The sequence below is a fragment of the Haliotis cracherodii genome, unplaced genomic scaffold (assembly GCF_022045235.1).
Source record: "Haliotis cracherodii isolate W230 unplaced genomic scaffold, xgHalCrac1.p SCAF_3, whole genome shotgun sequence".
Lineage (NCBI taxonomy): Eukaryota > Metazoa > Mollusca > Gastropoda > Lepetellida > Haliotidae > Haliotis > Haliotis cracherodii.
Genome location: NW_027266286.1, coordinates 9173438 through 9292107, shown reverse-complemented (window position 1 = coordinate 9292107; position 118670 = coordinate 9173438). Strand labels below are relative to the sequence as shown.

The following is a 118670-nucleotide window of genomic DNA, read 5'->3' as shown; positions in this document are numbered from 1 at the left end:
ATATGTACCTAAAATGTTTAACGTTGGAAAGATTTTACCTATCCATAAAGGCCATGGTAAACGTAAAGACGACCCCACTAACTACAGAGGTATTACCCTCACTCCAGTATTAAGTAAACTGTTCGAAAGACTTCTGCTGAATAGAATTGAAGAGTGGGCAAACAAATCTAAAGGCTTCCCCCATCCCTTTCAATTTGGATTTAGGAGAGGGGCTGGGGCAGAAACTGCCCTGTTTACATTAATGGAAAGCATAGCTTATTATAACGAAAGACAGTCTCCAGTTTACTGCGCTTTTCTCGACAACGAAAAAGCTTTTGACAGAGTCTGGCTTAATGGTCTTTTCTTCAAACTGTATAACTTTGGTATTAATGGAAAATTATGGCGACTTTTACGCACAATATATACCTCAATGCAATCATGTGTAAGCATTGGAGGTTTTACCTCAAATGTGTTTCATGTTAAGCAAGGTGTTGGTCAAGGTCGCGTTTTATCGGCATGGTTTTTTACTCTATATATTAACGACTTGTTGTATTCACTTGATGATCTAGGGCGTGGCTTGTGTCTTCCATGGGGTAATACACCTGGCATCCTATTAGCAGACGATACTACGCTGTTGAGCAGCTCCCCTGACGGACTGCAATGTCTACTGAATAATATATACACCTATGCTAATAGATGGCATTTGAAATATAATGCCAGTAAAAGTGCATTTCTACTGTTTGGGAATATTCGCAAATCTGTCTGTCAATGTGTCTACATTGGTTCACAAGTACTTCCTAAAAAGGAAAATGTAACTTATGCTGGATTGCTTCTAAGTACATCAAAGAAAACCTTAGAACGTACCCATCTAATATGTGAAAAACTCAGAATGTTAGTCAATATAAATTATAATCATGGACTATACTTTGGTGGCTTAAATCCTATCCCAGCTGTTCGTATATGGGAAAGGGTAATTTTACCATGTGGACTATTTGCTTGTAGTGTATGGGGTAAACTGTCACCGAAGGAATACGAAATGCTTGAAATTATTCAACGTTATTTTTGTAAAAAGATTCAAGGACTGTCTAGACGCACTCCTTCCGTCGTCACCAGAGATTGTCTGGGTTTAATTTCTCTCCAGGCGTACATTGATCAACGAGCTCTCCTATTTCTGGGAAGACTATGTAATAGTGACATTAACTTTGCCTTTAAAAGACTATTTCAGCACAGACTTGTTCAGTATGAACTCGATACAATTAAAGAAAAAGATGATAAATGTAAAATGTCACCCGTATACCACATGCTTTCACTTGTAAACAAGTATGAACTCAATAATGACATAAACACATATACCATTTATTCTCATTTCCCCTCCAAACATGCATGGGCGAGTCGAGTTAAAGAACAAATAAGCGTATGTGACCATATCATAATTCATGCAGAGATTCATTCAAGAGAAAACCTAAAACGATACTCTCTTATACGATCACCTAAGGTACACAGACTTTGGTTACTTACAGTTGAAAGACCGGAACACTTCTATGATTTAGCATATTTATTATGCCTTAGCACCTACAGTATACAATCTGATGAATGTTTATGCGGCACATTTGCTTTTGATATTATCAAACATGTGTTTATGTATTGTAAAAAGACTGAACAACAAAGAAATATTCTTGTTGAGTCTATTATTGATTTACTAGATGTGACAACTTTTTCTAGTATCTGGAACGATGATGACGATACCTTTCTGTCCTTTTTACTTGGCGGTTTGCCAACAGAAAGTACTATGGCAATTGAATACAATCTATGGGCAAATATAATGCTTCGTGTTTGTAAAACTGTTAAAATGTGGAAAAACCTACTAAGAAACATCATTTGATAACGATGTGAAACTGTCTGTACATACAATATATCAGCTGTTATATATTTATACATTTATATCTCATATCAATGTATCTTCATCAACTGGAGGAAATAAAGATGATCTATCTATCTATGTGTCACAAAAATATCGTTCTGCAGTACATCGTACCAAGGGTCACTACTACTACTACTACTACTACTATTACTACTACAACTACTACTAGTGCTGAAAAATCTATCAACTTTCCAGGAATTCTGGGTTTTCGGACGCTTAGAAACATTCGTGTTTTTTTTCTCTAATCACAAGAACTTTAAAACATCTCACTCAGTCATATGACGACTTTATATTGAAAACATGCCATCATCTAAATATTGACAATGTCTGTTCGGCGCGAGTAGTCGCGACAAACATGGCCGTCCGAAAACGTATGTCTGATATGTGATCCGTTGATCATCACTGATCACGACAATATAATATTAGGACAAAACAACTAACGTACACAACAAAGTACACATGTACATCAATTATAATAGAAACGTAATTTCGAAACACACACCATTTGATACAATTAAGAAAAAATGGCTTTATATCTAGATTACTTCTTAATTTAAATAAAGCCATTGACACTACATGACACCCGTCCAAATTTGACAGACACCAACTTGCCGCGCCCAGCAGAAGCTCCACACACTGTTGTTGAGTTTGACGCTGTACGGACGTTAGCGGCGGGCGCGCTCAGTGAACGACCGGTAGATAAATCAGCTGACAGTTGCGCCGAGTTGCAAAAAATGCTTCATAACGTTGATTTATAACATAATATCATAAAAAACATGACATACATTGCATTTAAGTAGCGTATGGTGAACCCAGTGCAAGTTTGTTGTGATATGATGACAAACTGTTCTCCATATTCCCAGCGGGGATGTAGCTCAGATGGTAGAGCGCTCGCTTAGCATGCGAGAGGTACGGGGATCGATACCCCGCATCTCCATAATTTTTTTCCTCCTATTTTTTGCGTTGTTTGTTGTGGAATATCGCTGTGTTTAAATGTTAATAGTGTACATGCCATTTATAAACGTGTTAAATCATGGCTAAATATTATCACAATGTCTTAATATCGCATACCGAGAAAATGTTATAACCAGATGAGCAAGGTAAGATAAATCGGCTTACATAGTTAAGAAAATGTATGTGTAAACTTGGCATGGCGATGTGTGTTTTTCCCCGTATGGAAACAAAACAATATATCTAAAAATGTTTCAACAACCTTTGAAAGACAACTTTCAGCAAACATAGCATAGTGAACAACTCTCCTCCTAAAAATGCAACAATATTCACAATTCACAACTTTTATAAAGTTAAACCCGTCTGAAACACATGCCGTCAGTTAACTAAAAACTGTTCTTTCTAGATTTCGATTAAGCTGTCATCATCTAGAAATCGAACTTGGGCGGCATGCAAATATTCCACGAAATCTACGTTTATGTACGTTATGCAGCTTAAACTGTGTTGAAAAGGAATACCTATCAATATTTATCTGCCACGTGTTTCACAACTGAAGACAAACTTACATTAAAATCAAGTTCTATATCTATCCAAACTATCACAAATTCAACCTCCTTTTATCATCGCAAGATTCTTCCTGACACGTACTGCAGCTAGTTTAGCCAGACCAAATAATAGATCTATTATATGGTCTCAGATTTAGCTAAATACATTTATAATGCTCATGCTGAAAGAAACGTATTATCCAATGTTTAACAGCCTGTCTGTATGATTATATTCTGTAAACAAAGCCTTGTGGCCTACACAAAGTCCTGTGGCCTATACACAAAGTCCTGTGGCCTACACACAAAGTCCTGTGGCCTACACGAATTGAATAAAAGAAATTAAAATTGAATAGAAATATTAGTTGTGCTTGTAATGAGGTCTTAGTACAATGCGGAAAAAATATTAAAACAACCATCCATTTACAATTCATAAATCAGGTGTGAATGTTACATTGATGCAAGAGTTGAATTGGCGCAACTATTTTGTCACATTTATTGGGAGTGACCCTTTCAACAACACAGCGTTGATGTTATATACGTACACTTGTGGACTCATTCCTTATTTCAGAAGAAGATTGGATGTGTATGGTGTTTAATGTGGTATGAAGGTGGATTAAAAGCATTCTTCAAACTTGTATTTCTATAAATCAAACTTTTCAAACTTTTTGCTTCAAATTTCAAATACAAATGTTGCCTACCAGTTCCTAAAACAAGTCATGGTGAAACGTCTGGCCATTCCCTGGCCTGTCTTAACAAATACTAGATTTCGTGAGTCAATGCGACGGGCCTACATTGTATTGACACATAGAGGGTACCAACCCCTCCCCCCCCCCCCCCCCCCCCTTCCTCCTTGTTCCCGGTCCCCGGGCTTGGCGGCCTTGCTGACGTCAGTTTATCCTAATCAAAGATTCCCATGAGATGAGTTTCAATAGATACGATCTGCAGTGTGTTAGATGTGGCTACCAGGGTTGGGACGTATCGGCACGTAACGACGTCAATGCCGACAACGTCTGCAGGTGCGGCGACACGCGTGTTTTTGAAGATTCAGCACTCGGAACCATGGGTCATTGGGGGCTATGGCATGTCAGGGCTTTAGGAAACAAGAGCAATTCCTACTGTCTGCAAATATGTATGTAAACACTTTAACGTGATCTGATTTGATTCATATACGACACACTCTATATATATCAAAAATGGCCCCAAGTATATTCTGTTTGTCGTGGAGCCGATTTGACGGAAGATGGGCGGTAACAATGTTGCAATGCAATCTGGGTGCCATCTTTCCCTGACATGGTGGCACGGTATTCGTGGGAATAACCACTTGATGAGACTGACATTTAGTCCCAGAAATAAAATCATCTTATACAAAAATACTGTATATATCTACAAAATAAAAATATAATCCAAATGGAGCCAAGAGCAATCCTAAATGTCCTAGAGCTGAGCTGAGCTGAGAGGACGCGCAAGCACGCACGCACGCACGCACAGGGTATCAACAATCTTCAAGGCAACTTAAAATCCCATTCCACCTCACCTCTCCGATACGGAGCAACTCACCAATGTTTCCTTACTGTCACAAAGTCGCATATCGAAAATAAACTTTGCCGCGGAAAATAGCATATAAATCAGTATTTATTAACTCAATCATCAAACACATTTATGAGAAGTAACTGTGGGTGTAAATCAACAACGTTAACCAGATTATGGTTCAATGTTTGACGTAGATCAATGTCTGTCTGGGCACGCCAGAAACCTATGATTGTGGGTTCGAATCCCGAATCCCAATTATGTTTCTAGGTTTGTCAGCACCATACCCGTGCTCGTGGGTTTCACCGAAGTGGTAAACGTCTGAGACCTGCATCATTTCGGGCTTTCCTCCCACATTAAGCTGAAACGCCGTGATATAACTGGAATACTGTTAAAAGCGGCGTTAAACCCAACTCACTCACTCACTCACTCACTGCCTGAAGAGCTTCCCCAAGCTGGGCCACGTTGGCTGGTGCTTGGTCTCTGGCGTACACTCTCCACCCGAGAACATCCCACAGATACTCTATTGGGGACATGTCATGGGGCGTAGCGGGATAGTCCAATGATCGTATATCTTCTCATTGATAATAGGTGACAACCTGGGCATGATGAGGCCTGGGATTGTCATCTCGCAGTTCGAAATTTCTGCCGATAATTCTAGCGAATAGAACGACATGACGCTAATGTTCGTCATTATATCGCTTGCCAGTCAAATATCCTTTCACACTAACCAAATCAGGCCATGTGTGATGCCTCCCCACACCACGAGACCGCCTCCATACCGATCATGGTCAAGAATGGTTGCCCTGGCATACCGTTCGCCGCTACGTCGCCAAAAACGTTTTCTGCCATCTGTGAATCGGCGGCAAAACCTTGATTCGAATGTAAACAATAAACATGATGTAACGCCATTGACGCACAGCCCGTCCCTGGTATTGTCCAGCCCAACTCAATCCTTGTCGCTTGTGGTCAGCTGTTCACAGGACGCGTTTTTCATGCGGGCTGCATAGAGCCGGTTTTCAACGGTAGATGTTGAAATTCGCCTTCCTGTTATTGTACAAAATTCTCTATTTATAAGAGGAGCCGATATGAATATATTGCGTAGTCCATTTAGTGTAATGAGACGATCTTGTCTCGGTGTCGTTTTTAGGCCTGCCAAGGTCTTAGTGCAACCCCACCCATTTGAGGCTATACCTTCCTACAGTCGAGAAACTCTATTTTTTTATTTGCCCCCAAATCGGGAAACCTTGGATAGTGTCTCAGAGGCATTTTTATCGTGTGCTTCGCTCACTTGCAACAGTGATTGTGAGTTCCCCTGTTGGCGCACACACGTTGGTCTGTGTGCACGTGTTCATGCGTGATGTGAAATTCCATTATGATTAGCTGTTGCGTTCAGATGCAGCGCCACGGTAATGTAAGTGTACACCTCAACGATAGCTACATTCAAATCATTAGTTCCCTTATTTATTGTCGGCAGTATATATATATGCAATGCAGTCTCTGTGCGACATACACACCCCCCCCCCCCCCCCTGTCAAAAAAGGTTAACTACGGCCTTGGGTCTTCAGCAACCCATGCTTGCCATAAAAGGCGACTAACGGGACCTGGTGGTCAGGCTCGCTGACTTGGTTGATGCATGTCATCGATCCCAGTTGCGTGGATTGTCTGGTCCAGACTCGATTACTTACAGAGTTCGGCGTTAAACAACAAACAAACAAACAAACAAACCCAGAGCACACTCGCGGGATAACCTAGGCCTCTCTGTATATAGGCTGTTGTGCCAGCAGTATTCAGCACGTCTACGCAACAACCAATTCAGTTTTGGATAATAATGTTCTTGACCATGCGTCACCGCACACGAGATGGACTCTAAGTCTCGACAAGGACGATCCATTGCTCGCGCGTAGATCCAGATTTACAGACCTCCGTCATAGCTATAGTATTGCTTTGTGCTTCGTTAAGCAACAAACGATATGCACCCATCGATAAGGTGCATTTCTAACCAAATCGGCAACGACATTTCAGGACGAGTGAGTGAGTGAGTGAGTTGTGTTTAACGCCGCTTTTAACAGTATTCCAGTTATATCACGGCGTGTCAGCTTAATGTGGGAGGAAAGCCCGAAGTGATGCAGGTCTAAGACGTTTACCACTTCGGTGAAACCCACGAGCACGGGTATGGTGCTGACAAACCTAGAAACATAATTGGGGCGAACCGGGATTCGAACCCACAATCATAGGTTTCTGGCGTGCCCAAGGGACGCAACTCTGCACAGCGAATTGCGGCGCCTTAGACGACTGGGCCACCCGTGCCCCCCATTTCAGGACGAGCACGTGCATATGAATTATGAAAATATAAACGTACACCGCCTTCAGAATACGTCGGCGATGGCTTTCACCTGAACGAGGTGTCAAACCGAATTACATACCCTACGGCTGAATATGAAAATTTAATATTCGAAGTCTGTTAAAAACGTATAATGTTTCTCGGGCATTTGTGTTTGAAACTGATGTCGGTATTTCTTGCAATTATTAATTTCTTTTAAACGAGGGAAATCAAAGATTTATGTGAGTTTTTTTCTCAACTGAAATTAAAAAATAAGCTGCTTGATCTCTGGTAGTTACTAAGAGATTTCTGTCTCCAGCACCCGTCGAGGTATATATGGCGTCCGCGAACAGATGACAGAAACATCTATTACATGTATACCATGCATGGAATGATTGTTTGTTTGTCACAGTGAGCAACTATTCTAGCTATACCCCTTCGGGCTGAAAATAATCGAATCTGACTAGACACACAAATGAGTGATATCATGAGCAACTTGCAACGCCTCCAAGCATTAGTTGCTGTAAAACCATAGTAAATAGAATTCCCGGATTGTTGAAACATACATACAGTGAACTACCTTTATAACGAACACGCTTATAACGAACTGACGGATATAACGAAGTTAGTTTCGGGCCCCGGCCATTTGCTGTATATGCGCTGTATATAAACTTAATACGAACTTCGGTTGTAACGAACTTATAAATTGTGGTCCCTTTGAGTTCGTTATAACCGTAGCTTACTGTATTTTAAAAGAAAACAGAAGAGTCTTATTTACCCATCTGGACGTCAAACCAGTCAAAGAGTGAAAGGGACCACTCATATCGTCTCATTTGTTTCGTTTTAAGATATATGTATAGAGATTCAGGTGAGGTGGTGAGGTGAGGTGAAATTGGGTTTAACGTCGCGTCCAAGATTATTGCACTTCTATAGCGAATCTTGCTTGTCTCTTGCCTCATTGTAATATGATGACCACAGTGTGATATACATGTATGATAATGCTCAAAGTGACGTGAACACCAACTCTCGTACCCTATTACGTTATACAAATACCTCCTAAAAATATAAAATAAACAAGCATCTGCGTTAGGAGTGTGCGTGTGTGTGTGTGTTTGTGTGTGTGTGGCTGCTTGTACTAGTCCGGACTGATGCCGATTTATAATTTATAGTGCTAGCACACTGAGATACTGTGCCGCAGTTCAATATAAATACCCCACTCAGACACAGTATACTGACTCCGAACCGCCAGTCCTAGTTTTAGCCCCTCAATGCCGAGCGCCAGACAGAGTAACAACAAGTACCATCTTTTAACGTCTTTTGGTATGAAGCGGCCTGGGATTGAACCCCGGACCTTCCGCTCTCCGGGCGGACGCTCTACCTGTAGACCACGGAGGCGGTCCTATAGAGATTCAGAGCGACAACACACTATCCACACGGTTGTATGGCAAGAGGGATGGCTTCAGCATTCCAATTGTCATCTGTCCCTTTATGTTGAGCAATATTCCAGCAGCTCCCGTCTTTCGTGTCTAGATTTCTTAAGGTAATTCAAACAGCTCTTTCTACGATGATTTCAAAGAGCATCTTACGATTTTTGCTTCAAGTATTTTTTACCACGGTTACAACAGTCAAGGTCATAGTAAAGTTTTCAAAAGGTTGTATGATGAATATATGGAGGATATTTCCAAATTTGAGGCATCAGTGACAAAAACGATGTCCAATGTATTTCCCTATTTTTACTTGTACCATATGTTCCCGTGTTTTTTCATATGAACGATTGACTTGCCGTTGCTTGTGTTTGTGATGGCTGCCACCGGTAGGGCAGAATACGCTCACCTATCGGCGAACACCTGGTGTTATCACTATTTGATAGGAATTCATAAACATACTTATCATATTGTCTGAATCGTACAATAAACCTTTACCAGATATTCTTATGATTATGGAATAGATTCTGTCGCATTTATTTGAGATTGTATGGTAATTCATTTGATATTGTATGCTATTTTGGAATGCATTTAACATACTGTGGCATGCATTGACATCCATGAATATTATGTGCTATGATTACTCATTTGGGATCATGTGATATGATATCGGGTATACATGTGCACAAGTCGCCATATGTGGTAAAAAAAATACTGCCGTAAATCCTTGCATAGGCGCCTGCCTTGTATAAACGCCTGGTCCAACGACCCTCTTCCTTGAATAAAAGCCTCATTATATGTTAGCGTCACTAAATTAACTGTCAGTGGGACCTACTGAAATAAATAAATGCCTATCTGTTTTTACTCTTTTTTTTATTGAAGCCCTTTAATATCATCCTCGACAATCCAGTGTATTATATCTCCATTCCATATTTCCATAATCGAGCATGCTTAGCAGAAAAGGGTTGTAGAACACGTGATACGTATAAACCATGACCTGTACAAACTGACAGGTCATCGTAGATCTGGTAATATATCCGGTATATATATATATATATATATATATATATATATATATATATATATATATATATATATATATATATATATATATATATATATATATATATATATATATATTGATATTGATATATACTGATATATATTGCATCAGTTTAGGTGTATGAACTAACATTACCAATATTCATATTTTATCAATAATTTTGAAAATATAAAAAATACTCATACGCACACTGAGTGTGACTTATTTGTTTATTTTTCTATTTTATGTCTGCTAACGTAGATGATGGTATTACCACATACTTTATCAGGGATGGGTTTATGTCCTAGTCAAGCAACCGCTGTCTACAAACAATAATCGTAACATAAATACCTCGTGTAAACACAACCATACAATGCTAACTTTCGTCTCCAACTATTACCGTTGTGATTAAACCAAAATCATCATTATCTAAATGAATGATATTATTTAATGTGGAAAGAGTGCATCTGTTTTATCTGTCCATAGAAATTACGCCTGTTTGTGTTACACTTACCTTTAACATGAATCATACATTTGTATCGCCATCACCATCATTTAAACAAAATTTAGTCATTCCCATAAGATAAAATATCCATACTATGTTTCCAGTGGGATCAGATTTGGAACAATCCTACATATTTTCTCAATGACGACTCCCTATTAAGAAATTATGAGAAACCACTTACACAAAAAGACACGGTTTTTCGCCGCGATGCATTGTGGATCTGAATTTGCCTCAAGCCAGGCATTAAGCCGGTCGAGCGTGAAAAGACGGCATATAAAACGTCAGTCTGCCCATGTACCAATATTACCAAGAGAAACCTCCATCCTAAAACTGCCGCTTGATGCGAAACGCTGTATACATTCCGAAAACGTGAAACTATGTCCTAGGACCTTCCCCATCTGTCGACAAGGCTGCTTGTAGTCATAAGTTTCCATCAGGATTTATGACGTATATCTTGTTTATATCACGTGTATCCTGGACGTGTGTATAAGTAAACACTTCAACTTGTATGCGTACACACTTGTCACCACACAAGTAGCAACAGAGTCGACCGCAACTACCGCCGAACATGAAGAAAACTACAGCATCTCAAGGCAGATAATTGATTCCGTGGATCACTATTGAGTACTAAGATCAATAATTTTCATCGTTATTAATCTCAACGGTGATTTCCCCTCCACGAAGTCAAGAACTGTTCAACTTATTCCTGCATGTCGTGTGAATACTATTGTTTTAGAACTTCATCACCTGTTATTAACTTTCTTTCATCTGGTTGCTGATGGGGACAGGTGAGAAACTTGTCCTGATGAGGACGACCAAGGGCCAGCCGATTTACTACCTGCAGAAAGATGGCGTGCTGTATCCCCCCCTGCCAGACTACAGCACACACTTAAAGAATGTCAAGAACTTCCGTTGTCAGCCTGACGATGTCTGGATCTGCGGATACCCCAAGTCAGGTACGTGATTTACCTCGAGATTAAACTACAGTAGCGCACGTTACTTATACTGTCAGTCAATCTTTGCTCACAGTATAAGCTTGTATTATATTTCAATTATTATATGATATCATAGCGTAACTGACAGTGTTACTATTACAAGTAGAAAGTACCCGGGGCATTAATAGATGCATGGTAGATATGTATGGTAGATATACATGGTATAGACGTGGATGGTAGACATGCATGGTAGATATGCATGGTATAGACGTGGATGGTAGACATGCATGGTAGATATGCATGGTATAGACGTGGATGGTAGACATGCATGGTAGATATGCATGGTATAGACGTGGATGGTAGATATACATAGTATAGACGTGGATGTAGATATGCATGGTAGATATGCATGGTATAGACGTGGATGGTAGATATACATAGTATAGAAGTGGATGGTAGATATGCATGGTAGATATACATGGTATAGACGTATATGGTAGATATACATGGTATAGATGTGGATGGTAGATATACATGGTATAGACGTGGATGTAGATATGCATGGTATAGACGTGGATGGTAGATATGCATGGTATAGACGTGGATGTAGATATACATGGTATAGACGTATATGGTAGATATGCATGGTATAGACGTGGATGGTAGATATACATGGTATAGACGTGGATGTAGATATGCATGGTAGATATGCATGGTATAGACGTGGATGGTAGACATACATGGTATAGACGTGAGTGGTAGATATGCATGGTAGATATACATGGTGTAGACGTGGATTGTAGATATGCACGGTATAGACGTCGATGGTAGATATGCATGGTATAGACGTGGATGGTAGATATACATGGTATATACGTGGATGGTAGACATGCATGGTAGATAAACATGGAATAGACGTGGATGGTAGATATGCATGGTATTGACGTGGATGGTAGATATACATGGTATAGACGTGGATGGTAGATATGCATAGTATGGACGTGGATGGTAGATATGCATGGTAGATACACATGGTATAGACGTGGATGGTAGATATGCATGGTGTAGACGTGGATGGTAGATATACATGGTATAGACGTCGATGGTAGACATGCATGGTAGATATGCATGATATAGACGTGGATGGTAAATATGCATGGTATACACGTGGATGGTAGATATGCATTGTTGATATACATGGTATAGACGTGGATGGTAGATATGCATGGTAGATATACATGGTATATACGTGGATGGTAGATAAACATGGTATAGACGTGGATGGTAGATATGCATGGATATAGACGTGGATGGTAGATATGAATGATAGATAAACATAGTATAGACGTGGATGGTAGATATGCATGGTAGATATACATGGCATAGACGTGGATGGTAGATTTGCATGGTAGATGTACATGGTATAGACGTGGATGGTAGATATGCATTGTAGATATACATGTATAGACGTCGATGGTAGATATGCATGGTAGATATACATAGTTTAGACGTGGATTGTAGATATGCATGGTAGATATAGATAGTATAGAGGGGGATGGTAGATATGCATGGTAGATATAGATAGTATAGAGGGGGATGGTAGATATGCATGGTAGATATAGATAGTATAGAGGGGGGTGGTAGATATACATGGTATAGACGTGGATGGTAGATATACATGGTATAGACGTTGATGGTAGATATGCATTGTAGATGTACATGGTATAGACGTCGATGGTAGATATGCATGGTAGATATACATGGTTTAGACGTGGATTGTAGATATGCATGGTAGATATAGATAGTATAGAGAGGGATGGTAGATATGCATGGTAGATATAGATAGTATAGAGGGGGATGGTAGATATGCATGGTAGATATAGATAGTATAGAGGGGGATGGTAGATATGCATGGTAGATATAGATAGTATAGAGGGGGATGGTAGATATGCATGGTAGATGTACATGGTATAGACGTATAGTTGTAGGTGTAATAAATATGCTTGGACCGGTTTCTACCCCCCCCCCCCCCCCCCCCCCCCCCCCCCCCATGCATATCTTGCCCATTAAGGAGTGAACGCATAGCTTTGACAATCCTAACAAAGTGAGTCTAGTTAGCCTATATTTATTAAGCACTGTGATGTATCCTAACTTGCTTTAGTAGAAGAATTATAATCATGATGATGATAGTAATAATAATGTTATATCCTGGGCATGACATCACCACAGGAGAGAGTGCAGGAGAGAGTGCAACGCCAGTGGGTCAAGTATATGTTTATTGCAACCCAAGGCACACTCCTTTAAATTTATGGGTCGTCACAACTCTTACATGACGCTATATACCGTGACACTGTGTACACTCCGCCATGCATAAATTAAAACACATAATACTCACTACACCAGATTGTGCAGAGTATCGAAAGGATTTGTTTAATGCGGAGGACATTTCCAATTTGTGAATTTGCGACTAAAAAGTATCTATGCATATATGCCATAGCAGAGGAACGACCGTCTAATTATTCTGAATATTTACATATGTAGCATGTAAAACACAGTTGCGTGTAAAACAATACGACGTTGTCATAGAGAATAACTGTAGTCTTAAACAGTCTCCTTGTCTGACCCCACTGTCAGCCGCGGTACACCACGGGCATGTTGGAAGACAAAGGAGGGACTCCCTACATGAAACATACATGTTGATTGAGATAGATGGAGCAAGTGTAGGGATTGTTTACAGCTACAGAATTGTGTGGTATACTCGTGCTGCGATAGAACATGGGGTGCGACTATCACGACCATGGCGTGTGTGTCTTGCCTGTGTTCAAAGAATTGATAGCCAAACCAGGATCAAACGTCATAGAAACGCTTAAAACCTGACTAATGGTATTCAGACGTGTTGCAGCGTGCTGGAAATGAACACATGCTTTCACGATATGTCAGTTAACCGGCATGCTTGTCAGTGTCATGTTAGTAAACTCGGTAACAAGACGTGTTTCTCTGATTATTCAAGGCTCTGGCGTCATCAGAGCTATATATATAGACTTCGTGCATTTACGGACAGACCGATCGATCATTGACATTTGTCCTTCACTGTCAAAGTGTCCGATTGGTCAAAACACACACTAAAAACTTTGAGTACTGGAGGATTTACAAATAGGTGATACAAATGTATGAGTCTCATTATAAGTAAGTTCTAAACAACAGGCGTCTTTTCTATGGACGGAAATAACAGATGCACTCTTCCCAAAGTAAATAATATTCATTCTTGTTCCTTAAGGAGGTGAACGCTATATAATTGAATGACTTTTTAGAAGATGGGTGCCACGTAAACGTCGAAACTAATGGCGTCATTGGCAGTGTGTAACCAGGCTGGAGGTGCCATTGTAATTTGGCGGATCCTGCTATCAACCACTGGTGTGCTTGACCAAGAAACAGTTCTTTACAAGTCATCCGAAATATTCTTGACCGTCGAGTAAAACATTCATTAGCTGACTGACACGGTTGCTGCTGGTTACCGTATTCGTCGTATTATGCGCCCACTGACCAATTAGTAGCCTGTGTATTTACATGTCAGTCTGTATTTGCTCGTATGTAACGCATACTTCTTATTGGTAACAGCAGCGTAAAAGGGGAATATAATTACGAAGAAACTATTATGAAAAAAAATGTTTTAGTTTCATGAGCTTAGTTTTCATGAACTTTGATCACCACTTGTCGGCCATTCACAGCAAATGTAATCTACAAATTAATACGTTCGAAATATTTATAATAGGGTCCTCAATCCTGGCCTGGTATTACAAGGACTGTAACAACCGAGAAACGAAAATATTTCTCGTGTTGAAATAAATTGATGCTTCTCACAGGCAGAGTCTTTGATCTAGCAAAACCTCGCCAGTCCGGACCCCGCTGAAATGGAAACCTCGCTTTTAGAACGATTCTGTTAGAAACGCACAAACTGCATATAGAAGATTGGTTAAACTTGATCTTCAGCAACCCATGTTTGTCGTAAGAGGCGACTAATGGGATCGACAGGTCAGGCTCGCTGACTTTGTTTATGCATGTCATCGTATCCCAATTGCGTAACATTATTCTCAGTATGTCAATGACTAGATTGTATTGTCGATACTCGACTATTTACGGAAGGCCGAAATATAGTTGAAACAAAGGTGCATATATGCAAAGGACAGTGGTTCTTATTCTGGATGTTCGTTCAGACGTTTTTCCCTTGGAATGATAACGTCCTGATTAACGATGTCTCGCTGTATTTGGATATTTTCAAATAATTTCTAGTTTAGTCAGATTTAATCCAGACTTCGTGAGTAATCACATATCAAGTTGCGTCACGTGTGTATGCTCCCTTCTTGCTTATCATTAATACACTGAGCTTAACATTGATATTTGATAGTGACCTTGACCTTGCAGGAAACCACTGGATATGGGAAGTGGTTCAGATGATCCTGAAGGGCAAGGCCGAGTTCGCCACGGAGTTCATGGAGAAGTTTCTCGTTGACTTTGAGAGTCTAGACTCTCCTTTCTTGATGTCCAAATCTCGTCGAATTCTCGTGTCGCATCTTCCCTGCAAGCACGTCCCCTATTCCATGTTCCAGAAAGGCATCAAAATTATTTATGTCGTCAGAAATCCAAAAGATGTAGCTGTGTCCGCCTACAACCACCTCTCCTCTGTCACCGAGGACTTCCGCCAGATTTCCTTCAGCGAGTATCTCGCCCTCCAGCTTCAAGGCAAAGGTAAGCGGCTGAAAGGCTCACATTTGTTTGTTTTGTGTTTTATTTGTTTGTTTGTTGTTTAACGCCGCACTCAGCAATATTCAAGCTATATGACGACGGTCTGTAAATAATCGAGTCTGGACCAGACAATCCAGTGATTGATGTCATGAGCATCGATCTTCGCAATTGGGATATGATGACATGCATCAACCAAGTCAGCAAGCCTGACCACCCGATCCAGTTAGTCGCCGCTTACGACAAGCATGGGTTGCTGAAGACCTATTCTATCCAGGATCTTCACGGGTCGGGCTCACATTTAATCCAGGGGCCAAATAACATGGTCAGGACATTCTTTGGCCCATTGGAAATGGCATATATTGAAGTAGCAGACAGATGTAAAATGTTATTGTCGAGGCGTATATGTTTACATCCTTTGCAAGTTTTGTACTTTTGAATTTTGACATAATCGAATACATTCAGGCCAATGTAAGTGGAAAAGGTGGATGATTGTCGAAATCTTTGACTCAAAATGAACTTTTTAACATTTAAAGTCCTGTTTTGTCCTACTTCTGGACGGTGACAATCGTCTCAGGTCAAAGATTTAGGTTCAAATATTAGACGAAGCCCTCATACTTCGTTATCGTGTGAGGTGCTTATCTCGAGTCAGTCTTCACAAGCGCCGACGTTTTTATCTCCTTCTCAGGGGTAGTTGCTAATAAATGCCGCATAGAAAAGTAGAATCACGAAAAATAATGTTCATTTGGTCTTGTAAGGAGAGAAATATTCCTTCTTTCAGTGTATTACGGGGACTGGTATGACCACGTGACCGGATGGACCCAAGCTGCCCTCGCAAATCCAAACATCTTAATAGTGAAATATGAAGATATGAAAAGGGTAAGAGCCTTATCCCCTCAGTGTGTATGAGGAAACTGAACTTTTAAGTCACTTTACTCCCTTGACTCGGGAAGATGCTCATGACTATCAAAGTCCAGTTTCCACCCTTGCCGAACTAGGCTGGAGTTATATTTTGGCTGGACTAACGTGTCTAAGCATATCACAATATACATTTTGATTATCGATCAGATCGTCTGGACTGGGCGCCGCCATTTTATTTCAAGCAAATGCAAGTGATTCAGGTGGAATCTGGTTGGTCAATAGGAGGGACATTGAAGGGACATAACTACTGGTTACGCTACGATCGAGCCTATAAATTTCAGCCTTGTTCGGTAAACGCTCAAAAACACCTTAACGAATACAGCTATATGACGGTATATAACGGAGTGTGGACCCCCTCAGGATCCGGATACGATGACTTGCAAAAACCAAGTCACTGAGTCTGACCACCCGATCCCGTTAGTCGCCGCTTACACTTCTAACCCGGATCTTCAAAGGTTGCCGAATTCCGTCGTTTCTTCATTACGACAGCAGTAGGGTGCTAGGGTCACATTCCACCCCGGGGCTCCACTGAGGTACATTAAGTCACACATAATACCCAGCTGCGGTTACCGTTTATTAGCTGTTCTATAGGGGAACTGTGGGTCTACGGATTCACCTGTTAAAACATGTGGCGTTGTGCGCTATACGATTTAGAGCGCACTCCCACACCTTCGATTCGCTTCAGATATATTTATAAAAAATATATCTTCCTTGCTGATAGTACCTATCACTAAGTCAATGACCCCCCAAAACACCAAATTTATTGGCTCGAACGTGACTTTGAAAAAATATTCAAGACCATTAACAGACCGTAATATTGTTTCAATATGCTCATCAACTTGTAAGATGAGCATCACATCGAAGCTAGGGACACACAGACAATGAGTCTTAAAAACGTTTTAAAAACTTACTTATGTCTTGAAAAAGTAAGAGAGTGCAAAAATGTTAAAACATAAAAAAGTAAACCTATTGTGTCTACGAATTTAAAACGAACATGAACCGGATATGATTACTTCCTATGTGTCAACCGGCCAATCACTAACGCATAAGAGACACTAAGACAACTATTATGGCCGGTATTGACCGCAGGCATGACGGGTAATTTTCCGGTTTACATGCAATCATGTTCATTTCATCCCAGATAGATTTTATCACAGTCGTTGATGTCGCGTCATCTTTCTGCGAGGCAATGTGATGACTTGCGGTAATAGAATCATCATACTACATGGTATTGCTTATTCACGATGATACAAAACTATACTGAAGAACAACCACGTGGGAGAATGACATTAACGCACTTAAATGTTTGACGTCACGTGTCGATCTATTAATATTACGGCTTCAGACATGTATGCAAACAAACATGACGCATGGGTGATATAGCAACACGAACTGTTATTTTGGTTCGATGCATTTATATGACAACAGATTTCTTTATAAAACAAATAGATTGCCCTTGACAATGTTTCATATATAGTTTGACAACCTAAATTTTAATACTTTAGCCCAAAGGCGATATAGCTCAGAAATGCTGACCTCATGAATATTAATTCATATTTAAACAGTTATGCATGCAAATCTTTAGAGACAGCTACAGCTCTATCTAATTCATGTTTTTTTAGGAATTTAGCAATTTGATATAATTTAAATTCAACCATGCAGTTAATAATTTAGTTTACTTTAATTCTATCTTCTCACATTCAGCTAACAGTTTAACAAATGAGCGAGTGAGTATTATTTTACGCCGCTTTTAGTAATATCCCAGCAATATCACGGCTTCACACATTGTACCCATGTCGAGCGAACACTTTAACCACTAGACTACCCCACATTACCTGTTGGATGTTGACGTTGGTAGTTCTCCCGTGTACATCACTCTGCCGTGTTATTTACAAGAAGTTATTTTATGAAATGAGCAAAGATGGTCATCCACTGCCATGAACAATTCAACAACTGCACCAAAATACAATAACGCGTGGCCCCATTCTTACAGTGTCAACCCAAAGGACTTCAAGCAAATGTATTTTTAAAAGAAAATCCAGGGTAGATGCAGGCCTTCATACTGAATCTTAATTAAATGCCTTGAGTAAAGTTGACGCCCTCATATTTTCATACCCCCCCCCTTAAAAACCACCTGGATAACACCAACGACGAGGCATCACAACCGGACTGTCATGTTTATTTACATCAGAGAGTTTCCGATCATTTCTTTCAATAACATGTACGAGTCCAGCACCCAATAATCATTCCGCTGTCCGATACAGTTCGATAAAACCTAGTAATATATGTATTGTACGCTAAACAACGATACCATGTCAACTTTGGTTTGAAGGATCGAAAGGAAATAGACCAATTTTACCATTGCTGCCGTGTTGTGTCACGTCATGAACGTCACGTCAAGTGTTGTAGATGTGCAGCGGATGATGTCGTCGGTTACCTTGGTATTGGCGGGTAAATATTCATATGTGTTGTTTTGTGTTGTTTTGTGTTGTTTCAGGACTTATACAGAGAGGTGAGGCGGGTGGCGGGCTTTCTTCGCCAGAACCCGGGGGAGCAGACGATAGAGAACATCGCGACCGCTTGCACCTTTGAAAACATGAAAGGAAAGAAAACAGAGTGTAAAGACAAATGGAGAGAAGACGGTCTCATCAGCTCCGTGTACAGAAAAGGTAGGCACCAACGTGTAGGTCTTATCAGCTACGTGTATAGAAAAGGTAGGCACCAACATGTAGGTCTTATCAGCTCCGTGTATAGAAAAGGTAGGTACCAACATGTAGGTCTTATCAGCTCCGTGTATAGAAAAGGTAGGTACCAACATGTAGGTCTTATCAGCTCCGTGTATAGAAAAGGTAGGCACCAACATGTAGGTCTTATCAGCTATGTGTATAGAAAAGGTAGGCACCAACATGTAGGTCTTATCAGCTCCGTGTACAGAAAAGGTAGGCACCAACATGTAGGTCTTATCAGCTCCGTGTACAGAAAAGGTAGGCACCAACATGTAGGTCTCATTAGCTACGTGTATAGAAAAGGTAGGCACCAACATGTAGGTCTTATCAGCTCCGTGTACAGAAAAGGTAGGCACCAACATGTAGGTCTCATCAGCTCCGTGTACAGAAAAGGTAGGCACCAACACGTAGGTCTCATCAGCTCCGTGTATAGAAAAGGTAGGCACCAACATGTAGGTCTCATCAGCTCCGTGTATAGAAAAGGTAGGCACCAACATGTAGGTCTCATCAGCTCCGTGTATAGAAAAGGTAGGCACCAACACGTAGGTCTTATCAGCTCCGTGTATAGAAAAGGTAGGCACCAACACGTAGGTCTCATCAGCTCCGTGTATAGAAAAGGTAGGCACCAACATGTAGGTCTCATCAGCTCCGTGTATAGAAAAGGTAGGCACCAACATGTAGGTCTCATCAGCTCCGTGTATAGAAAAGGTAGGCACCAACATGTCGGTCTTATCAGCTCCGTGTACAGAAAAGGTAGGCACCAACACGTAGGTCTCATCAGCTCCGTGTATAGAAAAGGTAGGCACCAACATGTAGGTCTCATCAGCTCCGTGTATAGAAAAGGTAGGCACCAACATGTCGGTCTTATCAGCTCCGTGTACAGAAAAGGTAGGCACCAACACGTAGGTCTCATCAGCTCCGTGTATAGAAAAGGTAGGTACCAACATGTAGGTCTCATCAGCTCCGTGTATAGAAAAGGTAGGTACCAACATGTCAGTTTTTAACATGGATACACCAGTCAGACTGATTACACTGACTCCGAGCCGACCAGTCCTTGTTTTACCATATTAATGCCCATCTCCAGACATGATATCAGATACCATATATGAACTTAATTTGTTTTGACACAGCCAGGGAATCAAACTACCAACAAATGCTCTGTATTTCCATTAGACGGCCTTTCTAGTTAGGAAGGACCGACATGTTATTTCACGCCCTCTGATCTATTGGAAATATAAAATAAAAAAATTAAGTAGCGATATTAGAAAAGTTACAAGCAAACTTCGGAAAGAAGCCTCCTGAATTTGACATAAAATGCTGTAGCTATTGACTTGACATTGAGGGGCGGTCGGGTAGCCTAGTGTTTAAAGCTTTCGCTCGTCACGCCGAAGACCCGGGTTCGATTCCCGACATGGGTACAATGTGTGAAACCCATTTCTGGTGTCCCCTGACATGATATTGCTGCAATATTGCTAAAAGCGGCGTAAACCCATACTCACTCACTTGACATTGTCTTGTAACAGAATGGGTGGTACAGTTGAACAATTCCGATTATCGCTCATCTGTCGCCATTTTTCGTGTGTAGACGCTGTACATCAGCTCAGGTAAACATTTGTTTAGATGATTATGCCCAACAGCAGAGCACCGCCCATTCCGATACAAAACAGTTTATGGTTTCAAATTGATCAATATTTAAGCCATTGACATACAATTTTCAAAGCCCTCGTACATGATGTCCAACAAGAATGTAGAATGTTGTAAAATCATGGACATGTCTTTAAGCCTCTTGAGATCCTCTGTATTCAAAGTAGCACCTGCGGTTCCCTCGACATGAAAGTGACTAGTTCTGTGGTTGATGATGTGGTTAAAGTGTAGTGCCATACCTCCTCTACAAAGACAAGGGATGTGATGCTGGGACTGTATACTGCCTCTATTTAAGAAAGGTGACAGATCTAACCCGGCTAATTACAGACCTACAGTAAACTACGGTTATAACGAACATGCTTATAACGAACTGACGGATATAACGAACTTACTTTTTAGTCCCGACTATTTGCTGTAGTTATGCTGTATATATGCTTATAACGAACTACGGTTATAACGAACTAAAAATAGTAGTCCCTTTGAGTTCGTTATAACCGTAGTTTACTGTATTTCACTTCAGTCATGCCTAGGAAACACATTTGAAAGACTATTTTTGAAAAGAATGCACAACTATAACATGGATAAGAATCTATCAAATAAATACCAATCATCCTTTCCACAACTTGCCCATATGTAAATCGCTTGACGATTGTGAATTTTCTTTGCATGATTGTTTGTGACGCGTCAAAAGCTTTCGAGTGTTGCACGGGGTTATTTTACTTAGGTTGAACCCAAGTTTTTTTTACGGCAAAGTGTTTTCTTGGTTTGGGAGCTGTTTAACAGAAAGGAAACAGAAAATTCTTGATAATGATCAGATAGGTTTATCAGAGCTGGCGTTCACCAGTGATCAGTTCTTGGCCCATTTTTATAGTTAGTATATTAAAAAGACATCTCAGATATTACTAGACTCTTTGTCGATGACACATGTATAAAATCGTAAGTGAATAACTTATGTCCAATCCTCAATAAAATTTTGACACCTGCGATGACAGAACGAGTTACCCCTTCCTGTTGGGTGTCACAGGCGCTTTCAAGTGCCTTTTCCCACCCCTGGTAAGTTCAGATCACATCAAATAACCTTACATAACCCCACACCGTGTAATTAATCCGTTTCCGATTGACATACAGTTGTCAGTGTATTAACGTGTTTGATTTCTTGTCAGTGAGGAAAATGTATTATTATTTTATATAATTTGTGGATGGAAAAAAAGGGGCATCAATCAAATGTTCCTCACACGAATGTCTGAGCAGTGTTCCGTCAGGGGATCGATCATGCATGGGTTCCTCAATGAATGTCTGAGCAGTGTTCCGTCAGGGGATCGATCATGCATGGGTTCCTCAATGAATGTATACACCAAGAAAAGAATATGCGCCGCTTACTATATTTCAATATATATTCTACCATGAACTTGAAAATTGCCCGATTCTGATATGTCAATCAGTGGTTATCAAATCACAATAAACCCCCTCTGATTGAACATTTGAAACCTGAAGTTGCGCGTTTGGTTTCAAATTCAATTTAGCACGTTTACATCTACAGTATGTTATATTCCAAGTATCCATGATATAAACAGCCGGGCAAAAGAAGGTATACACCCATGTTTGATGGTAGCTAACATTAAACAAACAAGTAATTCGATTGTGTATTTGATACGGATGCATAATTTTGTTTTGGACCTTGGGGTTGCAGCGTTTCGGTGACTGTTTTCAGATTTTGTTTGTAATTGCTCGGTCAAATTCAATTTTCAAGTGTATACTTTCCTTTCACAAACGGTGACTTTGGTCATGTGTTATGAGAGGGGTACCGTTGATACCTTACGGGAATACATTGATGATAACTGGCGTATTTTAACTACAGGACACTTGTTAATTTCTCGTCACTTCAGGGTTTCCTCGACCCAGCCTCGATAACACCCGAACTAAACCCGCATACCTTCACTCGTTGTAAATGGGGTCCCTGATTTATTTTCAAGTCGAGCTATATTAGTTTGTGGTGAGCCGAAATGGGATATAACGTCGCGTTCGAGATTATTGCACTTCTATAGGGACGTGCATGCACGTGTGTGTATGTGTGTGAGTGGCGGGCAATACCGGTAGGGCAGGGCATTCTTACATTTACTTCAACACCTGGGCCCACTTGCACAAAGCAATCTTAGTACTACGACTATTGTAAGCCTATGTTAAAGTATGGGAGTAACGATCATCTTAGCGCTAAGATCACTTTGTGGGAGTGTGCCCTGGTGTCATCACTAATATTCTTTCTCACTGTAACTTTCACTGCTGCGTTGCCTTTCAAGCCCAATGGAATCTGATGCGGCGGATAATCGAGACTGGTTATTTTCTGGCGTTGACGTTTTATTTGAATGACATGAAGCAAACTTGCAAGGGTTGTCAATTTGCACGACCTGAGACTCTCAGACATTGTAATCGCTCATTTAGATGTACGTTTTAACGAGGAAGTACGCGAACATGTATAATATCTGCAGCGAAAGGAAGTAGGCCGTGGCAATTCATCATGTTGAGCCATGCAATTATGACAATGATCTCACAGTCACATTTTATGACTGATGCTCTTGAATTATAGCATTCAATTAGAAGCCAGTTAAATGTATGTTTTCATGCCCGAGTCCTTCAAGGCTGTAACGTGTAAGTCACAGAGGATATGTCATGCGTCTCGTGAAATATCATGTTTCTTTCATCGGGTGAGGGGAGGGAGGGATGAGATATCACCTTTTCCTCCGTTATGAGATGAGAGAAACGACATTTCACGAGACACATGGAATATCCTATTTATTATATACTTTTTTCTGTAGTTGTCTATCAGAAAATTAAATTATTCATTACAAACCGCAAAACCTTGAAACGTAAATTCTCCCTACCCAACACACAGGGGCGGCGAATAAAAATGTAGTTTCGCGTTTGCAAAATCTTAAAATATAGAAACAAAAGAAACAAAAATATGCAGGGTCACGAAAATTCTGTCTCATACTTAAAGATACATACAGAATAAACTTTAATAAAAAATATTCTTGAAAACTACGAGACCGCTGTTGTAAGCGAAAGAATACCCGCTGGTCAAGTTACAAAAAATGGCGATTTGCAAAACGAACACTCTCGATTGAGGAGTAAAATGAGAAATTTACGGTTAAAAAGGAAACATTTTCAAGAAAATAACAAACGGCATGAAGCGATATTAACTCAATAAATGACCATCTGTCCTCATTTTGCCTTGTCAATGTGGAACTAACGTAAAAAGCAAGTCAACAGTTTGTGTACGGGCCAGACACTTACGATAAAGGGAGATAATTTGAGGGGAGGTCACTCTTGTATGACAATAGTTACGTCAAAGTGGTGGGTCGGTAGCCTACTGGTTAACGCGTTTGAAAATTTATTGAAAAAAATAAGTCGGTGTGTGTATAGTGTGCCCGCGCGGGTTCGATTCCCCATATGGGGTACAATGTGTGAAGCCCATTTCTGGTGTCCCCAGCCGTGAAATTGCTGTAATATTGCTAAAACCGTACTCACTCACTCTCATCCATAAGGTATGGCAGAAACATGTGATTGTTGGTTCGAGTTTCAGATAAGCCTTGATTGTTTCTTTCTTTGTCGGCACAAACGCCGCGATATAACTGGAATACTGTTAAAAGCGGCGTAAAACCCAACTCACTCACTCACTCACTCTTTGTCGGCACCATACCCTCGTGGTTTTCAAAATTCGAATATTCTTGAAAAAGTAATTATGCTTCAGCCTGTTGCAAAGGTAAGAAATTGCCTGCCACAAATTTGTTGCAAGGTGTTTTTCTCTTTTTTTAAAATCAGGCTCATAGGTTTAAGCAAAAACATGTTTGCTTTTATATTTGTACCTGAAAAAATGTCTCATGAATCTTGACACAAAATCTAAATCGATGCTCACGATGTCCAGACTCGATTATTTACAGACCGCCATCATATAACTGGAATAGTGTTGAGTGCGACGTTAAACGACAAGCAAACAAACATGTTCAACTGATTTGCATCTGCAGGGCCCCAGATACCTTTTTGAGCCAGTGAGTGTTTACTCCCAAATCATCATTCACATTGAGTATTGATCATATTCTTTGGGTATTCAATGTTTTTACTCATCTTTTCGAGACAAAGGAGTCAACTGACTGTCAAAGGCCAGTTTCCACCCTTGCCGAACTAGGCTGCAATAATGGTGTTACATTTTGGCTGGACTAACGAGTCTATGTATAGTCCAATCAAAATCGCGTAACGAAATCGACATCTAGTTTGTAAACAACATGCAGATTTCGGTCGACTGCAGGATTTGCGAAAAATGTTTACCGTCAACTGGGCGTCGAATCATAACTTCCAAATCTTTTCATGGTTTAATCAAGGTGCTCACATGATTTGGCGCACTTCTCGAAGTAAGACCCGTTTTATTACAACATATATCTTGATAATCGATCTGATCGTCTTGACTGGAAGCCACAATTTTGCAAATGCAAGTGATATGAGGGGTGGAATCTGATTGGTCAATAGGAGGTTGGTTGGTTGGTTTGTTGTTTAACGCCGCACTCAGTAAAATTCCAGCTATATGACAGCGGTCTGTAAATAATCGAGTCTGGACCAGACAATCCAGTGATTTATATCATGAGGGTTAATAGGAGGAACATAGAAGGGACATAACTTGTAAAAGCCACTGGTGCCGCTACGATTGAGCCCAGAAATTCAAGCCACATTCAGCGAGGGCGGAAAATTGTCTTTTAGAGTCAGTACTCTAACTCCCTTGCCTCGGGAAGATGATTTTTACTCCCTTTTGACACCAGTGAATGAATATTTTAAATAATAATTCAGCTTAAAATATTGTTTTATGTGACAAAGTCTAAATTATGTGGCGTATTGAAGATAATGGCTAATATTATTAAGATGTATATATACCCGGGTGACCCTACTAAAAATGAAGATCGGAAATTGTTCAAATATTATCATAAAAATGTAAAACAAGTTATAACGAACAAGACGTTCCATATTGTAGAAAGGGGTTTATTGTACAGAGATGCACTGACAGTACTGGAAAAGAAACAAACCAAAAAGGCCGGTGCGCAAACTTCAGTGCACTAGTTATATATGTCTGTCGCCTAGTCAGCTTTTTCCATGTCGCAACAAATGAAATATGTCATACAGTTAAAAACTAAAACAAATAACTCATCATACGACTTCCGTCACAGAGATGACAGGCCGCCATATTTGACGTTCGGCGATTGGCATTTCAGACACATGTCACACCTGCCCCCAATCAGCTGGTTTCTTCAGCATTGAAACTTGATGAATTGACTGTTAAGTTCATAAACCTGCCAGTTACATAATATAGCTTTGAAAGTAATTGAACAGAATATTGTTTTTTTCAGAAGAAACAATTCATCTTCAGTCTTTTGTGTTCCGACTTTTCCGCTTCATTAATCAAACAAGCATAGACTCTTTTTCTCTTAGGTATTCGACCAATTTTATCCATGTCCTTTTTAACCCTAAATAGTTTACTTAATGACGTTTTCCCTGTATGGCCTTGCAACAAATACAACAATAACATAGAGTTGATGGATGGAGCTGGTGCTGACACCTGTAGCCTGTCAGTGGCAACGGGAACACGCCTAAATCTACAGTTTCATCAACCCTGTTATGAAGGCGACAATGTGGGGTGATTATGTCTGTCCCTGGGATGAAAGGAACGTATTGTCTATATGCACTGAAACTGTCAAAGGCACCGTAAACACAGTTTTCATAGTCGAGCAGACAGACGTAAGAGGTCGCTCGAAGCGGTTTTTAAATTCCGCGAATTCAACTTAACACATTCCGCGTAAGCCGCCATGGCATTTTTTGACCCGATTTATCAATTTTGGATATTTGGAAAGACGATTGAATAGTTATATAGGAATTTTCTTTTGATGTAATTGGACATGTTTTCGTGTTTGGTTATTATTCAAATGTGATCAGTTAATCAAAGGTTAACTTGTAATTACGTTCTTGGAACAGTGTCTGCGTCATTGTGATTTGTTGGGTGCAGTGGGCCACACAGGATAATATTTTTGTGTGCGTATTACAACCCTGTCACAGTCGTCATATCACGAGTAGGTTCTCGTGGTCTGGGGCCGATTCTTATTTTGTTAGCATGGCGAACAATTTTGGTTTCATATAACAATACAGGACGCTTTGTATCCTCAGCCATTTGTTGTTTTTATATATCTCAATATACAAACAACATACAAACTCCCGCTTTTATCAATATTCGAGCGATTTCACACTGGGCCTTCACACATAGTACCCCTTCTTCCCGAGGCAAGAGCGTTAACTGACTATAAAAGTCCAGTAGAAAAACCGAGAAACATTAATCACGTCATGTTTCTGGCGTGCCCAAGGGTCGCAAGTTCACGCATCTCTGAACAAATTACAGACGACTTGGCCACTCGTAGTTATTTGTAACGGTTTTATCCAAACTATAATGTTTTTCACTCTTTGTTCAGGAGAGGTCGGTGATTGGCGCAACTGGTTCACTCCCGAGGAAAGTCGAGAGTTCGACGAGAATCACAGAAGAAAGATGGCGTCGTGTAAGCTCAATGTTGATTTTATCCTGGACGCAGACTGACTCTTCACCAGGATTGGCAGCTTTCCAATCACAGTTAGAACGAATGGCTATCAAAAGTTGATGTCGAGACGTTAAACCACCCGGAGAGATGTTAACTCCAAGTCAGCCGTTGGCCAGCACTGGGGCCAATGCTCCATCTGTACAAGGAATCTCTCCTTGCAGCGGAGCTGTCTCGGACAGTATTGGGTGTGAACAGTGAAGATAGGCTCACACATATACAAATCAACCTTTTCGTTATGGGCAGAAAATTCCTTTCTAGCGTTTAATCACAGTATAATACTATATTTCTTTGAGCTGTCTTGGGACAGTTTTTGATGTAAATGCTGAAGAAAGGTTCACAGGTACAGTTTTGGCCTTTTTATTATGTACACAGGGTTTTTTCTTTCATTGTCAACATGTTATGGTAAGATTCTCTTTGTTAATGTGGGACATGACGATCAGGTTGCTAAGTCCATATTGGACCGATTCTGGATGATGAAAAAATTGTGAATATTTTTTGTAAAAAACGAAACAAGATAAGTTATTTTTACTGATTCATTTGTTGTAGTACATAATAATAAAATGTGTTCACCATCTCTTGCATGACCTATAATCACCAATTGATGTACGAAAATTGTGCTGCGTAATATTATTGTAATTATTTATTACTCGATTCGTCTTTCCTTGGCTCCATGAATCTGCATTTCAGAATTATACACACTCTTCATATTTATTGCTTGACAGATACAAGATTTACTCCCATTGAAGTTTTCTATTTTCTGTAATAAATCCTTCCATTACAATTGTGCTTTTTTGTTGTTTTCTTGAGACTGAATGCGTATGAAAGGTACATTTCAGAGGCGGATCCTTTTGAAAACCAAATGTAGTATGTTGTAGGCAGTAAAATTATCTGAGAGAATTTTGATATTTTGGATCCCTCCCTTTTGTAAATGCTGGATCCGCCCTTGTTTTTGAGACTCTCTTTCATGAGAGTTGTATGACGTTAAGTGTTAACTTGATGCTCTCCCCGTGAAGATTGTCCCTGGAACTTATGCCACCGCAAGAGGCGACTTAAGGGATCGGGTGGTCAGCCTCTGTGACCTGGTTGCTGGCGTGCCATCGTACTTCGTTGCTCACAATCACTGGATTGTCTGGTGCAGACTCGATTATTTACAGACCGCCGTCATATATAGTTCGAATATTCCCGAGTGCGGCGTTTAACAACAAACAAACAAATGATGTTCGAATGTAATAGACTATTGGGCTGCGTAAAACGTAATTAGATCTATCCTTCACAAAGAGCGAGTGAATGTGAATTTGCCTGAGCGAGACTAGATTGTTTTAGAGGCCGCAGTAATATAGTGATGGAATATGCTGACTGCGGCATGAAACAAGATTCACCCATTGTGAAACGGGGTTCTCACAGAATAAGCTTACCACATCTATACGGATGTAACCTGTTTGGGGTTACACGGTTTAAGATGACACTTATATGTTGTTGTCCGGGCATGCAATCAATCATTACTTTTTATAAATTAAAAATGTTATTTTACGTATAGCACACATTAATCACGGTTTTATATGTAGAACGTCTTCGGGTAAGTCTTCGACAAGAATATATAAGATAGGTCATAGACAGGTTCCCCTTTTTCAAAAAGACCGTAGCACCAAGTGGTGGTGGGATAGCCTAGTGGTTAGTTAAAGCGTTCGCTCGTCACGCCTAAGAACAGGGTTCGATTCCCCACATGAGCACAATGTGAGGCCCATTTCTTGTGTCCCCCGTCGTGAAATTGCTGGAATACTAGCATTGCTAAAACTGGCGTAAAACCCTACTCCCACACTCGTATCACTACGACTGTCAGAACCTCTAATGCCTCATTATACGACAACAATATGTAGAGAACAAATAGGGTGGGTAAAGCTGGGTTCGAACCTCAGATTCTTGTGATTTTTGGTTTGTTAACCCCATATCCGTGGTCGTGGGTTTCACCGAAGTGTTAAACATCTAGACCTGCGTGGATCACTTCAGGCTTTCCTCCCACATTAAACAAACACGCTGAGATATAACTGAAATACCTCTAAAAGAGACGTAATCCCAGCTCGCCCACTCATTGTGAAGTATCGGAGGTTATACTACGTACTGTTGTTAGGAACAACGGTAGTTATTCAATAGCAGGTCACATTTTTCCCTGACGGGTCGTCAGATGTTTATGGGTCTTTGAAGCCCACTTTCTCACTATTCCTGCCACTTCGCAGACAGCTGAGACTATAACATAGATGTAAGATCTAAAAACAGACTAAGCACACCTGACACAGACCCGTGGCTGAATTAGGCCAATGAACTCCGGGACCCCCTTGAAAGTACACCGCAAGGTGCTAAATATTTGGTGAAACGAAAAAGTGCAATTGTTGCAAAATTTGACCCCATTTATATATTAAAACGAAACACGACGCTGAATACATTCTCCAACATTTTTCATTCGTACCATCAGGGAGAATGAAGGTACCAAGCTCCGCCCTTCATACAGTTAGGTTCATACTCCAATGAACTAACACAATGTCAGTTCTTAATTATTAGCAGTCAAACGGAAGAACGACAAAGACAATGAATGAATTGCCTTTGTATCCTCCTATAATGCACAAAATCAAAAACTTTTCACAGAACCCAGCAAATCCTAGCATGTTAGAACAGAATAAAAGAATGAAATACTGTTTTAACATTATAAACAGCAACGTCAAATTTCGAATTTCAAGAACATTTTAAGTTCTTTAAGTGCTTAGAAAGAGTGGACTGGGGTAACAAAGTGCAACAGCGGCGACTGTGGGACCTGTCACCACATGATGGAGGGTAGCTCAGTCACATTTAGAAACAACGGAATTTTCCATGTTCGATGTGATCTAACTTGTTCTGCCAGAAAAGAAAGCCCTTTTGTCATTACCTCCATGGGGTGCACAGAACAATATATTGCACAAACTGAATATTTAAGTATACTGGATTGTTCACTGGAATTGAAATACTTGCACTCTACACTGTGTCCACCTGTCACTGCAACCATGTAGGACGTGATCCTGCTACAACGAATTTATCTTGCATACATGTTTTAATATGGCATTCTAAAAGAATTAAAACAAATTCAAAATTGATAGAAATCAGTTGTTCGATTAAGCTGGGGTAAACTTGTGCTATAGCGAATACATGCTCAACAAGTATCTTTCATAATACTTATTATTAAAGCTGGTACTATATAGCTGGTGTGAATGAATTCCGGACCATGTTTCTTCTCAACATCGGCAATCGTTGTCGAGATATCGTTTAATTTTTTATACAGCAGATCCCACACATGCTGCAGTTACCGTCTAAATGGCGTGACAGTGAAAGGCGTGACGATATTCTCGGGCACACTGAAGAAACATAGGCCTGATTCCAATTCCAATGTATCTGACCCGTGAAGATTCGGGTTTGTCATAAGAGGTGACTGTGCTTATAAGAGTCGACTAACAGGATCGTGTGGTCAGGCTCACTGAGTTGGTTGATGCATGTCATCGTATCCCAATTGCATAGATCGATGCTCATGATGCCAATCACTGGATTGTCTGGTCCAGACTCGGTAATTTACAGACCGCCGTCATATAGCTGGAATATTGCTGAGTGCGGCGTGAAACAACAAACAAACCAATGTATCTATATACAACGGGTAATAATAACACACCTTGGCATCGTGACAGAAGTGGTATCGCCAATATTTATAGCCCAAATTATGATCACGTGTCCATACATTTAAATTCACTCACTCTGTTTAACATAAACCTGCGATAGTCGTACAATGAGATCGCTTTGTTAAACGGGTTTCAATTCAAGGGCGTGTTACGACGTAAATTGTAATAAAAAGGTAAATTGTAATACTTGCAGCAAATTGTAATAATTTTGACGTAAATTGTAATAACAACGTAAATTGTAATAATATTTGACGTAAATTGTAATACGCAAATTGTAATAAAAATTGACGTAAATTGTAATAATCTCAACTTGCAGTAAAATGTAATAAATTCCGTAGTGTCCAAGACGCCAATTGACTAGAAATGATCTTTGTCAGCTGAGCTTGTGTTTCACATGTACAATTCGAGAAATACTGTGTATGATGACAAACATACAAAACTGTTAAATTAGGGATGGTTGGTATAGGCTTTATCGTACAATCGTCATTAAAGGTTGGTGTCAAAAAAACATTTATTGGAAGTGATGTGATGTTTGTGGCATGCTATCATCTACGTAGAAGATACTACCATCTGCGTAGAAAATACTATCATCTACGTAGAAGATACTCTCATCTACGTAGAAGATACTCTCATCTACGTAGAAGATACTTTCATCTACGTATATGATAGTATCTTCTACGTAGATGATAGTATGCCATCTAGATACTATCGTCCACTTACATATTTTCATCTACGTACATGATACTGTCATCTAGAGTATGTAGAAGTGCAGTCATATATGTGATACCAATGACATAGAGCTCACATTTACTGTCATTACATACACACCTACATGCGCACACACACACACACACACGCACGCACGCACGCACGCACGCACGCACACATACACACACACATACATACATACATACATACATACATACATACATACATACATATAGTGTTTGTGTGGGGGTGTTTTTGTATGGGTATGTAGTGTGTGCAACGCGTGTTTGTGTCTGTATCTGTGTGTGTGTGTGTGTGTGCGTGTGTATGTGTGAATGCATGTGTGTGCGTGTGCGTGCGTGCGTGCGTGTGTGTGTTTGTGTGTGTGTGTGTGTGTTTGTGTGTCTATGCTGATGAGGCCCAATCTGAGGTTTCTTAGATAGTTACTAGTCTTTTCATCAGAATTTTAACAAAGTATCTTGTAATTTCATTACAGTGCTTGTTGTTTGTTGGAATTACTTTAATCCTCTTAAACCCACAGAGGAGGTTATGCTTTCAGGGGATTATTGTCCGTCTCAAATTAGTGATAAAAAATGAAAAACGTATTATCTACGAAGAATATACTTATGTCTTCGTTGGACATACTTTTATCTACGTAGAAGATACGTTTATCTAATGTATTTGCTACAATCTAATTCGTATATCTACACATTTGTGTTTCTATTTTATCTTTTAAAATATCTTACTTTGTTCATTTGTTACATTTTGCATAACCTTTAATTGCTCATATCAGTATTTTTGTGGGACCTCTCACAAAGTACCTTTCACTTGGAACTATATGTAGAAGTGCAGTCATAGATCTGATACCAATGACATACATACATACATACATACATACATACATACATACATACATACATACATACATACATACATAAATAATACATACCTATGTGTGTATGTGTTTGTATGTATGTGTGTATGTATGTGTGTGTGTGTATACTGATGAGGGCATAGTATCGGAGATAAATATAATTTGGTTTCTTAGTTAGTCACTATTCTTTTCATTGGAATGTTAAGATGGTATGCTTATAATTTCAATATTTTATTACAGTGCTTGATGTTAGCTGGAATTATTTTAATCCTCTTAAACCCCCAGAGAAGATTATCCTCTGAGGTAATTCTTGTCCGTATAAATGTCACAAATTAGTGATAACTTATGAAAAACGTAATTATCTGTTTCGAAAATTATGTACCGCATTATACGTGAGGTACCAAATTTGGTAACAAGGTTGCTTGGCGCAATCAATCAACGATTGTCGAGTTTAATGATCTTAGAATACTCTTCGTATAAGGTCAAAGAGAATATTTACGTTAGTGACAAAACCCTTTTCATTATAGATTTTCCATCCTTTCAATTTTGATCAAAACAGATATATTTCAGCAATAATTGATCGCAATAAATTTATAATACATTCTGATGCTCTTTGAAACTCAACAAGACATGCCCGAAAATACCGGATATTATTTGTGTATGCTTTGAATTATGATTTCGTGCCGTTATCATGATGGATTCTGTTTTTGTTGTTGGGGCAAGGAGTTATTATCCCAGCAAAAGTTGTCAGTAAGTTGCTGTTAGCTCTTCATGACATATGAAAGGAATCCAGACAGTTACATTTATTCATTTATTTCATTAAATATACTTCTTGTTATGAAAGGAAATATTTTATGTTATATTAATTATCCATATGTTAATCATACATTGCTACAAATATTGCATAAGTTAACATGGTTTGCATTTATTTATTATTATTTCTTTATCTGTGAGAAGTTCACAGAGATCGAGAATACACAATATATAATAGTATATGCAATGTAGGTAAAGAATATCCACGCCCCTCCTTTGATATTAATAAAAAACATTGTATATAATGTTATGTATTAAGTATTCTCCTTTCCCATGCATGGGAAATCTATGCTGCATTTGCTGACGACTGTTTTTTTTCATTTGACATTGCACAGGAGATATGTCACTCATTTGATGTATTTGAATTCTTCGTCAAAATATAATACAAAACACACAGAATATTTCTCAAGGAAATAAGAAAAACTAAGTTCATTCTAGTAATTAATCCTCTTCTGGACAACCATAGAAATGAAATTCCAATGCGTTTATATATACATATAATTATACAACAATGTACGATAACGACCTCAATCCTCCCCCACACCCATACTGTAATGACAATTGTACGATAAACCCTGTACCAACCCTGACAAGGACAGGTTCTAGTCATTTAACGCCTTTGACACTAAACTTATAAGGTTATTACAATTTACGTAAAAAGTTATTACATTTTACCGCAAGTTGAGATTATTACAATTTACGTCAATTTTTATTACAATTTGCGTATTACAATTTACGTCAAATTTTATTACAATTTACGTTGTTATTACAATTTACGTCAAAATTATTACAATTTGCTGCAAGTATTACAATTTACCTTTTAATTACAATTTACGTCGTAACAGCGCAGAATGGTAGCCTCGTGGTTCAAGCGTTCGTTCGTCACCCACAAGTCCCGGGTCCAATTCACCATTCACCACCAGTAGTATGTCAAAAACCCATGTCTGAAAAATGAACGAAGAATGCATATCAATCATGCAGGCTCATGTCAGCTTTGTGATCAAAAGGCACTATCTTTTAAACGTTCTTCTAAAAATCGATATATGTTGAGTCCTTAAGACTCCAGATCCATCATTGTTTGACACTGTCACTTCCTGGAGACCTCAAGAACAGTTAGTGGACAAGTCGTTGATCAGTGCAGCTGCACGTGCAAGTTAGTCGGGAATCAACTATACACATTCCATGATATACTCATTTTTATTTATTTCGCCAAAACATGCATATTTACTTCATTTTTGCGACATAAAGGTATGTGGATTGTTTGGGGTGAAAAATAATAGCCGTTATTCGCTTCATATCAACATCAACCGCTTTGAAATATATCAATTTGTCTCTTGAAACAGTCAGGTATGAAATCAGAATGGAAGAAGTTCTCGTGAAGGGGTGACATTCTTTCTCGCACAGTTCGACAGTTGCCATAAAAAAAATCGAAATTAATTTCTATATTTAGCACATGAGCTGAAAAAACCCCGAAAATATATAAATTTCAAGCGCTTCCGAGGCATTTAATTGGCAGAATAAGCAATATTTTATCCGTTTATGTTTCCATAAACCGAAAATAATTTAAGGCCGCGCCCACTTAGAAACTACGAGCTCATCATAGAATGCAATATGTAGGCTGAACTGTCATTGATTTCGTACTGTTGTCTACAGTTTTGTGTGTGTTGAGAATTAAATAAGAAGTCTGGGAAGTAATTATTGTTGACTATATTTATTAAAAGAACTGACTTCAATACTTTATGTAAATCCGCTACGCCTATTTACACTGTCTGCACACCGATTTGTACGTTTTTTCTCCAAAAAAATATTGAAGTCAATTCTTAGACAAATCTCGTTTTTAAGCTCATGTGCCAACAGAGAGAGAGACTTACTCACACTATGTAACATGTCTTTGGGACCCAAATTTAAAGAAATGTATCACGATAACTGTTTTTTTTCTACTTAAAGGGCAAGTTATAAAACGATTTTTCTTGTACTTTGTCATCATGAAAAGTATTTACTTAGTAGTTTCAGAGGCAAAACAATAAAAATATCGCAAGTATCTAATTTATTTTATTAATTAAATCGGTTCATATTTTTCACATTTACCGAGAATTCTATTTCCATAATAAACACACCATGGCTTATGACCCTTACAATATGACGTCATTGGTGCCACTAGATAAAGGAATGACATCATAAGACTTCATTAGACCCGTTTCACGTGGTGTAGGTACAGGCGTGTGATTCTATCTTCTCAGATGCACAACCTATTGTTCTGTTCGGTGCCGTGCGGTTCAAAATACAACATTAAGCACGCTAAAATTATTTCGTTTTCCAAAATCGCGACTGAGAAGACGACAATGCATGGATAACGAACTGTAAGATTCGCTGTGGTGGTTGGAAGAGTCCGTTGACTGAATTGCGCTTCTTCGTTCATTTGTGTTGGTCATATTGACGCTTGCTGAGTTGCTGTCGTGTTCCGTGAGAGTTTCTACCTGCTGGTTCTGAGCTGATCGGAAACCGGCTAAAGGGACAGCACTCTCATGAAGAGCCCGAACGAAGCGCTTCATGATAAATTTGCTCACGTGATGCACTGTCTTCATCAGCTGATGAACGTCAACAAATACTTCAATCCTTATATTGACAGATACATAAATCATAACAAAACAATCCATTAAACATCAAACTTTAATCATTTAAGCGAACTAGATCTATATCAACGCGGAGATTCGTGACGTCGTCCGTCCACCCATTCCAAATCAAAGTTAAACGTGTTGTTACGCGTGAAAAATATAGTTCTGTTTAAAACCTTTAAAGATCACATTATTGCAGTTATATTTCTGTCTGATTTACACAGCGTAAAGCACTGATAATAGAAGACAAGTTTCAAATAGGTTCATCTGGTTTTTTTAATCAAGGCTTGTTTTGACAAGATCTCGTCACTGACAGACAAGCCGCCCGCCTACATCAGATATTATCTGGTCCACTCAATTAAACGACCCACTGTTTTTAATGATTAATGATATATTAAACCTTTCATATTTTTTTTAGGTTGTAAACATTTTTTGTAAAAATCTGGCCCTATAATGGATGATTAATAGTTTCCCTGTATAGTTGTAATGCATTTTCTATGAATGGTTGTCAGAACAAACCAAAAAACAATTATCTATTAAATAATGTAGATACGGGCCTACTACAGTAATTGAGTGGTCTATCGTTTCACTTTCAAATGGGGACGGTTTTGCTCGGCTGGTGCTGGTGTGACATACGGAATTCAGTTACTTATCCATAAAATATGGAAAGTTATTTTCGAATTCGGATGGGGAAAAAATCAAAGAGAATCTTTTTTCCCCAGTACGTTTCCACTCGGCAACCGACTTCAGAAACGTCCTGTGACGTACCCCATTTTCGTGTTTCTCATAGCATATGCTCTCGTAATCAGCCGGTAATTTGTAATCGTTTGGCGACAGATCGTATTTGTTTCTTGATATTGCCAAGTAGCACTGATCTGTAGCCTATAGGTAGTGTGAAATTTATACCTTATACAGACAAACTTAGATTGACGGCAATGCCGATACCGGCGATAGGATCGTAACAGGGTTGGACAGGATTAATAGGCCAGCTGACGAAGCATGCGGGCAATCAGGCGAGACACAATCCTCTTAGAATATTACGTTTCCGCTTCTGAAAATGTAATAATGTGCATATAGGTAATTTAGGTATACACACATCAAAGTGTTATTCTTACCACGTTGTCACCGGTAGGCCAAATTCACAGGCTCCTGCAGCAGGATAGTGATATTACTAAAACACTGGACCCATATTTATATAAATAGATATGTGTCCAGTGTTTCAGTAATATCTCTATCCTGCTTCAGGGGCCTGTGGCCTAATTGTGTAGATGTCGAGTTGGGGTCGAGTGACACATCAGGTGATGTGGGTCTTCTCTTGGTTTCCACTCAATCGCTAAACAAAGATCTGAGGACATCCCATTAAGGGTCACGTCAGAACGACCTTTCATCCAGCCAAACAGAGCGTCGCTTACCACAGTTACCAGATCATGAAAGCGACTGTCGGAATGTGTTTTCTAATCATGCAACCACGACATATTTAACATGGGGTATTCCGAACGACACTTACGGGTTTTATGATTATATCCATTCAATCTAGGCCATCTATAAGCCATTCCAGAATGTTCTTCTTATCAGTTTTATTTTTTTTAATCGAGAATACGTCAAAATATGTTTCGAAGCGTAGTCGCCAGTTTGAAACTAGTGTCGTAAACCTCGAGAAAGTTGCCTTCTGATTGGCTAATGTCGATTCTTGTCAGTCATTTCATTGGTCTGCAAAATTCGCGAAAGGTCGTTCTGACGTGACCCGCAATGGGATGTCCTCAGATCTTTGTTTAGCGGTAGCGAAAACTAAGATCTGATTTTAATGAGATTCATTATGCGAGCTCAGCCTATGTTACCGCTTATATATGAAAACCAAGCCTCCCTTTCAGACAGGTTATAAATAGATTCATTGTTAAAGGCCCATAGTGTCGTAAACAACCCCTGTCACAGGCAGTAAAAATCCTGGGCTTTACAACTACCTCATATAACCCTTTTATTACAAATCCTATATGAACAAGTCATGTTTTCATATATTTCCCATTTCCACATATCTCAATTTATCAAAATAATACCAAAATATAACCCATCCATGTACTGTAGAGAACATGTTTATTGAAGTCACGTGACCTAAAAATATTCTCTCACAGGGTAGAAGTCATTCACAAAAATATGGGTTCCATCTATCCTAAGGGGAGGAGGGGCCAATCCCTATGTTTTCTGCAATCACTGATCACTAAGCTTCCTATATCCAACTTAAAACAGGAGCTACAACTGTTAACATGTTTTTAATTGGATAAAAGACAGTCCCCATTTTCCCCCTCGAAGTGACCAAGAAGTCCCACACAGAGCGGCCAGAAACATAAATACATCTGGCACCTTACTGATAGCATCACATTCTAATGATAGATATGTTACTTTAGGGCAGCTTCACGCCGATTGTTTAAATTTGTGTTGACTGATATGTCATTGAGGGTCTAATTTGTGTGTCTGGGGTCTAAACTGATTGTTTACAGGTTGTGGTGTTTTAACATTGGGTTCTTTCCGTCTTAAGCTGTCTGGACATAGCATGCCAGTGTTATCACACTGAACAGACATTTGCGCTTAAATAAATCAGAACTTAAATCTCAAATATGTATTGGTTTGTTAGTTTTAATTAGGAAAAGTAACCCTCCACAGCACCGGAAGTAGTCAAGATTTTAGTCACGTGACCTCTATCAGTAAAATGACTGGCTCATACCTATCGTCTGCTGTAGCAGTATAGTATAGTCCTGCACCATGACCGTGGAATATATTTATTTTATGAAATAAATTAATCTAGTAATGCATACAAAAGAAAGTTTAGCCAGCTCAAGCTAGCTCTATTCCATAGGGAATTTTTATATATTTTTAGAGTCAAGAAAGATATTGTGTAATATAAGATTTCAGAGACTAAATGTTAGTCTACAGTATACTACTGTTACTGTTGTGGTGGACGATTACTTTTGGATTATATGCCTTGGCTATTGCATTTTTATGCTCAATCATGGCTAAATCGTGTGTTTCAACTTTCTTTTGGCACTCACTTGGAATACCATTCTCTTACTAACTAGTTATCATGATGCGACTTCCAACTGACACCATCGGAGATTTGTCAAGAAAGGTTTGAACATATTGGAATTCTGACACCTCTAAAACTAATGAATTTTAGTGGAAAACGTGGAGAGTATCAAGAGTACGTTTGTACCAATAAGGCTTGTGTATGCATTAATATTATGAAGAACTTTAAACGCTCCTAGAATTTTTTGTGTATTTTTGCCATCAAAAAATCAGAAAAAAAATAGAAACAAAAGGTGGAACGATGGTATTCCTCCTGGGAAAATGTAAGACATCGTATAATTATGGCTGCCCATGTAGTCCCTGTAAGGTATGCATACATTTGGGGACATTTTATCAAAGATGGTCCTCATCATGAAATGAATAAACATTATTATCCAGGTGAAAAGCATTAATATTCAGTGAATATATTTCATAACATGGAAAAGTAATAAAAGTACAAAAACACAGGCCTGTTTAGCTCGGAAACCGAAGGCCTCATAACGGCATTACATTTTCACTCTTACTGAGAGATTCCTACTTTCACTGTGAGAAAAATTAGGGTATACAAACTAATTCTAAAATTGCGTTTTGTTTAAAATAAGAAACTTAAGTGATTTTTGCGTGTACATTTCCCCTTTAAATGGTTCTATACTTATCAGATATACAATAATGCTACTTATAGTGTGAGAATGTCGGGACCAAAGAAAAGTATCCACAAAAGAAGTTTTTTTCAAATTAAAAGCTTTCTATTAAGCGAGAATGTACTGTGTGCAAAGAACTGCAAATACTGGCTGCCTATTAAGTTTTGAAGTTCGAATATTCCCCAATACATGATGAGACAGAAATATTTTACTCATTTTCTCGGTCTATTAGCTGGAACCTGTTTCCCTATACACGCAATGCCTAATGCACGGGGAACTGTTGGCCTAGGCACGGTTGTAGCTTCGTCTCATGGACTTGACAGAATTCTGTCTTGGATTCGTGAGCGAGTTTCGCCGATTATGATCATAGGTTTTGTCAGCACCACTTCCTTGTCTTGCTGGTAGTGACAAGACCTGCATCACTTTTATCCAACATAAAGCTGACACCACATGGTGCCAAACACATCGAATTACTTCTATCTTGGAAATATCTATCTAGATGCATGGGCACTCTTTGAAAATAATAGCCCAGACTACCTCTAATAATTATTTTGTATCACCATTACTTTTGAGGCCGGATATAATCTAAAATTAAAAGGGCCCCGGCTTCATTGGTTTTTTTTAGTGTGTTGTTTAATCGAAACTCAGTCGACAACACGACTTGGTTGGTTTGTTTAACGCCGCACTCAGCAATATTCCAGCTATATGACGGCGGTCTGTAAATAATCGAGTCTGGGCCAGACAATCCAGTGATTGATATCATGAGCATCGATCCACGCAATTGGGATCGATGACATGCATCAACCAAGTCAGCGAGTCTGATCACCCGATCCCGCGGTCTGAAATAATCTAGTCTCGATCAGTCAAACCAGTGATTGATATTATGAACAACGCCCCACCAACTCTTCACACACGCCCGCCCCCCAGGTCTGCGTTGTAATCGTGATAACAGAGTCGACATTTTTGTAAGAACACTTTTTATTTTCTTCACTTAACAGCATGCCATTTTGTTGTGAGAATTACAACTAATAATTATATAATTATGTACATCAGGGTAATAGATATATTCTGCAGTCATAGTCAAAGGCCAAAGTTTCAAAGACATCAGCACTTGGCTTCAAATATCTTGTCATCCTTTTTACCTTCACTTCATGCATATATATATATAACTGATTTTTACTATTTTACATAGAGCTCTAGTTTTAACATCCGAACAATAACGACAGCCACGGGAATTTACAAAATCTCCATCAGTTAGTTGTGGCGTCCATTCTCAGGGGAACAAGAAACATTGTGAAGCGGTTGCGCAGAGTTCCTGATCAAATTATTCTGCTTGTCACTTGTGTTTTGTTTCATTGTCTTGTATCACAGTTTGACACAGGTGTTAACGGAAAATGACAAGAAATAAGAACACAGAAGCGATGATGATGGAGAACAGCACAAATGAAGAGGTTTCCTTCGGTGCTGTGGAGGCCGGAGGGCTGGCTGGTGGTGGTGTCGTTATTCCTGCCGACGGAGGCGTTGTCGTTGTGGTTGGCGTTGGTGTGGGATTATAACCAGTTGTTGATGTTGTGGCTGATGAAACTAGACCAAAGCAAACATGGTTCAATCACCAGCAGTTGTTTGAGGTAGCATAGTTATACTGTCTTAACTGTGTTTATTTTGTGCTTTATTTGTGTGTTTGTTGTTTAATGACGCACTCAGCAATATTCCAGCTATATGACTGTGGTCAGCAAATAATCGAGTCTGGACCACACAATCCAGTGATTGACATCATGAGCACCGATCTACGCAATTGGGATACGATGACATGCATCAACCGACTCAGGGAGCCTGACCACCCGATCCCGTGCGTCGCCTCACGACAAGCATAGTCGCCTTTCACGGCAAGCATGGGTTGTTGAAGACCTATTCTACCCCGGATATTTTTGTATTTATACATAGTCGTCTCTTAGGGCAAGCTGGAGACCAATTCTAACCTGGATCTTCTAGGGTAGGTTCAACTATGACAGGTATGCAGAAAAACATACAATCGCAACTAAGAAGTTACAATTGCATTGTACCAGATACCGGTCGTCCAGATTTGTTTCATGCTTCTAAAACAGCGACACCAACAGCATGTCTTTTTGACAAACAGGGGGATCAAGCTAAACAATGCAGACAGAATGACCCGGCAAACATTTGTATGGTTAAATATGATTAAACCACGAAATTGAACATCCAAGTTATTCACAGTCAAAGAGGGAGGATTTCCTTATATATTTTAAGGTTAAATAAACAGTTTCAATTTCAAGCCCGCTGCCTTATTGTTCAATGAAAATTAAGATCCTTCTAAAAATGTCTCCATCCAGGGTATCAAAAGAGGGTTAGCACCCCCATTCATAGACCAAATACATGTCTCCCCAGTTAGGCCTGCTAAAGTGAATTTTGAGATCTGTTGGAAAAACAAAACAATCCATACCTTGCAGTACAGCAAGAAGACACAGGGCTGCCAATCCTAAAAGGTACACTGCTTTCGTCATGTTGCCCTGAAAGAAAACAAAACAAAACTGCAATGATGCATTTGTGCAACAGCAGCAGGACAGTAGGTGCAATATCAGTGTTCACTAAAATCTACAGAATGCAGGACAGACAGACTGGGCGTTTCAACTATTGAAACATATCTTGAGCATTGTCTGGATCCAAAGCTGAAAACAATAGTAGCCAAAATGAAGCACTCTGCATCGTTTTGGTGAATTTAATATGCTTAAAATAAACAGTAGGAACAGTACGTTCATTTTCTAGGACATTGGCTGCTCGTCAAAATGCCAAAACCCCAAATGTCCTACATATATATACTTTAAAATTAGTCATGTCATAGAAGAATGCCCTATCAAAAGTTGATAAAATCGTGAAAATGTCCAAATGGTATTTCTCTCCAACAAAATCACTGCTGGATGGTGAGAAAATCCTTCCTGCGAAAATAGGCACGAGCAATTAAACTGCTTGTTTTGATCTAGATCTGGTTAGAAAACAGCGGAAGTCAATGCTCAAGTCATACGCATGTAACTCGTATACGTCTAATTAAGGGAGAAAGTACCCTTGAAGTTCATTTTAGATCAGATCTAGACCTATAATTGGTGCCAAGAAAGTTTCTATTTGTGCTTGGATCTAGTTATAGCCATTTTTTCATGTTATTTCTGAAATGTTCCGTGAACAAAGTTAACTGTGCCAACAACTTTGATTTTTGTGAGACTGTGCAAATGCGCGTATTTCTGTCCATGGAAAAAGTTGCAGTAGATTTCTGTACACTAACACACTCCTGCGCAGTGAGGACAGGCAAATTTGCACATCACGGGACCTGACTTCTCTTGTATGTGAACTACACGCGCTCGCCTGCCAGTCCAGTCCGGCCTAATAAAAGCATTTCAATTCAGTGTGCCTTATATATTGTTTGTATCATTATAAACAAGTAAATTATTACAACTGCTAGGACAGTGAGAGATGTAACAACCACACAAATTTACCTCACAGTTAGCTGGCCAATGTGTTTGTAAAATAGGCCCTAAATATAAATACGCAAACGGAAATAGTTCTAATCGTCTTGGGATATTTTCTCAATGAAAGTTCGCTATTTCATGAGACATGATCTTAATGTGCTGAATTTTGAAAATAGAAACAGATGAAAAGCATTGAATATGTAATTTGTTGAATTTGCCATGTAAGATGTAACTAGCGTTTGCGTGAAGGGCCAACCAGTGTGTCGCATTTTTGTGAGAAAAATACAACCTAGATCTATCGAATGAAGAAAACACAAACAGTACAATTACTGAGGATAAGTAATATCAATTCCAGCTTTTGCATGTATAAGAACAATTCTGACAACCTTACATTATGCAGCATATATGTACTCACGTGTGTAAGAATCAAAACTACAAAGCCGAGATTTCGGAACAACAACAAAACCGCCCGTTATTTACGCAACTGGAACATGACGTCATACTTATCGTTAATGACGTCATGTGAAAACGTGACAATGCTCTTGCATCGAAGGAGAAAAAACACCTTTTCAAATAACCCCCGAATGAATGTATTTTACATTTTTTTGTCTCCTGTATATATCTCAGAAAATATGTACAACGATGTAACTAAAAACACTTTACATTGTTACTGTTATTAATGAAGTTGCTCTGGCTGTAGATCATTTTTCGAAGCCGGCTGTTCTTTGAAACAAGAAGATGAGAGTAGCCTCCCTTTGTATTTCCAGCGGGAAAGAGAAGCATTTCAAAGCGCACTTTATTTCAAGGCAATTTTGTCATTATGCATTTAGATCTACATTTATTAGTATGAGGGCCTTGTCATTTTACCTTGTGTGTTAAAGCAAAAGGTAAGACACGCAGTAATAGTGTCGATTCATATGAACGGCCGAATGAACAACCGATAACTTGTTTACAATGACAGTTTAATAGGGGGCCTAATAGCTGTCATGTTAGGCCTACTTGTCAGTGTCAACTAGGATAGTGGCCGATCAAAGGTTTTCTCGTGTTAGTTGCAGACATTGGCCTCTTTGAACCAATGCGTGCCGTTGAGGTGTTTGGTTAACTCTTACTTGATTTTGTTTATGTGTCTGGACTAATCAGGAAACAAATAATAAAAAGTATGCTGATGTGATTTATCTCATGTGTATGAAGCAGACCTACACCTACAGTAGGTTTATTTGTATTTTGTAATCTATTATTTTTAGCCCAAATAGGAAGTGGTAGTGTTGTTTGTACACATAAAGTGACATTTTCTAACATGACATTTTGATAAAATTTGTAGGTTGGGAATAAACCTAAGATCATTCATGGGTTCAATGAGAATGAAAGTCTTTTGAAGACAATGTGTGACGCGGACAGTTGCTCGATGACTCCACCCCACTCCCCCCTCCCCCTGCAGTTTGAGGACTTCATGGAACCATCCCCCCCAAAACTTCTCAGAGGGCCAATCAATGGTCAGGACGGCAACCATGGTAACTACAAATATACTCAAAGACTAAAAAATCTGAACATGTTCTTATTTAGCATATATCATATAATCTTTTCAAAGTCTTATTTCTTTTTCTTTCCAGATTATATTGGTGTTTAATTTGGGCTGACAACTGACCCCATATATTTGCCATACACTTTCCAAAGATTTGAATGTTCTTTTCAATTAACGTTAAACTAATTCCAAATTTGATGTTCCATTTCTGTTTTCTTGTTACATGTTATGTACAGTGAAAAGTCTCGTTATTTTCACTCCCTATCCCACGTGTTAATGGATTGAAATTGATCATTCCTTGTTGGTATGACCTTTATAACTTGAATGCAGTTTAAGATATAATGATAATTAAGGTGCATGGTCAGATTTGCTTTGTTTCCTGTTGTTTATCCTTGTTGTAATACCCTAATACAGAAATATTTAATGTTCACATTCACTTTCTGTAGATTGTTCCATGACTACAAACTATGTTAATCTCTTTACTATAACACATTCGCTCTCGTTTATTAATTTGCGCTGTTGAATTAAATTTTACAAAATAATTAACTTGTTCTGTGAGGATGAGGTGTTAAGGAACATCAGTTGTTGTGTAGAGACTGATTGTTCAGTTGCACATATCTGAATCTGGCATATTCCACATGTTGAGCCCTGTGAAGATCCAGGCAAGAATTGGTCCTCAGCAACCCATGCTTGCTTTGAGAGGCGATCAGGCAGCCAGGCTCACTGTCTTGGTTGATGCATGTCATCGTATCCCAATTGCTTGGATCAATGCTCATGATGTCAATCTCTTTATTGTGTGGTCCAGACTTGATTATTTCCAGACCGTCCTCATATAGCTGGAATATTGCTAAGTGCGGCATTAAACAAAAAACAAATAAACAAACAAACAAACAAACAAACAAAGAAACCGCCTTCTCCAGGTGCCGCCAAGTAAATGAATCAGTTTGCACCACCCAAATATTGGCTGCGCCATTTTATCACATATTGAAACACTGTATTTTGAGTTATTATGAATATTAAGTAACTTGAGAGAAAATGAACTTATGAATGTGCTTCAGTATTTTATTTGGAGGAAATCTGTATATGGCCTTTCTCATCTTGACATCCAGTAAACAACCTTAAACAAAAGTTTCAAAGTGGCTGTTGTGATTGTAACTTCACGAGTGACTGTTCTAGTGGTAATTGTGAAGAGTTTGTTCTGCAAGTTCACTGCATTCAGACCTCTGTACTTCACTATTTTCATGAACTTTTGTTTCCTGGATTCTAATAGATTTGCAGCCAGTTCTAAAAGAATTCAGTTTTCCACTTTTATAACTTTGCCGTGCACTTGTGGTGAGAAATATTACCTGCACTAGATGCAAACTGGCAATAAAAGTAACGCTAGCAATGTTTTACCTGGCCTGGTGCAGCTTGGATAGAGAAAACTCGATCCCTGTATATAACATTGGTTTAGCAGGTACCTGTTGTCATGCTTGAAACGAGACGTTCCTTACATATTGTGATATCTTTGGTTGTTTCTTAACATATATATAAACAAGTTCCTTTATTTAGTTTGAGTAGACAGGGTAGAACACACAAGCCTTGTTGTACTAGTTGTAGAATTTTATTATTGAGGAGCAGTATTTGTAAAATATTCTCTTAAAGTCATTGCTTTAGATGACGAAGTTCCTGAGTCTCGGACTGTGCCCTGTTTTACATGTGGTGGAGATGTGCATGGGATTTGTAAGACTTTTTATCTCCATGACAACAGCATCATCAAAAAGGGAGCCCTTAAGCGGTAGGTATTTAATAAAATCTCCAATATCTTGAAGCACAATTATTATGATAGGATACAGCCGTGTTGTTTCTGGAGATATAGGTATGATTTGTTGTTTATCATTTCTTTAGATAATTTGAATATTGAGTTTAAATTATTTAAATAATTTCTCTGGATGCGTGATTTTTTAAATAAATATTTATCCATTGATTGATTAGTTTGTTGTGGTCTATCTGTTTCTTCTATCGGAAGTTGTAATTGAAGTGTTTTGCAGATTTGTTATGTTTGAAATTGATTATATCTTTCTGTATAAAAATACTAGGTGATGTTGGTAGGAATTGTGATACTTATCATATTGTTAGGTAAGTGGATATATCATTTGATGTAGGTTTGCATGTTATATCCAGCTGATATTTTCACTTGTTTTGTCAGCATGATTCACCCCAGCCCGGAGCTGTCACCGGCATCAAGGGCCGTGGTGATGGAGCTGTTTGGCTTCCAGTTTGTCAACCAGCTTGCTCTCATTGAACACACACAGAAGCTGTTTCTGCTAGCAAAGTGAGTCGCACTCCATTTATCATTGAACACACACAAAAGATGTTTCTGCTAGCAAAGTGAGTCGCACTCCATTTATCATTGAACACACAAAAGATGTTTCTGCTAGCAAAGTGAGTCGCACTCTATTTATCATTGGAATATGTGTTTTTAAAAAAATAAATTGTGACTACAGTGCAAAACGGCTATATTAATTCATGTTTGAGGGACTTTAAGGTCTCACCCTTCAAATTCATGAAATACATTACAGAAATGTAAAACAGTGTACAATGTAAAATCCACTCTTTTGGGTCATGAGAGACCTTACTTTTGGTCAATGAAATCATACTATGAGTCCCTGTGTTACAGGTTCTGTGTGAGTTCGTGTGTTATAGGTTCTGTGTGAGTTCGTGTGTTACAGGTTCTGTGTGAGTCCCTGTGTTATAGGTTCTGTGTGAGTCCCTGTGTTATAGGTTCTGTGTGAGTCCCTGTGTTATAGGTTCTGTGTGAGTCCCTGTGTTATAGGTTCTGTGTGAGTCCCTGTGTTATAGGTTCTGTGTGAGTCCCTGTGTTATAGGTTCTGTGTGAGTCCCTGTGTTATAGGTTCTGTGTGAGTCCCTGTGTTATAGGTTCTGTGTGAGTCCCTGTGTTATAGGTTCTGTGTGAGTCCCTGTGTTATAGGTTCTGTGTGAGTCCCTGTGTTATAGGTTCTGTGTGAGTCCCTGTGTTATAGGTTCTGTGTGAGTCCCTGTGTTATAGGTTCTGTGTGAGTCCCTGTGTTATAGGTTCTGTGTGAGTCCCTGTGTTATAGGTTCTGTGTGAGTCCCTGTGTTATAGGTTCTGTGTGAGTCCCTGTGTTATAGGTTCTGTGTGAGTCCCTGTGTTATAGGTTCTGTTTGAGTCCCTGTGTTATAGGTTCTGTGTGAGTCCCTGTGTTATAGGTTCTGTGTGAGTCCCTGTGTTATAGGTTCTGTGTGAGTTCGTGTGTTACAGGTTCTGTGTGAGTCCCTGTGTTGTAGGTCATTTCAACAGTTTTTCAACCTTATGTCAACAAATCCACAAGAACTTTAAAACACATTGGACTATTTCTATCTAAAGTTATGCAGTGTTTGCATTGTGTTCCAAAATAAGGGGGTCCCCTGTGACACAGTAGCCGCGAAGCTATCTAGGGGGGTTTGGGGGCATGCCCCCCCAAGAAATTTTGTTAAATGTGGACCTGAAATGGTGAACTTTAGGCCATTCTGAGCATAAATAAGTGTGTGGTTAAAATCTTTAAGTCTCAGTTTTTATGTGTGTACACAAGACATCTTTGAAATCTTCATAGATTAGCCACTTGACTCTTTCAACACCAGTCAACCAGAAGCTATAACTGCTGTGACACCAAGTTCCCAGAGACTCTTGTGTGATAGATGAAGCCAACATTTATCAAGGAAAATATCTGCTTGTAAAACATTAGTCCTGCACCATGACTGTGGGATATATATATTTTGTGAAAACAACACCAATTTAGAAACGTATACAAAACCATGTCCAGCCAGCTCTAGCTAGAAAATCAGCAAAGGGGAAATCATATTATTATTTTTAGAGTCGAGAAAGGTATTGTGTAATATAAGATTTCATAGACTAAATGTTAGTCTAGTAAAACATCATCCTACTGTTTATATATACATATTTATGTTTATCACATTATTTAAATAAAGCATTTATAACTTAAGTAAGTTGTAAATAAAAACAAATGTACGCTAACACATTCAAACGTCCAGATTGAGGACCAAGGAAGGGTAAATTTGACGATTTTTGTCAAATATAAACAAACCTAAAATCCACTTACCTATTTCTTTTTTATTTTCATTGGTTACCTGATCGGGAAAGTATTTTATGATTAATTGTAAATAGTATCTGTCATCACCAATTTCTTGATACCTGCGGCTGTCAGTAACATGAAGAAATACGTCTGTTTTCGAAGCTTCGTGTTAGAAAGTTTATTTTTTCATCTACACTAACCTCGCCAAGTCTTTTCGTCGCTGTAAGTTTGTCGCGTGCTTTCTTCCCGATATCTGCTACGAGGGTGGTGATTGGTCAGACTAGAGTACATGACCTAAGGCTGTCAATCGAATTACAGCAATGGCACGTGTGTAATCAAAGATTTTGACGAACGTTTATTGTTATTCTGAACGTTTCAAGCAGGAAACTCGCGATCTAATTAAAAAACACGGAACTTCGCTGTAATTTCGACAACTTATAGATATATTTTGGTTGATGTTACTTATTACTTTGTATACTAGATTTAAAGATTTGCTTGAAACGTCTTTGTTTTGCTCTTTGATATGTTCGATGTGGACCGTTGTCGAAGTGTGTGTCCGAGAATTTTATTCAATAACATCGCGGGAAATAGTGAATCATTTAATCTTTCGATAAAAAATGATAAATTGAAATGGAATACGTATTTTAGACATTGTGAAATGTGATTGATTTAATAAATGAATGATATGACAGGTAGGTTCATAAAATTATATAGATCTACCCTTTATTTTGACGTGACTACGACATGGCTGGTCTACCGGCCTACGGTGTTGAAAGAGTATATTGGCACTTCAAGCAAACTTTCTTGAAACCTATTTTTCTTTTGACAAAGTTCGGGGATGCCATTTGGACTTTAGTCCTTGACATTGACAAATACTGTTCACAAGGTCTGCGATAGGCTTACGTTTCTATTTCCGTTTTGTAAACCAATCAGAGATGCCATTACGGACACGACATGGAAGAGAAACGTCATCGGATACCTCTCAGTTTCCCGCGTTCCCGCAGAAATCTGGCTTGCACCGGAATCCCGCGAATATTGGATACACATTATCACATAGGTTTTGGGAGCGAGAGAAACACAAAACAAAACAACAATAAGTTTTTTCAAAATAAAAAATGTGTAAGGGGACGCGTGAAGGTTGGTTTTTTGGCGTCCTATTTTTTTTCAGTGCATATTTTTGTATATGGGACGCCGTAAACGCAAACACTGGTTATGAGTATACATAACTCATCACTGTTCTAACGTATTCTAAAACTATTTGTCTTAACATAACGCCATAGTACATAAGCATGTATGATCTACATTATGTTAACATGTATTATGGGCTGGAGGCCTGATTACTGAATATGTCTGTCTGTCTGTCTGTCTGTCTGTCTGCCCTGTGTTATAGGTTCTGTGTGAGTCCCTGTGTAGTAGGTCCCTGTGTTGTAGGTCATGTGTGGGTCCCTGTGTTGTAGGTTCTGTGTGAGTCCCTGTGTTATGGTCATGTGTGAGTCCCTGTGTTATGGTCATGTGTCAGTCCCTGTGTTATTGTCATGTGTGAGTCCCTGTGTTGTGAGTCCCTGTGTTGTAGGTCATGTGTGGGTCCCTGTGTTGTAGGTTCTGTGTGAGTCCCTGTGTTATGGTCATGTATGAGTCCCTGTGTTATGGTCAAGTGTCAGTCCCTGTGTTATCGTCATGTGTGAGTCCCTGTGTTATGGTCATGTGTGAGTCCCTGTGTTATGGTCATGTGTGAGTCCCTGTGTTATGGTCATGTGAGAGTCCCTGTGTTATGTTCATGTGTGAGTCCTGTGTTATGGTCATGTGTGAGTCCTGTGGAGTAGGTCATGTGTGAGTCCCTGTGTTGTGAGTCCCTGTGTTATGGTCATGTGTGAGTCCCTGTGTTGCAGGTCATGTGTGAGTCCCTGTGTTATGGTCATGTGTGAGTCCCTGTGTAGTAGGTCATGTGTCAGTCCCTGTGTTGCAGGTCATGTGTGAGTCCCTATGTTATGATCATTTGTGAGTCCCTGTGTTATGGTTATGTGAGTCCCTGTGTTATGGTTATGTGAGTCTCTGTGTTATGGTTATGTGAGTCTCTGTGTTGCAGGTCATGTGTCAGTCCCTGTGTTGCAGGTCATATGTGAGTCCCTGTGTAGTAGGTCATGTGTGAGTCCCTGTGCTGTAGGTCATGTGTGAGTCCCTGTGTTATAGGTCATGTGTGAGTCCCTGTGTAGTAGGTCATGTGTGAGTCCCTGTGTTATGGTCATGTGTGAGTCCCTGTATTGCAGGTCATGTGTGAGTCCCTGTGTTATGATCATTTGTGAGTCCCTGTGTTGCAGGTCATGTGTGAGTCCCTGTGTTATAGTTATGTGAGTTCCTGTGTTATGGTTATGTGAGTCCCTGTGTAGTAGGTTCTGTGTGAGTCCCTGTGTAGTAGGTCATGTGTGAGTCCCTGTGCTGTAGGTCATGTGTGAGTCCCTGTGTTGCAGGTCATGTGTGAGTCCCTGTGTAGTAGGTCATGTGTGAGTCCCTGTGTTGCAGGTCATGTGTGAGTCACTGTGTAGTAGGTCATGTGTGAGTCACTGTGTTGCAGGTCATGTGTGAGTCCCTGTGTAGTAGGTCATGTGTGAGTCCCTGTGTAGTAGGTCATGTGTGAGTCCCTGTGTTGCAGGTCATGTGTGAGTCCCTGTGTAGTAGGTCATGTGTGAGTCCCTGTGTAGTAGGTCATGTGTGAGTCACTGTGTTGCAGGTCATGTGTGAGTCCCTGTGTAGTAGGTTCTGTGTGAGTCCCTGTGTAGTAGGTCATGTGTCAGTCCCTGTGTAGTAGGTCATGTGTCAGTCCCTGTGTAGTAGGTCATGTGTGAGTCCCTGTGTTGCAGGTCATGCGTGAGTCCCTGTGTTGCAGGTCATGTGTGAGTCCCTGTGTAGTAGGTCATGTGTGAGTCCCTGTGTTATAGGTTCTGTGTGAGTCCTGTGTTGCTGATCATGTGTGAGTCCTGTAGAGTAGGTCATGTGTCAGTCCCTGTGTTGCAGGTCATGTGTCAGTCCCTGTGTTGCAGGTCATGTGTCAGTCCCTGTGCTGTAGGTCATGTGTGAGTCCTGTGGAGTAGGTCATGTGTCAGTCCCTGTGTTGCAGGTCATGTGTGAGCAGCATACAGTCTGGTGTTTTAGGACCATCAGAAGAAGGTAAGAGGAGGAAACTGGCTTTAATTTCTTCGTTAGAATTGGGAACACTATACAACAAAGTACAGATAATTGAATTCATAATCTGGCATACAGAGTTTCAAAAGTATAAGCTATTTAACTGTTATTCTACTTCAACCAATATTATTCATAAAAGCCATTGACTCTTTGTAAAGGATTCAATGTGTGAATCATTTCACAAAGAAGTGATATTAAGATTCATTTTAAATACCAACAAATTAATGTTTCTTTCAGTCATGTCAATAGTGGGGGGCACGGGTGGCCCAGTTGTCTAAGGCGCCGCAATTTGCTGTGCAGAGTTGCGTCCCTTGGGCACGCCAGAAACCTATGATTGTGGGTTCAAATCCCGGTTCCCCCCGATTATGGTTCTAGGTTTGTCAGCACCATACCCGTGCTCATGGGTTTCACTGAAGTGGTAAACGTCTGAGACCTGCATCTCTTCGAGCTTTCCTCCCACATTAAGCTGACACGCCGCGATATAACTGGAATACTGTTAAAAGCGGCGTTAAACACAACTCCCTTTCTCATGTCAATAGTGGGATTACATGACCTTCTAAAATACAAAAAAAATAGATTATGGAAAATGGCATAACCCAATACTGAAATTGTTGATGCTACTGCTGCTTGTGATGAACGTTGTTCGTCCTTCCTCCAGGTCCAGGAGAGCTCCGGAAACAGCTGCAGGAATTCCTGGAATATATCAAACAGTTCTTGCTGCAGTAAGTGTTTTACAGAACTCTCATTCCATTTTTTGTGAATTCTGTACAACTCAAAAAAAGTTAAGGACCACCCAATTCTTTCATATCACTATATAGACCGCCTCCGTGGTTTAGTGGTAGAGCGTCGCCTGGATAGTGGAAGGTCCGGGGTTCCCTGTCTGGTGCTCAGCATTAAGGGGCTAAAACAAGGACTGGTCGGCTCGGAGTCAGTATACTGTGTCTGAGTGGGGTATTTAACTGCCGCATGGTATCTCAGTGTGCTAGCACTATAAATCGGCATCAGTCTGGACTAGTACAAGCAGCCACACACATAAGCATGCACGTTGCTATATAAGTGCAATGATCTTGGACGCGACGTTAAACCTCACCTCACCTCACCTCACCTCACCTCACCTCACCTCACCTCACCTCACCTCATATCACTATAGTGAAACTGTCATGTCCGAAGTGGTTAACAGCTGTATCACTTCAAGCTTTCCTCCCACATTAGAAAGGCCATGTGAGCTTGTGTCTTCGCAAGTCATTCATCGGCCTCGTCCATGAACTGTATATATCATCAACTTCTCCAAAATTTCTTGATGGACTCAGCTGAAATTTTGTGTGGATGTGTGTTACTATAAATGGGTTCGAGTTTGTCAAGGCATCAAATTGGAAAATGTAAAAAGATCATGTATCATCTGTTGTAAAGATCTCCTCGTAAGCCACTGGACCAGCGGCTGGCACAGCACATGTGTTTAAAGACCTATTTATGGCTCCTGCAATATGAAATGTGAGGCGAGGTGTTCAGGTAGGGCAGATAAATGAGGAATAAGAAATAGGCATTATCCCAAGAGCCCCAGTCAGTTCATGACCCCTCAAGATCCGGAATAGAACAGGTCTTCAGCAACCCATGCTTGCTGTAAAAGGCGACTAATGGGATCAGGTGGTCAGGCTCGCTGACTAAGTTGAGCATGCCATCGTATCCCAATGGCGTGGGTCGATGCTCATGACATCAGTCACTGGATTGTCTGGACCAGATTATTTACAGACCGATTATTTATTGATTATGCACAGACCACTGTCATATAGTTGGAATATTACTGAGTGCGGCGTTAAACAACAAACAAACTGTTTATCCCATGTTAACGATATCCTGAAGGAGAGGTTCAAGCATTTGAGGAAGTTTTGGTTGGTGTTGTTATTTGTGTAATATTATCACTGACACAAAGTCTGGCCAGTAAGTGTTTTTAGACTTCTTTCCTCCGAATCTGTAATTCCTGGTAAACAATGTTTTTGATTCTGTGATTGTTCTTCAGCTTCCTGCCAACAGACGTGAAAAGGAGGGAGGTGTTCGTGACAAGTCTCGTGTCGGAGCTCCATGGCCTGTTGCTGTACTCGGGCCGTCTGTCCGACGTTCTCCAATTCGTGCCTCACTCGGCACCCGTCTTCTTTGGGAACAAGGTGAGGAATAGGAAGGAGTCCTGCTAACATGGCTAAGACTGATCATCTCCATGGTCAATTGATAGAGCGTCTACCTGCGGAGTAGAAGGTCAAGGGTTAAAACATGGTACTTGTTGAGCTGTCTACTGGTCAGCTTGGAGTAGGCAGTCTGTGTCTGAGTGGGGTATCCATGTTAAACTGCAGCATGGTAACTCAGTATATATGTCCATATGACTGCTACACTCAGATACTCATGCAATCAGAAATACAAAATATGTGTTATGTCATCATTGGCTCTCTTAATACAATTTCTACATTTAATGTATGTAACATTGAATCCTTGTGTAATGTAATGTGTAAGATCACAAAGAATAAGGTAAGGTATAGATTTATGCCCAAAACATGTGAGTTGAATTGTGTACTTCAGACTGACGGCAGCCATCACCAGTTCCACCTTCAGCTGGACCTGTACTGGAGTCTGCTGGACATCTTCAACATCATCTACACCCAGTGTGCAGGTACCATACTCGGTCTAATATGCCCCCCCTTACTGCATGCTTGATGTGAGACTTGGCTTAATGGGTATCACGTGATCCCTTGTACTGCATGCTTGACGTAAGTCTTGACATAATGGGGATCATGTGATCCCTTGTACTGCATGCTTGACGTAAGACTTGACATAATGGGGATCACGTGATCCCTTGTACTTGATGCTTGACGTAAGACTTGACATAATGGGGATCATGTGATCCCTTGAAATGGATGCTTGACGTAAGACTTGACATAATGGGGATCACGTGATCCCTTGTGGTGCATGCTTGACGTAAGACTTGACATAATGGGGATCGTGTGATCCCTTGTACTGCATGCTTGACGTAAGACTTGACATAATGGGGATCGTGTGATCCCTTGTACTGGATGCTTGACATAAGACTTGACATAATGGGGATCGTGTGATCCCTTGTACTGGATGCTTGACGTAAGACTTGACATGATGGGGATCGTGTGATCCCTTGTACTGGATGCTTGACGTAAGACTTGACATAATGGGGATCGTGTGATCCCTTGTACTGGATGCTTGACGTAAGACTTGACATAATAGGGATCATGTGATCCCTTGTACTGGATGCTTGATGTAAGACTTGACATAATGCGGATCATGTGATCCCTTGTACTGGATGCTTGACGTAAGACTTGACATAATGGGGATCATGTGATCCTTTGTACTGGATGCTTGACGTAAGCGTTGGCTTAATGGGGATCACGTGATCCCTTGTGCTGCATGCTTGACGTAAGACTTGACATAATGGGGATCGTGTGATCCCTTGTACTGGATGCTTGACGTAAGACTTGACATAATGGGGATCATGTGATTCCATTGTATTGCATGCTTGACGTAAGACTTGACATAATGGGGATCATATGATCCCTTGTACTGGATGCTTGACATAAGACTTGACATAATGGGGATCATGTGATCCCTTGTACTGGATGCTTGACGTAAGACTTGACATAATGGGGATCGTGTGATCCCTTGTACTGCATGCTTGACATAAGACTTGGCTTAATGGGTATTACGTGATCCCTTGTACTGGATGCTTGACGTAAGACTTGGCTTAATGGGTATCACGTGATCCCTTGTACTGGATGCTTGACGTAAGACTTGACATAATGGGGATCATGTGATCCCTTGTACTGGATGCTTGACGTAAGACTTGACTTAATGGGGATCATGTGATCCCTTGTACTGCATGCTTGACGTAAGACTTGACATAATGGGGATCGTGTGATCCCTTGTACTGGATGCTTGACGTAAGACTTGACATAATGGGGATCACGTGATCCCTTGTGCTGGATGCTTGACGTAAGACTTGACATAATGGGGATCGTGTGATCCCTTGTACTGGATGCTTGACGTAAGACTTGACATAATGGGGATCATGTGATTCCATTGTATTGCATGCTTGACGTAAGACTTGACATAATGGGGATCATATGATCCCTTGTACTGGATGCTTGACATAAGACTTGACATAATGGGGATCATGTGATCCCTTGTACTGGATGCTTGACGTAAGACTTGACATAATGGGGATCGTGTGATCCCTTGTACTGCATGCTTGACATAAGACTTGGCTTAATGGGGATCATGTGATCCCTTGTACTGGATGCTTGACGTAAGACTTGACATAATGGGGATCGTGTGATCCCTTGTACTGCATGCTTGACATAAGACTTGGCTTAATGGGTATTACGTGATCCCTTGTACTGGATGCTTGACGTAAGACTTGGCTTAATGGGTATCACGTGATCCCTTGTACTGGATGCTTGACGTAAGACTTGACATAATGGGGATCATGTGATCCCTTGTACTGGATGCTTGACGTAAGACTTGACTTAATGGGGATCATGTGATCCCTTGTACTGGATGCTTGACGTAAGACTTGACATAATGGGGATCATGTGATCCCTTGTACTGGATGCTTGACGTAAGACTTGACATAATGGGGATCATGTGATCCCTTTTGCTGGATGCTTGACGTAAGACTTGACATAATGGGGATCATGTGATCCCTTGTACTGGATGCTTGACGTAAGACTTGACATAATGGGGATCATGTGATCCCTTGTACTGCATGCATGGCGTAAGCGTTGGCTTAATGGGGATCATGTGATCCCTTGTACTGGATGCTTGACGTAAGACTTGACATAATGGGGATCATGTGATCCCTTGTACTGGATGCTTGACGTAAGACTTGACATAATGGGGATCACGTGATCCCTTGTGGTGCATGCTTGACGTAAGACTTGACATAATGGGGATCGTGTGATCCCTTGTACTGCATGCTTGACGTAAGACTTGACATAATGGGGATCACGTGATCCCTTGTACTGCATGCTTGACGTAAGACTTGACATAATGGGGATCGTTTGATCCCTTGTATTGGATGTTTGACATAAGACTTGACATAATGGGGATCATGTGATCCCTTGTACTGGATGCTTGACGTAAGCGATGGCTTAATGGGGATCATGTGATCCCTTGTACTGGATGCTTGACGTAAGACTTGACATAATGGGGATCATGTGATCCCTTGTACTGGATGCTTGACATAAGACTTGATATAATCCTTGTACTGGATGCTTGACGTAAGACTTGACATAATGGGGATCATGTGATCCCTTGTACTGGATGCTTGACGTAAGACTTGACATAATCCTTGTACTGGATGCTTGATGTAAGACTTGACATAAAATGGGGATCATGTGATCCCTTGTACTGAAACGCCTAACTGTAACTGAGAGGATGCCTTCCTTGACCAGGTGTGAGTGTGAGACAGCCCCTGTGTGCCGCGATGGAGGACGCCATGACAGATGTTGGCTATCTGGACCAGCTGATGCAGCTGGTGGTCTGGGATCTGCTGTCTGCAGCTGTGGTCAAGTTTAATAAGGTACAGTTAATTCTATTCAGCAGTGTATTGCAGTTGGTTGTGTTCAACAGTCATTAAATCAGATCATAGTTCTCATTACCGCAAAAGAAAGATCTAAGGACACCCATCACAGGTCATGTCAGACGGACCTTCCGTGAACTTTGACCCACCAATGAAATGAGTAACAAGAAATCAACATTAGCCAATCAGAAGCAACTTTCTCGATTAGTGCGACCTTTGTTTCAAACTGGCGACTTCACTTTGGAAGATATTTGGACAAATTCTTGATTCAAAATTTGAAAACTGAACAAAAGAACATTCTGGGATGTCAAATAGATATATCAGTACTTCCCATGGGCTGTGCAAAGTCGCTTCCGTTCAAATGTTTATCCTATTGAAGCAAGAACTAGACTGTTGCGCAGTAAAATATAAACTATTAACAAAAATGCGAATTCCCTTACTATTGTATGTGGGGAACTAAACGTGACTCTTTTACTGTTGTATGTGGGGAACTAAACGTGACTCTTTTACTGTTGTATGCGGGGAACTAAACGTGACTCTTTTACTGTTGTATGTGGGGAACTAAACGTGACTCTTTTACTGTTGTATGTGGGGAACTAAACGTGACTCTTTTACTGTTGTATGTGGGGAACTAAACGTGACTCTTTTACTATTGTATGTGGGGAACTAAACGTGACTCTTTTACTGTTGTATGTGGGGAACTAAACGTGACTCTTTTACTGTTGTATGTGGGGAACTAAACGTGACTCTTTTACTGTTGTATGTGGGGAACTAAACGTGACTCTTTTACTATTGTATGTGGGGAACTAAACGTGACTCTTTTACTGTTGTATGTGGGGAACTAAACGTGACTCTTTTACTGTTGTATGCGGGGAACTAAACGTGACTCTTTTACTATTGTATGTGGGGAACTAAACGTGACTCTTTTACTGTTGTATGTGGGGAACTAAACGTGACTCTTTTACTGTTGTATGTGGGGAACTAAACGTGACTCTTTTACTGTTGTATGTGGGGAACTAAACGTGACTCTTTTACTATTGTATGTGGGGAACTAAACGTGACTCTTTTACTGTTGTATGTGGGGAACTAAACGTGACTCTTTTACTATTGTATGTGGGGAACTAAACGTGACTCTTTTACTGTTGTATGCGGGGAACTAAACGTGACTCTTTTACTGTTGTATGCGGGGAACTAAACGTGACTCTTTTACTATTGTATGTGGGGAACTAAACGTGACTCTTTTACTGTTGTATGTGGGGAACTAAACGTGACTCTTTTACTATTGTATGTGGGGAACTAAACGTGACTCTTTTACTGTTGTATGTGGAGAACTAAACGTGACTATCTTGATATGATAAAATAATTCAGATAATAAACGTGAATCTCTTCTTGAAAAAGATGAAGAATTGTAAATGTGACAAAATTAACTAAATATGATTCTCACAATCTATTGCTATCAACCTATCAGTCTAGTCCTATTTTGGCTAGCATTTTTGCGTCCCATTGCGACATCCTATCTTAACTAACACGTTCTACAATGTCCTACCTTGACGAGCTATAAAACAAAATTGTTGAATGTCCGACATATCATGCCATTCTGAAGCTATCAAACCAAAGTGAACTTAACTCAAGTAAGTCTGATGTACCTCGTTTTGCACGTGCTCGGACAGCATGTGCCATGTCATACTTTTGTTTCTTCCACGGAGCAAGATGTGTTCCAGCTATCTGTTCCAGCTGACCATGTCTCAAACCACAGACAATGCTTGACAGATTCAGCCTGTAAAGCCTGTCACTGTCGTTCGGAAAACCCAGTGTTAAACTTTTCAAGGTTGCATGATTAGAAAACACATTCCAACTTCCTGACTCTCTGATTGGTCGGATGAAAGGTTGTTCTGACTTGACCCTTAATGTGATGTCCTCTGATCATTGTTTAGCGGTAGCAAGAACTGAGATCTGTTTTGATGAGATTGCTTGTGTTCAGCAATGTATTGCAGTTACTTGTAATTATAATTATGAAAATGCATAATAAATAAATAAAAATATCTAAAACCAAGTGTTGTGAATGACAGAAGCTGTGTTTTGCAGATGACGGTGAGCAGTGACTACCTGCGAGTGTCCCCCTTCACATGTACCTGTGTGCTGGAGATGTGGGTGGGGCTCATCCACCTCGCCTCCCACCGACACAAGGCCCTAGGGGAGGAGGTACAGTCCTTTATCTACAGCATTGTTTCTTGACTAGAGCATTTCTGGTGTCCCCCCCCCGTGATATTGCTGGAATATTGCAAAAAGCAGCGTAAAACCATACTCACTCACTCACTCACTCTTGACTAGAGTGATGCTGTTTGTATGTAACTGGTCACATTTGCATTAGAGTAGGAAAATTTCAATTTATTTTCTTAATGATAAAAGGATACTTCTTATGTTATTATCGATGCTTGAGCTTTCTGATCCGGTGAAATTGACTTTATTTCCCCTCCATCCATGTAATGTAGGCAGACTTTATTTCCCCTCCATCCATGTAATGTAGGCAGACTTTATTTCCCCCCCATCCATGTAATGTAGGCAGACTTTATTTCCCCCCCATCCATGTAATGTAGGCAGACTTTATTTCCCCTCCATCCATGTAATATAGGCAGACTTTATTTCCCCTCCATCCATGTAATATAGGCAGACTTTATTTCCCCTCCATCCATGTAATGTAGGCAGACTTTATTTCCCCTCCATCCATGTAATGTAGGCAGACTTTATTTCCCCTCCATCCATGTATTGTAGGCAGACATATTTCCCCTCCATCCATGTAATGTAGGCAGACTTTATTTCCCCTCCATCCATGTAATGTAGGCAGACATATTTCCCCTCCATCCATGTAATGTAGGCAGACTTTATTTCCCCTCCATCCATGTAATGTAGGCAGACTTTATTTCCCCTCCATCCATGTAATGTAGGCAGACTTTATTTCCCCTCCATCCACGTAATGTAGGCAGACTTTATTTCCCCTCCATCCATGTAATGTAGGCAGACTTTATTTCCCCTCCATCCATGTAATGTAGGCAGACTTTATTTCCCCTCCATCCATGTAATGTAGGCAGACTTTATTTCCCCTCTATCCATGTAATGTAGGCAGGTAGTGGCCTGCATAACTTAGTGCTGGGACTGGTAACTTGGGTGCTCGGCCCTCACAGGACTATCCGTACCCGTGGTTAGTCATGTGATTTATTGTTTAACGACAATAACAATCAAACTCCATGGTTAAACTACAAGTCGCTAATTATGAATGTGTTCTTTGACTTTTGTATGTTTGAGTAGAGATAAAGCTTCTGTCAACATGATCAGCTCGTTTTATGCGTGTATCTTTCCAGGGCTACGGTAAAATAATTTTCAATTGGAAACCTGCGGTACCAAGTAGTGCTGGTAATAGGGGTCTGGTACCCGGGTTGTAAATTTGGACTCATCCCAGCCCTAGCATATTTGTTGTGTAATCATTGTTACCGATAGAGGGGCATTGGAACTATGACAGATGAAATGTGGTGCTCTCTGATATAGAGGGGTGTTGGAACTATTTTGTGTCAACACATTTGTAATGTGGTGCTCTCTGATATAGAGGGGCGTTGGAACTATTTTGTGTCAACACATTTGTAATGTGGTGCTCTCTGATACAGAGGGGCGTTGGAACTATTTTGTGTCAACAATTTGTAATGTGGTGCTCTCTGATATAGAGGGGCGTTGGAACTATTTTGTGTCAACACATTTGTAATGTGGTGCGCTCTGATATAGAGGGATGTTGGCACTCTGTTTGCTTTTTTTATGGCGTCATGATTGACATTTGAAGTGTTTCTGAATGGTACTGTTAAAATGCTCCATATTTATTCACAAAACATTACCCACACATTTACCTGAATATTTGCTGATGAAGTAATTTTGTCATCAGGGGGATGTGGCCCTGCTTGCTTGAGTGTTTGGGCTTGGCTGGAAAGGGGAGTTGCTTTCTTCTGGAAAGGTCTTGTGTTCAGTGTTAACACTGATTGTTGTAGAGTACATGTTGTTGTTTTTGGTCCAGTCCTTCTGGGTGCGTTTCTACGGCATCATACAGGAAGTGTGCGATGTGAAGGAGCAGGCAGAGGCTGGACCACACGTTTACGGTAAGAGAACCCAGACGTGCGTACAGGGGGGAAATGGATTTTGCAGATTTTGCATGCAATGGTTCGTACAATAAATGATGTACATTTATGAATTGTATTGTGTTATATTTTGACATTTTTAGTTTGAAAATTCTCTGGCACAAAGATTAATGGCTAATGCAGCAATATTCAGATTCACTTGCTCATCACTCTTCGTGTTCAGTGAGCTGGTCCTCACTGATGATGGATGGTAATGACGGCTAGGGGTGAAACATCTTCCCGAGGCAAGGGAGTTAACTGACTTTAAAAGTCCAGTTTCCACCCTTGCCGAACTAGGCTGGGATTATGGAGTTACATTTTGGCTGGACTAACGAGTTTATGCATAGTACAATCAAAATCGGGCTCTGAAATCGAAATCCGGTTCGTAAACTGTCATGCAGATTTCGGTCGATTGGAGGCTTTGCAAAGCATGTGCACCGCTAACTTGTTGTCAACAGATATTTTCTAAATGTTTTCATGTTTTTAATCAAGGTGCTCGCATGATTTGATGCACTCCGTGATGTAAGACTCGTTTTATCACAATATAGATTTTGATTATCGATCAGATTGACTTGACGGGGTGCCACCGTTTTGTTTGAAGCAAATGCAAGTGATACGAGGGGTGGAATCTGATTGGTCCATAGGAGAGGCATAGAACTTGTAATAGCCACTGATGGCACCATGATCGAGCCCAGGAATTCCAGCCTCGTTAGGCAAGGGTGGAAACTGGACTTTTAATAGTCAGTTAACTCTCTTGCTCGGGAAGATTGGGGTGAAACGGAGCATCGTGAGTTTTCACGTGACGATACGATACATGATACATTTTTATCTATATTGATACAAGATACAGTTGCTGAAAAAGATTACTTACTACTCTCTTAATGAATCCTGGTGTATTTGTCAGTCAGATATCGCAAAATGGGTTGTCATTGGCGTTTCAAGTTCACTACAAAAATATCAACTGCAAACATGTGTCTACAGCTAGCTTTTCCTATTTAACCTGCTCTGAAATATTTATTGTCAAGAAGTTTCCATGCGATTTGACGTAAATATGGGTATCGTGATGCGTATCGTATCGTATTGTATCGTATCGTATTGTATCGTATCGTATCGTATCGTATCGTATCGTATCGTGACCTATGTATCTTCACTTTGCTGTATCATTTCACCCCTAATAACGATACATTTCCATCTGTCATCATGCACCTAAAGGGGTACGGGTGGCCGAATCGTCTAAGGCGCCACTATTTGCTGTGCAGAGTTGCGTCCCTTGGGCACGCCAGAAACCTGCCGGTTCGCCCCGATTATGTTTCTAGGTTTGTCAGCACCATACCAGTGCTCGTGGGTTTCATTGAAGTGATAAACGTCTGAGACCTGCATCACAATGGGCTTTCCTCCAACATTAAGCTGACACACTGCAATATAACTGGAATACTGTTAAAAGCGTCCAACTCACTCACTCACTCACTCACTCACTCACAGATTTTGATTTAAAGGCAGATACACAATAAGCAGAAGTATGCAACCAGCCATGAAAGTGTTCTCTTTTCAGACAGTGACGTGTTCGTCAACCCTCCCGGCGCCAAGCCCAAGAACCCTGTTGGGTTCAGCCTCTGGGTCATCACACACGTCGCCCATGTCTTCACAGTCGATGAAGCTGGCCATCCCAGGACTCTGGTCAGTCAGATTCCATCCTTTAGTTGATGATGATTATATTTTGTAATCATTCAGTTACTTCAGTTACTCATTACGATTCTGTAATAATCAGTAATGAACTCGGTAGGAATCGAGGTGACCCAGGTGATTGTGTAGATGCAGGATGATCAGTATTCGTCATTTTGCCTTTTCCTCAGGAGCCACCGCACAGCAACTATTTCATCATGAAGAACATCTTACAGAAGAACCTGTCTTCAGTAAGTGATTTTCAAACATCTTAAAAACAATCCCTCGTACTATACTGTCTCCCCGCAGGCGACTGGGGTGAAGATGCTTGTGTGATGTGTGAGACTGATACAACTGGACTGCCTCTTGTCTAGTTGTAGAGCCTCTGTTGTCTAGTTGTAGAGCCTCTGTTGTCCAGTTGTAGAGCCTCTGTTGTCTAGTTGTAGAGCCTCTGTTGTCTAGTTGTAGAGCATCCGCCTGGAGAGCGGAAGGTCGGGGTCATACCAAAAGATGTTAAGAGAAGATACTTGTTGTTTCCTTGCCTGGCACTCGGGATATAGGGGATAAAACGACCAGTTGGCTCAGAGTTTACTGTGTCTGTGTGGGTATTCTTGTTAAACTGTATCTCAGTGGGCTAGCAGTATAAAATCGCCTCACCTCACCTGATAGTACTGTGGTTGTCTCGCTGCAGTCGACTGTGACGGAGCCGGAGATGCGGAGCTACCTCCTGTGCTGTCTGACTGTGGCCAGGCTGTGGGGACCAGAGACTTCACTCATAGCACTCCTGTGGGACCACTTTTATCGTAAACTGGTGAGATTCATCTTTCATTACAAATACCACACGTGTATCTTTGAGTTGTATTTAGAAACTGTAGTATCAGTAACGGTCCAGGATTCACTCATGGACTTCCAAGTTCATTTTCGTCCTGGGACAGTGGCATAGCCTAGTGGTTAAAGCGTTCTGTCGTCACGCCGAGAACCCGGGTTTGATTCCCCATATGGGTACAATGTGTGACGACCATTTCTGGTGTCCTCCGCCAGAATATTGCTGGAATATTGCTAAAAGCGGTGTAAAACCGTACTCACTCATTTTCTTTCTTTGAGTGCAATGTTTTGAGACAGTTATTTCTTTCTCAATGTTGGAAATTACCTTTTATGGAAATCAGTCACATTTTGAAACAAAATTTGTTTCAGTCAGGATTCATTTTCAGAAAGATTCAAACAGAAACTTGATAAATTACAATACATGTGTTGCAACCTGACCCTGGAGTTCAGTCGAGTAGTTTCATGTCTGGCTCACCTGACTGTGTGTCTTATAGTTGCTGTATGTGTTTCAGAACAACTCATTCCAAGTGTCGTCCACAAGCCTCGACGGACTGGCCCAGATCAGGTCAGTATCCTTCAGCCATTTTGTCACTGACATATTCTTTAGGGTCACGGGACCATTGTACTGCATACTTGTTGTAGGATACGAGAGTGAAGACCAGATGTCATGATGTTGTAACCTGATTGTTTGTGTCTCTGTGTTTGCTTTGTTTATATATATATATATAGGAATGGGTGCTGTCCGTCCGTCCTTCCATCCTTCAGTCCATCCGTCCGTCACATTTCATTTCCGAGGCAGATCTTGAAAACCGTACCATATTTCTTCACCAATCTCTTCACATGGATAGGTCTAGTGGTGAACTAGTGCCTTTTGATAGTTTGGATTTAAAAAAAAAAAAAATTCAAGTTTCCATGGCAACGACTTTGACTTAGACGGAAAATGGTGGTAGTCCTTGTTTCCGGAGCAGATCTTGAAAACCGTAACATATTTCTTAACCAAAAGTGGCACATAGATAGGTGCTCCATCGCTCCTAATAAAAATAAAGAAGTTGTTCGTCCATATGTCTCATCCTTACTCATTACAAATACAGTTACATATTCTATCATAAACTGCAGATGGAAAAACAACACCAGTAATAACTTTTTTTAGTGTTGCAATTAGGCCACAGGAGCTAATGCATTGCACACAACCGGACATGTCATATTGGCAGGGGATATGAGTATTTCATACTTGTTATTTACCGATATAAGATAATACTGATTGTCTTATCGCTCCACTTTTGGATGCGAACGTTCGTCCACTGTGTTTTATCTGTGTAGCACAGCTACATCAATAAGAACAACTTACTGGACACTTCCCTTTGGAAAAAAATGTCGTCCAGTATGTGAACAATGTCTTATCGTGAAATAAACCATGCTTTGTTCATCATTGTTCTTTGCGATATACCACGTAGTTATAAAAGAAAAGGTACAGAGAATTGAAATGAGAATTGTGAGAATATCCATGAAATACCAACTTTAACCCACCTGTTGGCAAAATACACCCCTCATAGATTATTCGATCTCCCTGGCGTGTGTTTTATTGTACGATATACAACTCCCACTCGTCGTTTATTTCTCAAATAGAATGCAGAAATCACCTGCATGAACGCTACTGCATTGAATAATGCACATCTCACTATTTTAACTTCCATACATAGTGCTGTTGTAGACGTTTGGCACCACGTGGTTCACTTGGAGCAGCACATGAACAGATGCAAATTAGGAGTAACTATAAATTGCATTTTAAGCCAATCTAGTTTAAAAATGCTTATGCTTTCTTTCATAAATATCCTTGAGTCTGGAGCCAAGTGTGTAAGCATATGCTGCATACCCAAAAAAGATTATTAATACCCAATGAATGAATGAAAAGGAATATATGTAATATGCAGTCTGTTTGCTTGTCATGGTTAAACTCTAGGTACAATTGTTGTGTCCCCTTGAGTTCTATTCTTGCAATGCAGCATGAGGGAACATGGAACTCCTATCCCTCACATGCTTCTTTTGATTTCAGCAAAACCTCCAAGACATTGCTGACTCAGTGTAAGAAATGGTGCGCCGAGGAAGAGAGGTAGGCCCCACTCGTGATGACAGCGTCTCATTCTTGAGAAAACTTGGTGATTTGTGGACCAGTCATTTATTACAGGGAAAGGGGTGGGTGACAGATTTTTGATGCACTAATGTAATGAAAATAATGACCCTCCCCTACTGCTTGTCCTATTTTTTCATGAACTTCCCAGAGGGGACAAAATGCAAATGCACTTTATGTTTTATTATAAAATGTATATTTTAACATTACGTACCCTCCCAAATTATGTGTATTATGTTTATGCCCCCCTCCCCAAAAGACTGTCATATTTTTTGGTGACCCCCCTGATTTATTCTGACCCACCCCACCCTGTAATAAATGGCCAGTCCCTTAAATGTTCATCATTAATATTGATTAAAGAGAAACTATGTGCCACAATACCAGCCACGGTAAAGACAGAGTTGTTTATGTGAAACTTTGCCTTTGTCTCGGTTCAATCCATCTTCCCGAGGCAAGTGAGTTAACTGACTTTAAAAGTCCAGTTTCCACCCTTGCCGAACTAGGCTGGTATTATGGAGTTACATTTTGGCTGGACTAACGAGTCTATGCATAGTCCAATCAAAAGCGTGCACCGAAATCGAAATCCGGTTCGTAAAGTGTCATGCAGATTTCGGTCGACTGCAGGATTTGCAAAGCATGTGCACCGCTAACTCGTCAACAGATATTTTCTAAATGTTTTCATGTTTTTAATCAAGGTGCTCGCATGATTTGATGCACTTCGCGATGTAAGACTCGTTTTATCACAATATAGATCTTCATTATCGATCAGATTGTCTTGACTGGGCGCCACGGTTTTGTTTGAAGCAAATGCAAGTGATACGAGAGGTTAAATCTGATTGGTCAATAGGAGAGGCATAGAAAGGACATAACTCGTAATAGCCACTGGTGGCGCTTCGATCGAGCCGAGGAATTCCAGCCTAGTTTGGCAAGGGTGGAAACTGTACTTTCAAAGTCAGTTAACTCTCTTGCCTCGGGAAGATGTGTTCAATCAGACTAAGTGGTGTTTCAGCTACTGATCTTGCTAGGATGACCTATTTCCCGGGCCGACAAACATCAGCAACATGTTATGTAAAACAGGAACAACTCAAACTGTCCATTGAAATCAGAGTCAAATGACACAAATAAAAAGAATGTGTATTGCCAGCTTTAAACATCACCGCAAATGTCTATGTATTCGATATGTACAAATGGAAAGATTTGTAACTGTTTTTATTTTTGGGCTTTTTCTACTTTTTTGTCAGTGGCTGTCTTGAGTAGAACACGTAATACATGTAAAAAGTACAGTTTGAGGTTTGTGTTCGTAGCTTGGAGAAAGAGAACAGCTTCCACCTGTTTCTGTGTCTGATGGCGACACAGATTTCGAGGCTCATGAAGTCAGGAGCTGTGCAGGAATGGCGACAGATGAAGGGGAGGTAACTGGAGATGGACTTACAGTTCATATTAGCATATGTTGTGCCAGATGTCCCTTGATGTATTCTGCTGTAGAAGTTTAATCTTGGGGCCTCTTGACATCAGTTCTGACAGGGGCCTTTGAAGGTCCTGGCTAGAACTGGATCTTCAGCAACAATGCTTGTTGTAAGAGGCGACTAATGTAATTCGACTCACTGACTTGGTTGATGCATGTCATTGTATCCCAATTGTGATGGATCCTAATGATGTCAATCACTGATGTTTCTTGTCCAGACTCGATTATCTCCAGACAGGCATCATATAGCCAGAATGTTGCTGAGTGTGACGTTAAACAAGAAACAAACAAACAAGATTACTATGATTTTCAGAGGTTAACTGTCCTCTCAGTGTTCCTGTCTATTAACAAATGTGATAACGTTCAAAATTGTGGTTAATAGGCTACAAAATCTTACTGTTTAGACTTGATCTCATCATAATATAGTGTATACTGATAGTTCTCTCAGCTGAAATAATGCTGATGGAACGTTTAAATGTACTCAGAGCCGGGGTAGAATTGGTCTTCATAAACCCATTTTGGCCATAAAAGGCGACTATGCTTGTCGTAAGAGGCAACATAATGGATCCGTTCATCAGACTCTCTGACTTGGTTGATGCATGTCATCGTATCCCAATTGCCTGGATCTATGTTCATGATGTCAATCACTGGATTGTCTTGCCCAGACTCGATTATTTACAGACCGCCGTCATATAGCTGGAATATTGCTTAGTGCAGCGTTAAACAACAAAGAAACAAACCAATATAATGTACTCACTCACTCAGTTAAACAAGGCTGTGGATAGTCTAGGAGTTACAGCACTGGTTCTTCATGTGCCCTGGGGCAGTCGGGTAGCCTAGTGGTTAAAGCGTTCGCTCGTCACGCCGAAGACTCGGGTTCGAATCCCTACATGGGTACAATGTGTTAAGCCCATATCTGGTGTCCCCCGCCATGATATTTCTGGAATATTGCTAAAAGCGGCGTAAAACCATACTCACTCACTCACTCACTCTTCATGTGCCCTAGACAGGCTAATATAAAGCAGTGTAACAACCAACTCATGCTCAGTTACATGCTTTGTGTCAGATTCTGCTCCAAGTTCCATCAGCGTCGGATGCAGGAGCTGTCGGAGACAGGTCTGTACAACTTCACCCTCCTCTTCCTCACTCTAGCCAGCATCACAGAGCTGGAGGACATGGTGAGTCCTGCATTACATTGGTCTTCTTGTTTTAATCTTTACCTCACCTACTAAAAGTCAAGTCAGCATCGTCTGTCTGCTGTATTCCGTCAGGTACAATCGCCTCAGAAACCACTCGACCAATGAAGCTGAAATTTCTCATGCTTGTTCACACAGCAATGATGATACCTCAGTTTGTACAAGGGGCGGTCGGGTAGCCTAGTGGTTAAAGTGTTTGCTCGTCATGCCGAAGACCTGGGTTTGATTCCCGACATGGATACAATGTGTGAAGCCTATTTCTGGTGTCCTCCACCGTGATATTGCTGGAATATTGCTAAAAACAGCGTTAAACCATACTCACTCAACTTTTACAAGTGGTTGGAATCTGATTTTTCAATATGGTCGCCACTGCCACTACTGGACTATTTCTGGCTATTTCTCAGCCATTTTTGTTCAATATGTAGTGCAATTTGATGTTTAGTTGGTACTGACACTCAACACATATGTTCTGTTTTTTTCATTTTTTTTATATTTTGGCATTGTTTCAATTTTATTTTTTCTCTCTCTTAGTATTTAATTGCTTACATTGAACCATGTGGATAGTAAAGAGATGAGTACTGTGAGGTTGGGCTGTATATTTCAGGGCAAGAAGCTGTGTGACTTCTACAGTATGTTAGACCCCAGTAACACGTCTCCGAACCGCCGCACCATCACGTGGATGGGTGGACTGGCACTGTGCCAGATCTGCGGGGAGAGAAACACAGACATGGCATTTGTAGCAGACAAACTGGCGCCGTCGTTCAACTCCGTCTGCAGGTGGTTCAGAGTTCTTTAATCTTGATTAATTTGCAGGAATTACAAGGCAACTGGTTTGAGATGTCTGCTGAGGTTTTGTGTTTAATGCGTAACACAAAATTAGTTGTTGTATGTCAAGTTTCTTTACAGTAGGGGACACGGGTGGCCCAGTCGTCTAAGGCGCTGCGATTCGCTTTGCAGAATTGCATCCCTTGGGCACGCCAGAAACCTATGATTGTGGGTTCGAATCCTGGTCCGCCCCGATTATGTTTCTAGGTTTGTCAGCACCATACCCGTGCTCGTGGATTTCACCGAAGTGGTAAATGTCCAAGACCTGCATCACTTCGGGCTTTCCTCCCACATTAGCTGACACGCCATGATATAACTGGAATACTGTTAAAAGCGGCGTTAAACCGCTCACTCACTCACTTTACAGCACTTGGCATTTTACCAGCTCTTCAATCATTTGCTGCCACTGACATCACTTACAACAATCTCTACTCCCACACCACACATGCTTTTTAGTGCCATTTGACGAGGGCCACTGGTGGGGCGGGATACACTCACCTCTTCACAGAGAGCTGGTATCATCACTATTTGATAGTGATTTATATACACAGGCCTGTAAATTAGCCGATGTTGTACAGTGGACTCTGCTTTTAACAGGGATTTATAATGATTATGGAAAGGTTTTTGTCTCCTTTATTAATATATGTCACTATTGGGGCAAGTAAATATTTTCGGTAAACTTGCATCCCTGGGCTTGATTGTTTACAAACGTTGCGGCGTAAAAGAACAGTCACTCACTTCCAGACAACAGTCCAGCGTAAAGAAGGTATCAATGAGCTCATGTAGACTTGCTGATGATGTATGAAAGACCATGTTATCCCCCTGAAGACAGATATTGCCACATTAGAGCTTTGTACCGAGCCCTGTTAGAATATACATAAAGAGAGAAAACAGTCTGCAAATTTGCAGATGTTTGTGTGTCATGTTTCAGGGAATTCTCAGACTCAGGGCTTGACCCACAGTGCCGCCACGCCCTGTGGAGGATGGTCAGTTTGTACCTGGAGGGCTTGCAGGACGTCTTTGAGGCCAGCTCCTCGCTTACAGCTTCAGAGTACAGGTTACTGGGTGAGTTCAGGTTACTGGGTGAGTTCAGGTTACTGGGTGAGTTCAGGTTACTGGATGAGTACAGGTTACTGGGTGAGTACATGTTACTGGGTGAGTACATGTTACTGGGTGAGTACAGGTTACTGGGTGAGTACAGGTTACTGGGTGAGTACAGGCTGCTTGGTGAGTACAGGTTACTGGGTGAGTACAAGTTACTGGGTGAGTACAGGTTACTGGGTGAGTTCAGGTTACTGGGTGAGTTCAGGTTACTGGGTGAGTACAGGTTGCTGGGTGAGTACAGGTTACTGGGTGAGTACAGGTTGCTGGGTGAGTACAGGTTGCTGGGTGAGTACAGGTTACTGGGTGAGTACAGGTTGCTGGGTGAGTACAGGTTACTGGGTGAGTACAGGTTGCTGGGTGAGTACAGGTTACTGGGTGAGTACAGGTTACTGGGTGAGTACAGGTTGCTGGGTGAGTACAGGTTACTGGGTGAGTACAGGTTGCTGGGTGAGTACAGGTTGCTGGGTGAGTACAGGTTGCTGGGTGAGTACATGTTGCTGGGTGAGTACAGGTTGCTGGGTGAGTACAGGTTACTGGGTGAGTACAGGTTACTGGGTGAGTACAGGCTACTGGGTGAGTTCGTGACATTTGGGAAGCTGTTCATTGTCAGTTTTACCTGAACTGAGGCAGGGTTGCTAACAGGAGGACATGTTGATGTCAGGTTGACAGAATGTACCTAATAACAAAACAAAGTCAACCGATGTCTTGATTAATGTTGTTGTTTCTTGTGAGTAGTTCAATGTCAATGTGCCCATCTCCAGGAGAGGATCTGAGTCTGGTGTTCCGGGTCTGCCGAGATGGGGAGCTCCGCTTTGTCCTCAACTCTCTACATATGATAGTCAGCAAGTTCAGGTGAGCTATGCTTTGTCCTCAACTCTCTACACATGATAGTCAGCAAGTTCAGGTGAGCTATGCTTTTCCCTCAACTCTCTATACACATGATGGTCAGAATGTTCAGGTGAGCTATGCTTTTCCCTCAACTCTCTACACATGATAGTCAGAAAGTTCAGGTGCGCTATGCCTTTCCCTCAACTCTCTACACATGATAGTCAGAATGTTCAGGTGAGCTATGCTTTCCCCTCAACTCTCTACACATGATAGTCAGCAAGTTCAGGTGAGCTATCCTTTTCCCTCAACTCTCTACACACATTATAGTCAGGATGTTCAGGTGAACTATGCATTTCCCTCATCTCTCTATACATGATAGTCAGCAAGTTCTTTCAACGAGAGATAGAGCAGTTTGATTGTCCTTGCTTGAACTGTCTGTAAAAGTCCTGTTTCCACACTTGCTGAACTAGGCCAAAATGTTTAGGTTCAATTGTAACGCCAACAGTGGCTACTACGAGTTATGTGCCTTCTGTGTCCCACCTACTGACCAATCAGATTCCACCTCTCATATCACTTGCTTTGGCTTCGAACAAAATGGCAGCTCCTAGTGAGGGAGTCAACCGGATGTTAATTTTTTTATGCGACTTTGATTGGACTATGCATAGAATCGTTATTTCAGCCAAAATATAACTCAATAAATGCAGCCTTGTTCAGCAAGGGTGGAAACTGGACTTTTATAGTCAGGTAACTCCCTTGCCTTGAGAAGATGAGCTAGGGGAGCTAGGGTACAAAGTTGTTACAGCCAAGACTGATTTGCTTCCAGGAGTGTCCTGCAGCCAGACACCAGCTCCGATGTAGCAGTGCAGCCTCGACTGAGGGAGGATCAACACCAAGGTTGTACAATGAGATGCTGGGTTAATAATACGTCCCTAGTTCTCCTTGCTGGTCATAACAGCCAACTAAGGGGATTGGTCAGACCTGGCCTCTACTCCATGTTTGGCAGGCAGCCACTAGGCAGTATCCCGTGAAGTATCCACTGAATTATTCCTTGAAATATCCCTTGAATTATTCCTTGAAGTATCCATTGAAGTATTCCTTGAAGTTTCCATTTAATTATTCCTTGAAGTATTCTTTTAATTATCCCTTGACATATTCCTTGAAGTATCCCTGAATTTATTCCTTGTAGCATCCCTTGAATTATTCAAGTATTCATTGAAGTATTCCTTGAATTATTCCTTGAAGTATCCATTGAATTATTCCTTGAAGTTTCCATTGAATTATTACTTGACATATCCCTTGACATATTCCTTGAAGTATCCCTTGAATTATTCAAGTATTCATTGAAGTATCCCCTGAATTATTCCTTGAAGTATGCCTTGAACTATTCGTTGAAGTATCCTTTGAAGTATTCCTTGAAGTATCCCTTAACATATTCCTTGAATTATTTCTTCTGTTGACAGCCATATCCTCCTATCTGTGGCTGTACATCTACCCCGCCGTCAAGGACCACTCCACCACACTGACCCCACCCCTCAGTCTGGCCGACCTCGCCGCCAACCTCGCCCTCATGGCCAGAGACCAGTAAGAGGCTTTGTGTCTATTCCACAGTTGCTATGGTTACCAAAGCTATCATGGCATGTATTTGTACTCATTCAACTTCCCAATCAGGATTCTAGTTGGTCACAACGTCCTAGCAGATAGTGTCATCAGACCCCAGGATCCTCTCACACCCAGGACTATTGACAGATTGCCATGTTGGACGGAATATTGCTGACTGAGGCATAAAACAACATTCATTCAGTCACTAAATTTTTTATTAGCTCACCTAACTGATAGATGCAAATACAAGTTTCATTTTCTCATACTAGCAATAATGTGTCTCCATAGTAATGTAAAGGGTTGTGAGATCAACATTTTAAATAAGTTACTTCTTTGTGTCCTCAGTATTTGCTCAGAAAATATTTGAATCTCAATGCAAACTGCAGCGTTTGTTAAGTGGATGTCTTTGTGGAAATTTTAAACTGTGGACGACATATCCAGGTGCTGTGGCACTGTTTTCACACACAACCAGACTGAAAGATTTTATGGATGTTTCTGTCAATTCATCAAATCACCAACCGAGGGCTAGTGACCATGTTTATTATCCTGCCTGATGTTGCAGACCTCCGTCCATGAGACCGACGCGAGAAGACTTCCAGTCAGTGTTTCAACACTTCAGCTCAAGAGAGTCTGTTCAAGTCAGGTAATGCCAGAGTTTGCCCTGTTTTTGGGAAGAGGGTTGGTTTTGTAACTCGCTCACACCTTCACAAGCAATGAAGAGTCTAGAACTTGATATTATACGTTAGGCTTTGTCAACTAGAGCAAGGTAATCTACACTGTAGGATGACAGGGATTTGTTTCTGTGTGTCTTTGTCCGTCCATGAAAGATGTGATTTCTGGAGCAGATCTTTAAAACCGTACAGTAATTTTGTACCAAATTTGATACATTGATAGGTCTAGTGGTGAACTAATGCCTTTTGATATTTTTGGATTTTTTTAAAAATGTGTTTTTCGAATTTCCATGGCAACAACTTTGACTAAGGCTGTAAATGGCAGTAGAGCTTGTTATCACACTTGGCACATAGATAGGTTTAGTGATGAACTGGTGCCTTTTGATAATTTTTAAACAAATATTGTTGGAGTTTCCATGGCAACAAGTTTCATATATTTATCCATAACTAGTTTTTGCCATTGCATGGGATGTCGATGATTTTGTCCTCTTATTAACTATTGTAACTCTACTGCAATAGTAACATTGCCCCTACCTTTAACCATTACACCTTTTTTGTTTTTGAACTATCACAAATTGAAATTATTATGAAGTCATTCAGCCAAGATGGCTGAATGTGGAAATGATTTGACTGAACACAATTCCTCATCTCTCCAGCATCAGCTGCCACTTCCTGTGCCAGGTCCTGTGTGAGGATGGAATTATGGACTACATGATTTCAACCAATCAGAATGCTCAGACCCAGTTGCTGCAGGCTTGGTTCAGATGTGTCCTATTACTACCAGCATCATCAGCCCAACTAAACACATTGACGAGGTAAGGATGGAGTGAGTGAGTGAATGGAATTTATTTGTGTATATGATGCTATATCTGACCTTGAACAGACATATCAGTGGTTGATGGCGTGAGCATTGATGTACGGTCGGGGCATGATGACACATGGCTGTCCAGAGCTGCTACAGCTCATTCTGTGGCGCTATGCTTGTCATAAGAGGCGACTATCAGGATCGGGTGGTCAGGCTCGCTGACTTGGTTGATGCATGTCATCGATCCCAATTGCGGGGATCGATGTACATAATGTCAATCACTGGATTGTCTGGTCCAGGTTCGATTATTTACAGACCGCCGTCATATAGCTGGAATAATGTTGAGTGGCATTAAACTACAAACAAACAAACAAACAAATTATTTAAGAATTAATCAAAACATTGAGAACACAATTTATAACCAATATTCAGCCATGATCAGAATGTGTTTGTTTGTGAGTTGAATAATGTCGAACTCAGCAGTATTCTAGCTTTATGACTGTGGTCTGTAATCAATTATAGACCAGACAATCCAGTGATTGACATCATGAGCATCGTTCCACTCATTTGGGATACGATGACATGCATCAACCAAATCAGAGAGGCTGACCACCCGATCATGTTAGTCGCCTCTTACAACAAGCATAGTCACCTATTACAGCAAGCATGGGTTGCTGAAAACCTGTTCTAACCCGGATCTTCAGTGGTGTTAGACAACATGTGCTGTGCAAGTCTTTGACCCAGGTTCATGGAGGTGTGGGTAAAGACATCATGGGTCTTGGTCTTGCACTTGTATATGCAAGAAGTCAAACCCTGTGCATTCATTCGCCTGGGTTGCTGAGGCTCCTGTAACCATGGTAACAAGGGTTTAATGTGTTTGTCAGTATTGCCCTCGGCATCCCGGACATCAAGAAGGTGTTTGAGTTGGCACGAGCAGCGATCCCCACCGACATGGAGGAGGCCCCCAAGATGTTCCTGAAGGCTCTCGGAAAACTCTACTCCAACACACAGGTAACTCACCTGCCTCTATTCTAACCCACAGGTAACTCACCTGCCTCTACTCCAACACACAGGTAACTCACCTGCCTCTACTCCAACACACAGGTAACTCACCTGCCTCTACTCTGACACACAGGTAACTCACCTGCCTCTACTCCAACACACAGGTAACTCACCTGCCTCTACTCCAACACACAGGTAACTCACCTGCCTCTACTCTAACACACAGGTAACTCCCCTGCCCTTTCTGTAACACACAGGTAACTCACCTGCCTCTACTCTGACACACAGGTAACTCACCTGCCTCTACTCCAACACACAGGTAACTCACCTGCCTCTACTCCAACACACAGGTAACTCACCTGCCTCTACTCTAACACACAGGTAACTCACCTGCCTCTACTCCAACACACAGGTAACTCACCTGCCTCTACTCTAACACACAGCTCACCTGCTTCTACTCTAACACACAGGTAACTCACCTGCCTGTACTCCAACACACAGGTAACTCATCTGCCTCTACTCCAACACACAGGTAACTCACCTGCCTCTACTCCAACACACAGGTAACTCACCTGCCTCTACTCTAACACACAGGTAACTCACCTGCCTCTACTGTAACACACAGGTAACTCACCTGCCTCTACTGTACTGTAACACACAGGTAACTCACCTGCCTCTACTCTAACACACAGGTAACTCACCTGCCTCTACTGTACTCCAACACACAGGTAACTCATCTGCCTCTACTCTAACACACAGGTAACTCACCTGCCTCTACTCTAACACACAGGTAACTCACCTGCCTCTACTCTAACACACAGGTAACTCACCTGCCTCTACTGTAACACACAGGTAACTCACCTGCCTCTACTGTACTGTAACACACAGGTAACTCACATGCCTCTACTCTAACACACAGGTAACTCACCAGCCTCTGCTCTAACACACAGGTAACTCACCAGCCTCTACTGTAACACACAGGTAACTCACCTGCCTCTGCTCCAACACACAGGTAACTCACCTGCCTCTACTCTAACACACAGGTAACTCACCAGCCTCTACTCTAACACACAGGTAACTCACCTGCCTCTCCTGTAACACACAGGTAACTCACCTGCCTCTACTCCAACACACAGGTAACTCGACAGCCTCTACTGAAACACACAGGTAACTCACCTGCCTCTACTGTAACACACAGGTAACTCACCTGCCTCTGCTCCAACACACAGGTAACTCACCTGCCTCTACTCCAAGACACAGGTAACTCACCTGCCTCTACTGAAACACACAGGTAACTCACCTGCCTCTACTGTAACACACAGGTAACTCACCTGCCTCTACTGTACTGTAACACACAGGTAACTCACCTGCCTCTACTCCAACACACAGGTAACTCACCTGCCTCTACTCCAACACACAGGTAACTCACCTGCCTCTACTCCAACACACAGGTAACTCACCTGCCTGTACTCTAACACACAGGTAACTCACCTGCCTCTACTGTAACACACGGGTAACTCACCTGCCTCTACTCTAACACACAGGTAACTCACCTGCCTCTACTCCAACACACAGGTAACTCACCTGCCTCTACTCTAACACACAGGTAACTCACCAGCCTCTGCTCTAACACACAGGTAACTCACCAGCCTCTACAGTAACACACAGGTAACTCACCTGCCTCTGCTCCAACACACAGGTAACTCACCTGCCTCTACTCTAACACACAGGTAACTCACCAGCCTCTACTCTTAACACTCAGGTAACTCACCTGCCTCTCCTGTAACACACAGGTAACTCACCTGCCTCTGCTCCAACACACAAGTAACTCACCAGCCTCTACTCCAACACACAGGTAACTCACCTGCCTCTACTCTAACACACAGGTAACTCACCTGCCTCTACTCTAACACACAGGTAACTCACCTGCCTCTACTGTACTGTAACACACAGGTAACTCACATGCCTCTACTCCAACACACAGGTAACTCACCTGCCTCTACTCCAACACACAGGTAACTCACCTGCCTCTACTGTAACACAGAGGTAACTCACCTGTCTGTACACTAACACACAGGTAACTCACCTGCCTCTACTATAACACACAGGTAACTCACCTGCCTCTACTCTAACACACAGGTAACTCACCTGCCTCTACTCTAACACACAGGTAACTCACCTGCCTCTACTCTAACACACAGGTAACTCACCTGCCTCTACTGTAACATGCAGGTAACTCACCTGCCTCTACTCCAACACACAGGTAACTCACCTGCCTCTACTCTAACACACAGGTAACTCACCTGCCTCTACTGTAACACGCAGGTAACTCACCTGCCTCTACTGTAACACACAGGTAACTCACCTGCCTCTACTGTAACACACAGGTAACTCACCTACCTGTACTCTAACACACAGGTAACTTACCTGCCTCTACTCTAACACACAGGTAACTCACCTGCCTCTACTATAACACACAGGTAACTCACCTGCCTCTACTCTAACACACAGGTAACTCACCTGCCTCTGCTCTAACACACAGGTAACTCACCTGCCTCTACTCTAACACACAGGTAACTCACCTGCCTCTTCTCTAACACACAGGTAACTCACCTGCCTCTGCTCTAACACACAGGTAACTCACCTGCCTTGAATGTAACACATAAGTAAAATTTAACTTCCAAGGGTGCCGTTAGTGCAAAACAAACTCAGTGCTACGACTGTCGTAAGTCAATGTAAATGTATAGGAGGCCTCTACACAAACTGTACTCTAATGCACAGGTAACTTACCTACCTCTACTCTAACACAAAAGTAAAACTTAACTTCTCAGGGTGCCGATGTATGCTGTTGCTACGGCTGTTGTAAGTCTGTGTTAAAGTGTAGGAGTTACAATCACCTTAGCGCTAAGATCACTCTGTACAATGGCAAATAAAAAAAATAAAATAAAGAAAACTGGGAATATTATTTTCAAAAGCATTATTTTTTGCAATTCCCTGAAATGTAATCGCCGTTATTAACATCAAAACAAATTGTGCACACATTGTGAACTCATACTGAAAAAGCAACAATTCAGTTTAATAACTTTGGCCACAGATTCTGATAAATAACAAAACAAATCTTAAAGGTTATATTTCATCTTACTGCTGTCCACCAACGTCATACAAGCGAATCTGTACTCCAAGGAGAGAATGGGGCTGACTGACTGACGATAATGTCGATGATGTCCATGTTTCAGGACCTGCGGGAGAAGATGCTGCTGCGGGAGAAGGTGATGGGGTACTTCTCCAATGTCCCCCAGCACATCTCCCCAATCCTGCGCAACATGGGGCCCGTCGACACCCTCACCTCGCTCTACTCCAGCGTTGGCCACCTCATCAAGTACTGCTCTCCCTTGCTGTTTGCACAGGTGGGCATGGAGTCAATCTCACTATAGTTTTACAATCATTTCACCTTTTTTATGAAAGCAAATTCTATTAATGGCTGAGTGAAGTCCCATGGTCGGTAAAGTGAATTATGTTTGAGTGTGCCACAGAGCAGATGTTACGATGTTCACTGTGCCCTTTGGAAGAATACTTTTGATAAATTTCAACAAATAGTTTTGAATCAATATTGTGTTACAATCAATGACACTCGCTGGTCACAACACTTATCATGGCATAACAAGTCAGTCACACTGACAGCTGGCTGTTATGAAAGTACTGGTTGTGACCTTTACCATAAGCTGTGGTCCATCTTTGAACTACACAGTGTACTAAGTCCAAAGTTGTCTCACTTCAGTTTCATTGAGACTGACTTGTTTCAATTACTGAATCACCAGGTTAGGTTGAGGAGCATTCTGTTCCATAAGCTCATTTTCTTCAGATCTTAACAGAGGTATTGAATCTGGATAAAGATCTGATTCACTGAGATTGCTTCCCAACTGCCATATTTCATGAAGAGTTGGGTACAAATGTCATCCATTCTTCCTTTTTGATGAAGACGAGCAAGCAGACTTCAAAACTTCTAGATGTTGTTTTCAGTCCAAGACGGACTGTCCGCTGCCTGCCATCATCAACGCCATGATTGTGCCCCACTTCCTGTTCAAGACCGACAAGCCAGTGAACCCAGTGTTTCTCAGCGCAGTCAGGGCAAACCTCCACCTGGTAGGGATGTGTTGATGGAAGTGTAGCTCACCTGCACTTCGTAGGGATGTGTTGATGGAAGTGTAGCTCACCTGCACTTCGTAGGGATGTGTTGATGGAAGTGTAGCTCACCTGCACTTCGTAGGGATGTGTTGATGGAAGTGTAGCTCACCTGCACTTCGTAGGGATGTGTTGATGGAAGTGTAGCTCACCTGGTAGGGATGTGTTGATGGAAGTGTAGCTCACCTGCACTTCGTAGGGATGTGTTGATGGAAGTGTAGCTCACCTGGTAGGGATGTGTTGATGGAAGTGTAGCTCACCTGCACTTCGTAGGGATGTGTTGATGGAAGTGTAGCTCACCTGCACTTCGTAGGGATGTGTTGATGGAAGTGTAGCTCACCTGGTAGGGATGTGTTGATGGAAGTGTAGCTCACCTCCACCTGGTAGGGATGTGTTGATGGAAGTGTAGCTCACCTGCACTTCGTAGGGATGTGTTGATGGAAGTGTAGCTCACCTGCACTCCGTAGGGATGTGTTGATGGAAGGGTAGCTCACCTGGTAGGGATGTGTTGATGGAAGTGTAGCTCACCTGGTAGGGACATGTTGATGGAAATGTAGCTCACCTGCACCTGGTAGGGACATGTTAATGGAAGTGTAGCTCGCCTGCAACTGATAGGGACATGTTGATGGAAGTGTAGCTCACCTGCACCTGGGGGGGATATGTTGATAGAAGTTTAGCTCACCTGCACCTGGTGGGGATATGTTGATAGAAATGTAGCTCACCTTCACCTGGTAGGGACATGTTGATGTAAGTGTAGCTCACCTGCACCTTGGAGGGACATGTTGATGTAAGTGTAGCTCACCTGCACCTGGTAGGGACATGATGATGGAAGTGTAGCTCACCTGCACCTGGTAGGGACATGATGATGGAAGTGTAGCTCACCTGCACCTGGTAGGGACATGTTGGAAGAGCCTGACACTAGGAGCATGTCTAGCAATGTGATAGGATTCAGATTTGGCATTAAAAACATTTTCAGTCTTTTGATGCAAAAGCAGAAAAAAATTGGAAAGTCTTTGGAAACCTTTTCTTGGTTACCCTAATTATTCAAACTATGCAAGGCATTTCATCTTTTCGTGCCCTTCCACAAGAGCTTACATGATGTTCTACTATCTGACCTGTTTACAGTTTGTCCAAGGCCTTGGTAAGCTGGAGTACAAGAGGGCTCCCTATGTTCAAAGACGTCTTGGTGATATTGTCAGTCTGTACTTCACACGATTTCCCCTGGTAAGTTCTGGCCTTTTTTTAATCAACACGACCTCTAGATTTTACCTCTGTGGATTTCCACACTAACACCAAACACACACAGACACACAAAGAATGTACTTATATTTCCTCATGGTGTCTTCATAGAACTGTTATCATCAGGGGATGACCCAGGTGGCCTAATCACCTAAGGCACCGCAGTTTGCTGTGTAGAGTTGCTTCCCCTAGGCATGCCAGGATCTGTTGATTGAATCTCAGATGCCCTGACTGTGATCCTGGTTTATTACCTCACTTGTGCTTGTTGGTTCCACTTTGTGGTAAGGCCTGCATCACCTCAGGCTTTCTCCCCACAGTAAACTGACCCGTGAAGATTCCGGGGTAGAATAGGTCTTCAGCAACCCATGCTTGCTGTAAAAGGTGACTATGCTTGTCGTAAAAGGCGACTGACAGGATCGGGTGGTCAGGCTCGCTGACTGGGTTGATACATGTCATCGATCCTAATTGAGTGGATCGATGCTCATGATATTAATCACAGGATTTGTCTGTCCAGACTGGATTATTTACAGATCGCCGTCATATAGCTGGAATATTGTTGAGGGCGGCGTTAAACAACAAACCAACCAACCAACCAACCCCACAGTAAGCTGGTATCCCTCCAATAACTGAGATACTGTTTGGAGACATTAGACCAACTTACTGTCTGTAGGTTTCCAAGATAGTCTCAAACACTATTACCGAATTTGACGTAATAAGCACCCCCCTCTATAAGCGCCCATGGCGATATTTGCTAATATACTTGCTAGTGAACAATCTCAATCAGCATCACTTATTTATTTGTGTATAATACACACTCGTGTGTTATATGCACCCTCAATTATGGGCAATTAAAAACTGGAAAAATATATCTGTTATATATAAACATTTCAGGCTGTCAGCATAAACCACGAAACCATCTTTCAACTCTGTTTTTTTTTACCAAAATACTATTTTGATAAGAGCCCCCTATTTCTAATTTTGAGAGCGCCCTGGGCGCTTATTACGGCAAATATGGTATTTAACATCATTTCAGGAATTATGAGATAAGTTGTCTACTGAGATTTGTGTTGCCTTGTTGGTAGTCAAGGCTAAAATGTACTTCATGTTCGCCTAGGAGCTGAGTAGATTTAGGATTGGATGGCTTTCAATGTATTTCTTGACTCAATGTGTGTCATAGTACCTAAACAGTGTAGCTCTTTGCTTATGTTGTCAACCTCTGCCTCATAAGGCAGCTTGGCTGGAATACTCCCCAGGAAGCTGAGAATGAAATTCACCTAGCTAATAACAATACAGGACCATGAGCATAACCTAGTGGTTAAATTGTTCGCTTGTCACGCCGAAGACCCGGGTTTGATTCCCCACATGGGTACAATGTGTGATGCCTATTTCAGGTGTCCCCTGCCGTGATATTCCTGGAATATTGCTAAAAGTGCCGTAAAACAATACTCACTCACTTGGTTCATTGAATGGTGCATTTTAATGGACTTGTGTATATAATTATTGCCTGGCCTAGACTGCATTATTTACAGGCTGCTGTGGTGTAGGTGACAATAATATTACAACACTCAGTTGCTTGCTGACAATGTAGCAGTGTCCAAGGATGTATGTCCATCTTCTGAGCAGCGTCCTTTGCTTGTTTTGTTAGAAATCTACTGGGTCCAGTGCGACGGCTGTGCATCCCTTGGTTGTGAGTACTATTACTTCTACTTCATGGTGTGACAAGGTAGTGGGGAAGTCTAGTGGTTAAAGCGTTCGCTCACCATGGCAAACAATAACTCACACACACACTCGTAGTGTGACACTCTTTTCACTGTGAGCCAGCTGTGCTTGATTCCGGAGAAACAAGAAACCATTCCTCACAGAGAGTTTGACATCTCTTGTAACATCCATATGTTAACATGTAGTAGGGACACTGGCAGTGTGAAGATCGCTTTATGAATGTGGAATTCAAGGTCACAATGGCGGCTATGTATGAATTATGTCGGTTAACTACCACCTTTAGGCTTAGTCCTCTCTCATTGCCCATAAGAGGTGACTAACAGGATCGGGTGGTCAGGTAAGCTGACTTGGTTGATGCTTGTCATCGTATCCCAAATGCATGGATCAATGCTCATGATGTCAATCACTGGATTGTCCGGTCCACGATTTACAGACCGCCGTCATATAGCTAGAATATTGCTGAGTGCAGCATTAAACAACACACAAACAAACACAAAACAAACAAACAAACAAGTCTCATTATCCATAGCCATTCCAGGTTAGAGTAGTTATCCAGCAACCTCTGCTTGTCATGAGTGATGACCGAGTGGATCCAGACGTCAGACTCGCTGACCTCATGTCATCGTACTTAAATCACATAGGACATTGCTCATGTTATCAACCACTGCTTTATGTGATCTAGAATCAATTATTTATGTGTTGTTATACCTAGAATATTGCTTACTGCAGTGTTAGATAACAAACCAGCAAACAAACCTGTCTTCATTGAGTTAACAATGTTCCTTGATTGAGAACATCTTTTTTTCCTACTTTAGTTATTGGTACTTGAAATTTGTGTGTTTTGTTGTCCAGAGTTCACTGTATGGGTCGTGCGTCCAGTCTCCGAGCCTGGAGTCGGTGGATCTCCGCCATCTTGTCCTTGAGATGGTTCACAACAACTACCTCCAGCTGAAGAACCAGACCCTGCCGCCGTCTGCCAGCGCTGTCAGTCTCCTCTCCACATCTACAATTGTCTTTTTGTATTTCCACGTGGTTAACTATAATAATATCATTATGATTACATGTGAAATGACCTTAACAAGAAATATAAACCTGGTAAGCAATCTCATTAAAATCAGATCTTAGTTCCTGCTACCGCGAAACAAAGATCTGAGAACACCCCATTACGGGTCACGTCAGAACAACCTTTCATCCGACCAATCAAAGTGTCGCTTACCAGATCATGGACAACACATAACGGGTCACGTCAGACGGACCCTCCGCGAACTTTGACCGACCATAATGAATACCACGTGTTAAAGTTTTCGAGGTTGCATGATTAGAAATCACATTCCTACTGTCACTTTCATGATCTGGTAAGCAACGCTCTGATTGGTCGGATGAAAGGTCCTTCTGACGTGACCCGTAACGGGATGTCCTCAGATCTTTGTTTAGCGGTAGCCAGAACCAAGATCTGATTTTAATGAGATTGTCTGCTAAGTGTCCAGACTTTATAGGATATCAATATAGTGGAAGACAGTACATGTTATACCAACTGGGGAAAAAGCAAGTGTAAATGTGGTCCATTTAATTCTCCCCCACAAAGATATCAGCGTTCAAAACTTTATGTTGCATTTTGATAAAAACTGGCTTTTTCTCCTTGGAAAAGCACATCAACTTTTCAACTGATGTAGCATTTTGTGATGACCTGTCTTCCAGTGTTTATGGGCCAGAATATACGTGCCAGACAATGATGGTAAGGTGCCCAGTGTTTCCTGACAATCTGTGATGTTAGACCCAACTTTGTCACACCAACCCCTTGATACACACGTGATGTTAGACCCAACTTTGTCAGCACCCAACCCCTTGATACACATGTGATGTTAGACCCAACTTTGTCAGCACCCAACCCCGTGATACACATGTGATGTTAGACCCAACTCTGTCAGCACCCAACCCCATGATACACGTGATGTTAGACCCAACTTTGTCAGCACCCAACCCCGTGATACACATGATGTTAGACCCAACATTGTCAGCACCCAACCCCGTGATACACATGTGATGTTAGACCCAACCCCTTGATACATCTGATGTTAGACCCAACCCCTTGATACACATGTGATGTTAGACCCAACCCCTTGATACATCTGATGTTAGACCCAACCCCTTGATACACATGTGATGTTAGACCCAACCCCTTGATACATCTGATGTTAGACCCAACCCCATGCTACACGTGTGATGTTAGATCCAACCCCTTGATACATCTGATGTTAGACCCAACCCCGTGCTACACGTGTGATGTTAAACCAAACCCCTTTATACACATGTGATGTTAGACCCAACCCCTTGATACATCTGATGTTAGACCCAACCCCTTGATACACATGTGATGTTAGACCCAACCCCTTGATACATCTGATGTTAGACCCAACCCCGTGCTTGACATGTGATGTTAGACCCAACTCACTCCCTGTTCTAGGGTTTGGCCTACGTCACCGAGGTGCTTCAACGAACCAAAGGAGGGGAGGTAATCGCAAAGTGAGTGAATGTACAGGAACAGAAATCCTGATATTGGCTGCTTTTCGGAGCTGATTAATTAATACATAAAACTGCTTCAATAAAATAACAACAGGTGCATTTTATGTATACTTTTGCCTAAATTTCTTTCTCTTTTTATACATGCCTACATACAGAGCATGTAAAGCATGCGGAATATTTAATTTAATAAAATACTCAGTCTTTACAAATTGAAATGGGCAGATTTTTGGGGGATTTGACTCAAAAGATTTAGTATCGTATCTTTTGTATATATATATATATATATCTTTTCAGAGACAGCAGGCTCCTGATTCGCACGTCCATGGAGTATATGCTGTTGGCGCCGTCACCTGCCCTGAAGCAACACTCCACTCACATCACCAAGCACCTGCTAGAGGCCTGTGCCCAGAACCCCACCGTTGTACCTGTGTAGGTGTAGTCAGGAGGGACAGGACATATGTAGCTGTCTTAGTAGATTGTCAGCCTGGAGAGCCGAAGTTGGGGGATCAATCCCCGGCCGCATCATACCAAAAGATGTTAATAGATGGAATTGTTTTTACCCTGCCTGGCGCTCGGCATTAAGGGGCCAAAACAAGGACTGGTCAGCTCGGAGTCAGTATACTTTGTCTGAGTGGGGTATTCATGTTAAACTGTGGCATGGTATGTGAGCGGGCTAGCAGTATAAAATCGGCATCAGTCCAGACTAGTACAATATCACACACACACACAGACACACGCACAGACACACACACACACACACACACACACACACACACACACACACACACACACACACACACACACACACACACACACACACACACACACCGCTATATAAGTGCAATAATCTTGAACGTGATGTTAAACCCCATTTCACCTCCCCTCACCACACCTGTCCTAGTAACAGAGTAAAACTGTTACTGTCTACGGACTATTGACGGCCCCTTTCATTTTAACATGCGTCGATGTCCCTGTTGTTCCAGCACTGATCTGCTGCCGGTGGTGCGGGGGTACATGGGGAAGTACCTGAGGCTGCAGACAGAGGGGGTGTTCCAGGTGCTGGGAAAGATCCCAGACGTGCACCCCGAACTGCTGGTGCAGCTGATCCCAGACCTCACCGGTGCCATCCGAGACCTAGAGAAGAAGCGAGGAGTCGGAGTCGACACATCTCTCAGGTGGGCCGTAAACATACACAATAACATACAGAAAAGTAACAGATTCTGTGAGCCTCTTTCAGAGACATGATTCAGCTTCATGGGCCTCATGGTTCCTTATAGATATGACCAAAATGTATGTTTTGATTGACAGATGTATGAACTGGGGATGAAAAGTGCAGCATGACAATAGCTCACTTGAGATTCGGGGTAGAATTGATCTTCAGCAACCCATGATTGCCGTAACAAGCGACTATGCTTGTCGTAAGAGGCTCGCTGACTTGGTTGATGCATGTCATCGATCCCAATTGAGTGGATCAATGCTCATGATGTCAATCACTGGATTGTCTGTCCAGACTCGATTATTTACAGACCGCCGTCATAAGCTGGAATATTGCTGAGTGCAACAAACAAACAAACAAAGCACCTGCTCCAGGTGCCACCAAGTACATAAATCAGGTTGCACCACCAAAATATTGTCTGCACCATTATATCATATATTGAAAGGTTCATGTGAAGGACTTGCATCTGACAGGAGTGTTTGTGTTTCAGGAAGCTGTACATAGATGTTCTGTCCCAGCTGGGAGAAGCTGGTGACATGGAGAAGCAGAGGCTACAGCTGGACCACGTCTAGAACAGCTGGACCACATCTAGAACAGCTGGACCACATCTAGAACAGCTGTGCTACATCTAGACAAGATGCACAATACAATAGCTGGACCATGTATAGACCACACGGTACGGTACCACAGCACACAAAGCTCAACAACAGACACTTCAGTCTTTCCTCCCACATCAAGCCGACAGGCTGTGATATAACTAGAATAAAATTCAAGTGAAACAGACTAACAGAACCCAGAACAGCAGGACCACATCTAGAAAAGCTGGACCACACCTTCAACAGCTGGACCACCCCTAACAGCTGGACCACACACCTACAACAGCTGGACCACACCTACAATAGCTGGACCAGACCTTCAACAGCTGGACCACCCCTAACAGCTGGACCACACCTTCAACAGCTGGACCAGACCTTCAACAGCTGGACCACCCCTAACAGCTGGACCACACCTACAATGGCTGGACCACACCATCAACAGCTGGACCACACCATCAACAGCTGGACCACCCCTAACAGCTGGACCACACACCTACAACAGCTGGACCACACCTACAATGGCTGGACCACCCCTACAACAGCTGGACCACCCCTACAACAGCTGGACCACACCTTCAACAGCTGGACCACACCTACAACAGCTGGACCACACCTACAACAGCTGGACCACACCTACAACAGCTGGACCACACCTTCAACAGCTGGACCACACCTACAACAGCTGGACCACACCTACAACAGCTTGACCACACCTACAACAGCTGGACCACACCTACAACAGCTGGACCACACCTTCAACAGCTGGACCACACCATCAACAGCAGGACCGCACCTACAACAGCTGGACCACACCTACAACAGCTGGACCACACCTACAACAGCTGGACCACACCTACAACAGCTGGACCACACCTTCAACAGCTGGACCACACACCTTCAACAGCTGGACCACACCATCAAGAGCAGGACCACACATGAAACAGATGTGCCACACCATCAACAGCAGGACCGCACATGGAACCGATGTGCCATATCTCTGACAGCTGGGCCACACCATCAACAGCAGGACCGCACATGGAACAGATGTGCCACACCATCAACAACATGACCGCACATGGAACAGATGTGCCTCACCATCAACAGCAGGACCGCACATGGAACAGATGTGCCACATCTCTGACAGCTGGGCCACACCATCAACAGCAGGACCGCACATGGAACAGATGTGCCACATCTCTGACAGCTGGGCCACACCATCAACAACAGGACCGCATATGGAACAGATGTGCCACACCATCAACAACAGGACCGCACATGGAACAGATGTGCTACACCATCAACAACAGGACCGCACATGGAACAGATGTGCCACACCATCAACAGCAGGACCGCAGATGGAACAGATGTGCCACACCATCAACAGCAGGACCGCACATGGAACAGATGTGCCACACCATCAACAGCAGGACCGCACATGGAACAGATGTGCCACACCATCAACAGCAGGACCGCACATGGAACAGATGTGCCACACCATCAACAGCAGGACCGCAGATGGAACAGATGTGCCACACCATCAACAGCAGGACCGCACATGGAACAGATGTGCCACACCATCAACAGCAGGACCGCACATGGAACAGATGTGCCACATCTCTGACATCTGGGCCACACCATCAACATGATGAAGTTTAACTAGTGACCTTGCATGAAATGATAGAGCATCCAATCCAGTCACTGCTCATGAACAATACTATAGCCTGGACATGTGTTGCAATAAAGAAGGAAGATCCCGCCAATAAAAATAATATTCATTCATCAACTTTGCTGAGACTAAGAGGTAATAAATTAAGCAATTAACCTAACCCTGAGGAGAAACCATTTGATTTTCAATGGGAGGATTTTCATCTGAGATCAGCATTTAATTTTTTTAAATTTTAATACTCAATTATGTTTCCAACATAATAGGTGCTCGGTTATTTTGTTGTTGTAAATAGATATAAATAAACCATATTCTTTAGACACTTTAATATAGTTTTCTGTATTCTCCATATTTCAATTCACACCATCTTCTAAAGAAAGCACATTATTGTTTTCCCATAATGTCAGGCATAGGTATAAATGTTTCAGTAAAAAGGTTTTACAAACCACCCACACCCACACCCTCATGAAAATCAAATGTATTTCCCCCAATCATGATTGTGCCCTGGGGTACATTGCCAGGAGACTTCATCTACATAGAGGATGCTCACTACTAGCCATTGTCATGCAAACAATTTCAGCAAATTATGATTAGCGACTAAGGGCAGTGTTATAAATTGGCACTAGTCCTGTAGTCCTTGCCAAACTGCCCAATAGTTAAGGTATCATAAGGACTAGTAGAAATTGGCCATTTTTGAGGGTTTTGCTATATGTTATCATTATAAGGACTAGTAGAGTAAAACTGTTAGTTTCTACCGCTGCTAAGGGGATCGGGTGTTCAAGCTCTCTGACTTGGTTGATGCACATCATCCTATGCCAATTGCGTATGTTCATACTCATGGTGTCAATCTCAGCAGACTACTGTCATAATAGCTGGAGTATTGCTGGGGCGTCAAACAAGAAACAAACAATATACAATTCTACCATAACATTAAACAAAAATGTTTGATTATGATTGCTTAAAAAGAGGATATCTTTTCGCTACAGAAACCTCTTTTTGAATATATTGAGCCTTTTCACACACAAAACCGTGCGTATGAATACATTGATAGCCAACGTAGCCATCCATAAATATTTGCCCACATTCTGCCACATCCCAGTTGGGGGTGGAGAGGGATTACTTTACATTTGTATTATTCACGGGGTTATTGCTAACTGAAAAGACTTACACTTTTGAAAAACATAGCAGAATGTTAATTAAAAAAGTTATTGGAGAAATGAATTTGTTAAGAATTTTGTAAAACTATTAATTTTCTACATCCTGTCACAATGGGAGAAGGCATATTTCCAAGAAATGACTTGGTGAGTCCAAACACTGCACAACAGGTTGTGATGAAATTAGAACACATATCTTACGTCTCATTTTGGACGGTTATTTGTCAACTTCTTTTTGAAAAACTATGTGTTTTGAACCCTTATTTTGAACTTATTTTAAAGTCAGTGATCACTAACTTTGACAGGATTTCGGAATGTACTGAGATAGCTGACCTTTGTTGCCTGTTTTTTTCACCGCCGTTTTCAAAGCGCCCTTGTCATGATAGAATGGAGATTAACCTACTGTGTTTTGAGATTTATCTCCTAATTGATGTCATGTGACCCTATAAATAGCGTACATCACGCAAGGGGTTATATTCAACTTGTTCGCAGAGAGTTTGCTTAGCCTTCACAAGGTATGGCTGCATCGGTCACAAAATATTGGTTCACCCCTACTCAACTATATTCAAGTACAAGTATCGTTGGCTGACGTTGCTAAAATTAACAAGCATTCAACCACGACATTGATGAATACTTGATTCTGATTGATTAAAAAGAGGTTTCCTTTTTGCTACGGAAACCCCTTTCTAATATATTAAGCCTTTTCACACACACAAAAGTGAATACATCGATAGCTTACATATCGGTTCATTAATAAATGGCTGTCGATCGATTACCCCCATATGAACTTTAAAACGTATTTATATTTCCTCCTGTTACACGCTGGGTCTCAAATACAAGCCAGGTCTCCGATACACGCCGAGTCGGTCCAACTAAATAACGCCCAGGGGCGTCCGGAAACGTCCGGAAGCGCAGCGTCCCGAAGAATGATACTTAATAATAAAGTGTATTCTATTATAATTGTGTTCTTGTATTAATTATTATGAAAAATAACATATAGCTAGAAACAAATTACATACACCAATATTCATTTTAAATGGTGAATCTGCGTCGCAAATACGATTTCATTTTATTCGAACTGAGTTGGTGGTCGTACCTTAGTCTTTGAAGGACACAATGTAAATTTTGCTTATGGAACAAAAATAATGTACATTTATAGTGTCATATTCTGTATACTATTAATTTCATAAGTAATATTGAAAGACAGACGTTAACAATTAATAAGAGTAACCTGTACATAAAATAATAAATTTAAAATAATTGTACATGTACCTACCGTTGCAAATATTACGATGCGAATATACAAGTCACACACAAATACATATATCGGTACATAAACAATTTACATCAATGCACATATGTGTATACCCATATATGCTTGTACACCTATACCTCTACATACCAGCATATCACACATGCAAACAGCTATTTGATCGATGTAATCGTTATGAAGACATATTTAGATTTTAAATCGTTTTGATTTCGCAATGAACAGATGGACAAACTGTACAACAGCAAGGTTAGTATCAGTAGATGTTGTAGCATTTCCATATAATACTGAATCCAACTCATATCGCTCTATATAGTAGTACATATTGTTCTGAAGATTGCCGGGGCGGTCGAGTAGCCTAGTGGTTAAAGCGTTCGCTCGTCACGCCGAAGACCCGGGTTCGATTCCCGACATGGGTACAATGTGGGAAGCCCATTTCTGGTGTCCCCCGCCGTGATATTGCTGGAATAATGCTAAAAGCGGCGTAAAATCATACTCACTCACTCTGAAGATTACAGTAGGAAACATGAAAAGAAGTAACATCTAGGATCCTCATAATGATACCCACAGGACCAGGTAGTAGACTCATGAATATGTCTATAATATTTGTGTACATTTTAATCACTGCATCCTAATCTTGGGGTGGCCAAGTCGTCTAAGGCTCCGCGATTCGCTGTGCAGAGTTGCGTCCCTTAGGGACGCCAGAAACCTATGATTGTGGGTTCGAAACCCGGTTCGCCCCGATTATGTTTCTAGGTGTGTCCGCACCATACCCATGCTCGTGGGTTTCACCCAAGTAGTATAGTCTGAGACCTGCATCACTTCGGGCTTTCCTCCCACATTAAGCTGACACGCCGTGATATAACTGGAATAGTGTTAAAAGCGGCGTTAAACCCAACACACTCACTCACTTTCGGCAGATGGACAAAAACCACCCATGGTACCATCAGGTAAAGGTAATCGTGTCATTGTTTTGCACGCTGCAGCCATGATATGGGGCTTATGGAAGGATGTGGAAATAGTTTTCTGTATTTTCATTTTAGTGTTTGACATTTTCGTTTTGTGTTTTTGACATTTTCGTTTCACTTTTCAGCGATTCAATATCTTCTTTACACATGATTTATCACACATTTGTAAGACAAATCGTGTTAATTTGCAAAAGGTTACGATAACAGTAAGTGAAATCAAAATATTGGGCCACCGTAAATTACATCATGTTATTGGCCATGTTATTGGCCAGTTCATACATGCATGACAACACACGAATATTTTCTAAGTTGATCATCATTTTACCTGTAAAAGTACATTTTAAGGGAAACCACAGATTAGATTAGGGCAATTTGCGTTATTTTGATATATGCTCTGTTTATAGTCCTGTGACTCGTATTTATTAAACGAAGCCAGAAAACCAGTTTTCTAGCATTGCCGACAGTACTTTAGTACTTCCCACGTTCTATGCAACGTCTCTTCCATTCAAATTTTTATCCCAATGAAGCGAGATGTAGACGATGGTTTTGACGGAATCTGTCGTACAGGCCGTAACATTCGTCACCACTCGCCCCTTTCCGTAACCTGCATTCGTCACCACTCGCCCCTTTCCGTAACCTGCAAGAAGACTCGTTCCCCTATCGATGAATGTTATGTGCGAAAATACGACAAACCAATCAGAATGCACGTATGATTTCAAGTTCTTCGTCAAAGAATCCATCAGAAATAATTTTGATTTTGCATATGTCTTGCATCTAAAAATATACCAAAGACACCGTTAAAGGTGTTTAATCATACTGTATAATTCCGCACGTCCGATGCGCTATAAATTGCATCTGAAATATATTTAATATATGGGGAAAATGTGTGAGCCATTACGCAACGAGTTGACAATTGTTTTAGGTAAGCCCGTTTGCGCTAAGACGGAACCCGGTCGTAAAAATGGCCACGAGAGGGGCACGAGTCGCTATTCGGCTTGTCCCGGAATAACACGAGTTGGTCACGAATGAGGCCGTAACTGTCATTCAGAATACCCCGTGTTAACCTTTTCGAGTTTGCATGATTAGAAAACACATTCCGACTGTCACTTTCCTCTCTGATTGGTCGGATGAAAGGTCGTTCTGACGTGACCCGGAATGGGATGTCCTCAAATCTTTATTTAGCGATAGAAAGAACTCTGATCTGATTTCACAAAAAGTTTATAATTGATGCATGTGTTTCAGAAGGCAGGTTCAGAGAAATCTTTGGGACAAAAACGGCGGAATAATAATAATAATAATAATAATAATAATAATAATGATAATAATAATAATACTACTACTACTTATACTTACAAATACTTATACTGTACTCGTCCTTTCGTATTTTTTTGGTGTTGTTGATTGGACGAAACAAGAAATTCTGGGTACCCTCACACGAAGAATCATGTCAGACAATAGATCCCATCACCTTCGCTCTTCCCTCAATCGTTTGTATTTACCAATCATAATGGGAGGGCGTGGTTTAACATGGAGGGTCTTCATGATAGACTTGTATTGTTCACTTTTGCGCACATCTATTTGTCTGATGATCCTCGAGGGACGGTTTCGCCTTCACCCATAGCAACATCGTAAACAACCTGAACGTCCGTTACACAGACAGCCGATCTCACCACTGCAGGTAACGTTTTCAAAAACTCGTCTTTTTAATTTATTCGAGATCTATTAAGACATCCTTCTCGGTTATAATTAACCTCAGTTCTTCAAATATATGTGTCTCCGTGATTATCGATTTCTGTTTTAAATTTCACAATGCTGTGATTCGGCGGTGGTTGGGTTGATGACATTCTTCAGGTGTAGTTAATTTCTAGATGCATGATTATTTTTACGGCATATATTCTTATCTACATATGCAGATTGGTGTCCCTTAGTCATGCCAGGATCCGCTGATTGTGGCTTCGAATTCTAGCGTTTCGTGAAATAACTGAAATACCCGTGTAGGTCACGTTAAACCTAACTCACTCTACTAATAACGCTTATTAACACCTTTAGAAAGCTAATACTACCACAACTACTACATTTTCATCTAACGGATAAACCTTTTCTCATATAACGGTTGAGCAGCCAACTTTTTGGGGCTATACGTGGCATAAAACGATACTCATTCACTATCTACTGTGAAAATTCGTTAATCCAGACCCCGATAATATGAAAACCCATCCTTACGGACGGTCTTGTTGCTAGGGATGACCCCCAACACGGAAGTTTGATAACCCGATTCAGTTGCAGACGAATTCTGCGGTAAAATTATAAAAAAAAAAATCTGTGGTCAAATTACCTAATTACTACAGCTAAAAGAACCAAACCTCCAAAATAGTCCTTGGCTGCATATCCAAATGTTAACATATGGTCGTCACACAACCGCTGGTCTTGATGTAATGTGAGATGAGAGAGACATGCCTTTGTCCTCTTTAGTCTAAATATATTCGAGTAGGTTCTATATAGTGCTGAATTAGTGCTGGATTATTGTGGTAAAAGGCGGCTATGCTATGCGAGTAATATAACGGGATCGGTGGTCAGGCTCGCTGACTTGGTTGATGCACGTCATCGTATCCCAATTGCGTGGATCGATGCTCATTATGTCAATCGGTGGATTGTCTGGTCCAGACTCGATTATTTACAGACCGCCGTCATATAGATGGACTATTGTTGAGTGCGTCGTTAAACAACAAATACACATGTTGATACACGGGGCTCTAAAATGTTAACGTTACGAGGTATTGTTAAAAGATCAATCCATTTCAAATGCAATGTGACAGCTTTATGCATCATATTTTTTGTTGTTATAAGCGGCAACTAACGGAGTCGGGTGGCCAGGTTGGCAAGTATGTCAGCTGCGGTTGACACTGGCACTGCGGTGCATCTCAAAATTCACAGTTTTTGTGGCACTAGGGGCCAAGAAATGTTGATATCTGCTATAAGTTTCCCAATGCCGTGATTAACGATTACGTTGATGACGTTTTTAAGCTGTATTGTGCTTGCATGATTAAATATATGGCTGCGTAAAACACTACATTCTCATCTTGTTATGGAGATTTGTGTCCCTTAGTGATGCCAGGATCCGCTGATTGTGGGTTTGAATACTAGATTCGACGTTTCATTGCACTAACTCAACTCTTTATGGGCCGATGTGACCTATCGGCAGGCGCGGTCGAACTAAGTTATCTTGCATACATCATACCTAATGCCTATCGAATGTTATTGTAAACATGCAAACGTGACTTAATAATGATTTATACCCATGACTGCCAAGAAACCAATAAGGAAGGTCGGGTGTTACTATATAAGGAATGCTTACGTCCTCATTGTGTTGATGCCATGCAAAGTACTTCGACGGAATAAAAAGTGTCACTGTTATGTTGACTACTAGGTTATCTCAAAACATAAATCAAATCACCGAGCAGGTAGTTGTGACGGTAGTAAACGTCTCGTGTTATTGAGTAGTATTTTTTATAGATTAGTTTTGTTGTGGACACTTGATCACCATGCACATTCACTAGGCCCTGGTCGCCGTGAAGACAGCCAAACACTGGACTGTCTTTTCCAGACTCGGTGATCTGCAGACCGACTTCATACACTGATATGTTTGCCTTCTTACTGCCCAAACCTGCCATTTTATACTTTTAAAGCGAAATTCGTATGTATATATATATATATATATATATATATATATATATATATATATATATATATATATATATATATTAGTTTATTATACATTAATATAACTCATATTTCATATATAACTCGTCTCTCATAATTCCATTTAGGAATTGCTCAAATTTTATTGACATTTTTACTGTATACTCAGTGTATTTCTATTGAGGTGAGAGTAAACAATCGATCTGTCTGTCTGTCTGTCTGTCTGTCTGTCTGTCTACCTGGAATATTTCTAAGCATGGTTAATACAGCCTATCACTTATGTTAAACCAACCTTACACGTTACAACACGTTATAAGGAATAATCACTTTATCTTTAGCTCAGTTCAGGGTAGAATATTAAACAACAAGCCCATACAGGCGGTGTATGAATTCCTAGAACTTCTGTGAAGAAATTATTGACTCCTGTTTCTAGGAACATAAAACAACAGAAATCTATTCAAAGCTGCATGTAAAGTCACCCATAGCAACATCGTAAACAACCTGAACGTCTGTTACACAGACAGCCGATGTCATCACTGCAGGTAACGTTTTCAATAACTCGTCATTTTGATTTATTCGAGATCTATTTAGACATTTTCCTCGGTTACAATTAACCTCAGTTCTATGAAAATATATGTGTCTCCGTGATTATCGATTTCTGTTTTAAATTTCACAATGCTGTGATTCGGCGGTGGTTGGGTTGATGACATTCTTCAGGTGTAGTTAATTTCTAGATGCATGATTATTTATACGGCATATATTCTTATCTACATATGCAGATTGGTGTCCCTTAGTCATGCCAGGATCCGCTGATTGTGGCTTCGAATTCTAGCGTTTCGTGAAATAACTGAAATACCCGTGTAGGTCACGTTAAACCTAACTCACTCTACTAATAACGCTTATTAACACCCTTAGAAAGCTAATACTACAACAACTACTACATTTTCATCTAACGGATAAACTTCTTCTTATATAACGGTTGAGCAGCCAACTTTTTGGGGCTATACGTGGCATAAAACGATACTCATTCACTATCTACTGTGAAAATTCTTAATCCAGACCCCGATGATATGAAAACCCATCCTTACGGACGGTCTTGTTGCTAGGGATGTCTGTTTGTGTACATATCCAAACGAACAAACCTATGACCCCCAACACGGAAGTTTGATAACCCGATTCAGTCGCAGACGAATTCTGCGGTAAAATTATAAAAAAAAATCTGTGGTCAAATTACCGAACTACTACAGCTAAAAGAACCAAACCTCCAAAATAGTCCTTGGCTGCATATCCAATGTGAACATATGGTCGTCACACAACCGCTGGTCTTGATGTAATGTGAGATGAGAGAGACATGCCCTTGTCCCCTTGTATAGTCTAAATATATTCGAGTAGGTTCTATATAGTGCTGAATTAGTGCTGGATTCTTGTGGTAAAAGGCGGCTATGCTTGTCGTAAGTGGCGACTGATATAACGGGATCGGTGGTCAGGCTCGCTGACTTGGTTGATGCACGTCATCATATCCCAATTGCGTGTATCGATGCTCATTATGTCAATCGGTGGATTGTCTGGTTCAGACTCGATTATTTACAGACCGCCGTCATATAGATGGACTATTGTTGAGTGCGTCGTTAAACAACAAACAAACAAACAAACAAACAAACATCCCTTCCTGTTGTAGGGGCATAGGTGACCAGGTTGTCTAAGGGGCTGCACTTCGATGTGCAGAGTTACGTCCCTTAGGCATACACGGGGCTCTAAAAAGTTAACGTTACGAGGTATTGTTAAAAGATCAATCCATTTCAAATTCAATGTGACAGCTTTATTCATCATGTTTTTTGTTGTTATAAGCGGCAACTAACGGAGTCGGGTGGCCAGGTTGGCAAGTATGTCAGCTGCGGTTGACACTGGCACTGCGGTGCATCTCAAAATTCACAGTTTTTGTGGCACTAGGGGCCAAGAAATGTTGTTGATATCTGCTATAAGTTTCCCAATGCCGTGATTAACGATTACGTTGATGACGTTTTTAAGCTGTATTGTGCTTGCATGATTAAATATACTAGCCACATAAAGAAACTGTGCACGGAGAAAATATAGATATAAGGGCACACCGTCCACATATGAAATATAGGTTTGAACACAGCAATTATTGGAAACATTCAAACGCTCATGCACGTGCCATGCGATATGACGTCATTGATGGGGGCCTATGGACGTGCAATGTGTTACTGCACGTGCATCCTGTGCAGCATGTGCAACTCAAAATTCTCTGTCACTTTGGAAAGCATGATCTGTGGTCATTCAAAAATTCAAAACTTCTCAGGCGCAGACACAAGCATATGACAAGCAAATCATGCCAAGATTGACAGCTGCTCAGCGTCATGAAGCCACTGGAATGATCCGAGCGGGAATGAGGCAACAACAGGTGGCAACACATTTCCAATGCCATCGTAACACGATATCGGCATTGGTGAGGCGTTATCAGAACACAAATGACGTTGCCGACCACCTACGTTCAGGACGTCCCCGAGTAACGACGCCAAGACAGGACAGATGGATTCGAGCTACACATCTCCGACACAGGTTCCAAACGGCAGTAACGACGTCCAAGACAATTCCTGGACTGCGCCGTATCCATCCCAACACTGTCCAGAATCGTTTACGTCAGTACGGGATTCGACCACGACGCCCTGCCATACGTCCCATCCTGACACACCGTCATCGCGTCAACCGTCTAAGATGGTGTCGAAACCATGTTCGCCAACCTCGAATATTGTGGAGAAATGTTGTCTTTACAGATGAATCGAGGTTAAACATTTCCCACAGTGACGGGCGCCAACGTGTCTATCGGCGTTTGGGAGAACGTTATGCACGCAACTTATTGTGGAGAGGAATCGTTTGGAGGTGGCTCTGTGATGATTTGGGGTGGGATAACAGCTCGGCACCGAACCCCTTTGGTGGTTGTTCAGGGCAATCTCACCTGAGTAGTATAGTCTCAGTCCGCAGGAACCCTTTTTGGTTGAGGGAGGTTGAGGGAAAATAGGGAAGGTGATTGGCTGATCCAAGACACGTGATCAGATAGGATGACTCATGGATCAACGGCACGTTGGGAAAGGGGGCAATGAAAGGTGTGTGTTTTTTAATGCAGGAAACCCTTTATATGAAAACAAAAGCAAAGGGTTATGAATAGAGCTATGTGTATAGGTGCTGCCCTGAAGTACCCGCGTCAGCCCAGTTTGAATTGAGCGCGCTTGACTCACGTGGCCTCGTGCGTGCGACCTGGTTTGATGAATACAGGGTGTGTTTTGAAAGTACAATCATACCACAATAGAGACGGGTTGTGTCAACATGATTTACGCCGGATAATGTAGGGGAAAAAAATTACACAATCAGCAAGCTAGCAGTGTCGTTTAATTACATTTAGCGCGCAAGAACGAAGTAGTCAATTACCCGCACTGCGTACTTTTGTGAACCATTTGTAAAGAATTATTCAGCCCTGTCCCGACTTGCATAGTCGATGTTTCAATGCTAGCTTTTCCATTTAACGCGATGACAAATAATCCCTACGGTTTGAGTTTTAACCGTGTAACATGATGTGCACAGTTTTACTTCAGAACGTGCTATTTTGAAAATTGATAGAATACTGATAAGTACATGTACCAGTGTGACCAGTGTGACGACATTTTCATGTTTACAATACTCACCCTTAATTCGAAGAGAGAACAGAGTTTATCATGGAAAATTGTTTGACGAGGAAAATGTTTTATTGGAAATATATGTCGAAGCAGGTTTATTCATAGCTAATGTATAGCAGAGAGACTAAGCGACCGACCGCCCATAACAATGTCAACATACCCCGGCCTTACAATTAATGTCAACATACCAGCCTCGCCTGAAGCTTCCCATTCATAAATTGTGTGACCAGTGTCCCGTATTTATGATATGTTAGGGGAGATGTGTTGTACATTTGTTATTTTAAAAGGGAGTTATTTCAGAGATGATATATAGAGGTTATCACGTGATAACCTCTTGATCATATAATGTCATTCTTTAATTCTGTGCTTCAAAATTGCTTTCCCTCTCTCACAAACATTACCGAAACATTGCGAGTTTTCCTGGAATGCGCGCATTAATATATAATACGTCATAGGGTAAGTGATGGGTCAGTCGGACAGTGACAGCAGCCAATATAGTTCCAACTGAAATTTGTTTCTTATACAGTTGCGAAGGAACATATACGCAAAACAACAATTGTTTTCATTTGCCTTTCGCGGCAATCCATCGGTCTACTCTAACCCTAGTCTATGAGACGTCACGGCCACGGTCAGACGTTGTTGACCGTCGGTCTGACATAACGTTAAGAAGTGTAGTCAGATGTACACACAGCGACAAAACGAAACAAGGTAACAATTCAAACATATTTGGTTCCAAATCCAACTATTTTAATTTGCGGAGAAGGTTTCAAGCCGCAGAGGTCTACAAGCACAGATATGGCTACTGATCCCGCTTGGCTAGGCCTCGTGCCCTCGCAAAATTGTTTCGAAATTTATATCTCCAAAGTTGCCAAAACTTATAAAATGCCTTAGCTACGTCACAGTTAGACACTGATTTTCAGTATATTAGACTGTTCTTTTGATAATGATAGCAATTATCCCTGTAGTTTATCCAGATTCCCGATGGTTAATTCTGACTCGATCGCCAAATGACGAGGGCGACGCCTTGTTTGTTTATAAATAGTGAAAGTAGTCCCTTGACCTTTGATATTTGCATCTCTATCCGCATATGACCCCAACGGATATCGTTTTTATCCGTTGGCTTTGTCCTGCCGAGAAACCTACTCATTATATGATAAATATGGGTATTCACCTCATTAAACCTTTCTTTCGTTGGTGTTTATTAAACGTATCCGGTATTTAATACATTTGAATGATGTAGGAAAGTATGTGCGTGTAGATGTTGTACCTATATCCGAACACGAATGTATGAAACCGTTCAATAGATCAATTACGGTTCTAACCACGACACGCAACATGACTATGAGCGTGGTTAGCAGTTCATATTTATAAACACATCGTAAATGACAGATTTCTGATGAATGAACTCGCCCGCACACATGTCTATAGGGTTATGTTCGCCCAAACTGTAAACAGTGACACATTGATAACAGGAAGGGTGTGTGGAATGCACTCGTCCTTGTAAGGATAAAATACGCGTTTAAACTCACCATTTAAATGATGACATTACTTTTTAGATGTATTGGTATCAGTGAGTGAGTGAATTTAGTTTTACGCCACACTCGGCATTATTCCAGCTCTAGGACAATCCAGTGATCAACAGCATGAGCAGCGATCTGTGCAACTAGGAACCGATGGCACGTGTCATCCGAGTCGGCGAGACTGACCAACCGATCCCCGTCAGTCGCCGATAAGCATGGGTTACTTAAGGTCGATTCTATAACCCGGACCTTCACGGGTGTAGTATGACGAATATGCAAAAACTGAGAAAAAACAAACAATTCATTCGTATCATTTATTGATTCGAGTCAATCGGTTTCATACAAAGCCGTGATATACGAATGGACAATAGTATTCACCCTGGAACATTATTTAGTCACTCATATACACATGCTGCTGCTGCTCGAAGGCCCTATTGTTTAAACAGCGAGTCCATGTTTTGAAACACATTTCGCACTGTTGAATGTTTCCTTTCCTACGCTGTTTTAAGGTTGAATGGTTGTCTATAGTCTATGCTTTATCTATTGTTTGTAACGATTTCCGTCCGGGAGGTCCCAGTTTCAAAATTCCTCTCACGTAGAGGGAAATTCGGCGTTTCTTATCGTTCAAACGCCTCAGTTTACGAGGTGTTTACAAAATATGAATCAAACTAGACGCGTGGCGTTGACTCGGCGTTCCCTTCTGACTGTTAGACTGATATAGTAGTGATGGGTATTTATGCCTAATCGTTCTGCTCACGATCATCATCCTCCTCCTCGTCATCACCGTCGTTATCCTCTGCAACGCTATCAGATTCAGTCTCACTTTCTATTTCCGGCATATCCATCAAAGGCAGGATCTCTTTCATCTTGGGTTTTAGGAGGAGTTTGATTTTATTCTCCCAGGTTGTATAGCATGTTTTGAAACAGAGGTGCCTCTTTAAAGTACGTGGTATATTCCATCGCATAGTTGAGAGTACTACGGACTAGATCCTCCCACCTCAGTTTCAATCTTCTCTCAATCCATTCTTGCGTTCGTCCCTGTCGCTTGTACTGTTTTTTCTGCAGTTTCATCTTGTCATGAAACGTACACCTGCTTCCAGATGCGTTGTGAGCCAACATTTTGCCACTCCTCGGCTTCCATATTAGTGAATGTTGACTTCCCTCGTGGAGGTTTGACGGCAAGACCACTGCCTTTCTGGGAAGAGGCTAGGTCGTCAAAGTCACTGTCATCGTCATCACTCTCGAGTCTGGCACGCTTTCTCTTAGGTTGAAGGCTATTGGCCAGACACCAGTGTTTGATATGTCGCTGTAGATCGTGCATCTTATCTATCAGCACCCCGCAATCTGCGCAAGCTGTGGCCATAGTCAATGATGTCTCACTACTCGTGTCTGAATCGGTTTCAGTTGGAGTGAGCTGATGTTGGGGCAATCTCTCTTCTTGTGTCAGAGGACTATCCAGAGATTCTGTTGTAGTCAACTTCTCCCTACGCAGATCAGGTTCAGACTGTGCTGTTGTTCTCCTGTTTTCCTCATTTATGAGGTTAACATGCAGTCGATCCTTTTCTTTGGTGGTAGGTTTTAGATCGATGGTGAGTTATCCATAGGGTGTTTCAGCAACCTTTTCATACATAGCCATAACGTGATCCATATGTTCGGGGAAAATTCTACGAGCGAAGAGTTTGATTTGTTGTTTATCTATGGGGCAATGAAACAGGGTGACATAACGCGCGTTCAAAGCAATGTCTCTCGATTCCTTACCTCTCGGAAACAGATTTTGTATCAAGAGAAAGATCAATACATTCTTGTGTTGTGAGGTTTGAGTAAACAGCCGCGAAATACGCTTGTCGTGCTTTGCTTCGGCCAGGAAATCATCCAGGACCAACACGTTCTGTTGACGAGCATCAAAGTAATCCTCGTCCAAGATATCGTAGGGAATTCCTTTTACAAAGGTCAGCTGAGGCAGCTGCTCACCGAGGTCCTGATTTAATGGCTGCCATTGAGTATAACACCAAACGAAGCGGGTAGGTTGGGGTTGGATCAGGCCATGCCGGAGTACATGAGAGGTAAACACAGACTTTCCACAACCACTGGGTCCCACAACGAGCGCATTTGAGGGAATCAGGAACTTGAATTGTTCTCGAAGATCAGATATACATGGTAAATGAGACAGCCACGAGTGGACTTGCGATGGCGGCGGCGGCAGCGGATGTGCTTGTAACGGCGGGTTGGCTTGACGCAGCGGCGGCGGTGGGTGGACTTGCGGCGGCGGTGGCGCTAGCGGGTGGGCTTGTAATGGCGGGTGTATTTGGGGCGGCGGCGGCGGTAGCGGGTGGGCTTGTAATGGCGGGTGTATTTGCGGCGGTGGTAGCGGATGGGCTTGCGGCGGTGGCTTTAGCGGGTGGGGTTGTAATGGCGGGTGGATTTGCGGCGGCGGGTGGGCTAGTAACGGCGGCGGTATGCTATGTTTATTTCTCCTCTGTCGTAACATGACATCTCTCCTTGAAAACATTTTTTCACAGTCCGGACAGGTGGCAACCCCCATGGTGATCCAATACGGTGTGCGATTAGAGGGTATGAAGCTTTCTTTTATACCCTTGACTCTGTTGACGCTTCAAGGCAGCAAGTGCCCGTTACATCACAGCCTTCACCTCCGACACATGTTGTATTTTCACGGGTTGGGGTGTTGTCTTCGATCCCTGTTTGGTTGTCATCGTTTTCATTTGAGGTGTTACCTGTCTCTTCTTTGTCTTCAGCGTCGACTTCTTGGCTGCTTGTGGTTTCTTTCTCTGTTGTGATTTTGTCAACGTAGTCTTCCTAAATATATCTCTAGGGTCAAGTCTAATCTCTGATGCTTTCTTCATGTTGTTCACGTCCAATCCGTTTGCTGGCGAGAGTAAAACTGTTTGTCGGGCTACACTACTGTAGAGTTTATACTGTCTTACACGTGCAGGGAATCTTGGAAGACACTCTTTTCTTCACAGCACACTTGTGAGTATGTTAAAAAAGCGATCATATTAGTATATAGTCTTCGTCATACTACACCCGTGAAGGTCCGGGTTATAGAATCGACCTTCAGTAACCCATGCTTATCGGCGACTGACGGGGATCGGTTGGTCAGTCTCGCCTACTCGGATGACACGTGCCATCGGTTCCTAGTTGCACGCTCTAGCGAGCGCGGGCTATTTGAAACGACGAGGCCACGTGAGTTGTCAAGCGCGCTCAATTCAAACTGGGCTGACGGGTACTTCAGGGCAGCACCTATACACATAGCTCTATTCATAACCCTTTGCTTTTGTTTTCATATAAAGGGTTTCCTGCATTAAAAACACACACCCTTCATTGCCCCCTTTCCCGACGCGCCGTTGATCCATGAGTCATCCTATCTGACCACGTGACTTGGATCAGCCAATCACCTTCCCTCTTTTCCCTCAACCTCCCTCAACCAAAAAGGGTTCCTGCAGACTGAGACTATAATACGCACCTGTGTTGGCTACAGAGATCAGATTCTGAGGCCTGTGGTCATTCCTTTCCTGCAACGTCATGGCCCGGGATTGACATTTCAACAGGACAACGCTCGTCCTCACACGGCTAGGGTCGCAATGGATTTCCTTCACCATAACAATGTCATGTTACTGCCATGGCCTTCAAATTCTCCAGATCTCTCCCCAATAGAGCATGTGTGGGATGAAATGGAGCGCCGTCTGCGTCGTCTTCCAAATCCTCCAGATAACGTCCGTGACTTGGCACAGGATTTGAGGAGGATATGGCAGGCCATTCCCCAAGCCTTCCATGCCCATTTGGTGGACTCCATGCGTCGCCGATGCACTGCTCTGATTCACGCACAGGGTGGTCATACCCGTTATTGACTTTGTGACTTTGTCGTTTGACCCCCTACTCCATTTTGATCGTCTGACGTCATCGTAACAGATGTTGTTCAGGTCCCGTTGACATTTTCTTATGGTCCGATCATTCAGCTGCTACAGCGTCTGCATCATTTTGTTCTTGCTGTGTTGTATTTCAATCCAGAATATATTTTCTCCGAGCACAGTTTCTTTATGTGGCTAGTATATATGGCTGCGTAAAACACTACATTCTCATCTTGTTATGGAGATTTGTGTCCCTTAGTGATGTCAGGATTCGCTGATTGTGGGTTTGGATTCTAGATTCGGCGTTTCATTGAACTAACTCAAGTCTTTACGGGCCGATGTGACCTATCGGCAGGCGCGGTCGAACTAAGTTATCTTCTCATACCTAATGCCTATCGAATTTTATTGTAAACATGCAAACGTGACTTAATAATGACTTAAACCCATGACTGCCTAGAACCCAATAAGGAAGGTCGGGTGTTACTATATATGGAATGCCTAGGTCCTCACTGTGTTGATGCCATGCAAAGTACTTCGACGGAATAAAAAGTGTCACTGTTATGTTGACCACTAGGTTGTATCAAAACATAAATGAAATCACCGAGCAGGTAGTTGTGAAGGTAGTAAACGTCTCGTGTTTTTTATAGATTAGTTTTGTTGTGGACACTTGATCACCATGCACATTCACTAGGCCCTGGTCGCTGTGAAGACAGCCAATCACTGGACTGTCTTGTCCAGACTCGGTGATCTGCAGACCGACTTCATACACTAATATGTTTGCCTTCTTACTGCCAAAACCTGCCATTTTATACTTTGAAAGCGAAATTCGTATGTATATAGCCATTAATACCTTATTAGTATCTATGTACAACACTAAACATGTCTTTTGTACAGTTATATTCAGCTGATTTAACTGAATATATATACATAGTTTATTATACATTAATATAACTCATATTTCATATATAACTCGTCTCTCATAATTCCATTTAGGAATTGCTCAAATTTTATTGACATTTTTACTGTATACTCAATGTATTTTTATTGAGGTGAGAGTAAACAATCGATCTGTCTGTCTGTCTGTCTGTCTACCTGGAATATTTCTAAGCATGGTTAATACAGCCTATCACTTATGTTAAACCAAACTTACACGTTGGGGTAGTGGTGGTGATGGGTGGGGGTGGACTGGATCTGGTCTGTCATTGAAGTATAACCTTTACTTGTATACACAAAGTCACCTACGTCTGTTTGATTGTAAATATGTTGGATGCCCCTCGCGATTAGTTTCAATTCTGTACTTCATTTCACAAAGATCACGTATTTAGAGACAATTTACAGAATGGCCTACGATCGACGTATAAGAGGAATGATGGGTGGTTATTTGTCTGTGTCCTGAGTGAACTGATTGTGTAAGATGGCGGCCAGAAACGCCGGTAACCATGCCAGTCATGGGCTTACCATACCAACCGTGTGCTAACCATGCCAACAACCATGGGCTAACCATGCCAACCATGCGCTAACCATGCCAACCGTGCGCGTAACATGCCAACCGTGCGTTTACCATGCCAACCATGCGCTAACCATGCCAACCATGGGCTTACCATGCCAGCTGTGCGCTTAACATGCCAACCATGGGCTAACCATGCCAACCTTGCGCGTATCATGCCAACCGTGCGCTAACCATGCCAACCATGGACTTACCATGCCAACCGTGTGCTAACCATGCCAACCATGCGCTAACCATACCAACAATGGGCTAACCATGCCAACCATGGTCTAACCATGCCAACCATGCGCTAACCATGGGCTAAACATGCCAACCATGCGCTAACCATGCCAACCGTGCGCTTACCATGCCAACCATGCGCTAACCATGCCAACCATGCGCTAACCATGCCAACCGTGCGCTAACCATGCCAACCGTGCGCTAACCATGCCAACCATGGGCTATTCATGCCAACCGTGTGCTAACAATGCCAACCTTGCGCTAACCATGCCAACAATGCCAACTATGGGCTAACCATGCCAACCATGGGCTAACCATGCCAACCATGCGCTAACCATGCCAACCATGCGCTAACCATGCCAGCCGTGCGCTAACCATGCCAACCATGCGCTAACAATGCCAACCATTCGCTAACCATGCCAACCATGGGCTAACCATGCCAACCACGCGCTAACCATGCCAACCATGCGCTAACCATGCCAACCATGCGCTAACCATGCCAACCACGCGCTAACCATGCCAACCATGGGCTAACCATGCCAACCATGCGCTAACCATGCCAACCATGCGCTAACCATGCCAGTCATTCAATAAATTTAAATTCAAATGTTTATTGTCTATGCCATAGACTCAAATATAGGTTGAAATATTACCAGTCGTTACATCCTTCGTGGTTCTTTATTCTCCCTTTGAGCTTCAGATTCATGTCCAGTGTTATGTTATCAAATATACTTACCTGTTGATAACCATCCGCGGAGCTCGGAAAGACACCATGAACATTTATCTCAGCATCTAATACAAGAAATGATAAACTTTGCATCAATTTCAATTTCTTGTGTGTATTCGTACTACCAGCATACAAACATGAAACTCAGTTTGACGCAGTATTTCGGACAGTATCATTGACAAATGCTGTATTTACCTTGCATTTATATCCAGCTAACTCATTCAAACCACATTTGCAGACATGTGTCTCTTTATAGCTTTAAAAATAAACAATTTACAGAAAGTTTAGAAAATTATAAAGAAGTCATTGGCAAGTAAAATTCAAATATCAATCCGGAAAGTACAACTATTAAGTAAATAAAGAATTGACTTCCTTTCACCTCTTAGGAGTATCCGTGTTCACAGTATATTCTTTGTTCGTGGCTTTGTATCAGAAATATATATATTTCACCAAAAAATTAATAATCTGATTTCTGTCAGTCATCAAGGTAAACCTGAAGCAATTTCTGTTTCCAGTATGAATTTGAAAATGATATAAACAAGTTTGATTCTTTCGTCCCTAGTGTTCTCAACGTTTACTTTTGTGGAACTTATTTGTTTAAGGTTATTTGATATTATAATATGATAAAATGGAGACTGGTCCAGTCTAGTGACTCAGTCATGTTCTTTCCTTCTGCAGAATGACTGAGCCTGCCCCACCCACCATTGACAGCGCGCCTAAACCGGGCCCACCACCCTACGCGCCACACTCGGGCACCGTCAACCCTCAGGCCCCGACCCCCCAGGAGTACCAGGGGCCAGGGGCAGTCCCATACCAACCCGATTACTACAACCCCCCTCACCAGCAGCCCGTCATGCAACAGGTGCGTCCACCATAGGTCCTCGAGTGAGTGAGTGAAGGGTGTTTAACGTGGTCAGCACTCGTCCAGATGTGACCGGCTTTCACATCATCGAGTCTTGTCAGCTGCCTGATATGAGGGCGACGTCCGGGAAAGATGACAAGCGATCAGCGAAGTCAAAACACCCGAATATCATTACCATTTTACCGTAAAAGGCGACATGCTTGTCGTAAGAGGCGACTAACGGGATTGGGTGGTCAGGCTCACTGACATGGTTGATGCATGTCATCGTGTCCCAATTGCGTAGATCGAAGCTCATGGTATCAATCACTGGATTGTCTGGTCCAGACTCGATAATTTACAGACCGTCGTCATATAGCTGGAATATTGCTGAGTGCGGTGGGGGGTTGCTGAAGACCTATACTCTACCTGGATGTTTACGGGTTTTATATTGTGTAAATATGTAGTAAATATGTTAAATATGTAGTAAATATGTAAATATGTATATTGTGTATATGTGTCGTACTACGTATGTGTATTGTGTAAATATGTAGTACAACGTATTTATCACTTGTTTATTTCGCACTAGGTATTGCTGTGAATGTATTACATATGAGATCATGTGTATTCTTCCAGCCTATGCCCATGCAGACGATGCAGTCGCACAACACCACGGTGGTGGTGGCGGGGCTTGGAGGGGGCGGGCCAGTGTACGTTCCCGCCCGGGGATGGAGCACGGGGCTGTGTGGGTGCTGCGAAGACGTTATGGGATGTGAGTACCACGTGATTCTGTATAGAAATGGCGCGTAACAGTATCCAAATTCAGCAAATGCAAATGGGATATGCACTGCCTGTCGGTGAAAGTGCTGGTATTCAAAGTTTGGCACTTTTCTGCATAACTCGAAATATGGAAGCACATAAACGTGCCAAATAAAGTCAAGAAAGCGCTATGTTTGAAACGCTAGCCCATATGTTGTCTCAACAAGACCCCATATGTTGTCTCAACAAGAGCCCATATGTTGATTCAACAAGAGCCCATACGTTGTCTCAACAAGAGCCCGTATGTTGTCTCAACAAGAGCCCATACGTTGATTCAACAAGAGCCCATATGTGGTTTCAACAAGAGCCCATATGTTGTCTCAACAAGAGCCCGTATGTTGTCTCAACAAGAGCCCATGTGTTGATTCGACAAGAGCCCATATGTGGTTTCAACAAGAGCCCGTATGTGGTTTCAACAAGAGCCCATATGTTGTCTCAACAAGAGCCCATATGTTGTCTCAACAAGAGCCTATATGTGGTTTCAACAAGATCCCATATGTTGTCTCAACAAGAACCCATATGTGGTTTCAACAAGAGCCCATATGTGGTTTCAACAAGAGCCCATATGTGGTTTCAACAAGATCCCATATGTGGTTTCAACAAGATCCCATATATTGCTTCAACAAAAGCCTATATGTGGTTTCAACAAGAGCCCATATGCTGATTCGACAAGAGCCCATATGTGGTTTCAACAAGAGCCCATATGTGGTTTCAACAAGATCCCATATGTGGTTTCAACAAGATCCCATATGTTGTCTCAACAAGAGCCCATATGTGGTTTCAACAAGAGCCCATATGTTGTCTCAACAAGAGCCCATATGTGGTTTCAACAAGAGCCCATATGTGGTTTCAACACGAGCTCCTATGTGGTTTCAACAAGAGCCCATATGTTGTCTCAACAAGAGCCCATATGTGGTTTCAACAAGAGCCCATATGTGGTTTCAACACGAGCTCCTATGTGGTTTCAACAAGATCCCATATGTGGTTTCAACAAGAGCCCATATGTTGTCTCAACAAGAGCATATATGTTGTTTCAACAAGAGCCCATATGTGGTTTCAACAAGAGCCCATATGTGGTTTCAACAAGATCCCATATGTGGTTTCAACAAGATCCCATATGTGGTTTCAACAAGATCCCATATGTTGTCTCAACAAGAGCCCATATGTGGTTTCAACAAGAGCCCATATGTTGTCTCAACAAGAGCCCATATGTGGTTTCAACAAGATCCCATATGTGGTTTCAACAAGAGCCCATATGTGGTTTCAACAAGATCCCATATGTGGTTTCAACAAGAGCCCATATGTGGTTTCAACAAGATCCCATATGTTGTCTCAACAAGAGCATATATGTTGTTTCAACAAGAGCATATATGTTGTTTCAACAAGAGCCCATATATGGTTTCAACAAGAGCCCAAATGTGGTTTCAACACGAGTCCATATTGGGTACGCGCACGAGATTAAAGTAAGTAGTTCAATTTACTTATCATCCACTGTTTCACTCGATGTTGTTTGGGTCCTTATATTTAGAAGTAATTCCCACAATCTATTTGAAAATACATGTTATGGTTGTTGCAACACTTGCTTACCAATGAACGCATTTGTATTTTATTTCACCCCCAGGTCTGTGTGTGATGTTCTGTCAAGAGTGTTACGGGTGCCACCTGGCGTCGAAGGCTGGGGAAACGTGTTGTCTCCCCTGCTGTGTGCCGTGCTGGCTCGTATCACTCCGCGCCCACATCAGAGGAAAGCACAACATCCAGGTCAGGTCATCGGATAGGTTTGGGGTACCTGTGTGTGGTTGTCTGCATGTGTATGTGTGTAGGTGCGTGAGGTGGAATGTGCGTGTGTTGGTATGTGCGTGAGTTCGAATGTGCGTGTGTATGGTATGTGCGTGAGTTGGTATGTGGGCCTGGGGTAGGTGCGTGAGTGTGTGCGTGCGACAGTTGCTATGTATGCAAGTTGATATGTGTATGTGAGCATGTTCCTGAGGTGGTATGCTCGTGAATGGACATGTGCGTGAGTTGGTATGCGCGTGAGTGTGTATGTGCATGGGTTTGTATGTGCGTGAGTGTGTATGTTCGTGAATTGATATATACATTTAGTTGGTATGTGCTTGCGTTGGTTATGCGCATGAGTGGGTATGCATGGGGTGTGGGTGCGCGTGAGTGTGAATGTGCATGGGTTGTATGTGCGTGAAGTGGTAAACACGTGAGTGTGTTTGTGCGTATGTGTGTATGTGCGCGAGGGGGTATGTGTGTGGGTCTACATCAATGTGTGAGTGCGCGTGAGCGTAAGGTGGTATGTGTTAGGTGTGTGCATGCGTGTGTATGTGCGTGCGTCTGTGTGTGTATATGTGCGTTAGTGTGTATGTGCGTGCGTGTGTATGTGTATATGTGCGTGTGTGTGTATGTGCGTTCGTGTGTATGTGTATATGTGCGTTCGTGTGTATGTGTATATGCGCGTAAGTGTGTATGTGCGTGCGTGCGTGTGTATGTGTATATGCGCGTAAGTGTGTATGTACGTGTGTTTATGTGTATATGCACGTAAGTGTGTATGTGCGTGCGTGTGTATGTGCGTGCGTGTGTATGTGTATATGTACGTAAGTGTGTATGTGCGTTAGTGTGTATGTGTATATGTGCGTGCGTGTGTATGTGCGTGCGTGTGTATGTGCGTGCGTGTGTATGTGTTTATGTGCGTAAGTGTGTATGTGCGTTCGTGTGTATGTGTATATGCGCGTAAGTGTGTATGTGCGTGCGTGTATATGTGCGTTAGTGTGTATGTGCGTGCATGTGTATGTGTATATGTGCGTGCGTGTGTATGTGTATATGTGCGTAAGTGTGTATGTACGTGCGTGTATGTGTATATGTGTGTTTGTGTGTATGTGCGTGCGTGTGTATGTGTATATGTGCGTTAGTGTGTATGTGCGTGCATGTGTGTATGTGCGTTAGTGTGTATGTGCGTGCGTTTGTATGTGTACATGTGCGTTAGTGTGTATGTGCGTTAGTGTGTATGTGCGTTAGTGTGTATGTGTATATGGGCGTTAGTGTGTATGTGCGTGCGTTTGTATGTGTGTATGTGCGTTAGTGTGTATGTACGTGCGTGTGTATGTGTATATGTGCGTTAGTGTGTATGTGCGTGCATGTCCATGCGCATGAGTTGCTGTCCGGGTTCATAGGTTACAAGGGACATTCTATTACACATCTTGAGTGTTTGATGTTTGAAACACCTGACGTTTGATGTTTGAGACATCTGGTGTTTGATGTTCGAGAACCCGGTATGTGATGTTTGAGACTCCCGGTGTTTGATCTTTGAGAAACCTGTGTTTGATATTTGAGATACGCGGTGTTTGATGTTTGAGACACCCGGTGTTTGATGCTTGAGACACGCGTTGAGACGCCCAGTGTTATATTTGAGAGACACCCGTGTTTGCTGTTTGAGACACGCGGGGTTTGAACTTTGGGGCACCCGGTGTTTGATGTTCGAGAACCCGGGTAGATGTTTGAGACACCCATTGTTTGATGTTTGAGACACCCGGTGTTTGGTTCTGAGACACCGGGTGTAATGTTTGAGACAGCCGATGTTTGGTTTTTGACCCCGCCAGTGTTTGGTGTTTGAGAAACCTGGTGTTTGATGTCTGAGCACCGGAAGTGATGTTTGAGACATCGGTTGTGATGTTTGAGACGCTTGCTTTTAGCCGTTTGAAACTTTCGGTGTGTGATATCTGAGACACGCGGTGTTGGATGTTTGAGACACCCGGTTTTTGATGTTTGAGACACCCAACGGGTGCTGTTTGAGACACCCGGTGTTAGATGTTTGAGACACCCGGTGTTGGATGTTTGAGACACCCGGTGTTGGATGTTTGAGACGCCCGGTGTTGCATGTTTGAGACACTCGGTGTTGGATGTTTGAGACACCCGGTGTTAGATGTGTGAGACACCCGGTGTTAGATGTTTGAGACACCCGGTGTTAGATGTTTGAGACACCCGTTGTTGGATGTTTGAGACACCCGGTGTTGGATGTGTGAGACACCCGGTGTTGGATGTTTGAGACACCCGGTGTTAGACGTTTGAGACACCCGGTGTCAGATGTTTGAGAACCCGGTGTTGGATGTTTGAGACGCCCGGTGTTGGATGTTTGAGACACTCGGTGTTGGATGTTTGAGACACCCGTTGTTGGATGTGTGAGACACCCGGTGTTGGATGTTTGAGACACCCGGTGTTAGATGTTTGAGACACCCGGTGTTGGATGTTTGAGACACCCGGTGTTGGATGTTTGAGACATCCGGTGTTAGATGTTTGAGACACCCGGTGTTAGATGTGTGAGACACCCGGTGTTAGATGTTTCCACACACTGTTCCAGGGCTCCATCTGCGACGACTGCTGCATGGTGGCCTGCTGTTACCAGTGCACGATGTGCCAGCTGTCCCGGGAGATCAACAACATCAACAACGGCAAGGCAGCCAGATAGATAGATACACCATGGAGAGATAGCTAGATACACCATGGAGAGATAGCTAGATACACCATCCTGCGACTATAAGCTCTCATGACAGATATTGAGAATGAAATCTTTTTTTCCGAAAAGGAAATTTCAGCTCGTTCCAAGAATTTGAAGGAACAGCAGAAAAATAAATAATGTGGTATATAATCCTTCGGGTGTGCAAACATTAAATATTGGGTGTGTAAGCGATACATGTTGGATGTGTAAACGTTATTTATCGAACCACATGCCATGGTCGACGTCAAGTGTGATCTACGTCATGTGTGATCTACGTCATGTGTGGTCTACGTCATGTGTGATCTACGTGATGTGTGGTCTACGTCATGTGTGATCTACGTAATGTGTAGTCTACGTCATGTGTGATCTACGTAAGATTTCATAACTTAACCCTCCAGATCAAGTTAACTGAAAAACGAAACGAAAAACGAAAAATGAAATCGGCCTATATCCTCTTGATTTATCCTGTTGATATTATCAACTTCTCAAGATAACACGAGGAGTTGTTTCGCTGATATGGCCTAGTTGTGTACCTGCGCACAGTGTACCGCAATGCAGCGTTGTAGTGTGTTAGCGTTTAATGTCGCAAATATACCTTGTCCAACTTGAAGGTAAAATACTTTTTACACTGCTGGTAGATTTCTTTGAAAATGCCAAAAAGAGTGTATTCGTCGTGAGAAAACTTCTCTATTTAACAGAGATATTGAACTGTAACATGTTATATATGGGATATCACTTTCTAAGTAAAGTGCAGATTCTCGTACTTTTTTTGGAGTTGAGTCCCGTCTGGGATTCGAACCTACACTGGGGAGTGGGGAACTGCATGTAAAGTCAGCGATCTAACAACAGATGTGAACTTTTATTCTATTTCTGTATGTTTAATAGCTGCTCATTAACTGTTTTTTCGTGTGTTGGGTTTAACATTGTTTTCATAAAGACATGCTTATGGTGGGGCAGGATATTCTCACCTTTTCGTGAACACCTGGTATCATTCCTATCTTATAGTGATTTATAACACATGCTCATGATGTAGTCGGAATCGTACAATCGACTCTGCTTTATGCTGAGATTTCTATTGGATATGGAAAGGGTTATTTATTATCATAGTCGGAATAGAACAATGGACTCTGCTTTTTGCAGACATTTTTCGGATTAGGGAAAGGTTTGTTATATTTGAACAGTATTTTAGCTCTTCACTCCTCCACCTTAGTTTGAGACTTATCTAATCTCATAGTTACATGTTATATGTCCAGGGATGTGTTTGTTCCCATGACTTCAGAACGTCAGTGCTATGTGTTCCATTCCTCCACCTTAGTTTGAGACTTATCTAATCTCATAGTTACATGTTATATGTCCAGGGATGTGTTTGTTCCCATGACTTCAGAACGTCAGTGCTATGTGTTCCATTCCTCCACATTCAGAACTATTTTAAAGAAAAGATAAGCCACGGCTCTGATGAATTTTTTCATTTCAAACCTGTATTGTAAAGTTCTGTCAGCATCAAGAAAGTATTTGCAGGCATCATGCAAATGAAATTTGTTCTTTCGACGATGATCGGAATATCAAGCATTTTTCTTTAATCAGCGCTTCAAAGTTAAATCCAGTGAAGTCGTTGCACAAACGGAATGTAGAATAAGTGTATTTGAGTCACCAATTTTAAAATCAATGTGTGCTTATGAAATTCATTTTGATGCCAAGACTATTAGGGGTGTTATAGTTGTTAAAGAGGTCAATACCCATTAAATTCTATGTCACAACCTTTAAGTTTCAAATTAAACAATTGTGTGTATAAGCATACAATACTGTTGACGTGAATATGGCAAATGTGGGATTTTGAAGCAAAGGCTCTCCGAAGGTTACGGAAGCCTTTTTGGGCCATTTTGTTCTTGAAATTTCAAAATGTTATGTTAAAATTTCAAGATACATACTAAATTGAAATTTCAAGATAATAAGTTAATTTTGAAAATTCAAGTTAGTATCTTGTAATTTCACTAAGTATCTTGAGATTTCACAAAAGAATATTAAAACAAATGGCCCTAAAAGGCTTCAGTAGAAGGTAGACTGGGCGGTTGTATTTGTAAGAAATAAGTACATGTACCTGCTTTTATTATGCACATAGCTTTCAAACATATTACTAGGACACTGTTATGATTCAAATGGAATAATAACACATATGAATACAGTTTTCCTTCTTGACCTTATTCCTAAACATTTTTCAAAGGAAAAAGCGACATGAGTGTCATGTCTTTTATTGTAGTAAAAAATAAACTGCTAAAAATAACATAATACTATATGGGTTTTTAAACTTTTTTTTGTATGTTTTTGTATGCACAAGCCTCAGAAACAAACTGTGCATTTACTGTACAGGGGGATGTCTCACTGTGTTATGCATTTGGGGAAACGCATGGAAGATATCGAACCACATATATTGTGACAAGGTCACACTTCAGTAAGCGTTAAAACATAGAATGAGTTTCTACCCCAGTGAAATGTTTATCCAGCGTCCAGATAAGTTAATGTACCGTCAGGTGTGGTTATGGAAATATCCCTTTCCGTTTTTTCAATTGTCTTTCAAATGTATTACAACAGTTGGAATAATAAACAAAACAAATGTTTCTTGGTATTTTGTCCTATTTGTATGATCTTTGTAATAGGTGTATAATGATATAAGCTTTTTTACCACCGCCAGTTATGAATGGGAAAAACTGATTTGATTCGCTGACCATAAGGCGAACATCATGTGTTGGAATGGAAAGGGTTATGTAACAGGCAGTACACTGTAAATATGTGACATGGATGGGTATTATTTTGACCAGGTTTCACTCATATGATTTTGGGAGACGATACATTCAGTCATCAATGGAATGACTCTTACTTCAGGTGGATTGGCTAGGTCTTGGTTATCAGTATACCATCAGTTTCATATAAAAGTGGTAAGATACAAGTGATATGCAGTCGTAATAGTAGTAATACTCATAATGTTCTTTGGTGCATATACTTATTTTAATCTACACGTTGTTACATACCGTTCATACGCGTTATGGGGGCGGTCGGGTAGTCTAGTGGTTAAAGCGTTCGCTCGTCACACCGAAGACCCGAGTTCGATTCCCGACATGGGTACAATGTGTGAAGCCCATTTCTGGTGTCCCCCGCCGTGATATTGCTGGAATATTGCTAAAAGCGGCCTAAAAACATACTCACTCACTCATAGTAGAAATAATCATAATGCTCTTTGCTGGATATATGTATTTTAATCTGTAAAATATACCAATTTCTATAAATATCCTCCAAAGTGAGCATGTTCACATGGCGATCTAAATCATGAAAGCATAACTGGCGAGTAAGATAAGGGAATTGTTAGTAATGACGTCTGAAGAGGTGGGTTTTCAGGACTGATTTTGAATAAGCCATGGAGACTGCACGATGTCAACAGGGAGAGAACTCCAAAGTGAAGCTGCAGTAAAGATGCATGTTCTGTGACCCCAGGACGTAAGTCTTCTTTCAGGCACTGCCAGCAGCAGGTGATCCGTCGTCAGGAAGATACAATATTTAGATGCTAGTGTGGTGTGAAAACTTCCGGTCCGGTATACCGCGGACGGTGAAAGTATGTAATCCACTATGTGGAACTTTCAAATAGCTGGTTAGGTTGTATATAAGTATACAAGAGCGTGTTTACGCAGATCTCTCACGCATTTTCATCACATCGGAATCAGCGTTCATGTGAGGATCGCTCATCATCCCTGATTCCCTGCCTAGCCCATCACGGAAGCTTGACCACTGTTGCCGCTTGGTGAATATATATTCTTTTCACTGACTTTTGCTATCACCACTTAATTTTTTCTGTTTGATACTGACCACTGCTATCAAATTATGTATTGTCATTGAATATTGTACTGGCCCTCTTTTGTGTACCACATTGTAATTGCTGTGCAGTAAGTTGTGTTGATTTGTAAACCTAGTTTTGTTAATTGTATACCATTTGATGATGGTAACAATAATATGACGTGAAGGTTTACCTTCCGTTTCAACAAAGCACCTGTTGATACAACCAATGCCTTGTTTCTGCTGCAAAGTCATTAAAAAATAAATAAATATAAAGTAGTGCAATAGATGAGGTCAATAAGTTGACAGCCTGTCCGTTGCAGTTGACCTATAGGTAGCTAACATCAATATCATCCTATATCTGCTAAAACAAATTGAATAGGGCGAACAAATAATGAAGAATATTTTGTGATAAACAACATGATGTTGATAGACCAAGGTTCCAACATGCATTGTCTGACGCAATTCCCAATTTTGACTTGTACCATTAAGTCCGTGTTTTTTTTCATGTGAACACTTCACTTGACATCGGCATGTGTTTGCGGGGGCAAGATACGCTCACCTTTTCGCGAACACTTGATATTATCAC

General features: G+C 41.5%; 3 protein-coding genes, 1 long non-coding RNA gene and 1 other non-coding gene across 10 annotated transcripts; 4 read left to right on the top strand and 1 right to left on the bottom strand.

Annotated features, from left to right (window-relative positions):
* Positions 1–2764: 2764 nt before the first annotated feature.
* Trnaa-agc (transfer RNA alanine (anticodon AGC)) lies at positions 2765–2837 on the top strand. The gene has a single exon. It is a non-coding gene; the product is annotated as a tRNA-Ala (tRNA).
* Positions 2838–10749: 7912 nt separating this feature from the next.
* LOC139474641 (sulfotransferase 1E1-like) lies at positions 10750–28540 on the top strand. Of its 4 annotated transcripts, XM_071257731.1 has the most exons (7): positions 10750–10841; positions 11006–11173; positions 15575–15898; positions 16674–16771; positions 19311–19455; positions 20491–20517; positions 27684–28540. In XM_071257731.1, exons 2-7 carry the CDS (start codon positions 11023–11025, stop codon positions 27803–27805), a joined length of 867 nt encoding a protein of 288 aa, XP_071113832.1. In that variant the 5' UTR covers positions 10750–10841; positions 11006–11022; the 3' UTR covers positions 27806–28540. The 4 variants fall into 4 exon arrangements, with proteins under 4 accessions (XP_071113832.1, XP_071113830.1, XP_071113831.1 ...); XM_071257729.1 differs by having other exon boundaries at positions 10750–11173; XM_071257730.1 differs by lacking the exon at positions 20491–20517 and adding an exon at positions 20041–20067 and having other exon boundaries at positions 10750–11173.
* A 12696-nt stretch (positions 28541–41236) lies between these two features.
* On the bottom strand, positions 41237–44166 carry LOC139475912 (uncharacterized). The gene is made up of 3 exons (XR_011654031.1): positions 44104–44166; positions 42671–42737; positions 41237–41793 (listed from the first exon to the last, which is right to left on the bottom strand). It is a non-coding gene; the product is annotated as an uncharacterized lncRNA (long non-coding RNA).
* A 154-nt stretch (positions 44167–44320) lies between these two features.
* On the top strand, positions 44321–96859 carry LOC139475212 (protein MMS22-like). The gene is made up of 36 exons (XM_071258462.1): positions 44321–44332; positions 45010–45199; positions 46855–46987; positions 47399–47524; positions 52420–52469; positions 53143–53206; positions 54502–54646; positions 55053–55143; positions 57950–58077; positions 60163–60279; positions 62135–62216; positions 63787–63911; positions 64088–64147; positions 64588–64707; positions 65234–65286; positions 66775–66831; positions 68154–68261; positions 69381–69492; positions 70115–70287; positions 71267–71400; positions 72201–72291; positions 73091–73161; positions 73728–73848; positions 74429–74509; positions 75194–75352; positions 76227–76353; positions 79581–79751; positions 80365–80487; positions 81652–81750; positions 83411–83452; positions 84337–84468; positions 85949–86007; positions 86302–86436; positions 86991–87182; positions 87714–87750; positions 96758–96859. The coding sequence occupies exons 1-36, from the start codon at positions 44321–44323 to the stop codon at positions 96857–96859; spliced, it is 3822 nt and encodes a 1273-aa protein (XP_071114563.1).
* Positions 94509–116874, top strand: LOC139474339 (placenta-specific gene 8 protein-like). Of its 3 annotated transcripts, none has more exons than XM_071257318.1 (5): positions 94509–94552; positions 108783–108966; positions 109579–109714; positions 111383–111522; positions 114122–116874. In XM_071257318.1, exons 2-5 carry the CDS (start codon positions 108784–108786, stop codon positions 114227–114229), a joined length of 567 nt encoding a protein of 188 aa, XP_071113419.1. In that variant the 5' UTR covers positions 94509–94552; position 108783; the 3' UTR covers positions 114230–116874. The 3 variants fall into 3 exon arrangements, with proteins under 3 accessions (XP_071113419.1, XP_071113418.1, XP_071113417.1); XM_071257317.1 differs by lacking the exon at positions 94509–94552 and adding an exon at positions 97038–97115; XM_071257316.1 differs by lacking the exon at positions 94509–94552 and adding an exon at positions 100836–100973.
* The last annotated feature ends 1796 nt before the right edge of the window (positions 116875–118670 follow it).

Excerpts from the sequence above, each read along its gene's own strand:
- LOC139474641 (XM_071257729.1), top strand. The coding sequence starts at position 10,996 with ATGGGGACAGGTGAGAAACTTGTCCTGATGAGGACGACCAAGGGCCAG. Across the intron at positions 16,772-19,310 it reads AATATGAAGATATGAAAAGG|GACTTATACAGAGAGGTGAG; the intron begins GTAAGAGCCTTA and ends GTGTTGTTTCAG. Across the intron at positions 20,518-27,683 it reads CAGCTCCGTGTATAGAAAAG|GAGAGGTCGGTGATTGGCGC; the intron begins GTAGGTACCAAC and ends CTCTTTGTTCAG.
- LOC139475212 (XM_071258462.1), top strand. Across the intron at positions 68,262-69,380 it reads TGGCGACAGATGAAGGGGAG|ATTCTGCTCCAAGTTCCATC; the intron begins GTAACTGGAGAT and ends GCTTTGTGTCAG. Across the intron at positions 75,353-76,226 it reads CAACTAAACACATTGACGAG|TATTGCCCTCGGCATCCCGG; the intron begins GTAAGGATGGAG and ends TGTGTTTGTCAG.
- LOC139474339 (XM_071257316.1), top strand. The coding sequence starts at position 100,945 with ATGTACACACAGCGACAAAACGAAACAAG. Across the intron at positions 108,967-109,578 it reads AGCAGCCCGTCATGCAACAG|CCTATGCCCATGCAGACGAT; the intron begins GTGCGTCCACCA and ends GTATTCTTCCAG. Across the intron at positions 111,523-114,121 it reads GAGGAAAGCACAACATCCAG|GGCTCCATCTGCGACGACTG; the intron begins GTCAGGTCATCG and ends ACACTGTTCCAG.